The following is a 121,896-nucleotide window of genomic DNA, read 5'->3' as shown; positions in this document are numbered from 1 at the left end:
TGCTCTCCATTAAGTCCAGAGAACCAAGAGAAAAAAGTGTCAAAGTTATGGTGGCAGGACAGCATCTGTCTACTGAAGTATTTTTGATTATATATATTTATTTTGGACTATTCTACATGACATGACACCTTTTATATTCGTGGTGTTTCACTACTGTTACTGACAAACCAAATTAAATTTTCTCTGTGTTTAGATCCAAATCCTGACGTGAAATGAGTACAGACTTCCGCAAACTTCTTTTTGACATTTCTGAGGCTTTGGCCACAGATGAACTGGGGGCTCTGAAGTTTCTCAGCTTGGAGCATGTCCCTGTGAGGAAACAAGAAGCTATTAAGGAGCCCAAGGCTTTCTTTGAAGTTCTTCAGGAGAAAGACATGATCAAAGTAGGGGACCTGTCCTTCTTGAAGGAGCTGCTCTACCGGATCAATCGGATAGACCTCTTGACTGGCCAGCTGGGCTCCAGCCGAGAGGAGATGGAGAGGGAGCTTCAGATCCCAGGCAGGGCAAAGGTGTCAACGTACAGGTATGCACAGTATTAGTAAACCTTTGCATGCAAAATGTACGACAGTTCTGTTGTGTGCTGTCTTGTTCTCTGTAGTGTTATCTTACGAATATCCCAGAATAATTGAATTTATTACAGCATGACTTCCTGCCCTTGTGAGTTTTGAGACACATTTCACATTTCTAAGTTCAAATGTGTAGTTGTCATGTTTACTTCTCCTAACTTCCTTAATCAGTCTTTTTCTATCCTTTATTGCCAGACAGCTGCTGTATGGAATTGCAGAGGACTTAACTCCAGAAGATGTCAACAGCGTGAAATTCCTGCTGCAAAAACAGATACCAAAGAACAAGCTCCAGGATAATGCTGTAGGCAAAGTGACCTCGATAAGTTTCTTGCAAGGCTAGCTCAGAGTCTGCCACTTGTAAGACGGGAGGAAGGAGAGAGCAGTGTGCTGTCACTAAAATTCTGTTGTTTAAAGATTTCTGATATTAGCTGACAGGTGCTCTGTGACAGAAAGGACCCTTTTTTCTTAGTTTATCTTTTCGCTGACCTTTTTGCTCTCTTCTTCTCATTTAGCCTCCACCACCTGTCTCCCTATCTTTTCTTCATGCAAAATTCATCATGCTCTTACTTTCTTCTTTGCTTGGCATTTATAAGACATTTGTGCACACGCTGTATCTAATAAAAGTAATGTTTGCTGGAAGAAAAACAATGTTTTGGAGATTGAAAATTGAGTTCTAACATGAGTTCCAGCACTAATTTTTGTGTGTCACTGGGTACATTTTTTTTCTTCATTGTAATTTGATGTAGTAGTATTTTGTTAACTTCCCCACAGAAGGATTAGGAGGTTTGGTGAGCTAGTTTAATATCCGTTTTGTAAACAACAAACAGTGCTATGAAGGCACTTGGTATTACCAAGAAGCTTCCTTAAAAGTTCTATTTGTGTTGTGGCACCTACTGCAGAATTAGCGGATTTACCTGCAACTTGGTGAACTAAACAGCTTTAAAAAACAAAGTCATCCCTGAAGACATTTCCTGCATTAGAACATGCAGCTAAGTGGCTTACAGCAATTCATCTGAATGCAGAGGCACAACAAGATGTCATATAATTAACTGCATAAGTGCTTTGCACTTTGAAACACAGCAGAATAACTTAGCCGTAGGCAATTTCTACCAATCCAGTCTTTACTCTAGTGATGTGTTTCTCCAGTTAATGAAGTTTGGAGCAAAAATAAATTGGTCTTTAGCTTAGGTCTTTAGGTCTCTGGGAATGAAGATGTCGTCTTCTGTTCTTTGCAGAAGTGCCAGGTACTGCAGTTATTGAAGGTCACTGTATGAGTGGATTCTGTGTTTTTGTTTTACCAGTCAATGTTGAATGTCTTAGTGGAAATGGAAAGAAATGGAATAATTAAAGAAGATGACTTGAGAATTCTGAAGGATATATTAAAGGGATTTAGAGCTGACCTAAAAAAAAGAATTGATATCTATGAAGAAAAAACAAAAGGTAAACTATTTAATCAGCTGTTTAAGAGTAGAACTGTTTTGTGATTTTTTTGTGGCTCGATCCTTGGGATCTTAGGAGTCCAGAGATAAGAGACATCTTACAATATCTTGGGATAGGCAGAACAGGTCTTGGTACCTGTGGTTTCCAATATTCTCTGCCTCTTCACTATCACATCATATCTTCTTGTACTTCTCTGTGAAATACATCCTGCCCTTTGTAAGTGGTCTGCCTCTCCTTTATCTTTGCTTTAAGTGCAAAGGAAGCAGTGCAGTGCTGGTTTTGGACTATAGCTTTTCAGCTGCTGAAAAAGAAAGACAATGGGCTTGAGGAAACTTGTTTTGGGAGGTTCTGAGCATTGTTTTCTGTTAGCACGCTCTTTTTTCTTATTTGAAGGAGAAGTCACTGGAGACCAGGTACTTGGCTAAAATTTAACTATTAGCATTCTATATCAGATGTGAAATGTCAAGAACTTTCATATCTGGGCTGTTGCAGCTGAGGTGGTGGCTTGTGACACCATATACAGGCCTTACTCTTTGGGACACAAGGTGTGTCAACCATCAAAACGGGAATCTACTAAATGTTTCCCCAGAACCTCTTTTCAGTTGACTCAGGATGTGTGTTTCCTTAGACATGTCTATATAACCATGGAGTTACCGACTATTTTCCCTGTGGCGTATCTTTTTGCTGCTGGCTTATGCTTGTGTTGCTACAAAAGCAAAAGAAAATTGTCAAGGAAGGCTAGCATAAACAAGCCCTGTGTCAGGGGAGTGGCTTTTTAGTAGTATTGGTATGTTTTGTCCCCCTTGATAAGCAGAAAAAGAGCACATCTATGTAACTTGTAAAAGGGGTATTGTGATTTTATTTCCCTGTGCAGACTTATGGGTTTGATTTCTTCTCTTATTTCTGGCAGTTGTATTCAAAGCAGTGTTTTAGTGTTTTGAGGAGATCTTCGTTATGCTGGTGTTCTGTCTCTTTGCTGTGTCCACCCAAACAAAGTCCTCTGGAGAAGGGGCCTCAGAAGTAAATGAGCTGGCTGTACTACAAAAATGGGTCTCCTCTTTGACTTATATATCCCATAGTAGAGATGCTAAGGGATAGCTTGCTTGGGGTGATCATCACATTCAGACTTCTGTTATGTGGCTCTTGCTACCACTAAAAGAACAGAGAAGAAATGGAACAAGGTACAGTCACTGTGAGAATGCAGCATATGCCATCTCCAGTCTCAAGTTTCTGTGTGTGCTCAAGCGCAGAGGTCCGCTTTTACTTAATAACTGTAATTTTGGGAATGTCTGGTTAGGGCTGCGCAGTCTTAACACAAATGTATCATTTGTTCCAAGGGACACTCTGCACGGCTTCACTGTCGGGCAGTTTGCAATACTGGAACCCATTCATGGCCCAGCCTCACCAGTGATAGTGAAAAAAACCTTCCACCTCACTCCTTGAGCTTTTCTTTTTTTGGTTTTGAAATATGCAAAGTGGAAGATTTATCCTTTTACTCCTAAAATGTTCTTTTTATTTTCCTCTTAGAAAATGGTTCTAAGGAAAAACTCAGCTATCCAATCTGTGTGTCTCTGCATCCAGCAGGACAAGGAGCAGAGGGTGGGACACCACACCTGGTGAGGAATACTTCAAGATTGCCTTTAAAGTATTTGCCCAACAGGTGGGAGCAGGGAGCATAATTTTTTAAGACTAAGCAGGTGGAAGAGCTAAAAGGGAGGGATTCTGGCTTTATATGTTGGCCTGGAAAGAATTCCTGTTTTCAAAACAAGATCAAGCCTTGTCCTTTGGTGAGGACCTGGCTGTCAGCAACCTTTTAGACAAGAAAGGAAAGAGTAGCTGTCATGGGAAGAAAAACAGTTTTAAAAATAATGAAAACCAGGACAGTCCGGGAGTATCCTGGATAGATGGGAAGGGTCCTGCAGCATCTGCTACCTCACTAGAAAGTCAGGACTCTGAGTGAATGGTACAGTTCAGGAACTTATCCTCCACATGTGCAAATTTGTGTTTCTGGACACTCACTTTCTCCTATTCTAAAATCATATCCTAACCACAAAGAGAGAGGAGGGTTTCAGGAAGAGCCAGCAACTTCCTTCCCTCTGGGCTGACTTGTACTTTTGAGCTTTTTTATTTTCTTGTACCTTTGCCCTCATGATTTAGGGTGTTTGGCACTGCTTTTTTTAATCTGGTTTCTTTGTTTCTACAGCTTGTGGAATCATATAAGATGGAAAATAACCCCCATGGCTACTGTGTGATTCTTAATAACCACAATTTTAAAAATCCATGTGAAAGCAGAGAAGGAACAATAGAAGATGGAAGTAAGTATTTTTTTAAATCCAATTCCTAGTGTGTTCTTTTTTATTACCTTCTGAAAGAATTATCTAATCTTTCCTATAGAATGATCACTTTCACTTTCCTTTGCTTCCAGAGTAACTGGAGTGACAACTACCGTAGAACTGTAGAAATTCAAAATAAACCACTTCCAACAATTTAGCTGATGGCTTTAAGAAGGAAGATCTTGCTGTTGTAGGTGAAAAAGCATCATCTTAATTGGTCAGATTTACTGAAAAGTGAAGGAGGGATTGATGATCTACCTTTTCACTTCTTGGTTGCTTTTAATTTTTACCTATCATAGAGTAACACTTTTAAGTCCTTAAATTCTTGTAATGTTTTGTTTGCATAACTTACTGATTGGAGGGTATAGCTTGGACATGTTGCCAGCTGAGAAAGCATTCCAGTTTAGTCAGTATGGGCATTTGTTTGCAACAATGCTCAAATAAATGCAGTTATTTTACTGCTTTATAAATTTCCTTCAAGCCTGTCTTCCTGCAAGTGTCATTTGTTTATCTTAATAAACTAAAAATCTGCTTCATGAAAGCACACATCACTGTTTTTAACTCCATCCAGCCTGTCTACATGTTTCTTGCTTCCCAGATACTTTCCACCTACATAACACTTAAATCAATATTTGCTGGGAAGTCTGTGTAGTACTCTGTCCTTGCTAGCATGTTAGCAGGTTACCCTGCCTTCATTCTTGCTGCGTCAATCAGTCTCACAGAGTGAGGCATCTACTTCATTTAAGAATGGCAGAAATCATCATTCTGAAGAGTTATGTCTTCCTTAACTTTCTAAGGGTTGTTCTTATCCATCTGAGATCTCTATGCAATGTTCAGTTAAAGACTACTTAAATAAAAGTAAGCTTCACTAAACTGTACTGATTAATTGGATAATCTGAAACCTGCGTTTGTTTTAGATAGCGTGTTGTTGAACCCAGTTGTATTTAAAAGATAAATAAATAAGTTAGGCATTTGTGATTTTCTAATTAGACTTGGCAGGCTAAGAGGCAGTCAAGTGAATTTATTGGTGGGATCTGAACACTTTTGGTGATACCTGTTCTACCACACAGAGCCTGATGTTTCAGCATCTTCCTTTTCACTGTTTATGTTTACCAAGTGCCTTCTGACTTTCTTTCCCAGAGGCTCTGAAGAGGGTCTTCAAGTGGCTTCAGTTTGAGACAGTTGAGCACATGGATCTAAAAGCAAAAGAAATATATGAGACAGTTAAAGAGTACAGCAAAAAAGACCATAGCAACATGGACTGTTTTGTTTGCTTCATTCTTTCACATGGTGAAAAAGACAAAATAAAAGGCACTGATCATGAGTTCGTAAATATTAAAGATTTACTCACCTGCTTCAGTGGATCTAATTGTCCTTCACTTGCTGGCAAACCCAAGCTGTTTTTCATCCAGGCTTGCCAAGGCTCTGTAGGTCATCCAGCTGTCACAGTAAAAGAAGACTGTTCTGGCCATCTCGAGATGGATGCTATCCCTCTGCCTTCCATTCCTGACCAGGCTGATGTTCTGGTTGGCATGGCTACTGTGGAAGACTTTGAGTGCTACCGCTGTATAAAGACTGGCAGTGTTTACATTCAATGCCTCTGTGACAAGATGAAGTTACTTTGCCCACTGTAAGTACTATTTGTAATCCAGGTGTAGATTCAGCTGTAAGTACTATTCTTAATCCAGGTGTAGATTCAGGAGTGCGATGCTGGAACATTACAAATAAATAAATGTGTTCATGTATGTGCATGTTTTTTAACATTTTTTGAGTAATAAGGGATTTTTCTTCTAGTGACACCTGATAAGAGGCCAGTTTGTTGGTTGAATACACAGGCAGAAGATCAGTATTCTTTAATCATAATTTTCATTGTTGCCTCTCTCATAAAGTTGATTTAGAAGATAGATTTTTTTTTTCTCCAGATATCACTTTCTCATTATGTTCAAAGGGCTTGGGGAATGCATAAATCAGGTTCTGTTTCATTTCAGTGTGCTATTCTGACTGCAGCCAAAGTAGAGGACTGTGTGTTTGTTTGTATAGTGATCCTACATGGAGGTTGCTTTTATTCTCCCAGATGTACTGAATTCTGTGGTTTCACAGTGGCATGTGCAATTTCAGTGACAGGCAAGGTGAAGGGAAGATACTAGTCTTCCCTGAGATCTCACTTCACTGAAGCAAACATAGATCAACTCCTTGGCCTAGCAGCAAGTACTGTGTATTTTAATGTAACTTTTCTTTGTTTTTGTTCAAGCCGCAAGGATATTGTAACCATCCTGACAGAAGTGAACAAGGAAGTGGGAAGAAAAGTATTAAATGGATGGAAGCAGATGCCAAAGATAACATCAACCCTGCGGAAGCAGTTTATCTTCCAGATTCCACAGTGCCAGTCAACAGAAAAATAAGAATATACTTGATTAAGAATAACTTCTGGAATGGGCTTCCACAGGGAATTCAAGAGAAGTTGCAACTGAAATTGTCTAGATCTGTGTAGTTAGTCCCAGTCCTGCAAGGGGCCGTGTGACCCAAATTTTTCAGATCCCATGTTTAATGAATCTTCTGGAACTTGGATCACTAGCAGTCTGCTCAGGCAGTGGAGTTGGGATCACTTCAGCCCTGCTTTCAAGTGAGAAGGCATTTCCAAGCAGTATGATTTTTAAGTATTAGGGGAATTGCCAATAGAACTACCATAAAATCATAGGTTCATAGAATCATTAAGGTTGGAAAAGACCTTCAAGATCATCTGGTCCAACCATCACCCTACTACCAATGTCACCCACTAAACCATGTCCCTAAGCACCAGGTCCAACCCTTTCCTTGAACACCCCCAGGGATGGTGATGCCACCACTTCCTGGGGCAACATGTTCCAATGCCTGACTACCCTTTCTGAGAAGAAATGTCTCCTAATTTCTAACCTAAATTTCTAACCTATTGTTTCTGTATCTGTTGTTAAAAGAGAATAAGACCTTGAAATCCAGGTATATTCAGAGCACCAGATCCCTTCTCAGAGACCTTGTGTGAAGTTGTAACTGTATCATGTAAGGAAGTACCCAGAAGTGAGTAATTGCCTAATTCTGGAAACTGTATAGTTCTTCTGGAAACTGTATAGTTATTCACAGAAAATAATGTCCCTGTCCAGAAGGACCAAAAAAAAACGATGATGATACAAGTCTGATTGTTTTCCTCCAAGTATTTTGTTTTGCTTTACGTTACTAATTTACTTGACTTACTTACGTTACTAATTTACTTGGCTGAACAGCACTGCTGGTTAGGATTTTTAATAGTAAGGATTCTAATTGTTTTACTTCACAGAGCACTTAGGGAGCAGTCTGTTTTGGAGGGCTGATGACCACTGGAAGGAAGGTGCCACTCCATTAGATGCACAGTTCTGAGATGCTGTCCCCTCCTGGCAACTGTCTGTACTTCCTGTGGGCTCTTAATCTCTGTTGGAATAAATACTGATGGTTGTCACATCACCCTTGGTTGTGGTGTGTTTCTCTCTTAGAGGAGCTGACTGAGGGACAGTCAGTGCAACAAACACAACAAACTTCTTCAGCTGAAGAAGTTACTTTTGCTCTCATGCAATGGCAGCCACCCTGAGAGTGTGGCATATTGATATCCTTTCATTATCCTTTCATTAAAGATGGTAGAAAAGAGTAAATTAAATTCAGGACATTCATGATAATGGCAGCTGATGCCATGTGCTTACCTTGCATCTTCAGCAATGTGTACATGGTGTGTGGGAGCTGCCCAGGAGTCTAACAGCCACATCCCTTCTAAGCTTTGTAACAAGGTAAAGGATGGATATGAGGCAATATGTAACTTCTGCTTTTTTTTAGTTTGTGTTTTTTGGAGATCTGTGTTTAAACGTAATGCAATGGTTCTTTATTCGTTACTGCTTGTCTTCCAGAAGTGAGAATTTTATTTATTTCTAATTCCACAGAATATGTGGAGCATTTTGCTTCAGTTACCGGTTTTCACCTTCCAAGTAAAAGGGAGAATGTCAGTTCTTCGAGTCAAAGCTCTGTTCATACAGGCTTCATAAATAGGCGTTACTAGCACAACGTAAATGAGAGTGCTGTTTGTGGCAAATGCTAATAGAAGATGTTATGATACAGCTCTACGGATGACATTTGGTTAACCATCTAGGAAAAATGCAGCAACAATTTAATTACATTTTTATAGCATTTTCATAAATGAGACCTTAATATGAAGTTAGTTTGTAAATGCTGTTTTATGACATGGAAATGTTGTTTAAATAAAATCACTGCTTCCTCTGGGAGAAACTTGCTGGAAGGTGGCAGCTGTTCCAGTACAATTGAGAGAAAATATCACTGGTGTTAGTTAAGTTGTGAATCCATGGTATTTCCATTTCTTCATATTTTTCTGTGAAAAAATAACCCTCTCCACATGAGGAGGGTTTAATGTCTAATATCAAATTTACCTATTTGTTATATTTGGTGTTACATGGGTTTTTTGAATGATACAACAATATACTGAAATCACAACATGAAAATAACACAGCAGTTGCACTATACAGTTGAAGTTGAATACAATACAAATGTGAGATTCTCATCACCAGTCTCCACATGCTCACTGCTATGACACTGGCTGTCTCTAGTTGATAGGAAGGAATATGTGGCTTGAACCAACTCAATCCCATTGTTCTCTTCAGTTTGTTTAATCACTTGTGCAGTTTTTATACTTTGTGTTGGGCTTAGCCGCATACAATCCCCTCTCTATGCTAGTCTGGCTAGCTCAGGAAGACATTGTTCTTTGTCTCAGGCAACCTGATGACTCACTGGTGCAGCTGTCTCCTCTAAAACTGAGGATACCCTTCAGTCTCCGCAGTGTTGAGGTAAGTTCAGCTTTCTTTACGATATAAATACTAGCTTGTACAAAAAACATAATTGCAATGAAGACTTAAGTGTAACTATGTTTTTTTAACATTGGCTTGTGCTACAGACTGTTGCAATGTTTTTTCTAAACAGGGAAGGGGCAAGGGCAGTGAGGTCGGGATGAAGGGGGGGGGGAAATGTGTTGGAAACTAATGTATTGATAGTGGGAAAAGAAGTGACCGTGGACAAACAGATGAGGAGTAGTGGCAGAGAATAATGGTCGTTGTCTGTTCTTGGACACACTATCCAGGCCCAGCAAGAAGAATTAGGAGCCTTGATTCATACCATCCTTGGATTGTGGCTCAGATATAATCTAGTTAATTCCTTTGCCATGTTTGTGGTGAGGCTGTCTGTCAATTATTGTTACAAGTAATTTCAGGAAGCAGCTATGCTGTGAATTTTTATGTGACTCATGCACTGATCAACAAAACTACTTTCCTTCTTGGGTTGAGCAAAATATGCTCATACAGGCCTGCAGCCGGGTGGATGATATGTTCTTCTATGTATTTGTTGTCCCCCCCCCCCGAACTGAAAGGTAAGAAGGAAATTTGAAGGCTCTGCAGCTTTCTGACTGTTTTTCCTCTGTAGCACAACTTGGAGAATGGTGAGGGGCAATTACGTCTCCTTTCTGAAGGCACTCAGCTATAATTATTCAGTCTGTCCTCCCTTTTCTTCACCTCCTGTCTGGGAGGCAGACTTTTGTGCTGAAACAATACTGGCACACAACTCTGTATTTTGCTTTCAGCCAGTAGAAGCGTTAACACCAGGAAGTGGGCTCAGAAGGTTGGCAGGAAAGCAAGGCTGATGAGTTAAAACCCTGTAGGCTTAAGTTGCAAGCAGGCAAGATCAGAGTGACGTTGTTTGAAAGGGGAAATGCTTAGAAGAGTAGGAGACGACAGAATGCGGAAACTATGTTATTCGGAGGCATGAATCTCTGCCCTCTTAATTTGCATCTCCTTACCTATTTGTTCAGTTTAACATCAGTTTCCCAGAGAGCTGTGTACACCCCCCTTCCATGGGAAGTTTATCATTGTCTCTGCTGTAAAGATTTTAGGGTCACCTGGTAATCTGCCACTATTGGGATGGGTTAGTGGTACGTGTGCGGAGCCTGCCTGTGTTCAGATCATGGCCTGCTTTCTACCACTGCATGGGCTTCTGTAAGTATGTGTTTTCCCACTACCTCTATAAAGGTTTGCTCTTAAGTTTTCAAAGTGGTGTAAAGTTAGTTAATCTACTGGGGAGTTTTGATTGTTTTGTTTTAGATTTAACTGCTGTCTGTGTCTGTTGTCCGTAAGATCAGGGACTTGAAGTCTAAGGAGAAGTGGAAATAAAATCCACAACATTTAGGAGATCCAGCTGTGCAGCTGAGAGTTCAGAGCTAGATTTTTCTCAGGAAATGTTCAGTGTTCAGCCTGTGCTTGCTGCCTTTTTTAATTCTGACCTACTAACTAATTTGGGAACACGTTCTCTGGAATTACTCAGATCTGCCTTTTTTTTTCAGCTCGAGATGTGTCAAATTATGAACAGATAACAGCATGTTTAGTTTGAAGTGGCTTTTGTGCAGTGTGCTAAAAAATATAGTTAAGATCTTTGGGAATTCCCAGATACTCATTTCTGTATTTCCTTTCTGTAGTCGTGCCTTTACTTATTGCTCTGTCTGTTCTATTATTGACAGCTACAGGAATTCCCCAGCCCCCTGATGTGACTGGGCTTTGTGGTTCCAAACTGTCATACGTTTCTAGCTAGATGGAAAGTTATTCTGGACATTGCTTCTGAGCTTGGCTTAGGTCTTTTACATTAGTTTTATATTCCTCTAGCCACTTTGTGTTTAGGCCTGCTTTGTTCTGGCATATCAGTGCAAAGAGAAGGATCCATACCTCCTGTAGTCTATTTACTAGAAAGAGCTTGTTTTAACATGACTTGAGGGCATGTTAGCTCATAGGCTGTTATAAAAATATCTTGCTGCATTCAGGTTACTTCCACCTGTGACCCAACTTGTACACATATTGTAATCAAGTATCTTGCGTAGTGCTTTGTACATTGATAAATGACTTCTACGATAATAATGTAAATATTTCTGCTTAATATATTGCCAAACATGTTTTTCCTTTTTTTAGGGGGAGTGGGGTGGTGTGGTGTCTGTCTGTTTTTAAATCAGTGCATATCTTGTTTGACACCTTGTTTATTTCTTTGGGGACTGTGGATGCTTGAGGGTGGCTCTCCTGATAAGGTGTTAATGTTCAATTTCAGAAGGATGAAAATCCATCTAATAAAATCTCCTCCCTTCCGTTGCTGCGAAATACCCTCTACGCTACAGAAGATGTAACAGAGGTTATGTAGCATTTTAAGGTCTCACCCCATCGTGCTGTGCTCCTATAAGTGTGTTGCTAAAAGTCCTCAGGGCTCGGAGGGAAGCTGGTTCAACAGCCAGTGCCTGTTAGGGTATAGAGTTGACCACCTGAACTGTGTGTGTGTATTTCCTGTCAGTGTCCTAGGAACAGCTCGTGAAGAGAAAGTTCATTTGTGGCATTCTGAGCTTCTTTCTGTTCATGTTAAAATGGCGATGAATTGTTAGTGCCCTTAAATTAGAGAGGTATGATTGCAGCAAATGCCCAGGCAGAGGGAGCTTCTGACCTGCACAAGTTCATTTTTTTTTTTTCAAGAATGTACTCTTTCATCTCAGAAATATCTTCAGACATGTGAAGATAATGGCATGGCTTGGGAAAATATTTTATTGGCAAACTCATCTTTGTATTTTTAACCACTGAAGTGTCACTCCTGCAATTAGTTTTCAAGTGGGCTCAACATGTATTTTTTTATGAAGTACTTGAAAATGCAGGTAGAGCTCTCATTTGCTTCCCCCACCAATTTCCACTTACTGATTTCACTGAGAGGATGTATGAATTCTATGAAGCAAAAAGAGAAGAATTCAAACAAGCAGGGGGCAGCTTTAATATGAAACAGTGTGCAGCATGTTGTGTTATGCATGTAGTATGAAATCAGTCATGCTATGTAAAAGTCACTTTTCCTGTCAGTAGTACACGTTTGAAGTTGTATGAAAACATCCTTTTTCTGCTGGAAAAAGAAGACCTATTTGGTATTGGTTTTTTGTTTTTGTTTGTTTTCTAACAGTAAAGAGGGATGTATTAGTATTTCGTGACAACGGAAGAAAAAGAAATCTGAGGTATGGTGGCTCCCAGGCTGAAGGGAAGAGCTTGCCCAGCAGTGACACCCAAGGAGATGAGCTCATGGGAGGTCAGTTCTGGTGGATGGTAACCAGACCCTGCGCTCTCCACCTAGTTGTGCCAAGTGTATGGTAGGGATTTTCTGCTTCCTCAGAATGTTTCTATCTTTTTAAATAGTGCTCCATAACTGCAAACAGAGTGGGCCTCAGGTGTGTCTGAGAGAGCTCCTCTCTGGCAGGCACACAGCTTTTAAGTTAAACTGGGGAGTTTCTAGTTAGGAATCCAGAAAGAACTACAGCTCCCAGTGGCCCACGTGCCACCTCCCTCCCATGCCCGGTGGCAGACGGAAGCACAGCAGCAGTGGTGAGAAGGCCGGTGGTGAGGAAGTGGTTGTGGCCTGGGCCTGACTGGGCCATGGAGTTCTCCAGACAGCTCTATGCTATCAGCGAGGCGCTGGACAGGGCTGAGCTGGCGGCTATGAAGTTTCTCAGCTTGGAGCACGTCCCTGTGAGGAAGCAGGAAGCCATTGAGGAGCCCAAGGCCTTCTTCCAGGCGCTGCTGGAGAAAGGCATGATCGAGGCAGGGGACCTGGCCTTCCTGCGGGAGCTGCTCTACCGGATCAATCGGATGGACCTCTTGGCTGCCCAGCTGGGCTCCAGCCGAGAGGTGATGGAGAGGGAGCTTCAGATCCCAGGCAGGGCACGGGTGTCACCGTTCAGGTGAGTGGCTAGTGGCATGGGTTCACCGGGTGGCCTGGGGTGGTGGTGGGCTGAGCCTGGCCCTGGAGCTTGCTCTCTGGGATCCACTGACCTCAGGTGGGTCAGTGTAAGTTTTTTACAGATGAGTTGAACACCAGGCTAAGGTTTGGAAATACACAAGCTCCTGCGTCTTTCCAGGGGAAAGCAGGTATAAGCAGTAGAGAAAATAGAAATTTCTATCCCCTAGAAGGGAGAAAACGAAGCTGCACCTTTCTGAAATAGTTCACAGCTTATCACGGTCTTTCCCCCCCCTACCCCCCCAAGGGCTGTGGGCTGTAGTAAGTGACTGGCTGTGACTGTCTCTGTACTCAGTACTAGAAAGTCTCAGTGCAGTTTTGATTTTAGGAAAACACAGATCTTTTTAATTACAGCTGGAAATGGTTTGATTTTTGGCTGTTCTGTTACTGAGATCCCCTCACGCTAAAAAGGAAGAAAGGGGCCCATGTGCTTGAGAAGGCAGCACAGAGGAGACTAAGGGGACAGTTGAACAGTACCGTGCCAAATTGCGCTAAGGAGCGTGCTAGGGAACATGGTGAAACAATGTCCTCCACTGCTCTTTCTAGGTACCTGCTCTATCAGCTGTCAGAAAACATCACAAAAGAGGAGATGAAGTGTTTCAAATTTCTTTTGGGGAAAGAATTACCAAAATGCAAGCTAAGCCCTGAAACTGTAAGAATTGCTTTAATCCTTTTCTTTTTTTTTTTTTTTAAATTATTACTATAATGCATTGTAGCATTTGGGTTGCTCTGTGGGGAATGAGTGTCACTAAAACTGAAAAGACCATAAGGAAAAGGGTGACCCTTTTTGTTCTGTGCTAGTATTAACGTGTAGCTCTAGCAGTAGTCCTACAGCCCAGAGGACATGGGCCAGCCCTGGGACAGGCTTGACACCTTCATGCCCAGGCTCCACGTGGGACTGGGAGACTCAGTGGCTTTGATCCGTAGAAGGCTGCTGAGCTCATTCACTAATCTTTTCCGACTGATTTTGTTTTGGCTGCTTTCTAAGCCAGTATCAAACATAGAGAATCACCCACTGTGGCTATTACTTCATGTTTTGGTTCTGTTTATTTCCAAACTCAAAATACAGATCTAGGCAGCAGATCCTTGTCTGAGCTAAGACCCAAGAGCTTGGAGTTAACTTACAGAGATCCAGCTGCTGTTACACTATATCAGCCTGCAATTCTGACTGCCTAATGACAACTCTTTTAAAATCTTACCTCTTTCTTAGAGTAAAAACTGTGACCAATGAGTGGTTAGCTGTTATAGTAAATCCATGGGGTGACCACTGTGCTCTGCCACTCACTGTTAGGCAAGAGCTCCTGTCCCTTAGGTTCCCTCTTGCTTCAGAGAACTCTTTATACCGTACTTGCATGGTTATACCCATTGTTGCCACTGCCTGAAGTTGGTCACTAGCGTGATGCTTGTGTTTCAGCTGAGTGCAAAAAATTGCCACTGTAAGTCAGCTGAATGAAAGGTGTCATAAAGTGATACTTTTTTTTCCTCCTGTGTGATCACCATTAGCTCTCCTGGATTAGATCTCAGCATTTCTGAGCAGTGTGAGGGAAATACGCATGTTGAAAAGATGCTTTTATTCAGGCTGGCTTGGGTGCACATGCACATGCTGCAGCTTCCTTCCCAGTAGCAGCATGGATGTGCCCTAAGAGCAAACTACCTTTCTGATTGCCCAGACAATGCTCGACGTTTTCACTGAGATGGAGAAGAAGGGGATTTTGGGAGAAGACAACCTTACTGTCCTGAAGACTCTTTGTGAAAAAATTGACAAGAGCCTGTTGAAGAAAATCGAAGAATATGAATTAAACCAATTTGGTAAACTAAATCAAAACAAAACAAGGCCTCTTTCCCACAAGTTTTATTCTTGAAGTGACACGTAGGTATCTTACAGGACTAATAATGAATGCTTTTCAGGTGAAGAAGAGATGCTTGTAACAGAAGGACAGAGGAGCAGCCCAGGAGTCCCTGAAGGTAAGTGAAACTCCTTCCAAAACGAATCTTCTGCTTTTCTCTAGCTTTTGGACCCTCTACATCACTTGCATCTCACTTCTTTACACATGTGCCTCTCGGAAAAGTGATCAGATATGCAACTGTTTACTAACTCATCACAGTACTTTTAACTCCCTTTTAGGTGATTTTTCTTGGTGTGGTTTATAGCTAACAAGAACAGTCATTCAACCACAGTTCAGTATTTTCAGAGAACAGTTTAACTCTTGGAAGTACTTGTGAATAGAGAATAGGAACAGAGATTCAATTATTTCTCTAATGTTATGTTCTCTACTTACGCATACTTTCTTTATGTGTATTCAGCCTGTCCCAGATTGCGGGCGTCATGTGTGGCACACGATTCTCCTGGCAGTTGTGATCAGTTTTCCCAGGTAAGTCAGTACGTGTCTTAAAAATGTCATAATTTTGTCTCAGAAGAGATCATTCCTTTGGGAGGCAAACAGTTCTTATATGCACAGCCTGTTAAAGGCGCAGTCTAGAAAAATAAAAATGCACTCTGTAGTGTCCCTTATTTTGATACTAAGTCATGGGCAGAACCTGCTGCAGTGTTAAAACAACAACAAAAAAAACATTTGTAAAGTAGCAAGGGAAGCCAAGTTTGTTATACCAGGAAGTATGCAGTAGGTGGATGACTGGGCCTGGAAAAGTGGGTGAATGCAGCACCCTTTGTGGGCCGAGCATGATGATGAAGGCTTGGAGGGACAGGGTGCTGTTGTGCAGCACCAAAGACTCCCAGAGGCGGTGGAGCAGCAAATTGCCACATCCTGGGAGCAAAGCTGTGCAGGGAGAGCTGCCCAGTGAGGCCAGTTGCCTCCTTACCCCTCTGTGCCACAAGCAAGGGCTGAGAAGCAGTCATAAGCAGTCTCTTTCCAACAGCTTGAAGCTTACAAAATGACCAGCCGACCCCGTGGAGTATGCCTGATCCTGAATAATCACAATTTTGCAAAAGCCAGGAAAGAAGTCCCAGAACTCAAAAAGATGAATGATCGGAATGGGACAGATGTGGATGCAGGTACAGTGAACATTAAAAGATGACTTTGCATATCTTCACTTCAGGGAGAGTAGACTGACTTAAAAATAGGAAATACTTCGTATTCTGCACTAGGTGTTTGAAGTTCAAGCTTCCATTTCTAGTCTACTTTTCTTGTAGTGACTGAGTTGCATACTACTTCTAAAATCTGCAGAACCAGAATTTGGATTTCAGTTAACATCCAGCTTAAAGGGAAACAAAAAAGTTTTGTGGGTGGCATGGAGTTTAGGGACTCTTTTATGTCACTATTCAGTGGCCCTGATTTTAGCAGGCTGTCCTGCAAGAGTAGCGTAGCTCATTGCAGGTCCTAGGATCCTCGAAATGGGCATATTTGCGCTATCTAGACCAAGAGATAAAATCCATCAGCAGGACTTCGCTGATAGAATTGAACTCTTAACTTAATTCAAGAGTCAGAGTGCAAGTAATCTTCTGTGACACAGGTATTACCCAAAAATGTAATGCCTCCACTCTCGGGGAAAGCAATAGCAATGTTTGACACCTGTTGTGAGAGGAAAAAACTAGCTTTGAAAGTTGGCTGGGGAGATAACAGCTAGTTCTGCACTTTTCCATACAAAGACAATACTAAACAGCAAAATCACAAGGAAGGCTTGTAATGAGGGCTAAGGGAATTTGATACAAATATGATTAGTGATTAGACTTCTAGATTATTTTCAGAGCAGGAGTATAACTACCTGGATAGTAGTATAGCAGGATTTAAAATAAATGGCTTCCTCTAGAAACATAATTTGCAAAAAGAGTCCAGTTTTTATAAGACTGCTTTAATCACCCTTCTGTTTACTTTCTAGCTGCTCTGAGCAAAGTCTTCAGCACCCTTCATTTTAAGATAGAAGAATATAAAGACCTCACTGCAGAAGAAATCCGTAAGATTGTGAACATCTACCGGTGCAAAGATCACAATGACAAAGACTGTTTTGTTTGCTGTGTTCTCTCTCATGGAAAAAAAGGCATTATATATGGTGTTGATGGACAGGAAGTACCTATCCAGGAACTGACCACTTCTTTCACTGGGCAGAATTGCCACTCACTTGCTGGAAAACCAAAAGTCTTCTTTGTTCAGGCATGCCAAGGTGATGCTCGCCAGAAAGGTGTAACCATTGAAACAGATTCTGGAGAGCAAGATTCTTCTCTAGAAACAGATGCAAGATTTCAGCTCGAGTGCATCCCCTCGGAGGCAGACTTCCTCTTGGGCATGGCTACCTTGCAAGACTATGTTTCCTACAGAAGCTCAAGCCAGGGGAGCTGGTACATACAGTCACTATGCCAGCACTTGGAGAACAGCTGTCCTCGGTAACTGTATTTCCATAAACTACTTTGTGGCAACACTGTATTTTTTTAAATTCTGAATTACAAGAGTTTGATTTGAGTGCAGTGGTAGATGATATGCAGTGGCAGTGCTTGCTCAGAGTGACAACAGCAATTTAGAACAGAGTAACACCATTTATATTGTTTGAAGCGGCTTACCTAACTGCTTTGAAGCCTCTTTAAAACTGAAGCTGTTAGCACTCGCATAGGTTATGATATATGAGAATGCAGTATGTTTTCTGATGTTAAATGCTGCTATAATACAATATGTATTTTTGCAGAGGAGAAGATATTCTCACCATCCTGACAGCCGTGAATCAAGAGGTGAGCAGAAAGATTGACAAACAGAATGCAGCGAAGCAGATGCCACAGCCCAGTTTCACTCTGAGGAAAAAGCTCATCTTTCCTGTCAACTAAATTGAGAAAGAACAGCAGAGCAAGAGGAGCTGCAGCAGCCTTAAACAGGTGGTATCAGCTAAGAATTTGGTTAAATATAACAGACTTTCAGTGTCTACTGGTAGCACAAATGCAAATGTTTTTATTGATAATAGACAAGGAGCAAAAGTCTTAAGAACTTAGTATTAATTTGTATGACACTTTATACCTGAGAGCATCTCACCTGGTCTTGAATTTGTAGTTAGCTAGCATAAAATACACTCAGGGTCCTTTCAGCTGTACCACAATTGCTGTTTCTTTATTAAGATATATTGCAAATGCAAGTTTAAGAAGACAACAGTTATAAAGCCTTGTGTATTTTATACTGACTTTCCTAAAATAAAAGGGGGGGCTGCTGATTCTACAGGATACACACATCAGTGTGTTTTGTTACTTTCTTCCCCCCCCTTTAAATCGTTTAGAGTCTTGGTATTCCTTAAGAAAAAGTCAAGAACTTGTCCTCCAGCATACTTAGCAGTTCATAGTTGTGACCTGCATTTCAGAGTATTCTCTACCCCTAACATCTTTACATTCAAATCAATTACACAGGTGCAGCTTTATGCTTGAAGATGTTCACTTACCTTGCTGACCTTTGAGTCACAGTTGTAGGCGTAGAAAAAGAAGAATTTACTAGATAAGTGAACAGCTCTTTAGAAACATTATATTGCCTATATTACCTCTGTGATTAGTATGTGCACAGAACAGGGATTTTTCACAAGCTTTGAGTAAAAGCTAAAGCTTTTTTACTCCTTTTATTTTGTCGGATTTTGACTTTTTTTTCACATGAGATGTTCATTCAGTTACATCCTTGTTACAGATTTCAGTGTTAGTAATTGTATCAACGTAGGTGATGATTTAGCTGAACAGATAACTCTTCAGTGGGACTATTTTAGGAGCCTAAGTCCTTCCCTGGTCTCCTGTACTGAATATTTCTTCGTTCTTTGCTAACAGTTTGTGTCTGTAAGGATAAGGGTAGAGTGATACTTGACTGATAAAAATGAGAACCTTAAATGGCAAATGCAGCAAGCAGTTACAGAAGCAGGAAAATTTGGGAGTAACTTCCAAATTCTGGGAGTAATTTTCCCAGATACTTGTTAATACTTGTTTAGGGAGTCATCATGAAACCCTTGAAAGTTGTGCTGAAGCAAGGACTAATAGACGAGCTTCTACATACAAGCTATTTGGAAATGTCTAAAAAGATGTAATCCAAGAGAAGCCAACAAATTATTTTTCTTGAATAGAAACTATAAGCAAACAAGCATATTATTCTGTTAGCAAAATAATTAATGTGACCTGGTTAATGTGGATTTTCATCCACATGTACTTTTCAGCACTTTACCTGTGCTCTTCATCATGCCTGTGTTCTTCAGCAACTTCCAGTTCTGTGCTGGAACCCTGGACTCCCTACCTCCCCTGCTACTCTAACTACCCTGCTTGTCACACTGTAGATCAGCCCAGTGGGGATCAGGTACAGTCAAATTACTGAACTCACACTGTTCCCTTTCCCTTAGAGGTGAAGCTGGATCTTCTTTAGTCCTATGGATTATACATATGGACAAAATTTAAGTGAGCCAAGAGATTCTGAATTCAGGAGTCTGACTGACAGCATGCTCACAAAGGAAACTTTTTCCTTGGGAATCAAAAGGAAAAGATACAGCAAATGCAAACAGTTGGCTATGCTGAGGGAGATAGTTACTCAGGATTTCATGGTGTAAAAATAGGGGTGAAATTTCCAGCAAGATTAATGCGTGCCATAACCAAGGTCTTACTATGAATCTCCTCATGTAACGAGTAATGAATCCAGTTAGCAATTCTTCACTTAGAAGTCAAGTCTGTAAGTTTTCAATCTTTTCCACAATTAGTCTCCTGCTATAAAGCAACTGCCATCTAGCTAATTCACGACGAATCCTTGCAGCTCCACAGACTAATTATTCACTACACTTACTCACGTGAAGGAAAAAGGAAATCACCTCTACTTCTAATGCTTCTGGTATGGTAGTAAATACGTAAAGCTACATGACAACCACTGGACAGGCTTCAAAGGGCCTGTGCATGTTGCTGAGGCACACACATTGTGTGGTCTTAGAGGCACTCCTGCCACTGTGATGGCACACCAGGCAGTGACAAGTGTACAGCCATTGATAGGCCAGAGCACGCACAGCAAAATAAACATTTACAGATTTTAGAGTATTTTAACTTCATGCTAACTATCGTAGGTCTCTGCTCACTAATTCTGTACTTGCCTCAGGATAACATTTTCATCAAGGAGCAGTTATCTGGTGTTTTTCTTCAACTGATGTAATGTTCTGCTTGATGCTTCTCTTCTGCAGTAGATATTTTGCTTTCTTTGTGGAAAAGGAAGGGAAAAAAGCAGGTTTTTTTCTTTATAAATTTGAGCAACATCACAATTGGTAAATACAAACAGCAGCAAATGGTTAACTTGACTTGTGACAAACACGTATTAACAAATAACAAACAGTTACTTTGACTCCCTCCTTGCTTCCCTAGTCACTTTTTTTTTTAATTACTATTATTTATTTATTTTATTTTAAAGGAGCAGATTGTTAGAACTGTCACCCAGAAATAGTCTAAAATAGCCTAAATCTCAGAGAGTGAGGACTTCCCTTTATTCCCCCTTGTATGCATTTGCAGGTAACACTCTGGCAGTACAGCCCTAAGTAGACCACCATGATCTTTTACACCAACATACAGCTTCCTAACAGCTAATGGACAGGGCACTATTGCAGGCTGCCAGCATATCCTCTCTTAAGCAGGATTTCCTCAGGGAAGTGAGTTGATTAGCAATAAGCTAAATTTGCTGTAAATTGAAAGAGAAAAAGAGTGGGACAGTGAAATGCAGAGCCTTTCTTGCACATACAGAATAAGCAAACATCCACACTGCAACAGCTCCCAGGATTTTTAGGCTGTCCTTACGCTGAATGCTGTAGTATCTGCAGCCTCCACAGCAGGGGAGTGCCCAGATTATCATTCTTAAAGAGTAGTAACTTAGAGGTGAAAGAGTAGGGCGCCTTAAAATACACAGCAGACATGTACCAGACATCAATCAACACAATCACCCTTTCCCTTAAAAGATGTGACTCCACCCCTTCAGGTATGTTTCCTAGCTCCATGGATTCCTGCTTAGGACATTTGAGACCCATTCCCCAGTACATCCTAGAAGTGTTGATGCTAGTGAAAGAGAAACAAGTATTGCAGCTTAGGTGCTTCAGTTTAAAGGGAATTCCTGGAGGGAGCGAGCTGAAAAAATAAAACAAAGCCTACCATAGCAATGCTAGTATTTTCCAAGTGTATTCGTTTGAAGAATCCCTGTTACTGCCTTCTCCCACCCCCCTCCTCAGCTCTGCAGCATTCCCTTCTTCTATTTTTTCAGTTTTAGGGGCTAACATCTTCCTTGGACTATGGGCCATGCTGTATCACGTGCCAAGACAGCGTGCAACAGACCAAGACTATGACCTGCCTTGACTCTTTGCTAACCTTACCAGTACTAGCCAATTCCTGTTTTAGCCTGGTCTTACCAGAGTGGTCATGAACCTAGGCACTGGCTTAGTCAAAAAGCATCAAAACTGATATATGCTATAAATGGAACTATGATTTACAGGTGTCAGTTGCCGGCATTCGTCTTGCTACTGAGAGGAAAAATATTTTATGAAATTTGAAAGTATGACAAGGGCTGCATTGCATTAACTTCCCTCACAGGCCAGACAAGGGAGTAGAACCTCTGCAGATGTCTTATTTGCACCTTTGGTGAGTGCTACAGTGTTATCTCACATGCTTCTCCTACCTTTCTTTGAAGCTCATTCTGGCCATCCTGCAGCATGGTCCCACAGCTTCAAGTTCCTCTTCTTTTTCCTTGAGATCTGTCTCCAGCAAATCACACAGTGTCATAGGATGAAAGCACATACCTCACCACTCTGTCTTATAGCCCTACCCACTCTTCTTCTGCTCTCCCCAATGAACCCTTGGGGCCCATGGAGTTACACTGCAGGTACCAGAGCCTTGTGCCCAAGCCCCTTACAGTATGGATTAACTCCCATTCCTAACAGCACACGTCTCCTTGGCTAACTCAGCAATGCAGAAATAATACATAGCTTCCAGCATGATTACCTTCTCACTCAGCACAGCAAAGGCTAATGTCTTGGATCGCAGTGGCTGACTCGCGGAGACTGACTTGCGGAGACAGCCCTTCCTGGAGGCTGTGCCATGAGACTGCTCTCCCTTTTACTAACTGACTAGACAAGTCCAGCTTCAAGTTACAGGAATGGATCCTGCCTGCTGAAGAGTTCCACTAAACTACTGTATCCTTCAGAAGACCTAAGTATGTTGTATGTTCCTCAGGCTGGCCAGCTGGTGTCAGCCTTTATGCAGCCAAAATAATGCAGCTGAAGATTATAATTACAGGTGCTCTAATGTTTTAGGGGAAAATGTTTGTTTTTATTTTTTTTCTGTTATGAAGAGATGTTTTAAACCAAGTAACACCAAATTACTTAATTACAGCAGCACGTGGTGAGGGACCTGACCAAGCTGCAACATGAAGTGTTTGAAGATGACTCATACTTAAGGTAGACACAAAGAAATCCATTTAAGCAAAAAATCATTTTTGGCCTATGGTTGCTTTCTAAGGTGTGTGTGTGCCAAAAGCTCTGGGACACCTTGCCCAGCCTCCCTGCCCTTCAGGCTGGAAGGCACGCTCCCTACAAGCTTTATGTCAAATACCCCCCCTAGCCAATTAGTAAAGGTGTGCCACTCACACATCCAGACCACACAGGTTTTCTTACTGCTTCTAGAGCCAAAGTTGCCTTCTGGACTTCTGCAGCTCTTCTGTTTTCTCCAAGTGTCTTGCTCATGGTGTTTCAGAAATACCTGGAGAAAAAGAAAAAAAAATGCGTGTAAAGCTTGTGCTCATTATTCCTGCCTGAAGTGTGCTATGAGATGCAAGAAAAACCACCACACGCACACACACACACACATATATATATAGTAAAAAACAAGTTATTTAAGGTATTCTAGCTGTGTATAACAGCAAATACAGATGGTATTTGACACTTTCTGCACTCCCTAGGACTGTAAGGCAAAACATCAGAGTCTGAGTCATTGAGACACTGGCATAATGAAAAGGGAGAGAAAATACTCTTGCCAGAAATAAATAAGAGAACCAGTTGTGAAGGCAACAGAGGACTAATTTGTAGTGCCTTGGCAGTGTCCTTAGAATAGCATTTGTGAGTGGGAGGAAAAAAGATGAATCAATACTGCTCCATTTGTCATCCTTGCAGTGTCTCTAGTGAGAGAACACAGCTTTAATACCTCTCTTGAACAGTGGGGAAGGAAACAATTGCTGAGTGTGCACAACCCCCTCCCTCCTGGAGCACCAGCTAGGGGGAAGCACTAGCAAGTCATGCCCCACAACAGTCAGACTAGGGCAGGATGTACAGATCAGTCGCTCTTCCAGCACCAACCTTTCAAACCTTGGAGGAAACCTCTGAATGAAATGCAGGTATGAAATATGATTTCATCCCCAAATTTCAGTGAATTTGTGTCGAAGAGCAGCCAGCAGTACAGAGCTACCACAGAACAATGAGACACCCTTCAGGAAGATTACAGAGAGATGCTTTTTATCCTATAGGAGCTGGTAGCCAGATGCAATTTCCAAAGCCTTTACAGCAGCCTGGGGAACCCAGAGAGGAAATACTCATAATTCATCATTTTTGTTCCTGATTCTGGATAATAATATTTACTCTAACAATGGGGATGTGGATATGGAAACATAACATTTAGCCCTTAAGGTGAATTTAAACCTTTAATCACATCTAAGCCCTCAAAACCAACCAAATAAACCAACATAAACCAACCTACGATCCTTCTCAGGAATTGCACCCATGTGACGTTAAAAAGATTTCTATGCCATAATAGCAGGCCCCAAGACAAGACCAGCATGTATCTCAGCAAAATGAAGTATTTTGTACAAGATTCAGCCTATTACATGCTGAATTCCTAAGCCATGGAAATAGTTGCTTGGTAGATTTGCCTGCTTCTCCTTCACATTTTCTACGGAAGGATGTGAGATGGGATATATTGATTATATGGTGGCATGTCAGTTTGGGGCGATGAATCAGAAACACTTCTCCCTCAAACACCAATTAAACTGTATTCTTCTACTATATCAATACATAGAACAATTGTGAAGCATGAGAGAAGTAAAATTGACAAAAGTTGTCAATCACAAAGCAAAAAGCAAAAGCAGGTGTCAAATTGCTGACTGACTGACTAGGTGTCCAAATATCAGCCCTTACTGACAGCCAAGAGACGAATTTTGAGAGTGGCAGTTCTTGAACAAAAACAATTTGTCACTGACCCAAGTGATAAATAAGCCACAAGTCCAACAGCACAAGTCGGCTAGCAATCATCTTCCATGATCCAGCTAAGACTATGGCACACTCCTAAATAATGCAGAACAGATCAAGAGCTTAGAGTTACCACAAGATGTCACTCAACTGAGAAACAAAATAGGGTACTGATGCAATCTATATGTATATCAATCTATATATTGCCAATTGGAGCTGCAGCTGGAGCCATAACCCACATGTGCAGACTTTCATACATACATCCTCCAGGCAGAGAGTTCATTACTGCAAGTGAGCCTTGATGATAGCCAATCAATGAGAACTGACGGATCTTTCAGCCTGCGTTACTAAAGCAAATTGTAACACTGTTAGCACCAGGAGACAGAGAGCAACAGTCCTGCCTGTGGGGCCGATGCTAAGCACCTCATTTTCTTTAAATGAGAAAATTCCCTAAAACAGCATGACCCTTATCAACAACCACTCTAACATTAACATAACTTACACCCTGCTTGATAAGCCAGAAGGAAATCAACATTATTAATTTAATGACTCAATCTGGAACTGCAGAGGATTTTTCATAATAATACTGAATTCTGTGAACTTAGCAGCCAGGATGCAAAGATGTTGACTGTTTTCCACCCCTGGTATGGATTCCTGACACACTATGCACAACTCACACAAGCACAAAAAGGAAAGTGAGCATTCAGGACATTAAAACTTAAGGCAGGTGGCTCTAAAGTAAAAGAAACAAACAAACAAAAATCACAAAAGAGCCTACTTCCAGAGAAATAAGGCACATTTGAACAAAGACTGATTTTGTCTGGGACAGGACTTTGGGAGCTCAGAAAGTAATAGAAGAGACACAGGGATGCCTGTGTCCTGTAATGCTCTATAAAGCCAATCATCAAATCTCAATAGGTCCTGGAGGGGTAACACTTGAATTTTTTTAAAGTGCAAGCTTGAAACAGGTTAACAGTTTGCATCAAGAGGACACTATCCATTTTAACTAGGCAGTAAGAGCATATCCTGTTCACAAGAGAAGAAAGTAAAATCAAAGGCTGCAATTCAATTATTTAATGTAGGTCCCACCTCCTGTATGACTGCCTGATTAAAAACAGCTTTCAGTTTTAGGTCCACATCAGGCCTCAGAAAAAAACCACAGGCTTTAGTTCCAGAAATAACCCGTTCAGTACATTATACAAAGAACAGGAAGTTGGGACCCTCAAAACTGCAGTAAGTTTGGATAGTGATCAGAAGCAGGAAATCTGACTTACATCTTCAGGTAAGAGTATTTTTTCCTTCTGGAGCAGACTACTTCGTGCCCTTGTACTCACATGAGGGTGCTTCCTGCTTTGCTTCCAACAGTCTCCTGGATGGGAGCATACCTCTGCAAATGAAAAGGGTTCAGAGCTGCAGTCAAAAGTTACTTAGCATCCTTACATGTTTCAGTCATCAGAAGCACAACTGTATTGCTAAAACAAAACCCTCCTGTGCTGCAGGGTTGGTGTGACCAGCTATAACGGAGGAGCTTTGCAAGGTACTAGGGGCATACTTTCTGTTATTTTAGTAATTAAATGTGGAGTTTTGGGCCAGCAGTGAGCAAGAACTAAGCAAAGATCATTTAACACCTTACAGCTTCAAAAGACTGTCAACATTAAGATAAGGTAAAAAGGCAAAACTCCAAAATAACTAGAACGTCAAGAAATTTGAGTGTCTGGAATGAGGAAATCATTTCATTTTGCTGATCAGACCAGCTCTAGTACAACATCAGTAGTGTCAGCACTGTTTCTCTGGTCACTGGCTGAATGATCATTAGGAAACAAGGACAAACTTTTGAGGTTAGGAGGGGAGGGGGCTGATCGTTCAGCCATAGAATGGCATGCAAATCTTCAGTGCCACAGTGTGCCTAGCACACTATTGTGGTCATTTAGGAGACTCATGGTTGGCTGCTTACGTTTCAGAGTCTATAACAGAAACCTGTATTTTGCTTTCTTTTTCTCTTTACATATTTGTTTATTACATACAAATGCCAGAACTAGTTCTTTCAGATATAATTCTGAATGAGTAAAAAGAAAGACAATACGCTAATATCTCGGGGAGGAGGAGGGGGGGGAAGGATCTTGTCAGAAGAATTTGGATTCCTTTTCAGAATCCTTCCCTATAATATGGATACCCAACAATATGGACAGAAGCAAGTGACAGAGTTAACTCTTGCTGGCTGTCTAAAACTCGGATAAACATTGAAGGCTGAAATGTTAGTACAAGGAAGTCATAAATATCATACGGAAAAAACCACAACAACGTAACAGTAATTTTCTAAGTCAGATATAAGACCAATACTAAAATAATACAGTTCAAGAAGGGCTGTATGAATTTGTTATATTTGTTATATTAAACTATAGTGTAAAGAAAGTTTGACAAAGGCATATTTTTGTTTGGTATTTTCTAAGACATCAATATGAAAGAAAGGGCTTTAAGAGGGGTCTTAACCAGTTAGCGGGAGCCACCTAGGAGGCTGGAGCTGGCCAGCCTTGTGCTGCCCTTACTGCACATTACTGAGACACACCTAAGCTTTCTGTTTAGTTCTAGCTCTTTTTCTGCAGCTTCAAAGGGGTTACAACTCTTACTGGGTATTGAGGCAAGAGCCCTAGGTTGAAGAGCTGCGGCACTTCCACAAGGCACCTCTAGTTAAAGCAAGGTTCCAGTTACTATGGGCAGCCAAAGCTTTTAGGGAATTATATTTTTAGGGGTTGAGGGCAGGGTATAAACTTCACCTTTTTCCATGTGGGAAAGCATTTAATCTTTTATATTGAGATCTCTCCTCTTTTAAGCAGATACTAACTTGGACATCCTGGAAGGTTCTGCATAAAGCAGGAAGTTATTTTGGCTTTCTAAGGTCCTTAGTAAAAGGGACCTGACTTTAAAATAAGAAATAGTTAGAATTATTTATGCTATAGATAAGCCACAATTCACAGGAAAAACAACAACAACAAAAATACCATGTACTGTTTCCCAGCTTTACACTGACAAATCTTTTAATTGTTTTTGTTTAAAATTATGTAGGTTCTTTCATCTATTATAACCTGTACACATTAATATGGACTCAGATAGTTGATCCTATGCAATGATGTTAAAAAGGCATAAATTGCTGTCCATCATGGAGCTGCTAAGATAATCTGTTAGTGCTCTCTTAGCATGCCCCAATCGTGAGGTAAAAGGTATTAGCCTAACTTTTTTACATTTTTTATATACAATACTTCACATCAGCATGTATGCTCTATGATATGCAACTATTTAGAATGTCTACAAGAATCTTAACACGTAGGCATATCATTATTTGTTGAATTATAATGCTACCATATAGAAAAAAAAACTCAAATCCCAAACTGAACAGAGCTGAGAGAGAGAGAGCATTCTGAGAACAGCAGATGTTAAGAACTTAAAGTCATCTTTACTCCTACTCACATTTCTTGCTTACCTTGCCCAAGTCTAGCAGAGACTTACTAAATCTCTTACCACTTTTGTTGCAAGGATTCTGGTAAACACTGTACGCAGACGGAGTCTGAGTCATGACTACCTACTAGGAATGCTGTTAAAAATACTGAAAGAGAAGCGAGGAGGATTCAGTATTAGATCTGTTGTTATTCATTTAGTGCACCTTCCTCCATTTTCTTAGAAAGCCTCATGTTGCCACAGCAGGTATGTTACTGAAGGTCAAAAGTCAGTTATTGCATACACATCTGTAAATCTTGTTTGAGCAGCAACTGCTGTGTGTCCAGTAATATTTCTTCAAAATTTGTTCATAGAGGAATGGATCTAATACCATGTTTTGGGCTTGTGCACAAGTACTAGAGACTAGTCTTTTCTGTAAACAACTTGCAATATACCCAGTTTGGTCACATAGGTAATGGTAGGCATGAATGTATCGAGTGTTTTACAGGCTCTGCAGGCAGATGCCTACTTTCAGCAGAATTAGCTACTTATATCAATACAGATAACGGATTGAGAGTACAGATCGACTTTATATATACACCAAATAAAAGTGAAAATGATCACACATATTTTAATACCCTTCTTTGAACATGAGCTTCAACTGATTTAAAAAAAAAAACACACTAAAATGGCAATTCAACTTAATAAAAGCAGTAAAGCCTACTCAATTCCCCCCAGCTGTCACCTGACAAGAGCTACTAAACATGCATTAAGAGATTAGCAAGATCTACAGGTGCTGAGCAAGCAGAAGAAAAGTCTGTCCTTCCAACTATTAATATAATACCAGAAAGAGTGAGGGTAACTCCCAGCAAGAGTCCCACAGGGTCCTCACTAAATCCTGCCCTGCTGAATCAAAGAACTTTTGTAACTGAACTCTAATGGCTTCAATTTAACTCACTCCCCAGAAGCCCAACAGCATCAGACCTTTCCCCTTATTACATCTGAAGTGCTAGAGAATAAGAAAAAAAAAAAAAAGTCCACAGACTCTTAAACCTGAGAGTGTACCGGCTTAGAACAAAGCTGGCTGGGCTCGGCTGGCTGAGCCGTTGGGCTCAGGTGTTTCAGGACAGATGAAATCAACAGAAAAGAGTGGCTGCTTTTCAGGGCCTTCTTCCCCCAAACTCACCTTTCTCTCCAGTGGCAGCGGAATCCCTCATCCCCCTGGAAACTGGAGAAGAACTTTAAAGAGTACATGCAATGTTTTACTGGGCTTTCTGAAGGATACACAGACACGTTATGTCAGCAGCTGAGAAGCTAGGAAGCCCAAACCTTAAGGAGAGAATGACTAAAATACATAAACATCATCAAATCAGTATTTATATATGTATGCTTTTTTAACATCACCATGTTATGTATGTATGACATGTATGGCAATAATAGGAACTTTTATCTGTCTAGCAAATGGTGTAACACAGCACAGCACAGAAAGTGTCCCAAGTTTGTTGTGGTGGCCTATTATAAGGATGTGCAGCTATCAGAGACTGCGTCATGACCAGTTCAACCCTCAAGACATCCAACTCAGGCTTCAGCATATGAAATGTTGAGCTGAAAAGTCAGCTTCAGTTTGACAAGGGTGCAAGTCTCATGTTAGAAAAGAAAGAAAGCTAAATAAATACAGGATATATACTGTAGGATAGTGGTGGTTCCCAGTTCCTTGAAATGTTCGACACACAGACTACTAGAGGAACCACTGCCAGTAATTAAGTTCGGTGAACCAGAGTAAGAACCCGTTAGTTGCAAATCAATGCTGCTTCCATTCTGTACCATGGAAGGAACCAAGTGTTTTGGGGAAAATGATAAGAGCCTTTCAGCCAGAAAAGCACCTGCAGAAGTGTGCACTGGAAGTATGCACAACTGGAGGCTGACATAACAGACAAAAATTTGGCACCAATGTGCAAAGGGAACTTCAGTGATACCTGCACAAAGGCAGTACTCCTCAAGGGTAAGTAGCTTGGTTTCAATCTCTTCTCCCATTTTATGACAAATATAGAGGAGGGCTGACATAACATCAGCTACTAAGACAGAAAAACAACAGCATTGATCACACACTTCTGTGTAAAAAGACTCAATCCTCCCTTGAAGGCCTGAAGAAAACGAGGGAAGAATATATACTTCCAAACAGGAGACCATAAATGCAGAACCCCTCCCCAGCCTAATGGATACTTAAGTCTAGCAAAGAAGTCCAATCTCTTTTCTATTTTTTGCTAGTTGACACCATAATGCTAGAACACATTATGTGCTGTAAAATGATAGGAGAGAAAAACAACTACAAGAGTAACAGAAAACACGAGGACATTCATTTAAATTGAGGCTCACATTCTGTCTAGAAATTGATGAGCTATTCGTGAATTTCTGTGAAGTTTTTCATTACGTAAAATGCTTTTCAAAATGCAGCAGAAGGTACTCTTTAAGTGTGTTTTTTCTTTTTTTTTCTAGATTTAACTATCACACTTTTACATTGCAATCAAAGTCTAACTGCAGCTTGTATTGCACATCTATACTACCTTTAATTGCTTAGGTATAAACACAACAGCAAACAGCCTAGCACAGCCTGATAAAATTTTTGAATCCATTTGTCAGATAGCTTTTACAGACAGTGCTTGTGCAGATATCAGCTCACCAAGCTTGTGCACCACTCACTAAATTCCAGCCGATTTTTAAAAAGGTCTAATTTTAGTTTTATTAAAGAACGTTGCAGTATAGGAGACGATACCTGGACTAAACCACACAAGATGACCAATATATTGAAAAATGACATGTTATACATGTTTATTATGAAATTTACATTCCACTGTAAAACAACAGTAAGTGCAATAAGCTGATGAAAATAAAAACAAAACAACAACAACAAAAGTTCCTAGACCATTCAAAAACATTGTGTGTAATCCTCTTGTGTAACAGTCAAAGAAGGCCCAAACCTAACATTCTCCTTCCCTCTCTGCTGCTCTTTAACTTAAAGTAGACTTTTGGCTTCATCAACCACAGGTATTTGAAGTGTGCAGTTATCTCCAAGTTTATCAAACACACTGAAACTTGAGCTGTATGTCTATAAAACTAGAAAGCTATATATTTGTACTTGGTTTAAGCCAATCTGAGTAAAGGTAAAAACTACAAGAATTTCTCTCCCAGTGTCTTGAAACTTTCACAAACATGGGTAATTTCTTTCTTTGTAACACCTATTTTTGTCTCAAACCTGCAAGGTAACAGAACCTTTGCCAAGTGCATTTCTCCATCAATTCTCCATTAATTCACTCAACCAAATCACATTTGCACAGGACAAAATGATCTTATGCAGGAGCTCAGTCATCTTAGTCACGCGAGTTCATTTCATCTCTTGTAAGAGGCAACAAGCCAAATCAGTTCCTAGAACAATGGCAACTTTAATATATTGTCAGAAACATGTATGTTATTCAAAAAAAGTTTGTCTTCTAGGTTTTGGCACAAAGCAGTAAACTTGGAAGAAGTGGTAAATCTTTCCCTGTTGCTGCAAGCCAGACACATGCATACAAAAAGCACAACAGAATTTCAATAGCACTGTGCCACAGCATCAAAAACTGGATAAATGCAACAGTATACAAATTCTTTCATCATCTTCCTGCCTTGTGTAAAGTATCTGAGAATACATTATCCTACAGAAAACAGACAAACAAACAACCTTGCAACATATCCATAACACAGTTTGAACTGAACCAGTTTATATTGCTAGGCTATGGAATATGGAAGTGTCCCAAAGAGAAACATGCATTTAATTAATGTGCTGTTATATAAATTTTAATGGAAACCTGGTCTGCCAAAGGAATTCTGATTTAATTGATTTGCTGTTTATGTTGATAACTCCAGCCATTCGATCAGTGTGTTAACTAATGAAGCTAGTTAGAAACACAGCGATATACCTTTAGAAATTGTCTGTCACTTACTTACATGTATTCCTATAATAAATGTACATAAAATGGACATACTTTTGACACATTATATACTTCTCTGTTTATACCAAAACTGTCTAACCTTTTGTCAACTCATTCCTTAGTTCACTGGAGAGCAACATTACCTCCTCCCAGCCCTTTCATTCTTACCTTATTTAGCTAGGTAAGACCCTGTGCACAGTTAAGGAAGTACAAACAAATACTTACACAAAAGAAGTAAATATTTTTCATTAAAAAAATATTAACCCATATATAGTATTTTAAATAAAATTCACCTTTTATAAGTTTAAGTTTTTGCTTAGATATCAAAAGGCAACTCCAGGAATTCCTGAATATTTCTGTGCGCTGCTGACAGACAAGTTTCTGTTGAGAATCCCTGTGCAAGTTTGAGGTGGTTACTCGTTTTAATTTTACAAAAAAAAAAAAAAAAAAAAAAAAAGACTGCTATATCAAAGAGTCATCATAAGATCTATAGGGATGTACAAGCAGAAGGGCCACATATAAATCAGTTGAAGAAGCTTTGTTTTCCTACCCTATTCCACTCAACCCTGAAGCAAAAATGGTGCTGATTATTTTGTTGTGCCATATGCCAAATGCAAATCAGTGTAATTATACCAATGCTTCACACCACGCACCCAAAAAGATACCAGCCATTATGTTCCACATACACTACAACAGCCAAGGTAAATGTTGACTGTTTTATCTAATTGTATGGAAACAAACTTTAAAATAATTTAAATATGTTGATAAGTACAGTGAAAAATCACATACAGATTAAGAATCCCTTTCCACTCTGGTCACTAGCCTATTCCTCCAAAGAACTTGGGGCAAAAACTTCTTCTTCTTTAAGTTACCTTACAAATCTATTGTAGATTATTCAGTTATAACTAAAAGCTTGAACAGAAAGGAAACCAAAAAGCAGCATGGACAATAACACTTCGCTGAATACCACTCAGAAATCAGATTTCTCCAAATGATTTTTCTTTTGGGACAGAAAGCCTGCCTTAGTTCTGTTCAAAAGCAGATTCGGAACCATTCTCCATCATTGGAACACCGGATTCCAACAGATAAAATGTTCATAATATGTATCATAAAATACGTGTTCAAAATACGTGTACAAATAAAATATGTGTTCATAAAATGCTACAAAGAATACTAGCTTTCACCTCGTTTCTGAATATAGAATGGTAAATTTTGCTCTGAAGGAAATCTTTTAAACAAAATCCTGCCTAAAATCAGAAATACCTGACTGAAAGGCATGATGTTTACTGCAAAACTCTAAAATGTATAGAATGTCTACCTGTCAAGAGAAGAGTCAGATTACGGAATTTTCAAGCACTTAAGTAAATGCTCTCTGTGTATTTCAAATAGAATTGAAATAATTGAATTGAGAACCTAGTTTCAGTGTTGCAAAAGGAAATAAGAATGTGCCTGAGATTTTATTGCATGTGCAAAAATACCCTCATTTAAAAAGATGCATGGGACACTTTGGAAAGATTTCTTAGCTTGAAATTTTCACCTAATATATACTTTTCTGCTTCGTAATTCTTATTCTTTGCACCTTCCACTGTATGCTTCAGAAGCTCTGGAAAGAAATTAACTTCTGTTAATACCTCAGTAGCACAATTGCACTCTTAAAAAACAAATGCTGACCACATATTTTGGTGTTCATAAGTATAAGTACTGTTTTCTTACATAGAATTAAAGGTTCTCTCACCTGATTCTCAATGTGGGGAGTTCAAAAGAGTATGGTTTCTGAACTAGAAAATACAAGAATCAAAAATGTCCCAAGTTTTTGCATTTGTTTGTTACAGAAAACTTGGACCAATGATGCTCGTCAGAATGATCATTATTTTAATATTGTATTTAAATGATATGGTCTGACTGCTAACAAATAGTAAAATCCTATGGTCATATGACAGAAAAAATAGAACAGCACCTGCAAGATGGTTTTACAAATACAGTTTAAAAGGTTAAAATACTGAGAATGTCTACAATGGTCTTTTATTTAAGCTAAGACAGATGCTGAAGGGATCACAAAACTAAGCTTTGGCTTCTTTCTTTTCTTATCTTCCACCAAAGCCTTCTTCCTCAAACCTAAGCATTGTTCTTTTCTCCTTGATCCCAACACTTCTCTCCCCCCCATCTTTTAACATGCACATGCCTTCTTCAACTCTTCTGTAACACACCTAACCATGCCCATACTGGATGTTTATCCCTCAAATATTATTTACTATGCTAGAAGTCCATACCAGTCAATCCTCCTTTAGGATATCCATTTTTGACGACTGTGTGCAGATTGGAGCTCCCAGTGCTCCAATCATGGCTGGAAGACTCTGGTTTCTTCTCAGTCCTGCCATTAAGTTGCTACCAGCATTTAAAAACACAGCTGAGTCCTGCCTCCGCAAGCTAACCTCTGGCCCCTGATTCTTCCTGTGGTCCTCTGTCTCAGGGGGCTTAACCACCCTGGCAATACCCAGCCTCTTCAGCCTGTCCACTAGGTTCATCTTCAGCTGGCCTATGTCTGGAGCGTTGCGGGAGGGCTTTAGGCCATACATTTCCTGCAAGAATGTTTCTGCTGGTCGGGAAGCCAGGAAATTTTCTGAGTGATGCACTCGAGGCTCAAATGGTGAAAGGGAAGGACAAGGTGAATGTGAGGGAGAATTGGGTGGAGTAGAAGGAAAAGGGACTGTTTGAGGGGGCTGTAGCAAAGGCAGTTTTTCTAATAGGGGGCTATCATAAACCTTGGCAGAGATGCCTCGTTCTTGCAAAAGCTGTGCCAGACTGCTGGTGCTGCTGAGGGTAGTAGTTGAATCTCCTCTGTTGGTGAGAAATTCTCCAATATTAAGCCTGTAAGACATGGCTGGAGTGCTCACTACTGGATTTCCAGTGCTGCTGCCACTATTTCCAAGTGAAAATGGGGCACACGTGGAGCTGAAATAAAATAAAAATGAAACAGAGAAAATACACACATTAGACATCTTCATACCTGCTTGACTCTGTATGTGCCTTTTAGTGTATGAAAGAAACAAGAAAAAGAAAACTCTTGTTACTTATTCTGGTAACTTCAGCTTTAGTAGTTTCACTATTTGTGTTCTGCAAAATATCTAGACGAAATTGGTTGACAGAGAGGTTTTGGTGTAAGTACCAAAGAATTTATTTTTCATACATAATTTTTAATGTCTGGCCATGGAGAGGAAAAACTTCTGATAGGACAGGGAGTAATGTTTTTAAACTAAAAAAGGGTAGATTTAGATTAGGTATTAGGAAGAAATTCTCTACTATGAGGGTGGTGAGGCACTGGCACAGGTTGCCCAGAGAAGCTGTGGATGCCCCATCCCTGGAGGTGCTCAAGGCCAGGTTGGATAGGGCTTTGGGCAGCCTGGTCTGGTGGAAGGTGTCCCTTCCCATGGCAGGGATTGGAACTACGTGACCTTTAAGGTCCCTTCCAACCATAGCCATTCTACGGTTCTATGAAAGAAAAATAAATTGTTATGACAAGATTACGCCAAGTGTTCTATAATCAAGTTCATTGTTGTGTTTTACCTTCTGTTTAGAACAAAACTTAATTTTTGAAGTTAAGGTTAGATATGATAGCATAAAACTTTTCAAGACCAGCTGTCAGTTCAGAGCTTTTAGGTGAACGTTTCATAAAACAATTACAAAGGCATTTAAGATGACAAAACATCGAGAAACTTCGCTGAAGAACACATTAGTTGAATTGCTAAATTTCCAGACAATGAAACCTGAATACCCAAAGCTACCTATGATAAAACTCTAACAAGTGGCACATTTGGATGAAAGACCCTGTTGAATGATACTAGCTGTAGTGTATCACACAAATACTAATCTTTATTTCCCATGTACAAACGCTGCAATCTCTTCTGCTCTATATTAATTCAAGATGATGCTTCCTGAAACACTGAGTATAATTATGTTTTCTGAAAGGACATTTCTTGATGGATACTGGACGTTGGACATACTTAGGGGACTCTTAATAGAGGAGATTAATAACTTAAAAAATGCAAACAAGTTAAATCAGGATTTGCAATTTGAATTGGACACTTGACCCACTTAAACTGGTATTCTGCTTTAAAGAGCACAACCAGCCAAGCCACAATGTATTCAGCCAATTGTCATGAAAACCTTAATACTATAGTCACTTTTTTTTAATTTTACACAACCAGAAATATAAACTGTGCTCAACTACAGTGTATTAGATAGAACATCGACATCCAGCAATAACTTAGTTTTTAAAAAGGACAGAATAAAACATATTATGTCAGGGTTTTGTTGTTGTTATTTTTGTTTTAATACAACAGGTATATGATACAAGGAATTTGCTATTTTAAGAGTATAAATTTGCTTCCTTTAAGTTACCTTAACCTATTCTAACTCTCACTGTGGAGAATTTCTAGTTTCCCCTTTGTAAATACAACCATTTTTATGTGTAACTTTTTATGTGCTGCCTAACTGTCTTGGTATTTTTTAAAACTTGTTCATATATCAGAAGACAGAACACAATTGTTCAATCCCACGCAGCAATTCTTAGGATGTTATCATACCTGGGAGTAACTTGGGTGATATCAGATGGGTGAAGGATTCTACATGTAGTAAAGGTAAATGTGGAATTTGTTGAAGATAGACATTTTCCAGGATTTGAGGCTGCAATGTAGAGAATTTACATCCCGTAAGACTGATTAGTACTAATGAAAGCAAAGTTTAAGATGATGCTATTAGCATTGCTAATCTTTTTGTTGTTGTTGTTTTTTGTTTTGAAGTAAAGAACAAACACAACAAAGACATCATTACCCCAAGGCCAAATATTTTCCATTGAGAAAAAGATACTACAATCAGTTTATTTTAAAATCCATTTAGTTACTTGCTTTATGCTTTTTTTCCCAATTTAAGATGAGCTGAAACTACACTCTTCAAACGTTAGTAACATTAATAACAACAGAAGCCAACTAGCACTACAAGAACCACTAACATCCAACCTGAACCTAAAAGCAAGGATCATTCTGCACAGACACAGGCTTCTAACCTTGCAAAATGCTCTGAAGATGAAGAGAACTGGAAGCAACTGTACCACCTGTATTAAATTGTATTTGAGCTAGCACTTTGAATTACTGTAGTATGGAACTGCATAAAACTAAGTTCTTGGAGGCAAATTCCTAAACCAAAATAAATGTTAACAACGTCCTGAAAAAAAAAAAGTCCTGAAAAGAAATTCCAGTCTGAAATCCCACACTGTAATCAGACAACTCAGCAAATAAACAGTGATGAAGTCCTTGCAAAAAAAACAAGCAGAAATTGGCATGCAAAAGGAGGAAAAACTACTAACTATGCTTCTTACCAGTGAGTGGTACTGCTACTGAAGTAATAGGTGACAGGAAAATCCCTGACTCTTGCTTTGACACTGCACACTTCTTTTTCTCTGGAAAGGATGGTTGCACTTGAAATGTTATACCTCCTTCACCTTCTTCCTCATCATCCTCCTCCAAGTCAGAGATGTGGTACACACCATCATCAGTCAGAGGGGTAAAACCTTTTGTAACAACACCTGGTCTTGGGTCCAGAATGGTGCCTAGGTTGGGTCGAGCAAGCTGCTGCCAGTGAAACAGGGTCTGAGATCCTGGTGTGTCAAAAGAAGAGTTCCTGAGAGCCATTACTTAAAATTACACTGAGTTACAAGAATGCTTGTTATAAAAATTTCAGCCAACTGGTGCGGACATTGATACACATAGTGCGCTTGGATGGCAATGCCAAGCACAAGAAAAAGCCTAACACTTAGCACCTTTATAAGAAAGCCAAGTACAAAGCAACACTCTGGTGAGCTAGCTGGTACATAGCCAGCAAATGCTACTTCTTCCTCTTATTACATATCACATCTACCTGTACACACACCAACAATAATTTAGTTGGCAAATTAATGTGAAATCTTTTTCTAGGAGAAGGAAGATCATCCTCTTACCTTCGATGGGCTTGACAATTTGCAATTTTTCTGGTAGGAGGACACGGAGGTTACTAGAGCTGGCAGAGAAATCAGTGAATTCTGAGTTTGTACCCAAGGAAAAACAGCTTTCTGTTGGTGTATTACTACCACTTGCCCCTTCTTTCTGCTCAGCCAGCAAATGCATTTTTCGCTCACATTCCTCCTCAAAGAACTGCTTCTCACTCAGGTAGTTCTGATGACGGAGGGAGAGCCTGTGCAGAGCTGTGACTAAGTCATTGTCTCCAGGGGTTCCTGGCTGGCCACACTTATGCGTGCCCCTGTGAGAAACATGAAATAATAATAGATATTAAGACTGCCAAATTAAATATTTCTCTCTTTTGCATGGCAGAGGTCCAGTGTGGATTTAGTTTTAAGTCACTTAGTTTAGAAAGACAACAGACTGTGTTTCCTACTTCAAATTCTTCTCAGAGCTGCTCCTCTGGGTCATCTGTGTTTGGCCCTCCGAATGTAAGCCAGACTGAAAAGGCTTTGCTGTCATAACAACACTTGACCTATTAGAACCAGGAATCGGTAATGGGACAGAAAAGGAAGACGAGCGTCCACGAGTGACATTAGCAACCTTGACAGTGTTGAATACTCGTTTATGTTGACCCCTGCAGGAAAAATCAAGGAAACAAACATGAGTTTCAGAAACACTTTTTAAAGGATAACAAAGTTTTGAGCAACAGATTTGCAAAAGATGGCAGACACTGGACTAAAAAGATTTAAGCCCAGAAGAACAGGATTGCCTAACACACCCATGTTTTAGGGAGTACTGCTCTAATAAGTATCTGAATTACCACTCACTTTGACCTGAAAGAACAAAACAGTCTATTGATAACCACCTGATAAATTTCAGGAGCTTATATTTAACTCTTGCTCAAAAGTAAAGTCTTCAGGAATGTCTTCAGCTTTATAAACTGTTAGCAGTCTTTCAGCTATAATTTCATTTGCCAGAGATTTTTATATAAGCAGTAAAAGCAATAAAACTAGTGCTGCGTACCAGAGCATCTGCATCAAAAATCCCAGAAACTGAAGAATGAATTAACATTTTAGCAAATTCCCAACTTCCTCAATGGAATCAAATAATAGCAGGTTTTGAAGTTGAAAAGTTACAAATACTGCAAAGAAGTTACAAATACTACAAAAAAAAAGTAGAAAATTTATCATAGAGTGAACATTCACATTTATAGATTTCCAGAAATCAGTTTCACCTTACTTAATACAAGCACATGAAAAAGTATTGAAATGACACACAGAGATCTAAAAACATACTTCTGCTTGGATAGAAGAGATTCATCACCCTGACTCAATTCCTTCCGCATTGTCCCTTCAATTTCTGCTGCAAGGGAATCCTAGAGAAAAATGGGAACCAGAAGAGTTGACATGTTAATAGAAATCTTCTTCCTAACAATTTTAGCAGAAAATATCTTTTTAAAATACTCTAAAATTTCTTTTTTTTTTTTCCCTCATTATTATGTTTCACGCTGTGTGTAATACACAAACCTGTAAGTCTTTGAAGGGGGTGGCAAGCAGGAGAATTTTTACACCATAATTACACCTAAATATAACTGGTTTGGGTTCAGTTTTCATTTTAAAAATCTGTTCTTTTTTGGTACTTCTAAAGTTAATTTCTAAAGTTAAGCTACAACTGTAAGAGCACTTCTTACAAGGTCAAAAACATACATGAAGGATTCTGTATATGCAGAATGATCAACGAAAGCCTGACAAAGTCCCAGCACAGCCCAGAAATTTGTGAGTACACTACTCAGAATATACCTGACACTTAGAAGAAGAGGAAAATAAATGCTTTTTTTTCCATTGGTTTAGTTATCTTCAGCAATTAGCCTAAGGTTATATATTTCTGATTATGCTTAAAATTTAATCTCACAAGATAAGGAGCTGAGGAGATAAAATTACATCATAAACTACATAAAGAAAGAAAAATACAGTTTGAACTCTCTCTCAAAAAAAGGTTTGTTTCTTAAAGAAATGCTGTCAAGTTATAAAATTTAATACACATATACTGGCATAATGGAGCACTAGCTATTGATCATACCAATTCCTGTACTTAACAGAAAAGTCATATAAAAAGGAAAAAACATTTTAATATCACAAAATGGTAAATGAATGATTAGTTTACTAAACATTAAATTATCAGAAGCGTACACATTAAAGAAATGAAAAACTGTTAGCTCAGCTCCTTTGCCTATTACAAAATCGCTTCCACTGCAGCTCCTGTAACAGCTGTTTTACTCTTACAGTTCTACGCTATTACAGGCCCTATATGTGCCAGTAGGTATACAACATGCTAGCAGTATTTATTACCACAGGAAATGCTCCATGTAACTGGGGATGGCAGAGACAAGCAACAGAGCGGGCTCTGCTGCGCAGCAACTTCACTTCTTCTTGTGATTCGTGCAATATCCCTAGACACTCTGCGTTCCGATCTTGCAGCTCATGTAGCTGAAAGAAAAAAAGTATATGTGATACCATTAAACTTCAACAGAAGCAAATAAAATACACAGTAAAGCTGAGTAACTCCTACAGAAACCAATATAGATGGGACTATAATATTTCTCCCATTGCACAGCACACACCAACATCTGGAATTGGAAGCAGTAATAGACAATGCTCAGCATATCACCCATACCAATTTTAGTTGTGACACATATATACTCAAGAGTATACAATTCAAAGTAAAATACCTTGAAAAACTCCGCAAATATTGATGCAAAAGAAGCAAAAGAGAATTTCCTTAAGATCTAGTGAGCTACAGTATTGATATAAGCAGCAATATTCACATGAAAGCACTCCGTTTCTCATAACTACTAATAACAACAAAATTTACCTAGTCTGAACACCTTGTATGCCTTTCAGACTCCTGTGAACTACAAAAATATTTGTGTAGACTTAACTAAACATAGTTATTCTTTTCCCCCATCATTTGACTCCAACCACAATGAAAAAACATAAGTTTTAAATAATTAAAAGTTCTTGCTGCTTTTATGCTGGTTTCAGCTGGGATAAAGTTAATTTTCTTCCTAGTAGCTCGCATGGTGCTGTGTTTTCTATTTAGGATGAGAATAACACTGATAACACCCTGATGTTACAGTTGTTGCAGAGCAGTGCTTACACTAAGTCAAAGACTTTTCAGCTTGTTGTGCTGCCCAGCCAGCAAGGAGGCTGGCTGTGCTTGAGGAGCTGGGAGGGGACAGAACAAAGACAGTTGACCCAGACTATCAATGGGGTATTCCGTAACATATGGCATCGTGATGAACAATAAATATGGTGGGGTGTTGGCTGGCGGAGGGGTGTGCTGCTGCTTGCGGTCTGGCTGGACATTGGTCAACTGGTGGTGAGCAATTGCACTGTCCGTCACTTGCCTTGTATGTTCTTTTATCATTATTATTATTTTTCCTTCCTTTTCTATCTTACTCAAGTTTTATCTCAATCTACAAGGTTTTTCTAACCCCTTTTTTTTTTTTTTTCTCCAATTCTCTTCCCTATCCCACTGGGGGAGTGTGGTGATGGGAGTGATTGAACAAAATGCAGTGCTTAGCTGCCTGACAAGTTAAACCACAATAGTCATTTAGTTTTTTTTCCTCTTGTATTCTCTTTACTCGCCCAACCATCCATCCATCCATCTACCCATCCACCCACAAAAGCCTTAAGTACCTCTGCTGTCAGTTGTCTCTGAGCATCTTTGGAAGCTTGTAAGTGAAGTTTCAGCTCTTCCTTTTCAATCACATGCTGAAAGCACAAAAAAGCGCTAATTATTTTCTTAGCCAATTCCCCTAAGGAAGTCGATCCTCTGCCATACTTTCCTGAAACAGCCACTTTCTTGTGATATAACCCCTGGTCTGCAAGTAAATTTTTATCCACTATAAGCATGCACATATGTACGTGAAAGGTACGCACATACACACACACCCTCCATCAGCACTCCCTTACTTCTTTGAGTTTATGCTGAAGATCAACAATCTGAGACAGAAGGGATGAGATCTCTTCCTGGTAGCGAACCAGCTCCTCACTCTTCTCTGACAACTCCTCTGTTATTCTGGAAATTTGAGCATTTGTTTGCCCTACAAAATTAAAAGCAACTTAGAAGAAAGGAAAAGGAAACAGAAAGGGAAACAACTCGCTCCCCCCAACTAACTGAAACAAAAAATATCCTCCCCAAAACAAACAAAGGCTCACCCCCCCCCCCCCCAAAAAAAACAAACAAAAGAAACCACACACACCAGAAAAGATCAACCAGAAAGTCAACAACAATCTGCAAAATAGCTGATATTCTTAGGAAGTTAATTCAGAGTACATATGAGTAGGAGCCTTAGAATATGCACAAGGAAATCAAAAAGAGAAGGGATAGGTAGGAAGAGAAAGAGAGTTAACTTCAAATGCAGGTGTAATATATTAAGAGTTGAGTATGCAGAACCTGACATACATAGCACAGATACGTGTAATGACCATAACATAATCCAAAGCAAGCTGCTATAAATTATTTTAAATGACATAGGGCCTCATGAGCAGGGCCAGACTTATTGGAATATGATGAAGTCAGGTTCTGAGTTGATCTTGTTATTAACTACCATTCTCTGTAACCAAAGAGATTTTGTCATACCTTCTCAACATAACATACACCTACTTAGCTTTTGATTTTGGTGACTATCTATTCCCCAAAGTCCCACTGCATAGAGTTTTCAGTTTTTTTTTTTTTTTTCCTTTGAACATCTCATGAACTAAGGTGACAAAGCACCTCAGAAAGCTGAAATATTTTTATACAGTTGGAGTTTCTTGTGCACTTGACCTGAAAGGATAGCAAAGTCATAGTAAAGTCTGATCGATTTTGCATAAAGATGGGACTACATATTTAGAAGCATAACCTTTAAGCAACAAAGTATCTATCTTATTTATTTCTAAACAAGAAAAAATCTTCCATCAGTGCTAACCAACTGAGTTAGAAAAATGATTCTCTAACAGTGCTAAATATTTATTTTTTAAAATACTGTAAATTAGCTAAATATACCCTTTCATTGATAGCGGTTTTTGTACCTCATAGATTTACTATAAGACTGAAATTACTGAAGCTCATTTTTCAGGGATAACTAAGAGAAGGTTTAGGCACTAGATGTTCAAATACTATTTTGCTTTTGTGAGAAACAGCTTGGATACTCACGGAGCTCTTTGACACAGTCACTGACTAGCTGCTGTTCCTTCTCTTCATACGTAATGGTTTCTGTCTTCAGATGGCAAGCCTTCAAAAAAAATTATTGGTTTTCCAATTTCAGTTTATCCATACATATATTAATGTTACATGTTTTTATTTTGGATATTGTTACAACGGAAGAATTTCTCCTCTCTCTCTGATTTCTATGCATCTCTCTGTCCTTACTAACCATTTTTTTCCACCATAGTCTGTTTCCCTGAATTGTATGACTTTTGAATAACAGACATCCACCCACAGACACATGAGCAAAACCTGATCTCTCTCATGCCTCTACTAAAATAAAAAATATTGCAGAAATATGTAATTTGGTATGGAAATGTAAACCAACACAGTAATCAGAAGTAAACAACTGAATTTGCTTTTGAGCTTCTTAAGGCAATGAAACTTTGAAAACTAAATTTTTAGCCAACTCCATGACAGTGCTGAAAAGCTCTCAATAGAACAGCTTTTCCCCTTATTCCTCAACTGTTTTACTTAGACCGGAAATTTTCTGGGCCAGAGACTGCATCACAACAGGTCTAAACAACATCGATCATAGTAAATTCCCATCTCCATTTGGACTGTCAGGATGATTCCTGATATTAAACTTTGCACACATAAGCATGCAAGTTCACAGGACTGCATTTGACTCACCCTAGTACTTAGTAATGGTGTTTAAAGATTGTCCAAACAAGCAGAAGTACAGCTACACAAGTGCAGATAAACACACTTCTTTATATAAAGCTGTTACACAAAAATAAAAACGTGCAAATACAGGCTCAATATGATTGAGGCTACTTCAAGTCAGTGAAGGTTATGTTATATCACAGAATGATAGCAGTCTCTTTTTAATTCCATTCTTTCCCCCACTAAGATAGATTGAATTCACCCCTGGTCCATAAAGTTCTGTAATCATATATGGGGTTAGGAGCATAATAAAATAAATCTGACCTTTCCCTCTTTCTTTTCTATTCAGCACTACTGAACTATCCATTTGCTCCTAAGAGTTTTAGGGAATATGTGCATCTCATTCTGAATATTTTGGAGACAAATCAAGGAGAAGAGTGTATCTTTTCACATTAAAGAATTCTAGTTCTCACTGTATTGTTGTAACAAGCTCAAAAAACAACAAACAAACAAATCACCCAGCTTTCTTACAAAGGACACCCAAACTTTCTTAAAAGGAGAAAACAAACAAACACACACTTGACCGATTTCCTGTTTTACAAATTTTCCACTTTCCACCTCCAAACAAGAGACATTGTGCATCTGCAGATTTCAAATCTTGTGACCATTGGTTTCATGAGTTCTATAGCCATTTGTTTTGTCTAGCCATTTAGTCCCTATGCTTGTAAAGGAACACTTACCTATATTAATGTTTTATACATGAAAGAGACCAATTAAAATATGGAAACTAATAACATAGTCAGAACTTACTGAGTCTCTAAGAGGATTTGAATGAAAGCTTATTAATCCTTAAGACTGAATATACATTGACAAAGATGTACTGTCAACTCAAAGTTTGAATTCACAAAAGACTGCTACTAATTGCAGTCAGGTTTACACCAGAACTGGTCGCACAAACTTGAGGACCTGATGGGTCCAACTACTTTTGCTGGGTGCTCACATAGGTTCCCCTATTTCATCATATACCACAAAGGTATTGAGAAAGGAGTACCAGAGGACTCAGAAAATAATGAATAGTAGTAAAGGAAACGGAAGGACGTGGAGGAAAAGTGTTTGGATATGATTTGCATACAGTGAAACAAAATAGTTATATATTCTGAGAGAAGCCTAGATGCTGCATTTTTTTTAACAATCCCAATTTATCTCATATCCAGTAGATAAGGTACACACTGTAAGTCAGCTATACCTTCGATCGGAGAGCAAGGTTCTCCTCTTCCAGCTCCCTGAGTTTATCTTGCAAGATATCCAGCTGCAAAAGACCTTGTGATACACTGAAAGACTCATTGAAACGAAGTGGTGTAGAACAGCTGGAATCTGTTTCACTTTCCTCAGAAGCAATTGAAACAATACGAAGTAGGTCATCCTTCTTTGATAGTTCATGCTGCAGCTGGTTAACCTAGCACAAAAGAAGATCACCAGCTTGTCAGTTCTTGGACCATGAAAGCTGACTGAACTATGGTAATTAGGAGAATGTTTTCTAAGTATACTTACGTAGTTTGAAAGCAGAAATCAACTGTTTTCACAATGAAATAATATGTTTTTATTAATTCTCTTCTCATCATCATAAAGAGATGGAAAAAAAATGAAAAAAATATTCACTCACTTGATCTAGAGTTTGTCCTAACTGTTCTTCTAGTGCTTCATTCTGTTCTGTCAACAGCTGGTTTCGCTTAAGCAGGGCTTGTCCAATTCGAGCTGCCAGTTCCAGGTCCCGGTCCTTCTGCTCATAAAAAGTGTACAAGTGTCTACTTTTAATCAGATAAAGTTTAAATACAGAGTAATTTTAGATTTTCATAGCTACTGTTTAACACAGCACTCTGAGATCCCTACTCACTCTCAAATGGATTGCTTCTGCAACATTGATAAAACAATAATTAATGTTTCATCCTTTGGATCCAAAACACATCCATCACTATGCTTCTCTTCCACAGTCATTGTCAGTAACAGGGGGAGGGCACCTAACCTGGGTACAGCACTGGTGAAGTTATATGGGCTCTATTGTGTCATTCCAAGAAGTCGTGTACACTTAGGCCTGTTGTCTTTCAAGTGACAGATTCTCCAGAAACAGACTGCTTAATTGGAATAGTGATGAGAAGGTAAAAGCCAAGTGGCACTGGGAAAGCAGAAGAAATCTCTTTCTTTCTCATTACATGCTAGCTCCTATGAGGTATCCATAGTATTGCTAAATTTTGTTTCTGAGGTGGTGCAAATGACTGGACAGCTTCTTGTGAAGCCATATGTTTGATAAGCAGCTCCTGAAGATAACTGAAGCAAAAATTCCAGGAGCTGAATAATTTCCTCAAATACATGTCCTCATATGTATTAACACAATTATATTACAGAGATGAGCATACCTCAGCTAGCAGATGTTTGACCACGTCAGTGTCACTGTAGGTTTTCTGCTCCACATTATCTGTGCCTAAAACTGAGAAGAAAAAAGCATACTTACTGAAGTTGCTTAAGTACAAGAAGACTGCTTGGAAGGGAGAGAACTAAAACACAGAGGACATTGTTTATACATGCTCAAATACAGCAACTAGTTGTGGAAACTAGCAGAGGTTATCAAAATGCATCTTAACTTCAGAAGTATGAAACGATGTTCATTTAAGAGATTGATCCAAACTATTGAGCATTTACAGCTTTTAGCAGAAAGAAGTTGAGGTGCTTGCACATCCTTCAAATTTAGAAAAAGGAGAAGAATCTCTTTAGATCAACTTTTTGAATACAGATAAGCTATTAAATCATCCAGCCTGCTGGGGAGAGAGAGAAGTAATGTATATCCATATATAGCTGAAAACACCTGCAGACTTTATTGAGAACAAGTAGTATTTCAAAAACAGGACTAAGTCAAGAAGAAATGAAGAGCAAAAAGAATTTGTCACAACTCTGAACAAAACTTGGAGCTACAATATAAAAACACTGTCCTGAGAAACAGAATATGCTAGTAAAGAAGAAATCTGAATTACCTTGTCCAAATTTGTGAGATCCAGCAAAGGAGGAGGGAGGAAGTTCAATAAGAGCTACAGTACCAGAAAAGGAAAGACGGGGAAGAAAGAATAAAAAGGAGAAAAAATTAAAATTCAAGGAAATAGTCAACTGGGTCTGGCTGGGATGGAGTTAACTTTCCCCATAGCAGCCCATATAGTGTGGTGCTCTGCACTTGTAGCTAGAACAGCACTGACAGCAAGACTGTCTTAACACACACCCCCCCCCAGTGACCTAAACAAACTAAAGGGATTTTCCATACCATATGACAGCATGCTCAGCAATAAAAGCTGAGCAGAGGAAAGAGAAGGGGGGGGACTCTTGTTATGACTCTTGTCATCTGTCTTCCTGAGCAACCACTATGTGTATTGAGGCCTTGCTTCCCAAGACATGGCAAAACATTGCTTGCTGACAGCAAGTAGAAAATAATTGTTTTCTCCCTTTATTTCTGTGTGGCCTTAAATTTGCTATTTTTGCTTTAGGGACTCAGGACCATGAAAGCAAAGAAGGCAGCAAGATAAGTTGAATAAATATGAAAGTATCTACTTCAATTGAAGACATAAGTTAACCTGTTTTGAAACTAATTCTATCATCTCTGCATTGTAAAATTATTATGAGATTATAATGGGATTTGGTCTAAATCTATTTCTGAGATTTTTCTGCCTTGTTGAGACTTGATTCATGCTCTGAGTACATAGTAGTATTGGTTCTGTTTGTTGTTGTTTTTTTGTCTTTGTTCTTATTGAGGGCTGCTGATGTGGTTATGAGATAGAGAAGTGCTAAGCTGAAGTGCACACTAACTTTATATACGCGTGTTATGTAAGCTATGTATATCCTTTATGTAGGTAATGCCCACAGATAACCTTGCATAACATAACACTGAGGCTATACGTTAGGAACAAAAATAAGTTGCATTTTAGTATAGAAGAAAACTTATATAGTCTTGAAAGACAGGAGAAAAGAAAGAACAATACAGAAGAAAGAGAAACAGTTCAGTAAACCTCAAGCAGTTTAACAGGGAAGAAAAATGAAACTAACAAATCAAATACTTTTTACCAAGTAGATTAGTAGGCATAAAAATCAAACACATGCTATTAAGGAGTGTTGAATTTAAAGCACTGCCATTTGCTAACTCTATTTCCAAGTGGTACAAAAATAGAAAACCATCCTTACAAAATTTAAAGTACTTGTATTTGCATTTTGGAGGTCAGTTATACTGTGCCACTTTGACATCGTTTGCCGAGAGGGCACTCATCTTACTAATATTTTGAAAATTCACTGCCCAATAACCTCCAGCCCTTAGCAGGCAGAATATTATAGCCAGCTCTCCTGTGGTAAGTATTCCCACCAGATGATTTCAAGTAGAAGTTTCTATCCAGTGCTAAGTCAGTTTAATAAAGATCTATGTTAGTTACATACATGGTTACTCTGATAGGTAGGTTCCTAAAAACACAAACAAGTATATCTGCTCTGGTAAATGAAATCTCAGAACAGCTTTGAAACTTAGCTCCATACAACTTTTGTTACTTTCTTACACTACAGAAAAAAATTATACATAGTTGTTATAACTCTCTACTGTGAACACGTGCAATTTCTGCTTACTCACCTCGCCATGGGAAGGCTGCAAGCAACTCTTCATTTTGGTTAATATTCTTGTTATGTTGTGCCATGTTCCTTTATTCACATATACAAAGTAGTTCTAAAGACAGATGTTTTGTAATTTGAGGTTTCTTATTCTACCAAAGTTGAAGGAGAAAATATTTTTCCACCTCACAGAAGACTAGGTGAGTACCAGTAGGAACTCACACTAAGTGGATCGCTAATTAGATCCACCTTCTAATAGGCAGCAGCAGCTATAAAAAGAGGAGGAGCAAGTGCAGCAAGTATTGCATTGCTATTTTCCCCCTAGATGTCAAATACAAATTGAGTCAAATGATAAGTTCACCATTCTTTTCAGCAAAAGTTGCAAAAAATTTCCATTTGTATATAGAGGGAGAGAGAGATGCATAAAACTCCCAAGTTATGCTTCACAACTATGATTGTCACATTTATTCCCAATTCCAGTCAATACTAAGAAAGATATAAACTTCAGCTAACAAGCTATTTAGCAGTGACTATAACTAAATACCGATTTTTATTTCTATCTGTCCGGGACCTTCCCAGTATTCTCCTGTAAGTTACTAGGCTCAGATGATAACAGTTACATTCCTTCTCTTTGTCTAGCCAATTTCTAGGGGAAACAAAAAAGCATATTTCTCTTGAATTTATATGACTCAACAGTTACAACAGTGTTGACAGAGTTAGTTATACCTAACAGTGATCTTTTAAATTAACGTGATGTATTTCACATCCAAGTTGGGCAGCCAAATTTTAATCTCACATATAGAAGCATCTATGTTATCCTAAAATTCTAAGACAGACTCATTCTAAAGATTCACTTCTGGACAGACATTTACAATGATAGTTACAGTGCATTTTTAAGAATATCAAGAAAACTAAGAAAACTGTTTAAAAAAAAAAACAACACCTCTCACAAGCAGTTCACTATTTTCACAGGAGAAATTCCTGTAGTTGCAAAGAACTTCTTGCTGGGTGAAAGAGGAAGACACCAGTTTCTGTAGTATTTTGACAGCCAAATAATCATGACTTAAAACCCCTGCCACCTCTCACTGCTTGAAAATGCAAGCTCACGCTGACTGAAGTGTCTTCTCTTGGAGCAATGTGCTTCATTACACTGGAAATGCAGGCACTGACCAGAGACACATTTGATGTAAAGTTGCTATCAGCACTGACAGACTTTGAACCCAATTCTTTCTAATTAAAGCTTAGAGATAAGTACACACCCCACTGACTACACATAATCACTTCAATTGAACTATAAAAGTGGTCACTCAATATAAAATTATTTGTTTACAGTATTATTATCAGAAACAGACCAAGCAATAATCATTAAGTGGCTTTCAAAATGCTTTCCACAGTTAAAAAAAAAAATTCAGGCATGAAAGTTCAATCAAAAACAAGCTTGCTTTAAATCAGGGATTGCTGCATGTGTAAAAGGTAATATGTTACTTTTACTTAATCATTTGCTATACGCCCTGGGTGGAGGCTGAAAATACAAACAACAAAAAATCCCTGTGCAGAGGTGACACATACGTCAGAGAGGCATTGATTACAGAGAAATAGTAAGTTGAACCTAAATACCAAGTTAATTCTCCCAAGTGGTTCCTTCCAATAGAGGGAGGAAACAGGACGTAGCCATTTCTCTAAACTGTTTACAACGTTCCCCTCTTTTCACATGAAAACACTTGAAATTTCAGGCAAATTACTGTTTAGTTCTTCTGGCAACCTTTATATATGTTTAAAATCGAACGGTATAGAAGGTTTCTTCACATGATACGATGCCGTTCATTTTCTTCTTAATGATCTGCTAGCTTTAAGGACTGCTGTAATCACAACTGACTGGTAGCAAAAAGTTACTTAGTATTTTCAGAACCTGAAGACAGTGATCAACATCCACATAGTACCCACCTACAGGACATTCACACAATTTGTATCTCCAGAAGAAACCATTAATAGCATTTCAAAAGCAACATTGACACACAACATCAGAACAAATACCATCAAAAGAACCATAGCATTGTTAATGTTCATAAAAACAGAACTGCTGTATACTCCATACCTCTCGTATCACAACTAATCTAGCACAATTCTAGGTTCCTTCCTCTTTTTCACTATCAGATGTTTCCACTCTTATTTCTAAGTGAAATCTAATGATTAGGCAGCCATGGGACATGCTAGCTCAGCTCTTAGAATGGCAGAGCTGAACTACAAGCACTTCCTCTGTACTCAGCTTTTCATTCCACCTCTGCAAAAATGTCCAGATTTGAACACTACACTTAAACATTAACCAGTTTATATTTACATTTTGCTCTTCAATAAATGTCAATGCCAAAAAAAAAATAATTCTTAGGCCCAGGTATACTCACTCATGTAATGGAAAGTCTCCTCGTTGTGAACTGGAGAAGAGATTTTGGGAAGATGACCATGGCAGTTCGACTGAATCCAGTCTTGATTTTCATACAGATACAGAGAGTCCACTCGTAACTTGTAATCTGGCAACTGTTCTTCTAGCATGCTCACCAATTCTACCTCAGGGAGGTCCTCAGTGGAGCAGACATCTAAAAGTGAGTAAATGCCACTAACAGTACATTACTATTGAATATGCCATATATTTATTATATGCTACAGCAGTATAGATTCTACATACTATAAAATACTTTTATAAACTTTCAGTAGGTTTGAAAAAATTCTTCTGTACTGGACAAATTACCAGAAAACTGATTGATATTGTAGTATTTGCAAATTCCTCATCCCCAAGTGATTCCGTAACTTCCTGCAAAGCTGTTCTAGCCATGGCTCCATCTGACTTCTTAAATACAGTGCATTTAATGAGCTTCAATTTGTATCTTTCCCTGCTTATTGAACTAAAACACAGACCTACATTTTAGCAGCAGTTGATTTCCTGAAGGAAATTCAGTTGATTTCCTGAATGAAATTCACATACTTCTTTGTCTTCTGTTTATTGTTTTGTTTGGTAATTAACATAGGCTTGAATAAAGTAAATAAAAATATCAACGGAATACTACCTTAAAATCAGGCAACTTAAATACTAAATTCTATTATCATCCATATGGAATCATCCTTTATGTGAACATGGTACCCAAACTTCTAAACAGTAAAATTTAGCTCTTCCTGTTTTTCCCCCTTAGTCTCTTTGAGATTATTGCAAAAAAGGAACATTAAGTTGCTAAAGTACTGCACATCAAGGGTATACAATGATTATCTTTTGAACATTTCCACCAAAGATGAAGACTGTCTTCAGTATCTTTCAATGGAAGAAATGCCAATATTGACAATTAACACTGAATCAAAAACATCTTACAATGGAAACTGATTTTACAAGCTAATTAAAGGACTCACCATTTTTGTTGATTTGCAATATCAGGTAAGCAATACAAAGAATATCAAATTCAAGGCAGTTTTCAGGTTGGTATTATTTAAAATATTAGATACATTCAGGACTTGTAACAGAATCATTTCTCCAACTTACCAGAGATGCTCTCCAAGACCTTATGATCAAAATTCATGAGTCTTTTCTTCACAGTTCACTTCTTTAGAAGTAACATTCTGTAGTCAGATTGTGCACTGTCCCCTTATTGCTTTGGCAGAAAGATGGGTTTGATTTACAGAATAAGGGACAGCCATCAAGCTACTGAGATGTTAACAAATCTGGCATCAACTCACTTCTGTACACGGATTCATACTCCATATCTATTGCTGTCTTAGGACATGCTCATTTCTTTCATCTGACTTACTACTCATCAGCAGAAATATCTATAGGATATTTCATATAAGCTTCACAAGCTTCTCAGCTCAGCCATCACCTAGAAATAAAACAAGAACACCAGAGCTTAACAGATTTCACGCTTTCAAATGAGACCAGTCGATTAACATGACCTCATTTCTTTCAGACTGAGTTTCCACCCTGTACTACTGTTTAACCCCCAAAATAAAAATAAATTAAAAGATTAAAAAAAAATAATCCTTAGTTTAAACATTACATTATATATTAAATGTGTCATTAAAAATACGCCTTTTCCCTGCAAACATGACATCTCACCTTCACCACTGACTTCGTCAATTACTGTTTGTTTATACTATTCCTCCTCTTCCATATAATATTTAGTATACTACAGGCTCATTTACTGTAGTGAGGCACTTTCCTTCAACACTGAAGGACAGCAGCTCCAACTAAAGATAAATTTTCTTCAGGCTACTAAGTGCATTTAAAGCAACGGGTTTTAAAGGCAGGATTTCAAAATCATCATTCTGAACATTAGATTGGCATAAAGAAATTTTACTGGACTGTTGTCTTCAATCTCTTCCACTTTAGAAGTCCACTGATTAAGATTTGGATCTATCAGAAATTTACGATCTTATTACAGACTGATGATCTTCCATGTAAAATGTAAGAGTAATCCTACACAGAAAAACAAAAAATGCAAGAGAACAAGGTCTCATTTTCCCTCCTTCTACATTCAGTAAACACATGATTCTCTTTAAAGCTTACATTAATTTCAAATTTGCTCTTAAGAGTTTCCCCAAGCACAAACACAAATTTGTCTTGTCATCTGTAGTAATCTTTCATTTGACAAGCTCAAAATGGACAGTGCAGGAGCTTTTTAAAGAAAGCCAAGAGCCTGCCTGTTCATCTGCTTGTACAGTTTAGCAGGAGATCAAGAAAGAATTTTCTTCCATTAAAGTCAGCTTATACTTATGAACAATACCTTCTTCCTTTGTATTTTATTTACCTGTTTTAATTATTATCTATATTAGACACTTACTAAGAACTGTAGGACTGAGATTTCAGATACATTTGTTATTTGAAAGTTAATTTGTTATGGGACTTTGATTCTTAGTGATGTAAGACCATTTATTCAATTTTTATATTGACATTCCTCTTGCATTATATTATGTATTTCTGTCAATGATCCCCAGGTCCTTTTCTGCAAAGCTGCTATCCAGACTGTTAGCCCCCAGCATGTACTGGTACACAAGTTTATTCATCCCCAGGTGCAGGACTTTGCATTTATCTTTGTTGAACAAGAGGAAATGCCAAAATCTGAAATGCAGGACATCCTGACTGAACTGAAGAAGCACTTTAAAAAAAAAAAAAATAATAAAAAAAAATGAGGGTGACTGAGCACTGGAAAAGGTTGCCCAGATAGGTTGTGGAGTCACCACCTTTGGAGATATTCAAAAGCCATCTGGAGATGGTCCTGGGCAAGCAGCTCTGTGTGGCTCCGCTTAAACAAGATTTATTTCTCAGTTAAACAAGTACTTAAAAGTACTCACAGCAGTTCTTACTGTGTTTGTGATGTAAACCACATTTGACATAAGGAAAAACCACCTCACAAGGCAAGGTGGTTTGGGTCTCTTTTTTTTTTCTCCATCAGACATGCCAAGATTACATTCCTTACTTTGCAAGTATGGTATTGAGGGACTTCAATACAGTATCAAATGTTGATCAGAAGGAAGAACAAAAATTTAAGAGACAACTGTTTAACAAGCAGTTAGATAGGTAACATAATATTAACAGGGAGAAGCTTGCAAGTGGCCTTACTAAATAAACTGAATAAAAATGCAAAATTACTGTTTCTTTTGGTTATTCAAGCTTTAATCTCAAGACTGTTATGCTGTTGTATGAACTATGGTTATGACCTCTACCCTAAACCATATTCAAAAGCTGCCAATTAAACAAATCCAAATCACATTAAAGGAAGAAAGACAGCATACAGTTACAAGACAATGCAGCATTATAGCAGTTGTGACTAGTCAGAGCCTGAGGCCGGTAATAAACGTTTGCAATGGCAATCCTGCCCCACAGATGAGATATGTCAGCATCCATATGTATGGTTTCCACCTACATTACCTTTGTAGTGTTATTAATGTATAAAGTGCAATTACAAAAGGTATTAATTAAAAGCAGTACAAAGAGATGGAAGACATCCCAGAAAATCACCACAGGACACACAAAATCAGTTCTATTTCTAAGCAGAACTCTTCATGCAGCACAGAAGCTACAATTCTACAATAAATACCTTAATCCTATACTCGTTTTGCACAGAAATCTCATGGAAGCATTGTAACACCAGAGTTGTCTGTGTCTGATAAGGTAGATGCATTGGGCTGTGCCACCTACCAGTAGTAACTATGCCACTTAAGCATCAAAGCAGCACACTTTTGATAAAAATTATTAGAGTCCAGAGCTTACTTTATTGTTCATTATTAGTGACTGTAATCTCCAAACTTAAGAAAGTCCTGTCTGGACTAAAAGATCAAATTACTTATTTAATAAATAACTGTAAATATTCTATACAAGTCAACCCTGATTAATATTCCAGACACATGAAAGTGAGGAAATTTGTAACTAATACCTGATTTTTCTTGCTTTTTTCTCCCTCACAAAATTTATACTCTTGTCCAATTTTAAAAACAATTATCCAATGCAAGGCAGAATCCTTCTTTAATCTGTCACTTCTGCAGCTTTCTAGGAAGGCAAGGGAAAATCAGAGGAATGGTCAACATGAGCACAATATTTCTAGGAAGGCAAGGGAAAATCAGAGGAATGGTCAACATGAGCACAATATTTCTTATCAATTGACACTCAAGCTTTTATTGATTTTGTCTACCTTAAATAGTCATATGACTTGAAACAGATTTACCTGAGAATTTAAAGACTGTCATTAGCAAAGACATTATCTCTGCATTTAAGTGACATCAGAAATGATGGAGACTACTGAGACACAAGTGGCTGAAATACTTGGAAGTTTCCAAGTGCACGTATATAAGGCCAAAATTCTGAACAGCAAAAAAAATCACTTATCTACTGTCTGTGCTTAGACTGACTTTCCAAAATGATGAATCAATAGCAAAATTTATAAAGCTGAAAATTCCTGTTCTACTTGATGAAAGTTACTATTCTTGCATACTTATAATAAATGCAAGTATTTCTCTAAAACAATATAAAAATATTATTTTCAGTAATAGCAAGAACATAAGGAATGACTGCTTTTGCATGAAGATTTCATTAATTTTTTTTTGATCTATGCAAGTAATGTAAACTCAAAACAAAAAACAATTGAGTCATATCCAATTTGCGCTATATATAGTTAAGTTACTATCTATATGTGTAAGACACAGTCCAAATACCGGTGCAAGTGTTTTTGTAAAATAAAACAGAATTAGTCATCCATATTCTACAGGTATAGTCATAGGTACAAGCTGATGAAAATTTTCACATGCGGACTTACAACTTCTTCTAAATAAGCAAACTGGAAATAATATGAAAGTATGCAGTCTTACTCTGACATTTTATCAGCTACTATTTTCAACATTTCCTATAGTCTTACTGTCATATTTACTTATATGTGTATTTATAACTAGTCTGCCTCGAGTTTCAAAGATTTCTTAAGTGTCACAGAAGAAATTTGATCTAGTACAGCAATACATTTCACAAACTGTATTCTAAAAATTATTTCCATTTTATAACCACGTGACAGTGGATGATATTAATCCAAGTCAATGTTTTATTTATATTTGGTTAATCACATTACAAAATATTTCCTCTGTATTTTTTTAAACCAAAACCTTGACAGTCTATAAAGAAAACAAACAAAAAAATGCTATACCATGTGTACTATGGTTGTTTTTTCATAACTGTTTAAGTTTGTTATTATGCAACATAACTCAGAAGACTTTCTATCAACAGAGAGCTCAAATTTGAATTAACTGAAAGCTGAGATGAGTTGCTTTTACAATTGGAAATACTAGACAAACAAATGTATGTGTACATTTCTTCATGCATAAAAACTTCAAAACATATTCAAAATATGTCATCTTTTTTGACATCATCCAAACTGAAATATAAATATACTCTTATTTCCTCTGTTTTCCATTTGAGAGCAATTGAATACTCACCATCACTTGGAAAGACTAAACTAGATTTGTTCCTCTGTGCAATTATAGGATACGAGACAACAGGCCACAACTAACACAAATAAAATTTCAACAATGAAGAAGATTCTAAATTAATTTTCCAAAAGGATGCCAAATGAATGAGTCAATTACTCTAGAATTCTGAATTTTACTGTTAGGTTAATATATAATATAAAAACAATTTTATCGAGTCATTAAACACACTACTTTTTATTACTACAATTGAAATGTTGTCAAGTCAGCTAGTAACAAGAAAAATATTTTGCATTTCAAGGTTAATGAAACAGTTCTATTCTTACAGCAAACATGACCACACTGAATTGCTGCCAAAAACATTCCTGGGACTGCTGCTCAGAGGCAGAGACCAAATCCTCCAACAGTACATAGCAAGAGATGGAAGACAAAGTAATGTATACTGAAAAACAAGTCTGTGTGAACTTTTTCTATCACAACTAACACTTGCTGCATTCCTAACACCAATGTTGCTTTCAGCCATTACTGTCCCTATAGAAACCTAAATGTTTGTTTTTCTCTCATGTAAGGAAAAAAAAAAAAATCCTTTTAAAGAGTAAGCAAACACAGTCCTAATAACATACTACTAAATAATCACAAGCAAACCTCAACTATACACAGTAATAACCTCAAGAAACTGATATATGAAAAGAACTCTAAGAAAACAGAATAAAAATAGAACCCTGTGCATGTCCTGGATTTTTTTGAATTTGGGGTGGGATAAGGGTTCAGAGTGAAAGCTGGAGAACACATCTTGGAAAATGACGAATATCAAGAGGGTCACGAAGCTGGCCACAACAGTTCTCTCAGGCTTTTCATCCAGACTTCAGCCAAGACAGACTCACTTTAACTGTATGAAGTTCAACAAGGCCAAGTGCCGGGTCCTGCACCTAGGGCACAACAACCCTAAGCAGCACTACAGGCTGGGAGGTCAGTGGTTGGAAAGAAGCCTGGCCGAGAAGGACCTGGGAGTATTGGTTGATAGTCGGCTGAATATGAGCCAGCAGTGTGCTCACGTGGCCAAGAAGGCCAACAGCATCCTGGCTTGCATAAGAAGCAGCGTGGCCAGCAGGTCTAAGGAGGTGATTGTCCCCCTGTACTCGGCTCTGGTGAGGCCGCACCTCGAGTACTGTGTTCAGTTTTGGGCCCCTCGCTACAAGGACATCAAGGTGCTCGAGCGAGCCCACAGAAGGGCAACGAAGCTGGTGAGGGTTCTGGAGAACCTTATGAGGAGCGGCTGAGGGAGCTGGGATTGTTCAGTCTGGAGGAGGCTCAGGGGTGCCCTTATTGCACTCTACAGGTACCTGAAAGGAAGCTGTAGCGAGGTGGGGGTTGGTCTATTTTCCCACGTGCCTGGTGACAGGATGTACCTGGTGACAGGACGAGGGGAACAGCCTAAAGTTGTGCCAGGGGAGGTTTAGGTTGGATATTAGGAAGTACTTCTTTACTGAAGGGGTTGTTAGGCATTGGAATGGGCTGCCCAGGGAAGTGGTTGAGTCGCCATCCCTGGAGGTCTTTAAAAGACATTTAGATTTAGAGCTTAATGATATGGTTTAGTGGATCACTTGTTAGTGTTAGGTCAGAGGTTGGACTAGGTGATCTTGGAGGTCTCTTCCAACCTAGATGATTCTGTGATTCTGTGACTTTTTCTCCTTGTCAGCCATTTGCAATAATATGCAATTTCCATTGGGGGGGGGGGGAACAAAAACAAACAAACAAACAACTTAAGTACAGGTATATAAGCTTTATGCATATGTGTACATGTATGCTGCTGCATATCACAGTTTGATAGCAAGGTTTTTGGCAAGTCCTCCATGCTTGGAGGTTGTCTATACCACCGTTACCACACAATGTAAAAATAACATATCCTTAATAGAATTCTATCTTCAGCTGAACCGATGAATGCTACCTACAGGAAATACCCATATCAAGTTTTATTAATTACTACTTCTTTTCCATAAATGCACAATCAAAACATTACTACGCATATACATTTATTTCTTGCAGGTAGACTTTATTTCTTCTTTTAGTTATTTTGTTTTTTTTTTTAAGAAAAAAAGAACTGTCATGAATCCAGTATTTGTTGATTAGGGAGTATAAAAATGTGATATACACTCACGAGGCAAGTGCTGTGCTAGTATTTCATTAAAAGTTTGTTAGAGGGTTCTTTAAAAATTGAATCTTGTTGTCTATAAAGTATACAAGTATACTTCAAATGAACGTAACATTTTCCACTAAAATCACTAATGTTTTCAGGTTGATGCACAGCTGAATTCAGTCAAGCAAGTGATTTAAAGTTCTTAATATATACCCCAGCTAGTGCTCAGCATTTTAACAGTTATAATTCTGTATTTATTAAAATAAACCAGACTGATCTGTAAGACCCAGTCACCAGAGTACTGCTAGCAATCCAACTAGATAAAAGGATTTGTCATCTCTTTTGTAAACATCTCTATGAAAATGTTATTTTTGTATCTTCTGGGAAAACTATCAACAAATCACGTTTATCCCTCCTAAAATATTGCCTTTCAACTGCATGATATTCACCACAGCAAGGCCTCTATTAGATGTAAACTATCAGCAGAAAAGCCTGTGATTTTCCAGCACTCTACTCCTTAAGTTATATTTTCAAATACTCATCATAGAAATTTGATAAACTGATACAGTTCTAACAGAGGACACCATCACTAAAGAGCTGTCAAATTTCAGCTATTAGTAATTCACTGTTTTCATATTACCTTCTATATTAAAAGCACAATTAAAAGCAAGCAAGCAAACAAAAAAGTATGCACACTTTCAGTACAAGAATGAGGTAAACAACCTACTTAACTTTCCTGAAATGTATATATACCAAAAGCAAGAAAATAGAGATTCAAAGCAAAGGCAATGTAGTCAAGAAACACAGTAGTAGAAGTGAATATTGAGCACACTTATCTGGTTGAAAAGCATTATTTACTAGTCGTCTACAGTGCATTTCCTTTATGTTTCCTCAAGTCCTTCAAACCAGTGTACCTCCAAACAGACAAGATGATGTCTGGCTGTACCAATACGAACAGAGTGCCAAATACCTTCACATCTAAGGTATCACATCACCCCCAGTCTGCGCATCCAGTCATGTAGTCTTAGCTGTGGACGAGAACTGGAAAGATGGAAAAAAGACTAACAGGTTCTCCTTTAGACAACAGAATTAATGAGATCCAGCTTTCCATATATCTGTCCTACTTTTTTCCTTCCTCCTTCTGACAAAATAAATTAAATTCTAGTTATACTATGACTAGTGGTGAAAATATATGAAAAGAAGAAGATAACAGATGAACTTCAGTATATCCTACATAATATTCTTAGCAGCCAAGCATCAGTAATTAAATAAAATCAGATAGTTGCAGGCTTTAGTGAGTGGTTATCATTGCACGAAAGACCAAAATCCTAAGAAGTCAACAAATTTTTACTTGGAAATACACCTTTATACAAAAATAACAAGTATATGAAAGCTAACCTGCTATGCTACCTTGTAACACATTGTGTCAAAAGTTATTTCCTAGTAGAGTAGGTATTTGCATTGCATTCTCACAATCAGTCAACAGTATCTCTGAAAAAACAAAAAAGTATGTTTTCAACAGCCTATAGATTGATTCTTTTAATAAATAAATAAATAAAGGTTGCAACTCCATATAGCACTTTTTCACTAGGGTGGCTGACAGGAAAAAAGCTATTATTACAGTTTACTCAGAAGATCAGAATGCAACACTATAATTAAAAAATTTATGGAAGCCAAAATCTCCTTGCCCTCAAAACCATATGTATGATGGACCACAATTAAAATTTCATCAAGCTTTGTCTTCTAAGAGCAGAAACATGAACTTCCAAGCAGAGCCCACATGATTTAAAATCCGTATTTTCATAACACAGGAAACTAGAGAGCATGTTGAAGGTCACACCGTCTGCCGTGCCTGCAGTCACAGCCATCACTAGCAAGGGTCTAACACCTGACTGCAGTCTAAGCATATATATATTGAACGGATAAAGCCTTAACATAATGCGTATCTACATTACCACCCGAAAACAAACAAACAAACAAACAAACCATTTCTGTCAATTGCAACACAGGAAAGGATGAGGAATTCTTTGTTTGCCTTCCCTCCCCGGGAGCGTACGCCATACGTGACGGTACGGCTCGCCCGGAGCCACAAGGCCAGACGAGTGGGGGACCAGCCCCGTGCTCTCACGGCACGCCAAGCCGCGGCGCGCCCCCCGCAGCGCCCCATGCCCAGCATGTCGGCTGCTGCGGGAGAACCCAGAGAGCGCGGCGGTACCACAGCTCAGCGGGGGACGGCCCCAAGAGACAAGGGAGAGAATGCAGCTCTGAAGAGGTTAACACGCGAGACAGAGAGAAGAGACCAGGGCGACTGTGCCACCCTAGCTCAGCGCCGAACACCTCTTACCCGCCCCGAGCCTGCTCCGGCGCTCCACCCCCCCGCCCTCGGCACCCGAGGTCGACGGGGACGCCAGGCGGCAGCCCCAACGTAATCAGCCGGCGGCTGAGGCAGGGCGGCGCTGGCTTCCGCCCGCCTGCGGCCGCAGAACTACAAATCCCAGCAAGCTGCGCGGCAGGGCCGAGTCACCCACCGGCGCAAACCGTCAGCCCCACAGTACGCCGTGCCGCCTCCACCGCCCCCTGCGGCTCCGCTTGGGCTAAGAGTGAGGCGGGGCCTCGGGCTGGCGGCGGGTAGGAACGGGCGCTTCCTTCCCGCAGGGCTTCACGGCCGTGCTGGGGGTGAGGGGGCCCCGGGCCGGTAGCGCCGCACTCCCAGGCCCACTGCGGAGGAAGCCGGGCGGGCCGGGGAAGTGGGAGCGGGGGCCGCTGCTGCCGCGCTGGCAGGGGCATAGGCAGGGGCAGCCCGATCCTGGCCGCCGCGGGGGGCCGGAGGGAGGTGGGGGCGCCGCGGGGAAGGCGCGGTGCACGATGAACAGAGCAAGTGGGGAGCGGCGCTGCGGGAGGCTCCCGGGGTCACCCTGCCTCAGGGTATGTAACAAGGAGCTGCTGCGGCCGCTCCCGCATTCGAGTGCTAGCTGCGGCCCCGCGGGAACAGAACCGCGACCTGCGGTTGAGGTACTTGGGCTTTGGGCTGCAGAGTCTTCGCAGTTTGCAGTTTGTGTTTTCCTGTGAATAGATCAAACTGCTTTCTCCCGGCACTGTTCACCGCATCTGAAGCTTTGGCCAAGCTAGGATGAATGTGTCAGTTCAGCTGTGGGCTGCTGCTCTCACGATCTACAGTACAAAGAAAGACTGTGTTGTAGAAAGAAAAATGTAGAAAAGGTTTAGGTAGGGACGTGACCCAAAGTCATAATGAAAATGGAAGCAATATTAAACTACAGAAGGAAAAAAAAGAAAAAACACCTTATTGATGTTATTTGAAAAATGTGAATCACAGACACATCTGATGGTTGGTCATACCCTTTCATACCTTTGAACAAATTCTTCAATTTCACTTTAGTATGTTCTAGTTATCAAGACTTTATTCTTCAGCCTAACTTTTGCAGATTCATGTTCCAAGCAACAGAGTAACTTATTTTGTATGATGGCATGAGATTTCTTTCTTCCAATAGGAGAAGGATACCATAGCTGTTACAGTACTGGCCAATGTCTCGGGGCATTTGCATTTTTTTCCTACCCTGCCACAGACTTTCTCAGTGAAGCTGGGTAAGTCAAGTCCTGATCCTTGGAAGAAGCCAAATACCTATTAAGGATCTCTTTTTGTCTCCATTTTTCATCTTTAAAAAGGAATTACTTCAAGCAATTTTTTTAGGATAAAGATATTAAGGATTAGATATTTGGCAGTGGATGGGTGGTCAGTGCTTGTTACCTTTTCAGACTGTTGCCTTGATTAAACAGCATACATAATTTAAATGATGGATATAATCAAGCCTATCTCCTTGATAAACAGAATGATCAGTCTCTGATGTAGTAGTTCACCATTTTAAAGTTAACTTTCAAGCAATAATCACGTGTTAAAATGGAATTACCTCCCTTGGTGGATTTTATGTCATCTGCCAAGTAGGATTCTTCATGGTAGAAGACTCACCTGTAGATCATCAGGTAGCTAAAGTAAATTAGTTAGTCTCACTTTACACTTCAGAAACCTCATATACTTATTAGACAGTCATCTCTCTCTCCTCCCCACGTAAGCTTTCAAAACATTAGGCAGAAAGCAAGTCTGCTAGGGGACTTGCAAAGTGGCTACTCTGATCTGTGATGTTTGAACGCTGATTCTGTAACCTAAGTAATGTGAAAAAATTAGTTGTTTTTCCTCCTTTTCTTACTCAAGTTCCCTACAGTAGTATTTGCACTCTACGTTTCACAACTGAGAGTAATAGCTTTTGGCTTGCTTTTTGTGAGCTAGTTCATCTGCACGCAGCTGAGCTGAAATATGACTAGTACAGCTGTGCTCCTTTAAAACATACATTTTTTTTTCTTTCTTATGAACTGCTAGTGATTCATGAATCTATTTCTTCTTTATTCTCTGCACTTATGCAGTTAACTTGTAATTACATTGCTCGTTCAGAAATGGTAATAGGATTTCTTAACCCATGAATTAAAAAGGAAAACTTTAGTTGAAACGTACGTTGCACGCTGCTTAAAGGTTTGATACAAGCAGGCCTTCCCAAACCTGCAGAAGTTTGTGTGTGTGAGATAACAGGAATGCCTCACAGCTCTGATTTAAAGAGAGACTGATGTTCGTCACATGTTCATGGACAATCTTATGTTGTTGCTACTTTAATTTTTCTAGGATAAATGGGTGTATATGACTTTTCCCCTCATCTAAAGCAGTTCCATGTCTTGTTTGGTAAGTTTGTATTTAAGAATCTTTGACTGTTGTACCTAGTTACCCAGTCATACCTGAAAGTGAGAAAGTTCTGGTGAAATGTCATACGTGAGGAGATTTCCACAGTGCTGTTGTATCAACTTTCGGGAAAGGAGACTGTTTAGTTCTGGGTCTGCCATATGCTCTGTGTTGTTTCTTAACTGCTTGTAGTGGAAAACTTTCTGAACTTATAGGGATTACTTCCGATGTTTTCCCCTTGCCATGTTTAATAAATTGCAGCAAGTCCACTAACACTCGCTTGTTTCTGTTCTCAAGGACTGTTCCTGTATTCTACGTACACCAGTTGAGTCACTCAGACCAGAAAAGCAATCTCAGAGCAGCATCCATGAATGCCTGGTAAGAAGAAAGAAAAAAAATTAACTGGCAAAGTTAAATATGAAGCTGTACATGTGAAAAATTATCTCATTAGGGGGCACATCTTAAAAAAAATAACCACAGTACTTCGGGTCTCCCACTTCAGAAGAGAACTATAGGTGACTAAGTATTACTCTTAATCTTGTAGTAGTTTAAAAAAAAACACAAAAAAACGCAGCAGCTTATTTATCTAAGTCTCAGCATAGTGGTAAAAGCACTGTCCTGAATATTCTGACTTGAGTATTTGATCTTAACATTCTGATTAATGGTATTTCTGCATTTACTTTAAACAAATAAATGTACACAGTAATTCTGAAAACTGTGTTTTTCCCCACTGTTAGGCTGATTCTGAACTAGCCTGGATTCCCCCATCTACAGGAGGGAATGAAATGATATTTTGTTCTTCCAATGTCTCTCACTATGAACTCCAGGTGGAAATAGGTAATATAACCATACCTTAAAATATTTCTTGTTCTTGCAGATGCATTCTCTCGCTAGGTTATTGCTAACTGCAATAAATATTTATTAAGTTTGGAAAATGTATTATCAGCTTACTAGAACTAATCTTGTATCTACTTAGTTGAGAGAAGTACAGAACAGCTCTCATGTTTCAGTTATCACTTGTTTTAAAATATAAGAAATCAACAGTTATCTGAAATTTTCTTTTGAAGTTTGTGCATTTGGACATCAGTGTCTCTTTTAATATAAGGTATGTGAACAATAAATACAGCATTAACTTCATCTCTTACCATTTGGCTACTTGAGTTGATTGTCCTAAGGATGTCTGCACTGAATCCCACTGTGCATGTGTGTTTATTCTAATGTGGATACTAAAAGTGATGTAAAGTGTAACTGCAAAGTGATCTCTAAATATGAAGAAAATTATGTGGTAGATTATTACATTTTCCATTGTTAAGGTATCCACTTCTGGTTTCAGGAAGGAGATTCAACAACTTAACTTCAGTCTACCTTGCACGGCATACACCTACAGGCATGCAAGTTGCTGTAAGGATCACAGACCTAGAAAGTTGCTCTGAAGAGCATTTGAAAACCTTACAGGTAAAGCAACAGCAATTCAGTGCCAGTTTGGTGAAGATACTGATGAACACACAGGAGTTTACTAAACAGAGGTAGCCTTCGTGTTTTTACTGGGTCATTTAGGTCACGTTTTCACTTCAAAGGCACAACGCGAGGCATGTATAAATTTGAGAGTTGCTTTCTGAAGAAACCATTGGCAAATGTTTTAGAAATCCTCATAATTGTACAACTTTTCTTTTGAAAGGCATTTTGTACTCTGCATTTAACAGCAAAACTTCAGACCATGAATAAACTAGACTTGACTTCAGACAAACGCAGTCAAACACAAACTATTTGGATTTCTATTGCAGGCTACGCACATCACCTGCAACTCAGTATAAATGCCCCCAGGGAACAGTTCTTTCTACTGCTTACTGACATAATTAATGCTCTTAGTAAGACAGATGTCTTGTGGTTAACATATCCATTTTCATTTAATTCCATAGAATGAGGTGGTTCTATCCCACTTTTTCCAGCATCCCAACATAATGACGTTTTGGACTGTGTTTACAGCTGGTAGTTGGCTTTGGGTCATTTCTCCATTCATGGCCTATGGTAAGGACTGTTAACTGCAGTTTAGGAATAGTAACAAAAAAAGGACTGATACAGTTTATGCCACACAGTTCATGAGTGTTTTTTAAGCATCTCCTGTCTTGTACAGAAGAAGGGAGTGGAGCACACCTTCCTAAACCAATTGTTTATAGAAGCCTTCTGTATATCATCTTCCTCCCCAGCAAAGATTGGCATTTGAACTTAAATTGCAGTTAATCCTAACAGCCACAATGTGTGGAATGATAACTGAGAGATGCATTTGACTTTACAGAATTTTTAATTTTGCCAACAGAAAACTTGTTTGGTTTCAGTGCAGGTTTGGCATAGACTTTCAGTTACCCAGCATGACTTGACTGTGATCTTTGATGGATGCATCAGCTGCATCCATGTAAGTTTTCTTGATGTACCATAGGCAGTATAAAAACAAGAATACCACTCTTGTGAATGCATGCAAGGAAGCAAGCATAGACAAATAGTTTAACAAGGCTTGTTAGACTTAGATAGTTGTTAGTGATTTTTCCCCCTCTTCTAGGTTCTGCTAGACACCTGCTGAAGACTTACTTTCCTGAAGGAATGAGTGAAGCTTTGATAGGGAACATTCTGTTTGGTGCAATCAGAGGATTAAATTACATGCACCAGAATGGCTACATTCACAGGTAGGAGAATGTCAGTGCCATAGGTAAGAATCACATTACAGCATCTAGTTTATTAAGAATTTAGTTTCATTTCAAAACCCATTTTCATCTCACGTGTTGTCTCCTTTCCTTTTTCTGTATTCCTTCTTATGTCAAACATAGTGCAGGAGCATTTTTTTTAATAATATAGCAGAACCAAGTTTGCAGAAGCTTAACAAGAACAGATATCCACAAATTGTTTAAAGACAGCTGGTACAGGAATTGTATTTCTGTAACATCAGTCCTCTTATTTAAATCATTGTATACATTTGTCTGGGTTTATGTTTTTGAAGCTGAAGAGAATGAGAGTTGTAGAAGTAACTTCCTTACTTTACATCCTTTGCCAGAAAGGAAGGTCCTTCTCCAATTTCTGGCAATCAGTTTTTCTTGCCAGCCTCTTCTCCTCTCTTTTGGGGTGTATTAAAAAAGACATACTGAGTGAAGACCTTTCATGAAATTAATCTGATAAATAGAACTGAATGTAAACATCTCAATGTAAGTTAATGAAATAGGAAAGCCTTTCTACTTTAGTGGTGCTTTGACTAATGTGTAACTAAAATTTACAACTTTGTATTACAGGAATATTAAAGCTAGCCACATTCTGATTTCAGGGGATGGACTGGTTTCTCTCTCTGGTTTAAACAATCTTTACAGTTTAGTTAACAATGGACAAAAGTCAAAGGTGGTATATGATTTCCCCCAGTTTAGTACATCTGTACTTCCTTGGCTGAGTCCTGAACTACTGAGACAGGTCAGTATAAATTACACTTCATTCTTCCTATTTCAAAGTTACTGGAAGTACTCAACTTCTAGCTTAAGTCTGCTTGTGGAAGTGCAATAGAAGCTGTTGAACTGCAGCTTCAAAACAGAACAAAACAGATATGCTGAATTTGTAGTTTTCCTAAAGAGAACAGGTTTTAAAGCCATTAGTAAGGTGGTGCTGTACAACTGAATCTCTTCACCTGACTTTCTTCCTGAAAACTAGTGCAGAGCCTAAAAATTCTCTTCAGATTTTTGAAAAAAGCCGCAGGTTTCACAATTTGTTGATTGCCTCAATCCTATGTAGACTACAGGATATTAAAATCTTGTAATATGTAGATGTATTTTTGTCTGTACTGATCAATAGCTTTAGTGATGCAGTAGTTTTATTCGTCTTACAGGATTTGTCTGGGTATAACATGAAGTCTGATATTTACAGTGTGGGAATCACAGCATGTGAATTAGCCAATGGACGTGTTCCATTTCAAGAGATGCCTTGCACTCAGGTATGATGCTGAACTAATCTCTACTTCAGAAAACTCTGATTATTTTGTTTTATTGAGAGAAATCAGTACTATTACTGATGAAATGATGTCTGCTTTTAGTTATTTCGAACATGCATGCTTCTTGCTAGATCAAATAATCCTTCAATTTATGAAGTTTCATAGTATAGCCTGTGTAGGTCTAGATAGGTGCTGGAATCTTCTAAATGATGTTCCTTTCTACTAGATGCTGCTGCAAAAACTGAAAGGTCCTGCATATTGTCCTTGGGATATAAATACATTCCCCCATGGGGAATCCAGGATGAAGAATTCCCGATCAGGTGTTGATTCTGGAATTGGTGAGAGTATGACACGCACAATGACCAGTGAAAGACTAAAAATTCCCTTTTCCAAAACGTTTTCCCCTGCCTTCCACAACTTGGTAGAACTTTGTTTGCAACAGGATCCCGAGAAAAGGTAATATTCTCATAAAAATTAATTTTCTGTCACTTCAGTCTTAGACTAAGTATAGCTCACAGTTTAGGATACAATAATTAGTTGAATGCTGTTAAAATCGGAATTTCAGACCAGAATTACTCTACAAAACACTACACTTAACATTGGTCTTGTACTTTAAGAACTATTATGCCTGGTAACGGAACTGTGCTTTTACAGGCTTGTTTGACATCCCCCAGGCCTGAATCTCTTACAATGACTGTACTTCGTATGGTGGTTCAACAAGTTTAATTTTTAAACCTGCACTCTGTCCAAGAAAAAACAACAAACTGAAGTATGTTTTCAGTACGATGTCTTTTCTGAATGAGACATTAAATTCTTTGTTAAGCAGAAAAATGAAAAGAAAACTAAAAGTAAACTGATCTGTTTAGTAGTGTCCTTGCTATAAACTGAGGCACAGAGTTTGAGTTCTGTGCTGCCTTCCTCATGCTTCACATTTGTTCTATGGACAAATAACCACACAGCTGAAACTGATTTGTCAACCTAGCCCCTTTTCCAAAAGCAGTATTTAACTTTTCAAAATGTAATTTTATCATTCATTTTGTGTTCCAGGCCATCAGCAAGCAGTTTGCTTTCGCATATGTTCTTCAAGCAGGTGAGTTTACTAATTTTTATTAAATGACACAGCTATAATCTAAATAAGTCACAAAATTTTAGAGTTGGATTATGGAATAATTAGATCAGCTGAAAGCAAAAAGCAGCAGGTAACAGCCTATTTGCTTCAAACAGTTTTTATTTTATTATAAGTTGGCCTAACTAATAAGAAAATTGGTTAATATTCTTGATTAAAAGCAGAAGAACTGCATAGCTAATGTGATCAGTTGTGGAAGACTAATTCAACTTTCTCTAGAGTAAGGAAAGGTAAACCTCTTTTCCTGTTGCTTTCAGTATTGTAACATGAAAGAACATGGCTCTATGATTTCATGTGTTTTTAATGGTCAGATACAAGGTTATGCAGATTTATGGGCAGTCCTTTTTTGTTTCTTTTCTTCTTTCTAGATAAAAAAACAAACACAGAGCTCACTACTGTCCCTGTTACCGCCTCCTGTTCAAAATAGTAGATCAGAGCTCTTGGCACTGCCCTCAGCAGCAGCTGGGACTGAACTTGGATGCATTACTACAAATCAACATGAAACAGACTGGGAATTCTAAGTAGACACCAAACAATCATACCTCTCCTGTGCTTCAAAGAAGGAAAATGTGATTTCTACTTGCTGCTTTACTTTGTATGGTTAAAATACAATTAGACAAGGTATACTTGAAAATGCAGTTGAAGTGGCCATATTTCATTAACTTAATCCCATCTGGGCATCACGAAGTGCAGTACACCTCACTTTCTCTGACCACAAGGAAAACTGTATATAGAGAATGACTGACCTCTTATCTCCCTCTTTCCAAATATTTCTTTAAAAATACAACAGGAGCCCTCTTATTTGTTGTCTATAATGCATTTTTTTTAGCTCACATTACTGCAGATCAATTGCCTTTCTGAATGCAAGGCTTCGTTTTTTTGTCTTTTCATTATCACCCAAATGATATGATAGTAAGGAGGAATCCTCTACTGCAGAAATTAGCTGATGATACGAAAAAAAAAAAAAATCTCTCACACCTCCCAGAAGACATTTTTCTCACTTGACATGCTGTCAATACTTGCCCGTTTAGCAGTCCATCAAGTCTTTCCTGCAATTTTAATATTGCATGTTGTCCAAAGAAACTACTTGAAAATGACTCATACTCTTGCATTTGTCTACAGTTTTAGTACAAATTTGTGCTTTTGCATCTGCATTTATTGATGTCTTGAAAAAAAAAAAAGATATATCCTCACTACATTTTAGGAAAAAGTTCTGTCCCAAAGTACCTATTACTGACTAGTTCTGACAGAAGTGAAAGTGTATAGATACAGAATGGACACATTTTGAGTTTTTAACTTATACAACATTCCACTGTTAAGTACTTGAATCTTACACAGCTGGGCTTACCTGCAACCAGTCTTGAGAATACTTCTGCTTTGCCAGCAGCTTCCGTGAAAAGCCTTGAAGGCAAAATGACCAGAATTCAAGCCTGAGATGCATGAATTTCTAAATGACCACACTGAAGTATTAATAAAAAAAATCAATTCTACTCATTATGTTGTGAAGAGAGCTCTTATAATTCAAAACATAATAGGTAAAACTAAAATTAAGAACCTTTCAATCAACTTACCCTATCTGCCTCCATTTGTTTCTGTAATTCTAGTACTTCTATTTTCACCACAGTTCAATTATACTAACAGCTTATTGTTACTGCAAGAAATAAATTTCATATTTATGTCAGCTACTAGTTAAGAAAATAGTTATTTAAATGGGTAAGTTATTCTAGTTAGTCATAAAAATATTAATAACTTGTGCACTCTTTAGAGAAGACGTTAGTCTTACATGAACCCCCTAAGGTTCTTAATTCCTAACCACTAAGAATTTTAACTTTTAAAATAAAATACAGAATCTACAAGTAATTTTTAAGTAACAGTATACATAAACCCCAAGTCAAACAAGTGAAAATATGCATGAAGTTGTACATATTTCAATTACAGACATCTGAATATTATTACACTTTCAAAAAAAAAATGCAGAAAATATCATACAGCTGAAGTGCTACTGTTTGCAAGCTTCATTTGAAAGAATGGTACCCTGCAATCCCTCTATAAAAATAAACTTGAATACTAATAATGAACTTAAGACTGATTTAAACAACCAACTATTCCAATTGAGTTACTGTGCTGCTATCTTTCTTTCTGTGGAAAAACTAGAATTACTTTTTTCTAAATACTGTTCCAGTTCATGTACTAATGTAACTTTTAAGAAGAAAGTGAGATGCAGTATTATAAGTTAAAAAGCTCAAAATTCTTACTGTTAGAACTGCTGCATTAAAAAAAAAATCAAACAAAAGCAATTAAGAGGCACTGTGACTTATATTAATTTTTAAAATAACCATAAATACTTGAAACTAGTCCCTGAATAAGTTTACTGAAAGGTTTGTTGTAGTTTTGCTCATAAACTGTGATACTTTCCTCTAAAGAATAATGCAAAATACATCAGTTAACATCAAAAAAAGTGTAAACATCATATTGTTGAGGAGGTTTCAACTACCTGGCACCTGAAAGCAAATTCTTGGAAACAAAACTGTGTTCGACTGGAAATCTGAAATATGGTGCTATGAAAAAGTTTTTGCATACAATTAGTGTTTTCAAAATCTGACATACATGATCTGTATCGTTAAGATGCAAGTTGTTGGGACTTTCCATTCCAAACTGACACACTTCTCAGCAGAATAAACCTGTTATTTCTCAGAGCACCTGTTTATTTACTTTTACTCATACCAAATGTGTTACTAGCATATGAACTAGAGCTGAAATTAGACTTGAAATTTTCAAGGAATATTGTATTTAAGCTCCATGAGATTTTTTTTTCTTATACATTTACAAAATGTTTTCATGATCAGTGAAACAAATTGATAGCTTGGTTACTTTTGGAGTTTTGATACTCATAGAAATGGAACACAAGGTTTTTTGCTGCCACCTTTCTTTTTGCTAGTATTTAACACTACATGAAATAATGAAATACCTGTCACAACAGAAAATTTACATTAAGTAATATTATCCTGAATATGTGCTTAATGCTTCAGTGCTCTTGAGTTTTTTACTGTCTTGGTCCAATACCATAGGAGTTTGTGAATGCCTGAATGGATGAGCATAGGGAGAAGTGTGATTTACTCAGAATAAACTTGATGTACTACATAAAGGTCTTAAAAAATTCTCAGTGCAATAAATATCCGTTGAAGAGATGATAATTTATTCCAATTGATACTACTAAGGAACAAAAGATTACAAAAATTATTACCTAGTTTTACCTTACCTCTCTCTTTTCCCTATCCCCTCCTCCTCAAGCATGGTGTAAGCAGAGTAAGCCTAGAAGACAGGATGAAATCACAGAAAATCGTTTGAAAACCATTGTTCTGAATGTCTCCAACAAGAGGGAGGAACTAAATGTAGGTGATTTACATGCCCTATTTTTCATGCTAGTAAGTAGCTTTGCTAAAGTATATTAGGTTGTCTAATAAAGCTCTAAAACAACTAAGCTAGCTGCAATGACCTGTCCTGATGATGGTCTTCCCTATCCTGTGTGACTGAGGAAAAAATACTAGAATTCAGTGATACGGAGACATGGGGTTAGAAATTAGAGGGTGATTGATTAAGAATGAATATGTAGGCAACACTCATTGCATAATATGTGCTATGTTTGCGATGTACTGTGGTTGTGCTGCGCTTAGGCCTCGAGATAACAGGAGACCCTGGGACCCCAAGAACCACATCAAACCAAACTTATGGTTTGGACTGTGACCAAGAGCTCAGAGATAAAGAGGACTGTTTGTAAAAGGACAAGATAAAGAATGCCAAACTTGCAAGGCCTCGAGATAACAGGAGCCCCTCGGACCCCGAGAACCGGATCAAACCAACATTATGGTTCGGACTGTGACCAAGGGCTCAGAGAGCATGCACAAGGAAACGACGTGAAAAGTTCAACTCCGATTAAGACATCTTACTTCATCCCGACGACCACCAGAGAGCACTACGCAACCGCAGAAGGACTGATAAGATAATTAGCATACGAAGCGGGGCTAGGCGGAGCTAGGAAATGAATATGCATAGATGTGTTGCAAAACCTAATGCATATGTAATATTTTAGGGGATAAAAGAGAACGCGAGTGAGCAAATTGTAGCGTATGCATTTGGGAGCTATCCCGCATGCGCCCGGCGCCGAAATAAACTACATACCGACTTTATAACTCATTTGCTTTTGAGTTGTAGAGTTCTTCCGCGAATCAGGGGCGCCGCGCGGTAGGCGGTTCCTGGGGAAATGGCCCTTGTGCGGCGGGGGGGCTGCGCCGCGCCGTGCCGGACCCGTGCTCCGCGGGGCCGTGGGGTCTGGCAGTGGCAAGCCCGGGCGAAAAGGGACGGACAAGGGAGAGACAGCACGGAGAGGAAAGGCGGGGACCGGGACGGTGGGTGGGCGTTCCGGAGTCCCCGCGGGGTCAGGTGGGCTGCTCCGTCCCGAGGCATGCTGGGAGCTGTAGTCCTGCGCTGCAGGGCGGCCGCCTCGGTCGCTGCACAGCCACCCCGTTGTCGCTGTCGCTTTGGCCCGCGTAAGACGTGTCACACCCCTGTGTGTTCTCCTGGGGGGGGTGACAGCTCAGCCTCCGGATCCTTACTGAGGAGGAAGCCGGCGGAGAGAGCGAGCGAGAAGCGCCTGAACCGCGAAATCGTCCCAGCGGCACCCAGAGTGGGAGCTGCGGTGAGTGTTCTGCTGCCCGGCCCCTTTCTTAACCTGTCCCCTGTCCCGTGGAACGGTGGGGAATGGGATGGCGCGAGGCGGAGGGGGGACCGCTGCTCGGGGAGGGCTGGGCGTCAGTCAGCAGGTGGTGAGCAATAGCATCACGCATTGCTTGCTTTGCAACCTTCCCTCATCATTGTTACGATTTCCCTGCCGTCTTTGTCCTATTAAACTGTCTTTATCCGAACCCACGAGCTTTGACTTTTTTTTCTTCCCGAGTCTCCCATGGTGGGGAGAAAAGCACCACTCAGCCATTCGCTCTGGCCACCTGCCGGGTTAAGCTGGAACGAGAACACAGATGGGAAAGAGTAGAACGCATGTCTCCTTGTTTGGCTTTCAAAAGGAAATGGACTAACAAGTTACTCTAGTGAACGGTTTGGGGTTGATTGGGCAAGTTCTCCTGACTTCAGGAACTTTTTAGGACTACCGGTCTTCTCTTTCTAATGTTATTTTTCATAATACTCACCGCAAACTGTTGCCGAATTTGAAACAGTTACAGGGAGGTTGCCTGTGACATCTTTGCATCTCTCTGGAAAGGGGGATGTGTTACGCAGAGGTGTGACTCTTTTTCTGTAATCTCCCATCAAAACTTTCTGGGTAAATGGATCCTTCAGCCCGTTGGATACAGACGACCTGCAGGGTTGTCTGCCATTCCCACGATAGGGATAGCTGAAAAGTGGGTACCGAGCGGGAAGGAGATCTGAGCGACAGCTAATGTTGCCGTCGAGAGCACCGTGGGATGGGAGCAGCCAGGGACAGGATGTGGAAGGAGAACTCGATGAGAAGGAGCTGCTCTGGAAGGTGGAGGCAGGCAGCGACCCAAGAGGACCAAAATCAGCAGGGGAAGGTGGGATCGGGGAGGAGGGGGGATGTTAGGAATGTTAAGAGAGGGGGAGCAGCTGACAAGAGCAACTTTTCCCTTTCCTACAGAGGGAGATGATGATGGAAAGCCTGCCCTGAGGAAATGCTTGCCATTTGCCATTCAGTCTGTAAAGCCACGCATGCATCTTCCTGAGAATGGTTGCACGTGTGTGGCGTTGCAGGCTGTTAGCTGCTTGGGCAGGGATCTCTCCATGCGGGGTGGCAAGTCCCCAGGAAAGCCATTTTCTGGTGGAAGAAAGGCCGGGGGGACTTCTCAGAGGTAAGGAGCCTTCAAATGTACGGGGACCCCTAACTCATGCGCCAAGCATGCGAGACAAATGTCCGTGGCACGAAGATCGAGGACGACTTCTCAGAGGTAAGCAGCTTTCCCTTTGTTTCCCCGTCCTCTCAGGAGCCCTCCTTACGTTCTTTGTGTACTCTTGAGGCCCACAACAATTATTTTCTCCTCTACTTAGCATTCCTAGTCCCCACCGTGGGGAATAATTGCCTCAGGTGACCTGAAAATTAAACTGATATTCACATTTTAAAGAAAAGGTACAGCGCTGAAGAAGCTTCCAGGGTGGAGCGTAGCTGTGCTACATAAAAGATCCCAAGGCCTCCAGCCTTAGATGTTGATCACACTGGGGGAACCTGGCGTGCTGACTCTAAGAGGAACAGCAGTACGGAGTGTAGAGTGGAGCAGAGGTGCCATGGCTAAGCTCTGTGATGAGACGGGAACTTGGTTGTTCTTGTGCATAACTGAGACTGACTTCCAGCAGAATAAGAGTGTTATTAATGGGGTGCTCTCAGACCCTGAGAGCAAAAATACACTCGCCTTGGAAAGATCCTGACATGGGGCAGAAGCAACGATAGAGATGGACAGTTTTACCTCAGGGCCACCGAATTTATTTGGGCAAGTTCCAGAACAAATTTTTGAGCAATTCCAGCCTCTGGAGGAGGTGTTCGTGTTCCTCTTGCAATATGCAATGAGAGAGGACCAAGCATACCTGGACCTTCTTAATAACAATAATAATAAAAAAAGTTAAAAAAAAAAAAAAAAAGGCAACACAGGGGCAACCTCTGCCCTAGGTTGTGTAAACGCATAAAGCTGTGAGTGGCGGCTTGTTTTTGTTTTTTGTTTTAGCTCGCACATCAGCGCTGCTCCGCGAAGCCCTGACTGCCGCTCTGCTTCCGCGCATGCGCGGAGCCGGCCGGCTCGTCTAAGGAGGGGGAGCCGGGCGGCACCGCAGGACCCCTGCCCGCGGCAAAATGGCGGCGCCCTTCTCCGGAACGGGAGCCGCGCCGCGCCGCGCCCGGCACGGCACGGGACGCCGAGGCGCGGTACCTCTCCGGGAAGGGACTGGACGGGACGGGACGACGCGGCGACGGGCAGGCGGTTGGGGCGCCACGCGGTGGGCGGGTTCTGCGGAAAAGGCCCTTCTGCGGGGCGGGGGCGGCGCCGGAGCGGACCAGAGCGGACCGAGCGTGCTGCGAGGTCTGCACTGTGCGGGGCTTCGGGGGGCTGGGGGAGAGGGCGGCGGAGCGGCGGGAGGCGGCGGGGGGGGGGTTGTGTGTTCCTGGCCGACTCCGCTCTGGGTTGGATGGACTGCTCTGTCCCCAGGCATGCTGGGAGCTGTAGTTCTGTGGTGCCGGGCGGCCACGTGGGCTCCGGGGCGCGCGGCCGGTCTTTCCCCGAGCCGGGGCCGGGCCGTGCGCGCCGGGAGGCGCAGGTTGCCGCTGGCTGCGAGCGCGGCTGCCGGCGGTGAGGCGAGCGAGAGCCTTCGGGGGCGCTTCCCCGGAGCGTCGGGCCGGCAGGGGTGGGGGCTGCGGCGGCCAGGCGCGGGTCCTCGCTGCGCTTGATCGTTGGACTGTGCCTCGGAGGTTTTCCTCTCCCTGTGTTCTGACAGCCGGTTCTTTCCTTTTTCTGCGGTTCACCAGGGCAGAAGCAGCTCCCCACCGCTAGGACCCCTGTGGGTTTTGTTGCCGAGCAAAGGTGGCACACCGGGTAAACCGAGAAAAGCTGCAGCTGGTGTGCTGCAGTTGCAGGTTTCCCAGGAGAAAGAGCAGCTCGTCTGTCCCGACTGTTCAGGTATGTCGTAGCGATCTTCGGGTGAAATCGAGGCGTGAAGGGGATTTTGTTGGCTCTTTCAGATAGCTGTTCTTACCGAAGATCCCATTGGTTGCAAAAGGTAGTAGTAACCTTGCAGTATCTACGTTCTGTAGTGTCTGTAGCAAAATATACTGGCGGATAAACAAATGAGCAGGTACACATACACATGACTCTACAGCTGAGATTAAATAACGTGTAGTTTTTTCTGTGTTTTATCTTTCAAAGCACGTTGTTGCTAAGCGCCGGAGCTTTTTGCTCATGTTACCGAGGAAAGGAATGGCTGCGCTTCTCCCCCCCTCTTTTTTTTTTCCCTCTCCTCTTCTCCCTCAGTGACAGGGACTTGAAATGTTTTTCTTGCATGTCCACGTGAAAATTAAAAAAAAAAAAAAGTAGATGGTGAACACTGACAGAATTGGGTGACTTTTTCAAGCTAGAGAGCAAATAACGTGGAAATTTCTAGTACGTTAGTGTTACTCTGTTAACAAAACCGACGTACTAGCCGCTTGCTGTTCCTAGTTTTTTGGTTTGGCTTGGTTTTCCTTTCAGTAGTCTCCCCAAAGGCCTTTGTAGACAAAACTTTGTCCTGCTTCAGCTTTAAGAATTATCCTAGAAATAATGAACAAGTGCTTGCAGGGCTTTCCAGAATGCTAGTTGTGGTTGGTCAAGAAAGACTTGGGAGGCAATTCCTTTCACAGAATCGTAGAGTGGTTTGGGTTGGAAGGGACACTTAAAGATCACCTAGTCCATCCCCCTTGCCTCCATCAGTGGCATCTTTCACTAGGTCAGGTTGCTCAAAGCCCCATCCAGCCCAGCTTTGAGCACCTCCAGTAATGGGGCCTCCACAACTTCTCTGGGCAGCCTGTTCCAGTGTCTTACTACCCTCACTGTGAAGAATTTCTTCCTTTTGTTCGATCTAGATCTGTCCTCTTTCAGTTTATAGCTGTTGCCTTGCCCTGTCACTACAGGCCCTGGTAAAAAGTCCTTGCCTGTCTTTTTTGTGAGTCCATTATACATGTTTAAAGGTAGTAATGAGGTCTCCCCAGAGCCTTCTTTTCTCCAGGCTGAAGCGTGACAGAGCCCTGCTGCTGGCTTGCAGATCAGTGCCGAGCTACCGGAAGGAGGTTTTTATGTACTTTTCCACTTCCTTCAAAGGGAAGTTGAAGCACAAACAAGCTGACTGAGAACACTCCAAAGTGGTAGACGTGAGACTTTTTGTAGGACGCCAGGTCTTTTCCCCTGTGAGCGGAAGGAAAGCTTGTTCGGGCACAGGTATCTATCACAGAGGGATGCAGCTCTCTCGTTACCACTTCTGCTGACTCCTGAAGCGATCCTCTGCGCTGGTCTGATATCCCTGCCTGTCTGTGGCAAAAGAGTTTGTCCCTCAGATTGCAGAAGCAGCATTGTGGAATTTAGGTTGTGGTAGGTATCGAGGCTGTATTCATGAAATCTCATCCATCTCAAGTGTAGTGGTTTAACCTGGCCAGCAGCCAAACACCACACAGCTGTTCGCTCACCCTCCCCTCTCCCTCTCTGGGATGGGGGAGAGAAACAGGAAAGTGAAGCCTGTGGGTTGAGATAAGGACAGTTTATTAAGACGGGAAAATAATAACAATAATAATGATGATGATGATAGTATTACTAATAATAATGTGTACGAAACAAGTGATGCACAATGCAATTGCTCACCACCCGCTGACCGATGCCCAGCCTATTCCCGAGCAGCCAGCCCCCCCACCCCGGCCAGCCACCCCTATATATTGTTTAGCATGACGTCAGATGGTATGGAATACCCCTTTGGCCAGTTTGGGTCAGCTGTCCTGGGTCTGTCCCCTTCCATCTCCTGCTGCACCCCTAGCCTGCTCGCTGGCAGGACAGAGCGAGAAGCCGAAAAGTCCTTGGCCTGGTGTAAGCACTGCTCTGCAACAATTAAAACATCAGCATGTTATCAGCGCTCTTCTCATCCTAATCCAAAACATAGCACCCTACCAGCTACTAGGAGGAAAATTAACTCTGTCCTAACTGAAACCAGGACATCAAGATACTACCTATCCTTGCAAACCTTGCTTCTGTGAAATCCAAGTCATTGTCCTTACCCCAGTAATACCGAAGGGAGAAATGCTCTATTGAGAAATTATCAGAAAGACAGAATCTGTTTTGGCAAGCCTCCCTTCCTTGGAATCCGTGGATTCCTTAAACTGGCCCTGGCATGAGTATTTGAAGCAAACGCTATCCAAGAAAGAAAAATTATTTTATCTCTCATTTATCATTCTGTAATAGTTCCAGCTGACTTCAGTGACAGCATAATAGCGAAAGTGATTTCACTCTCTACCAAATAAAAACATAAATTACTTCTTTTGACTGTCTTGAAAGAATGGTACTAATAATAAGTAGGTGAGAAAACCAGAACTGTTGCATTTCAGGAATTTTAGGTGGCCTGAGAAACACACAGAGTGCACTAGGGTAGCAGCACAAAAGTATCTCAAAAACGGGCTCCTGCAAACAGAAGGACCTTTGGGGGGTCACTGACATTTACAGATTCACAGATTTCTCTAGGTTGGAAGAGACCTCAAGATCATCGAGTCCAACCTCCGACCTAACACTAAGTACTCCACTAAACCATATCCCTAAGCTCTACATCTAAACGTCTTTTAAAGACCTCCAGGGATGGTGACTCCACCACCTCCCTGGGCAGCCCGTTCCAATGCTTAATAACCCTTTCGGTAAAGAAGTACTTCCTAACATCCAACCTAAAACTCCCCTGTCGCAACTTTAGCCCATTCCCCCTCGTCCTGTCACTAGGCACGTGGGAGAATAGACCAACCCCCACCTCTCTACAGCCTCCTTTCAGGTAACTGTAGAGAGCGATGAGGTCGCCCCTGAGCCTCCTCTTCTCCAGGCTGAACAAGCCCAGCTCCCTCAGCCGCTCCTCGTAAGACTTGTTCTCCAGACCCCTCACCAGCTTGGTCGCCCTTCTCTGGACTCGCTCGAGCACGTCCATGTCCTTTCTGTAGCGAGGGGCCCAAAACTGAACACAGTACTCGAGGTGCGGCCTCACCAGAGCCGAGTACAGGGGGACAATCACTTCCCTCGACCTGCTGGCCACACTGCTTCTTATACAGGCCAGGATGCCGTTGGCCTTCTTGGCCACCTGAGCACACTGCTGGCTCATATTCAGCCGACTATCCACCAATACTCCCAGGTCCTTCTCGGCCAGGCAGCTTTCCAGCCACTCATCTCCCAGCCTGTAGCTCTGCTTGGGGTTGTTGCAGCCCAGGTGCAGGACCCGGCACTTGGCCTTGTTGAACTTCATGCAGTTGACCTCAGCCCATCGCTCCAGCCTATCCAGATCCTCCTGCAGAGCCTTCCTGCCCTCGAGCAGATCGACACACGCACTTAGCTTGGTGTCATCTGCAAACTTACTGAGGGTGCACTGGACGCCCTCATCCAGATCATCGATAAAGATATTAAAGAGGACCGGCCCCAGTACCGAGCCCCGGGGGACTCCACTAGTGACCGGCCTCCAACCAGATTTGACTCCATTCACCACAACTCTCTGGGCCCGGCCATCCAGCCAGTTTCTAACCCAGCGAAGCGTACGCCAGTCCAAGCCCCGAGCAGCCAGTTTCTTGAGGAGAATGTTGTGGGGAACGGTGTCAAAAGCCTTACTGAGGTCAAGGTAGACCACGTCCACAGCCTTTCCCTCATCCACCAAGCGCGTCACTTGGTCATAGAAGGAGATCAGGTTCGTCAAGCAGGACCTGCCTTTCATAAACCCATGCTGACTGGGCCTGATCGCCTGCTTGCCCTGCAAGTGCCGCGTGATGACCCTCAAGATAATCTGCTCCATGAGCTTCCCCGGCACTGAGGTCAAACTGACAGGCCTATAGTTCCCCGGGTCTGCCCTCCGGCCCTTCTTGTAGATGGGCGTCACATTGGCTAGCCGCCAGTCAACCGGGACCTCCCCCGATAGCCAGGACTGCCGATAAATGATGGAAAGCGGCTCGGCCAGCTCCTCCGCCAGTTCTCGCAGTACCCTCGGGTGGATCCCATCCAGCCCCATCGACTTGCGCACATCCAAGCTCCGTAGCAGGTCGCCAACCATTTCCTCATGGATAGCGAAGGCCACATCCTGCTCCCCATCCCCTTCCACCAGCTCAGGGCACTGGGTGTCCGGAGAACAACCGGTATTGCCGCTAAAGACTGAGGCAAAGGCGGCATTAAGCACCTCAGCCTTTTCCTCATCCTTAGTAACTAGGTTTCCCCTCGCATCCAGTAAAGGATGGAGATTCTCCCTAGTCCTCCGTTTCGCGTTGATGTATTTGTAAAAGGATTTTTTGTTGTCTTTAACGGCAGTAGCCAGATTGAGCTCCAGATGAGCTTTGGCCTTTCTAATTTTCTCCCTGCACAGCCTCGCTACATCCTTGTAGTCCTCCTCAGTGGCCCGCCCTTTTTTCCAAAGATTATAAACCCTCTTTTTTCTGCTAAGCTCCAGCCGCAACTCTCTGTTGAGCCAGGCCGGTCTTCTTCCACGCCGGCTCATCTTTGGGCACGTGGGGACGGACCGCTCCTGTGCCATCACGATTTCCTTCTTGAGGAGCGCCCAGCCTTCCTGGACTCCTCTGCCCTTCAGAACCGCCTCCCAAGGGACTCGGCCAACCAGCGTCCTGAGCAGCTCAAAGTCAGCCCTCCGGAAGTCCAAGACAGCAGTTTTACTGGTCCCCTTCCTGGCCTCGCCAAGAATAGAGAACTCTACCATTTCGTGGTCACTCTGCCCCAGACAGCTTCCGACCACCACATCTCCCACCAGTCCTTCTCTGTTTGTGAAGAGAAGGTCTAGCGGGGCACCACCCCTGGTAGGTTCACTGACCAGCTGCGTCAGGAAGCTATCTCCCACGCTCTCCAGAAACCTCCTAGACTGCTTTCTCTGTGCCGTGTTGTGTTTCCAGGATATGTCCGGGAAGTTGAAGTCCCCCACGAGGACAAGCGCCGACGATTTTGCAACTTCTGTCAGTTGCCTATAAAACTCCTCATCCGTCTCCGCATCCTGGTTCGGCGGTCTATAGCAGACCCCCACCAGGATGCTAGCCTTGCCGGCCTTCCCACGGATCCTAACCCACAGGGATTCAACCTTATCATTCCCAGCCTGGAGTTCCACAACATCAAAAGATTCTCTAATGTAGAGAGCCACGCCACCACCCCTTTTGTGCTGCCTGTCCCTCCTGAAGAGCCGATAGCCAGGCATTGCAGCACTCCAGTCGTGGGAGCGGTCCCACCACGTCTCCGTGATGGCAACCAAGTCGTAGCCTGCCTGCTGCACAGTGGCTTCCAGCTCCTCCTGTTTGTTACCCATGCTGCGTGCATTAGTGTAGATGCACTTCAGCTGGGCCATCGCCTTCTTCCCCGGCCTAGCCATTGTTTCCCCCGGCACAGCTCCAACAGGCCTTGTTTGAGCCCCGTCCCCCTTCTTACCTAGTTTAAAGCTCTCTCTATGAGCCCCGCCAGCTCCTGGCCTAGGATCCGTTTTCCCCTTGGAGATAGAGACCCGTCTGGGGCCATCAGGCCGGGTGCCGAGTAAAGCTCCCCATTGGTCAGAGTGGGCTGACTCAGCCATCATTCTGCCTTCATAATATTTCATAGCAGTTTTGCGATATTGCAGGTCTTCAGCTTAAGGAAGACTTTTTCTTCCAGGGATTTTCCCTACTGCTTTTACTTCAAACATTACCAGGAAACAAAGTTGGAAGTTCTCACGTGTCCATTCAAGGCTAGGAGCTGGTTACCCAGCAAGATGCTTGCTCGAGGCACGGGCTCACCAGCTGATTAAATAACTGTCCTGGGCAGGAGCGTGTGGGACAAAATACTGCAGACAGCACAATCCACGTGTTTGGTTGCTTAATGCCACTGAGCTATGCTTTCATAGCAGGAATGTGTCAGAAGTAGCAGTAATCCAGGGAAATGACACAAACCTGGAGGTAGGCAGTCAGCTTTGTGAGCAGGGAGTGCTGGCGTGGCCCTGCTCCCCTGACTACACCTGTGTGAATCAAGTAGGGGAAGTGAGTATGGGCGTGGTATTTCAGCCCTTTCAGGGAGCTGAACATCACCTGAAAAGATGATGACATCCCTGCCCTGAAGGACCTGCCCACTGCAGTCTGTAGCATTGTGTGCATTTGTAGCTTGATGGGCCTTAGAGTAGGAGACTGTGGGATGCTGGGGCTAGGATTTGATTTGGGGGTTCCCGCCGCAGCCCCACGAGCTTATGTGTTAAGTTTAAGCTTGGAAATAGAGGGGGAGTGAGGGAAGGAAAAAACAAAGCCTTGCAGAGCCTCAGCTCCACCGAGGAACGAATAACAGTCTGTTTGCTTCTGGAAGAACTTCCCACTGCTGAGGATGGATGGGGCGGACCCCAAAAGCTAGATGGGATTGTGTGAGAGCTGGTGATAACTGCCAGCAGGACTCCACAGCTGACGATAGACATCGCTGATTTTGATGTCCATCACAACGGAAAATGCTCGTTTCATTCAATTTGGGGAAGTCATGTGAAACTCGCAGACAGAAACAATATCAGTGAGACTCTGCTATGCAGTCATGTGAAAGCTTAGCATAGCGAAGAAACAGTGTGTACTAGGTAAGGTGAAAAATGGAGTCACACCTCCAAGAAGTCCCAGTTTGTGGCCTTTAAGCTCTTTTTTTGGTGGTGGTGGGGGGGAAGGGGGAGAGAGAGATGAATATTACCCACCAGAAAGGTGACCAAATCCATGCCTAAAAAGGTCAGCTGCTAAAAGCTTTTATAAATGATCTTTGTACTGCAAGTTTCAGTTTTCATGAAGCCAAGTTGAGATAAATCCGAAAATTTCTACGGGTTTAAAAGAACGCTTACTAAAATATTCTTGCCATTCACAATAATAATGGAGTGAGTGAACTTGTTCCACACAGTGACCTTACTTTTTTTTTTTGTATTCCAGCAAATTGTGTACAATCCTAGGAGCGTAGGTACAGTCTTGTGTAGTGTTGTCATTCTGCCCCACCACTCTGATATCTAACAAAGTAATACTTTCTGGATGTTGTCTACGAATTCTTTCCTTCCTTATGTAAGAGGTCGATACACATATCGCCTAGTTTGTCATAGAGCATCGCTGAAGTACTGTTTTATTTGTATTTGTGAAGACAGCAGAATGAAAGATAGCAGCTGGGTGACTCCCACCGAGATGGTTATTAGGATAAAACAGTGAAGTTTCTAGCATATATTAAAAAGCCTGGAGGAATTAGCATAGCTTGCAGGAAAGTGTGCTGGAAAGAGATGGTATTTGACAGCAAGCGTGAAAACGTTGTCTTTTTACCAAGAATGATGAGAACTGATGTATCTGCCCTGTGTTTGAGTGAGTGAGTGAAGAGGAGCTGAGCATGGAGTTTGCAGGGGAATTGGGAAATGAATGAGAAATGGAATGAATGAGATAATTTAACCTCCTTTCCATGCAAACCTGTGTTTGTTTTTTTTTTTAATCCCATACTTTTGTTATTATCCAGAATTTTTAATATAACTCTATTTTAACTGGTTCGGTTTTACGGGTAGCAGCTAACTATAAAAAGAATTAAGAACCTGAAGTGTCCTTGGAGCTGCTAACTCTACCTCTGTATCTGTTCCCTAAGAAGATGCCCTGGATTTAAAGATGTGTATTAAATGAAGTATGAGAAGAAACAGCTTCTTCTGACACTTGCGCTCCTTTTCTTCAGCTCGTGCAGAAGGCTGACAGCCTGTCTCACTCTCATCAGTGCTATCCCACCAGCTCCTTTAGGAGCTCAGCACCATGTTTGGCCTGTTGTGATCTTCCCAATCTCCTCATTTCTGTGCTGCAACACCACCATCCGCGAGAAGTCAGGTAGGATCTGAAGACCTTTGACATTGCTAAAGAATCAAACCTCAGCTGTCATTTTTAGCCCTTTGTATTCCAGATGTTTGTTTTGCTGGACGATAGTTTCATTTTTGATTTTGTAATATGTTCTTTGTAGAGGTTATTTTAAGCAGACAAGTAGGTAGCCTCCTTCCTTCAGTGGAATCGTGCGGGTTTTAGCAGAGCTCTGCACATCTGAGCAGTTGCCCAGTGGTTCTGGTCTTGACACGTCTCTAAAACCTTTGTCTGCCTCGCCCCTCCTCTTTGTGTATTAAGATGCATGTCTCTGCAAAAATTATGTACGCTGTGCATAAGATGCCCAGTGGTTATGGGGCATTTTCAGCGTTTCACAGATAAGACTCCATGTTTACTTAATCACTTAAGTGTAGTCCTGGCTTTAAGCGTAGGTGTAGCTAATGATGATTACTGAAGTGGTTATAAAGTTCAAAATGTTTGTGTATATCTGTATAAATATATATATATATACATACATATGTATATGTATGTGTGTGTGTATATATATATATAATGAAACTGAGTCTGTGGAGTAAAAGACTTCTCTGATTGTTGCATATATTCATCTATCAGCAGACTCGTGCAGGCTGATCCAAACTGAGTGCTGTGACTTTTTTGTTGCCTGGAATATGCAATCTGTGCACCCCAGGTGTACCTGGTCTATTAACTATCTCTTATATTGTGCCACCCCGTTAATATCAGTGGATGTACCCAGCACCACCTTGGGGCTACACATAATGTGGAAATTCCTAGTATGTTAATGTTACTCTGTTTACAAAGCTGACATACTAGCCGCTTGCTGTTTCTATTTTTTTTTGTTTTTCTTTTCAGTAGTCTCCCCAAAAGTTTTTGTGGACACGTTGTGTATCTTTTCTGTTCTTCCAGGATTTGTTTGTCAGGAAAGACGACCATGAAATCCGAGGGCTGTGGACAACCATCTACCAAATGGTTGTTGCAGATGCCTTCGGTCACGTCATTTGTCCTTTTAGCTCACCCTTTCCTTTATCTTGAGTTGAATATTTTTTGCAGCGCTATGTTTGCAGTGGTAACATTGCTGCCGAGGTGTTTTTGATTAAAAACGATCTTAACTGTAATAGTGAATTCACTGAGTGTGGCTTTGTATAATGACTCCCATGATCATAACATTTTTTTCCTTTGTCACAGAGAGGAAAAAAGCTCTTTCCAGTGAGTTGGAGAAGGAATTAATTATACCTCTGCCTCATCCTGTGAGACCAGAAGACATGGAGTAACTGTAAGCTGTGATTGTCAGGAGACACTAAAAGTATCGGGTTCCTTCTCTGCCTGCCTCCCAAGGCCTCAGGGATGAGAAATCTTAGGCTTTATGTTTTTCCCTATGAAATACCGTCGTGTTAAGGGGCGTAGCTGGCTAACTGTTACAGGTCTGGTTGGATTCAGGTTACTGAACTATCACGGTCACGGATTCACCAATAACGTAGCACATCCTTGATCTAGTCGCATTCAATGAGAACTATCACGGCTAGGAACAATGCAATGAAGGGCAATTTATTACAGCAACAGGGACATAGGTTCTTTGGATTGCTGGAGATAAATTCACTGTCCGCAAAAGCAAGTGAGCATGCATGAGATACACAGGTACTCATACTGGCTATTAATGTGTTAAAAGGCACAAAGGCTCTAGAGATTTCTAAGTTTCCATGGAGACACCTGGTACAACCAAGTGTTCAAATCTTACCCCACGACAGCAAGGGGAAGAGAGGCTCAGCCCATCGACTGATCCCGGAAGTCAGAAAGGTATCCTTCGTGATGTTATCTTCCCTAACATCCCCTTTCACTTAAGCCAATTTACATTGTCCGCTGATTTATTCTCTTTAGTGACCAGTGATAGGACCCGCAGGAATGGTGTCAAGCTGCGGCAGGAGAGATTCAGGGTAGACATCAGGAAGAGGTTTTTCACTGAGAGGGTTGTCGCGCACTGGAACAGTCTCCCCAGGGAAGCAGTCACTGCACCAAGCCTGTCAGAGTTTGAGAAGCGTTTGGACTGTGCACTTAGTCACATGGTCTGAATTTTTGGGTTGACCTGTGTGGTGCCAGGAGTTGGACTCGGTGATCCATGTGGGTCCCTTCCAACTTGGGATATTCTATGATTCTATGATTATTTTCTGTCCTTGAGTGACTCTAGTCAGGCATATCTTGGTTATGATTGGCAAAAAGTTATCTCACTTTTGTTTAAAGGAGAAATTCAGAGTGCATGCTCAGTGAGGGGTGGTCGCACCTTGGAGGCACGGAGCTTTTGGGATGGAGGTGTGTTTTGATATTATAATGATGATATAATGAGCAAAAGTTCACTAGAGTACAGCGTTTTTTCAAAAACATGACAGGTCGTTGGCTCAGGGTAGCAAATGTGCAGCGTATCGGTCTCGGTGTGCACAAGAGCATCGGCTCCCCATCTCATCACAGAGCCTATCTGTGGTGTCTCCACTCCACTCTACGCTCTGTACTGTTCCTTAGAGTCAGCACACCAAGTTCACCTAGTGCAATAGCATGTAAAGTTGGAGGCCTAGGGAACGCTTAGGTAGCACAGGTACCCTCCACCCTGAAAGCTTCTTCAATGCTGTACATTTTCTTTAAAATGTGAATATTAGTTTAATTTGCCTAGTTACTTCAGGCAATTATTCCACAAGTACCAAAAGTGATATTGAGAAGCATAATTCCAGCATCTCTGTTGGTAATAGCTTCATACTTCTGTGCTTATCCTTGTGGCTTTTCCCTTTCGCATACTGGAAAGGCAGAGACTGTTCAACAGAGTCATCTCTGATCCAAAAACCAAAACTCTGATTTCATCCCAAACCAACACTCTCTGATGTCAGTAGGAGTAAAATTGCTATTACTCTTGGTCATCCTGGCCGTCGCAGTTGTGCCTCTGTTGGGCTCTCTGTCCAACCCTGTTGATCACCCCTGTCCTGCTCCTTGCCCCCTGGGTGGTTTTTCTGGCCCTCTGCCCCGCTGGCTGTCCGTCCACCCAGTTCTTCTCTTGCTGCTTGTGTCCCACTTGTGCTGTTTTCCTTTGTTTTTTTTTCCTCCTTCTGTGCATCACAGCCCATTTCCGCAGGAGGCAACCGTTCCCCATAGGATGGACGCTGAGACGGATGGACAGACCTGCTCGATGCCTGAGCCTCGCAGCCCCCCAGAGGAAGGGGAGAACGTCTGGGCAGGGAGTTCCACTGCAGTCTCCCTGCCAGGAGTCCTGCGCAAGAGTTTAATAAAGTTCGCTTTCTGGCTTGTGCTGCCCTCTGTGTTTGTGGCCTCTGTAAGTGGCCGTGTTGCTGGTTGCAGGTTCCTGGGTGTGGAGGGGGCAGGGGCTGGGGGGTTGGCCCTGTGTTCATTGTCCATGGGGGAGCTGATGGATACAGACAAGCGATCTGGGTGTGGGGGCCACCCTGCTGGAGAGGCTGCAGGCTGGGGGGTGGGGGGGAAGTAAGGACAGCAATGGTGGGGGTAGGCCTGTGCTGTCTTTGCTCCCTGGGCCAGGTGTGGTGGGGCTGGTGTGCTCGGAGGGAGTGATTGGCAAGCGTGACCTGGGTTGGGGCTGCTGCGGAGGAGCAGGTGAGAGAGGGACTGGGGTCCCTGGTGAGGGGGAGGGAAGGGTGTTGGGGAGGCTGGGTCCTGCGCGATCGGCGGCTGGGGTAGGGAAAGCTGCGGGGGGTAGGCGGCAGGTCAGAAAGTACAGATTTTGCTCTGGGGCGGTGGCTGGGAGCATCTTGCCCCAGAGCATGCCGGGAGTTGTGGTCTTTGGGCTATGGGCTTCCGGTCGGCCATGTTGGTTTCCAGAGCACGCCGGGAACTGTAGTTTCATGTTGCCGCTCGGCACAGTGCCATTTAGGATGGGCAGTTACTTCCTCCGCGCCAGTGGAGAGGGGTGCCTTTTCTTGCCGTTTCCTTGTGGTGTTCCACGCGGCTCCCGCCGCTTCCCTTAACGAGCAGATGGCCTGGGAACCTGTGCCTGCCGTTCTGCTTCTGCCCATGCATGGAGCAGGCTGGCGTGGCGGCGCCTGGTGTCACCTGGTGGCCGAACAGCGAGCGGTGCTGCAGGCGAAGAGGCGCTGCAGTGACGCGTTGCTCTCTGCTCCCACCTGCTGGCAAAAGGGGGGTACTGCAGGCGGAGGAGACGCGCATGCGCTTTAGCAATTGCCAAACTTTGTGCCCCGCAGCATGCCGGGAGTTGTGGTCTTTGGGCTCCGAGCTTCCTGTCGGCCACTTTGGCTTCTGCGGTATGCTGGGAAATGTCGTTCCACGTTGCTGCTCGGCTTCCATGCCGGAAGCAACACGGAGACAGGTAGGAAGGGCAGTTGTTTCCTCCGCACCAGTGGACCGGGGTGCCTCTTTTTGCCGCTTCCGTGTGGTTTTCTGTGCGGATCCCACTGCTTCTGTTAACGAGAAAACGTTTTGAGAAGCCGTGCCTGGTTCCACGCATGCGCAGAGTCAGCTGGTGAAAAAGCAGTACCTCTGGCAGGGGCCGGTGTGCATGTGCAGTAGTGGTGCGTCGCCCTATGCCGCCGCCTGCTGCTGGAAACGTAATACTGCAGGCGGAGCGGCTGGGGCAGGGAAAGCCCCGGGCGGGGGGTGGGGAGGGGCGTCGGGCTGCAGGTCAGGAAGCCGGGGGCTGGCTGCGGGGCATCCGCAGCGTCAGGTGATCTGAGGGTCTTGCCCCACAGCGTGCTGGGAGTCGTGGTCTTTGGGTTTCGAGCTTCCTGTCGGCCATGTTGGTTTCCGTGGCATGCTGGGAAACGTAGTTTTTCACGTTGCTGTTCAGCTTCCTAGCTGGGAAGGGCACATTGCTCAGGGCAGTTATTTCCTCCCCGAGACGACGTGGGGTGCGTTTTTCTGCCGTTTTCATTTGTGGTTTTCCACGTGGTTCGCACTGCTTACGTTATTGAGAAAACGGTTTGGGAAGCTGTGTCTGCCGTTCTCAGGATGAGGGCGGTAGCGCCCTCTGCCACCACCTGCTGGCGGAAAAAATCAGTAACGCAGGTGGAGCCATGTAGGACTTCTCAGAGGTAAGAAGCCTTCAATGTATGGGGACCCCTAAACTTGTGCGCCAAGCCCGCAAGACAAATGTCCGTAGCACGGAGCTCAAGGACGACTTCTCAGAGGTAAGCAGCTTTCCCTTTGTTTCCCCATCCTCTCAGGTGCCCTCTTTACGATGCTTGTACACACTTCAGGCTCACAACACTCATTTTCTCCTCTACTTAGTATTCCTAGTCCCCGCCTAACCCCCACCCCCCACTTTCCAAGGACCTATGTGCTCTTCTCAGGTCCCTCCTGAGGTCCTACAGGTCTTTTAAATCTGCTTAGTGTCTTTTCCAGGTTGTACTGTGCCACTATTTTTTCCCCTGCTCCTTTTGAGAATGTCTGTACCCTTCTCAGATCTTGATTGGGTTGGCTTTTTTGGACCCATCTGCATAGCCTTTTGTTTTTTAGATAGTCTACTAAGGTATGTTACTTTGCTTGTGAGTTATTTTACTACATTGAATTGCTTTTTTGTGGTTTGTAATCTGTTACACTCCTAGATTATTTCTACCTATGTAAAGAAAGGTTTCAGCTAATTACAGTCAAAAAAAGTTTTAGTTACCTACTTGCTCATATTGTCATTTCAATAATCAGAACTGAAGCAAAAGCACAGGAATTGTTACTTCTAGTAACACTCCACACATCATTGAGCTAAGCCAAATAAAAAATGCAGCTACTGGTCCTCCTGCTCTCTTTATCCCTTCCTGTGCTTTGCCCCTCCTCCTTCCCAGGTGATTGGGACAGGGTGCCGGGTGGGGCCTAATGGTATATGAGCAGCAGGTGTCCTATATGAGAGCTCATATGAGAGCTCCACCTGAGCAGCTCTTTGGGGGAGGGGAGGGGAGGGGAGGGGAGGGGAGGGGAGGGGAGGGGAGGGGAGGGGAGGGGAGGGGAGGGGAGGGGAGGGGAGGGGAGGGGAGGGGAGGGGAGGGGAGGGGAGGGGAGGGGAGGGGAGGGGAGGGGAGGGGAGGCTCTGTTGTGGTGGAGCTCGGTCGCCCACCCCAGTAAAACCACCACAAGGGAAGATGTTCAGGTGTTTCCCTCTGAGGGTCTGAGGTGAGGCTGTTTGGGCCAGAGGAGCGGTGTGGCAGGTGGTTGCTTGCAAGCACAGTGGTCATTTTGTCCTTTTGTGTTGCCAGGTGGCATGGGTGATGCTGTCTACTCCTTTTGAGCTTGGATCTAATTTCCAGGTACAGAGGCAAGTGGACTGCGGTTTTGAAATGATAAAATGAACTATGGCGTCACTTCTGTTGTTGAGGGATGGGTGCTAATGGTGGCAGCTGAATGTTTATCTTCTGTGTTTTTCTTTGTTCAGGTGGAAACGCAGTGTGCGATACAGGATGTCATGACCCGAGCTGCCTCTGGAGTGACTCTGGTGGGCGATGAAGAGATGTAGCAGTTGCTTTTGGGGTGCGGTTGTCACTGCAGTTATTTTACGACATCAAATAGAGTAAAATTCCAGTTTGCCTTTTCGAGGTGCTGTAAGTGGCTAAAGAGAACAGATGGAAGCATCTGCTCTGTGGGGTAGGTAAGCTGCTGAGGTAAAGGAGGGGATGAGAGTAACTGACCTAAGGGTGCTGTGGCTTTTGCTGCTGTGGTTGCTTTCTCTTCTGTTTCTCAGGTGCCACAGGCAAGGTGGACTGTGATAGTCTTCAGAATAGGAGCAAAGCAGGTCACTTGAATGCTGCCTGGTTCCCGAGAAAGGGGTTGTAGAGGAGAGAAGCTTTCAATATTCAAAGCTGAAGCAAAAGCATGGGCATTGCTGCTTCTAGAGACACCCCAGTTCTCTTGTCTGCACTCTGCATGGTGTTGAGCTAAAATCCAAATGAAAGAAAAAAAAAAAACACAGCTGCTGCTTGTCCTGCTCTGTCTACTTTGTTGTTTCTTGCCCCTCCCCTTTCCCAGGTGCTTGGGTTTGGGTGCTGGGTGGGGCCAAATGGTATATGGGCCCCAGGCAAGGCATGAGGGAGCTCCTTCTGCCTGGGCTGCTCTTAGGGGTAAGTGCTTTGTTTTTCCTTCTGTCAGTTGCAGGGTTCTTTAGGTGGGTCAGAGTCTCTGGATTTCTAGATTGCAAGTGCTTGGAATTCACTTGTTAGAGGGCTATTTAGCAGAGGTTGCCAGCTCGCTCGTTTTTGGGACGGTGGTCTACGCTTCTGTTTTGGGGTTATTTTAATCTCGAGATGTATCAAACCTCTTGTGTAACTCTCCAGAGGACTAAAAAGAGCTTGTTTACACACTGCAAGAGGCTTGACCACAGGCGCAGTATTACCAAGAGACTGAGCAGGGTCATACCAGAGTTACCTTTTTCATCTGTAAAGGGTAAGTCTGTGATTACCCCTGCTGGGGCTGTTGTGTGTGCATGGCTTTTTGGCATTTGTGGAGCTCAGTTGTTTTTGTGTGTATGTTCTTACTTTTTTTTTGAAGGGCAAATTGTGTGCTGAGTGTGGTTGGCAAGAGGAGGTGGGGAGTTGTCTGGCAGGGGAGCTGTTCAGGACTGGTAGGTTTGGTTTCTAGGAGCGTGCGGCATCCTTCCTGACGTGGGATGCGACTGATTGTTGGGCAGGAATGTTCCAGCTGTGGTGTGTCTTAAACAATGTAGCTTGTGTAGTGTGTGTTGTGCGGCCCAGGCAGAGTTTGCTGTGGCGCCGTGAGTGAAGAATCTCAGTTAGAGCTGGTGAGCAGCTGAAGTAAAGGAGCTGGGAAGAGAGAGGTATTGCCGCAGGTACGCTGTGGCTGTGAGGTGCCTCAGTATGGGTGACGCGTTCGGTGACAAACTGGAGCTGATTGATATGGTGATGCACGAAGGGTTAAGAATAAGGTTACTCAGGGGCATAGAGTGGTAACCAGGCTAGAATAAGAGACAGTGGGAACCAGTAAGAAGGAGTTGTTAGGCTCGGATGGGCCTATAGCGGGCTATGCGTGATCAAAAGGAATGCACCAATCAGAAGCCTGTAACTATGTTTGCCAGCCATGTGCAGCGCGTGTAGGGGCCCAGAAAAACTATGTAAGATCTGGCATCGGGGCAATTAAAGGTCTCCATTTCTCGACTATCTTGGAGTCCGTGTCGTCATTCCCTTCAAATGGTAACCCCGTCGTGATAAGGGGTAGAGAGATGCTGTATGGGCATCCGGAGGGAACCCAGCCGAATGAATCAAGCTTGCAGCTGGACTGCAGCTTCAACCCTGGGACATGGCCTGAAGGACAGGTGAGCGGCTGGGCATTCACGATGGGAGCCAATATCTCAGCAGAAGAGGCAATAGTAAAATTATTAACGCAATTATTAATAAAAAGGGGTGTAAAATATGACCCGTTTAAGATAAAGCTACTATCGAAGTTTTTGCAAAAGCAAGGGGTCCCCTCGATGGTCTCAGCTGTGTTTCTTGTAAAGACTTGGGAACAAGGGGGGAGAAAGTGTGGGAGGCAGCATCAAGTGGGGGATACAAACGCTGCTGGGCTGTGGGCCCTCACCTTGCTCCTCCCTGCTGCCAGAGGGCAGCACCACGGCGGCGGGCAGGGTCCAGCACCAGTGGCAGTCCCCGGAGCAAGGCAGGAGCTCACCGGAGAGGAAGAGCCATGGCTCGCCGGGCTGCAGAGCTGACAAGTTAAGACCACCTTCATCAAGCCCTTCCAGTATTATTCGCCGGACTTCCTCGTTGGACACACTTGCTGCTCCCTATCTTGCTGGACAGTGGCCTCGTGATAATCGTGGCCAAGCTGTTCCATGTATGTGAGACAAAGCCACTCAGGCTGAAAGTGCCTGGGCTGAATAATATTTAGAAAAGAAGAGAAGCTCACACAAACGTTCAGCATCGTGGGGCAATCAAATGGTTTTGCAAGATGTCTTTTGTATGAAAAGGTGTATTTTATAACAAAGACTTTTGTGGTGTGTAGCAGATAGTGTTTAAAAGACACTTTTCTGGTGACAATTCTCTCCCCCCTTTCCCCACACACACTTTTTTTAGTAGGGAAATTTCTTTTTACTTGGCTGTTTTACAGCTACTGGGACCAAAGGATTGCTGAAGTATTTCAGCAGTCTCAAATTATGTGACCTTGCTGAACAGCCTCAGCCCTAAACAAAATAAGACAAGTTAACGTGTTTGAAAATTTTAAAATTGAAGAGTATCTAAAAAGCAGTGTTAGTCTGTGGTGTACTTTTTTTGTTGATATCATAAATTTGTGTTTCAGGTAAGTCCCACGTAAATAACTGTCTTATAGCAATAAACTTTACTGAGCAAGTAAGCGTAAATCACAGTGGCCTCTACAAGTCCTGCATTCAGGGTGCATTGAGCCCCTCTTTAAAACATTATGCAAAAGTTCAGCAAATGAAAAATGTACCAGGAGGTATTAAAATATTAGGTCTGTTAAACTAGTAAATGAGCAGAATTTGATTTGCTATCTTTCTTCCCATTAAAATAGAGAGATGTGTGCAGATGGGACTAGAGAGCTCTGTTTTCAAGTAACAGCTCTGATTTACACTGAAGAAATTGTTGAGGGGGAGAAGGTTTTAAAGGTAGTGGGTTTGTGCATCAGATTTGCGTGATATGACCAGTTGATGGTTCTTCTCCAGTTTTTGCGGATATTAATTTGTTCTGAAACAGTTGCAGAGAAAGTCAAAGTCTAAGATATACTGCTTTAGATAGGTTGTTTAAAACTGGTATGACTGGATTCACAGAAGATGGGCTCATTCAGGTGAAGGAAGTCTGTGATTCTGTTGATTGCTGTGGCAGCTCTACTTTAATGTGAATTCACACTACAGACTCAGAATTAAGTAAATACAACAGCTCTTGTTTTAAGGCCAGCTTTTACATGTATGCACCCAAAAATTAGCCTTAAATTTCACATGTGCTGTCTTGTGCCATAGCAGAGCTGCAAGGTAAAGTATTTAAATCAATTTCAAAATCTCTTTGAGAGTGTGTAGAACTTTTATTAAAAAAAAACCTCTTATGTATAGAGTTGGAATATTTGGCTTTCTGGGGGGTTAATCTGTGCGTTGTTCAAGCACAGTCTTAATGAAAGAGTTCAAGTTCTTTTAGCACACTTTAAAACCTAACTATGCATAGGCCTAGTCAGTTCCTTGATTAACTGCTTTGGAGCTTAAAAAAGAAACCCTTAATGTGGTTCAGCTGTCCTTTCCTTGCTTGATGCTGTAGTCCTGTAGCAACAAATTTAAGTACTTGAGAAAGGAAAAGATAATGATTATTTTGTTTATCGCGTTTGTTGCAATTATAATAGTTACACCATGCCTGCTGCAACGATTGCAAAAAATGATTAATTGTTCGTGGCACACAATTTGGCTTGTAGAAACAAAGAAAGGGGGAATTATGGGTGACGTGTTCGGTGACAAACTGGAGCTGATTGATATGGTGATGCACTAAGGGTTAAGAAGAAGGTTACTCAGGGGCATAGAGTGGTAACCAGGCTAGAATAAGAGACAGTGGGAACCAGTAAGAAGGAGTTGTTAGGCTCGGATGGGCCTATAGCGGGCTATGCGTGATCAAAAGGAATGCACCAATCAGAAGCCTGTAACTATGTTTGCCAGCCATGTGCAGCGCGTGTAGGGGCCCAGAAGAACTATGTAAGATCTGGCATCGGGGCAATTAAAGGTCTCCATTTCTCGACTATCTTGGAGTCCGTGTCGTCATTCCCTTCACCTCAGGGTGTGATTTTCTCTTGTATCTGCAGGTGCCTAGTGCAGTCTTGGACAGGGAAATCCCCATGTCATGGAGCAGTGAGGGAAGGTGAGAATGTTGTGAGCGAGGTCATCCCTTATCGGAAGCGAAGGGAAAGACGTTCAGGTGTTTCCCTCTGAGGGTCTGAGGTGAGGCTGTTTGGGCCAGAGGAGCGGTGTGGCAGGTGGTTGCTTGCAAGCACAGTGGTCATTTTGTCCTTTTGTGTTGCCAGGTGGCATGGGTGATGCTGTCTACTCCTTTTGAGCTTGGATCTGATTTCCAGGTACAGAGGCAAGTGGACTGCTGTTTTAAAATGATAAAATGAACTATGGAGTCACTTCTGTTCTTCTGTTGTTTTCAGATAGCCTAGTCAAGTGTGTGATTTTTCCTGTGAGTGATGTTATTTCATGGAATTGGTTTTTCTTTTTTGGCGTGTCATCTGTGGTGCTCCTAGATTTTTCTTCCTATGCAAAAAGAAAGGTTTAAGCCAATGCCAGCTGAAGATGATCAGTTACTTGCTTGGTCATATTGTCCTCTCAATATTCAAAGCTGAAGCAAAAGCCTGGGGATTGTTGCTTCTAGAAACACCCCACTTCTCTTGTCTGCACTCTGCATGGTGTTGAGCTGAAAACCAGATGGAAAAATAAAAAAGGAAACCACAGCTGCTGCTTGTCCTGCTCTGTCTACTTTGTAGTTTCTTGCCCCTCCCCTTTCCCAGGTGCTTGGGTTTGGGTGCTGGGCGGGGCCAAATGGTATATGAGCCCCAGGCAAGGCATGAGGGAGCTCATTCTGCCTGGGCTGCTCTTAGGGGTAAGTGCTTTGTTTTTCCTTCTGTCAGTTGCAGGGTTCTTTGGGTGGGTTGGAGTCTATGGACTGATGCGTACCGGTTTCTACTTGGAAATGCACATCTCTTTGAGGTAAGGGTTCGAAGGATCTGTTAGAGGAAAGCAATCTATATAGTAGGAGCAGGTGCCTTTATTGCATGCAGCTCTTCTTCAGGTGAGTAATTGTTAGAGCGTGTTTACGGATAGGGTGGTAATGTTAGCTTGTGTGTTCTAGGTCCCTTAAAATTTTACAGCTTGATTGGGGCTTCCTGTGAGTCTTGGCCTGTATGTCAAATATTATGCAAGTTCCAGCTGTGGTGGTAAAGTGATGGAGCAGGGTTTAGGAGAACTGGCTCATGGAAGCTCCCTGTGCAAGCATGTATCTGAAAAGAGCAGAAGGAGGCAGGTAAGGTGTAGTCTTTTCCAGGGTTAGGGGCAGTTTGTTATATTTCTGGAGCTTTTGCCTGTGGTTTGGCTGGCTGTGGAGTCTTTAGACCTTGCAGCCTTCTAGATGTTAAGTGCTTGGAATTGACGTACTAGAGGTATGTTTGGGAGGGGTTGCTGGCTAACTTGTGTTTGGGAAATGGTGGTGGTACGGTTCCTTGACTGCATAAGCGCAGTATTACCTAGAGAGTGAGCAGGCTCACCTTTTCCATTCGTGAAAGATAAGTCTGTGATCGTGGCGCCGCCTGGGGAACATTTGTCTCAGATCGAGCTAACCTGCAGCTGAGGTAAAGGAGCTGGTGCGAGGGAGGTATTGCAGCAGGTACGCTGTGGCTGTGAGGTGCCTCAGGGTGTGCTTTTTGTGTTGTCTCTGCAGGTGCCTAGTGCGGTCATATTTGCCTCATTGGTGCTTTATTCAGCATTTCTCTCCCATCAGGGAGTATCCATTTTCCCTCAGACTTCGTGGCTCCTGATTCCTTAAAGAAATCTCTCTTAAAACTTTTTAGTTCTTTCTTAGTTTTCAACAATTCCCTGAATCCTCTCTCGATTTATTCTCCGTTTTCCCTCAGACATTAGGTGCCTTAAATACCTGACTTCTCTTTCTACATATTGTAATTTATTTTTCAATACTCCCAAGCCCTGCTTTCCCAGAAAGTTGAATAGCTTGTTAGTAGCTTCCTTCACAACTGTTTTCTCGTGTTCTGACAATAAACGATCATCCACATTTTGTAACAGAAATTCCTCCTTGGGAGGTTGGAATTGCTCCAAAATCTGTTCTAGAACTTTGCCCAAATTAATCGGTGGCCCTGTAAACCCCTGAGGTAAAACTGTCCATATGTATTGTTGCTTCCGCCCCCACTTCAGAGTCTTTCCAGTCAGAGGTGAATATATCTTTGCTCTCAGGGCCCGAGAGCACTCCATTAATACCACTGTTATTCCAGTCTAACAATTTACTATTTGAATGCCCAATTTCATCATCAAATCCCTTCCCAACAAGTTAGTCCCTGCCTTGGGTACATACAATAATTGCCTAGAGATCATTTTATCCCCTAGTCTCAGCTTGGTATCCCCCAAAGGTGGCACTGTTATCCCAGCCCCCATCTACCCCCATCACTTTTTAGGGTTTCATTAGTTAATTTAATCCCTGATACTTTACAGGCCGGTAATGACCTAGCTGCCCCAGTGTATTGGGTTTGATGGCAAGGTTTGGGGGGGGGCTGCAGTGGCAGCCCCCCACGAGGAGAATCCAGAAACCTCCCCGTAGCAGATAAGGGACAATTTCATCCGGCCCCAGAGGGGCTCACCGCTGCCCAGAGCCAAGCCATGAGCAACACAGTCCGTGCCTCTGTGAGAGCACATCCATGAAAACAAACGAACAAACAAAAACCTGCTGCTCAACAGCAGCTGGGAGAGTGAGGAGTGAGAAACCTCCCCGCAGACACCAAAGTCAGCACAGAAGGAGGGGGTGGAGGCGCTCCAGGTGCTGGAGCCGAAGCCCCCTGTGGCCTGTGGAGACGCCCCTGGTGGAGCAGGCTGCCCCCCCCCCATCCCCCCCCCTTGTCGATACTTGGGAACCTGACCAAACACCACAGCAAATATACCAAAACTTCTAGACTGTTACTTAGATAATGCCTACATCCTCTTTCCCTGCTCATTCAACTTTCCCAACTCATTCAAAAAAACAGCTCTGTCAAACATTACATACCCCACCTTTAACACCTTCAATAACCCTTTTTAACACTTCTTCTTATCTTTCTCCAGCCTGTACTTTCACCAAAGTCTCAGTCATTAGCCAACTTAATTCCATACCTTTCTCCCTCATCCCATTTTCCTTCTCTCCTCCTTCTTCCACTCCGGATATTCCTACCTGAAGTGGCCAGCCTGCCCACACTTAAAACATCCCATCAAAGCCTGTCTCTGCTAAGATTCAGGCCGCAACACGGGTAGCTTTCCTTGCCTGCCATTCCTTCATCTCTCTTCCTCTCTTTTCCATCCTGGCCCTGACTCCCCCTGAAGATTTTCTTCCTCTTTCTCCAGCCCTCTGCCTGACTACTTGCTACACTGTCAATACCATTAGTTTCACTCTGTGCTTTTCCTTCTCATCTCCCCTCTTGACACACACGTTCAGGGCCTCCCACAGGAGGGCCCCCCAGTGACTGTTCACTACATCCCCCCCCACCTTCTGGAGCATTTTCTGTGTATCTTGCCAGGCTTCAATCACAAAATGAACTTTCAAGAGCCCTTGGGATACCGGGTCCTCAGCATTCATCCCCAAGTACTTTCTCATTCTGACCCCAAGTCTCTCATGATTTCTGTGTTGCACACTATTATTCTTCCAGCCAGGATCAGCAAGTGGTTATTTCTGCCTTGCCGGTATTACCCCTGGTCCTGGAGGATGAGTTCTTTCCCATTTTTGTATAGCAGCTCTCCTCCTGATCATTCCCATTTCTTTCCCTGTAAACAACATATTTATATACATAATTTCCACCCCCCCGAGTATAAGTTAGGTCCTAGGAAACTCCTAATCTCTCTGCTGGTAAGGAGGGGGGGAAGTTCACTTAAGGGGATACACAGTTAGTGTTAGTACTGTTAGTATCCGGAAGGCAAAATTCTCAGTACCTCTTCTACCTTGTTTTAATTCTTGCCAGAGCCTAGAGTACGCTCTTCTCTAGGGACAGTGTTAATTGCAGTCCCTGTCTCCTTTCCTGGAGCGGCTGCTGCTGCCACCGGTGCAATATTAGGATTATAGGGAGCATAACTTGGCTCCTCCTCCAAAAAAAAGGAATCTTATCGTTTACACATAAATTTCAAGCCTGAATTTTTATCAGGCCTGTATTTTGGCCAAAATACTGCTGTTTCCTTAATTGGTTCTTTTTGTCTTAGTAATTTATTCTCGATTGCAATGGCGGGCGCCCCACAAGCAGGAGAGCGCACCTACTACTAGTTCCAAAACACAGTTTATATACTTTTTGATGACAGGACCCTCCCCTGTTTCCCCACTGGAGTGGGTAATCCAGGTTCACAATCTATCTGATGCTTCACAGGCAATGCCTGGCCTTCAGTTTCTGGCCTGTTTTTGAGATGGTAATGTTTCCTCCCCTTATCTGGCTTGACTTAACATAGTGATTTTTACCTGATTGCTCTAAGGAGTCTGGTTGTCTGCATTTTAGGAGGTCACCTGCTGAGCTTTCTTATCACTGTAAGCATATCTCAATACCACATTCCTTCCTTCTAAACTATGTAACACTGCAAAAACATTTCTATTCCCACAAGAGTGAGCAGGCTCACCTTTTCCATTCGTGAAAGATAAGTCTGTGATCGCGGCGCTGCCCGGGCGCATTTTCGCGCAGCGCCGCTTGGACACATTTGTCTCAGATGGAGCTAACGAGCAGCTGAGGTAAAGGAGCTGGTGCGAGGGAGGTATTGCAGCAGGTACGCTGTGGCTGTGGGGTGCCTCAGGGTGTGCTTTTTCTGTTGTCTCTGCAGGTGCCTAGTGCGGTCTTGGACAGGGAAATCCCCGTGTCACGGAGCAGTGAGGGAAGGTGAGCGTGTTGTCAGCCTGGTCGTCCCTTAACCGAAGTGAAGGGATGTAGTGGGTTTATGTGGCAAGGTTTTGGTAGCAGTGGGCTCTAGGGGTGCCTTCTGTGGGAAGAGTCTAGAAGCTGCCCCACGTTAGGTAAGGGCCCCAGTGCCGAGCGGAGCCAATAAGTGGTGATGTTTGCGTGTCTGTGAGAGCATATTTAAGAAAGGAAAAAAAACAAACCACACGCTGTGCCACACAGCAGCTGGGAGAGCAAGAGGAGTGAGGAACAGCCTTGCAGGCGCCAAGGTCAGTGAATAAGGAGGGGGAGAGGTACTGCAGGCGCCGGAGCAGAAGTCCCCAGCGGCCTGTGGCGAGGGCCATGGTGAAGCAGGCTGTCCCCCTGCAGCCTATGGAGTACCACGGTGGAGCAGGGTTCCACGCTGCAGCCGGTGGAGGAGACCATGGTGGAGCAGGTGGACCTGCACTGATGGAGGCTGTGGCCTGTGGAAGACCCCTGCCGGAGCAGATTCCGGGCCGGACCTGTAGACCGTGGAGAGGAGACCACGCAGGAGCAGGTGAGCTGGCAGGAGCTGCTGCCTGTGGGGGATCCAGGTTGGAGCAGTTTGCTCCTGAGGGATGGACCCCGTGGTATGGACCTACATCTGGAGCAGTTCTTGAAAAGCTGCTGCCTGTGGGCAGCCCACACCAGATCAGTTCACCAAGGACTGTATCCTGTGGGAGGAACCCCACAGCACAGGGGATGAAGGCGTCCGAGAAGGAGTGGCGGCGAAGAAGTGCTATAGGCTGACCATAAACACTGGTCACCTGCACCGCTGGGGGGGAGAAGGTGGAAGAGGGTGGTTGTGGGGGGAAGGTGCTTTTGGTTGCTTTCCTTCGTTTCTCGCTTCTGTAGGTTGTGTAGTAATAAGCAATAAATCTTACTATCTTCCTATGCTGAGCGTGTTTTGCCCGTCACGATATTTACTGTGTGACCTCCTCTCCTCGTCCTTATCTTAACCCTTGAGCCCTTTTCATCATATTTTTTCCCTGTTATTCTTTGAGGATGGGGAGTGAGAGAGTGATTGTGGTGGAGCTCGGTTGCCAACCCCAGTAAAACTACCCCAGGGGAAGACGTTCAAGTGTTTCCCTCTGAGGGTCTGAGGTGAGGCTGTTTGGGCCAGAGGAGCGGTGTGGCAGGTGGTTGCTTGCGAATACAGTGGTCATTTTGTCCTTTAGTATTCCCAGGTGGCATGGGTGATGGTGGCTGGTCCTTTCGAGCTGTGCGTTGTTCAAGCACAGTCTTAATGAAAGAGTTCAAGTTCTTTTAGCACACTTTAAAACCTAACTATGCATAGAGCTAGTCAGTTCCTTGATTAACTGCTTTGGAGCTTAAAAAAGAAACCCTTAATGTGGTTCAGCTGTCCTTTCCTTGCATGATGCTGTAGTTCTGTAGCAACAAATTTAAGTACTTGAGAAAGGAAAAGATAATGATCTTGTTTATCGCGTTTGTTGCAATTATAATAGTTACACCATGCCTGCTGCAACGATTGCAAAAAATGATTAATTGTTCGTGGCACACAATTTGGCTTGTAGAAACAAAGAAAGGGGGAATTATGGGTGACGTGTTCGGTGACAAACTGGAGCTGATTGATATGGTGATGCACTAAGGGTTAAGAAGAAGGTTACTCAGGGGCATAGAGTGGTAACCAGGCTAGAATAAGAGACAGTGGGAACCAGTAAGAAGGAGTTGTTAGGCTCGGATGGGCCTATAGCGGGCTATGCGTGATCAAAAGGAATGCACCAATCAGAAGCCTGTAACTATGTTTGCCAGCCATGTGCAGCGCGTGTAGGGGCCCAGAAGAGCTATGTAAGATCTGGCATCGGGGCAATTAAAGGTCTCCATTTCTCGACTATCTTGGAGTCCGTGTCGTCATTCCCTTCACCTCAGGGTGTGCTTTTCTCTTGTCTTTGCAGGTGCCTAGTGCAGTCCTGGACAGGGAAATCCCCATGTCATGGAGCAGTGAGGGAAGGCGAGAATGTTGTGAGCGAGGTCATCCCTTATCGGAAGCGAAGGGAAAGACGTTCAGGTCTTTCCCTCTGAGGGTCTGAGGTGAGGCTGTTTGGGCCAGAGGAGCGGTGTGGCAGGTGGTTGCTTGCAAGCACAGTGGTCATTTTGTCCTTTTGTGTTGCCAGGTGGCATGGGTGATGCTGTCTACTCCTTTTGAGCTTGGATCTAATTTCCAGGTACAGAGGCAAGTGAACTGCTGTTTTAAAATGATAAAATGAACTATGGAGTCACTTCTGTTGTTGAGGGATGGGTGCTAATGGTGGCAGCTGAATGTTTATCTTCTGTGTTTTTCTTTGTTCAGGCGGAAACGCAGTGTGCGATACAGGATGTCATGACCCGAGCTGCCTCTGGAGTGACTCTGGTGGGCGATGAAGAGATGTAGCAGTTGCTTTTGGGGTGCGGTTGTCACTGCAGTTATTTTACGACATCAAATAGAGTAAAATTCCAGTTTGCCTTTTCGAGGTGCTGTAAGTGGCTAAAGAGAACAGATGGAAGCATCTGCTCTGTGGGGTAGGTAAGCTGCTGAGGTAAAGGAGGGGATGAGAGTAACTGACCTAAGGGTGCTGTGGCTTTTGCTGCTGTGGTCGCTTTCTCTTCTGTTTCTCAGGTGCCACAGGCAAGGTGGACTGTGATAGTCTTCAGAATAGGAGCAAAGCAGGTCACTTGAATGCTGCCTGGTTCCCGAGAAAGGGGTTGTAGAGGAGAGAAGCTTTCAACATGCAAAGCTGAAGCAAAAGCATGGGCATTGCTGCTTCTAGAGACACCCCAGTTCTCTTGTCTGCACTGTGTATGGTGTTTAGCTGAAAATGATATTAAAAACAACCACAGCTGCTGCTTGTCCTGCTCTGTGTACTTTGTTGTTTTTTGCCCCTCCCCTTTCCCAGGTGCTTGGGTTTGGGTGGTGGGCGGGGCCAAATGGTATATGAGCCCCAGGCAAGGCATGAGGGAGCTCCTTCTGCCTGGGCTGCTCTTAGGGGTAAGTGCTTTGTTTTTCCTTCTGTCAGTTGCAGGGTTCTTTGGGTGGGTTGGAGTCTATGGACTGATGCGTACCGGTCTCTACTTGGAAATGCACATCTCTTTGAGGTAAGGCCTTGAAGGATCTGTTAGAGGAAAGCAATCTATCTATATAGTAGGAGCAGGTGCCTTTATTGCATGCAGCTCTTCTTCAGGTGAGTAATTGTTAGAGCGTGTTTACGGATAGGGTGGTAATGTTAGCTTGTGTGTTCTGGGTCCCTTAGGATTTTGACAGCTTGATTGGGGCTTCCTGTGAGTCTTGGCCTGTATGTCAAATATTATGCAAGTTCCAGCTGTGGTGGTAAAGTGATGGAGCAGGGTTTAGGAGAACTGGATCGTGGAAGCTCCCTGAGCAGCAGGAGGCAGGTGAGGTGTAGTCTTTTCCAGGGTTGGGGGCAGTTTGTTATATTTCTGGAGCTTTTGCCTGTGGTTTGGCTGGCTGTGGAGTCTTTAGACCTTGCAGCCTTCTAGATGTTAAGTGCTTGGAATTGACGTACTAGAGGTATGTTTAGGAGGGGTTGCTAGCTAACTTGTGTTTGGGAAATGGTGGGGTACGGTTCCTTATTTGGGGGTTCTATTTTAGTCTCTGGGTATATCAAGGCATTTGCGTAACTGTGCAGAGGATTCACAAAGAGCCTCAGTATGCATGGCAAGGGCCTTGACTGCATAAGGGCAGTATGAGGAAGAGGCTGAGCAGGGTCACCGTTTTCATCTGTGAAGGGTAACTCTGTGATTGTGGCACTGCCCGGGGCTTGTTTTCGTGCGGCGCTGCCTGGACACATTTTGGCACAGTGCTGCCTGGTCATGAATCTCAGAGCTAACGAGCAGCTGAAGTAAAGGAGCTGGGAAGAGAGGTATTGCAGCAAGTATGCTGTGGCTGTGAGGTGCCTCAGGGTGTGGTTTTCTCTTGTCTCTGCAGGTGCCTAGTGCAGTCTTGGACAGGTAAACCCCCATGTCATGGAGCAGTGGGGGAAGGTGAGAGTGGTGTCAGCGAGGTCATCCCTTATCGGAAGCGAAGGGAAAGACGTTCAGGTCTTTCCCTCTGAGGGTCTGAGGTGAGGCTGTTTGGGCCAGAGGAGCGGTGTGGCAGGTGGTTGCTTGCAAGCACAGTGGTCATTTTGTCCTTTTGTGTTGCCAGGTGGCATGGGTGATGCTGTCTACTCCTTTTGAGCTTGGATCTGATTTCCAGGTACAGAGGCAAGTGGACTGTTGTTTTAAAATGATAAAATGAACTATGGAGTCACTTCTGTTGTTGAGGGATGGGTGCTAATGGTGGCAGCTGAATGTTTATCTTCTGTGTTTTTCTTTGTTCAGGTGGAAACGCAGTGTGCGATACAGGATGTCATGACCCGAGCTGCCTCTGGAGTGACTCTGGTGGGCGATGAAGAGATGTAGCAGTTGCTTTTGGGGTGCGGTTGTCACTGCAGTTATTTTACGACATCAAATAGAGTAAAATTCCAGTTTGCCTTTTCGAGGTGCTGTAAGTGGCTAAAGAGAACAGATGGAAGCATCTGCTCTGTGGGGTAGGTAAGCTGCTGAGGTAAAGGAGGGGATGAGAGTAACTGACCTAAGGGTGCTGTGGCTTTTGCTGCTGTGGTTGCTTTCTCTTCTGTTTCTCAGGTGCCACAGGCAAGGTGGACTGTGATAGTCTTCAGAATAGGAGCAAAGCAGGTCACTTGAATGCTGCCTGGTTCCCGAGAAAGGGGTTGTAGAGGAGAGAAGCTTTCAACATGCAAAGCTGAAGCAAAAGCATGGGCATTGCTGCTTCTAGAGACACCCCAGTTCTCTTGTCTGCACTGTGTATGGTGTTTAGCTGAAAATGATATTAAAAACAAACAAAAAAACCAACCACAGCTGCTGCTTGTCCTGCTCTGTGTACTTTGTTTTTTTTGCCCCTCCTCTTTCCCAGGTGCTTGGGTTTGGGTGCTGGGCGGGGCCAAATGGTATATGAGCCCCAGGCAAGGCATGAGGGAGCTCCTTCTGCCTGGGCTGCTCTTAGGGGTAAGTGCTTTGTTTTTCCTTCTGTCAGTTGCAGGGTTCTTTGGGTGGGTTGGAGTCTATGGACTGATGCGCACCGGTCTCTACTTGGACATGCACATCTCTTTGAATCACAGAATCGTCTAGGTTGGAAGAGACCTCCAAGATCATCTAGTCCAACCTCTGTCCTAACACTAACAAGACCTCCACTAAACCATATCACTAAGGGCTACATCTAAATGTCTTTTAAAGATCTCCAGGGATGGCGACTCAACCACTTCCCTGGGCAGCCCATTCCAATGCCTAACAACCCTTTCAGTAAAGAAGTTCTTCATAACATCCAACCTAAACCTCCCCTGGCACAACTTTAGCCCATTCCCCCTTGTCCTGTCACCAGGCATGTGGGAGAATAGACCAACCCCCACCTCTCTACAGCCTCCTTTAAGGTACCTATAGAGAACAATGAGGTCACCCCTGTGCCTCCTCTTCTCCAGGCTAAACAACCCCAGCTCCCTCAGCTGCTCCTCGTAAGACTTGTTCTCCAGACCCCTCACCAGCTTCGTTGCCCTTCTCTGGACACTCTCGAGCATCTCCATGTCCTTCTTGTGGCGAGGGGCCCAAAACTGAACACAGTACTTGAGGTGCGGCCTCACCAGAGCCGAGTACAGGGGGACAATCACCTCCCTAGACCTGCTGGCCGCACTGCTTCTTATACAGGCCAGGATGCTGTTGGCCTTCTTGGCCACCTGAGCACACTGCTGGCTCATATTCAGCTGCCTATCAACCAGTACTCCCAGGTCCTTCTCTGCCAGGCAGCTTTCCAACCACTCATCTCCCAGCCTGTAGCGCTGCTTGGGGTTGTTGTGCCCCAGATGCAGGACCCGGCACTTGGCCTTGTTGAACTTCATACAGTTGACCTCAGCCCATTGGTCCAGCCTATCCAGATCCTCCTGCAGAGCCTTCCTTCCCTCGAGCAGATCAACACATGCACCTAACTTGGTGTCATCTACAAACTTACTGAGGGTGCACTCGATCCCCTCATCCAGGTCGTCGATGAAGACATTAAAGAGGACTGGCCCCAGCACTGAGCCCTGGGGGACTCCACTAGTAACCGGCCTCCAACTGGATTTGGCTCCGTTCACCACTACTCTTTGGGCCCGGCCATCCAGCCACTTTTTAACCCAACAAAGCGTACGCCAGTCCAAGCCACGAGCAGCCAGTTTCTTGAGGAGGATGCTGTGGGAAACGGTGTCAAAAGCCTTACTGAAGTCAAGGTAGATCACATCCACAGCCTTCCCCTCATCCACCAAGCGCGTCACTTGGTCACAGAAGGAGATCAGGTTCAGATTTTTCTTCCTATGCCAAAAGAAAGGTTTAAGCCAATGCCAGCTGAAAAAGATCAGTTGTTTGCTTGGTCATATTGTCCTCTAAATATTCAAAGCTGAAGCAAAAGCCTGGGGATTGTTGCTTCTAGAAACACCCCACTTCTCTTGTCTGCACTCTGCATGGTGTTGAGCTAAAATGCAGATGAAAAAAAAAACCACAGCTGCTGCTTTGTCCTGCTCTGTCTACTTTGTTGTTTCTTGCCCCTCCCCTTTCCCAGGTGATTGGGTTTGGGTGCTGGGCGGGGCCAAATGGTATATGAGCCCCAGGCAAGGCATGAGGGAGCTCCTTCTGCCTGGGCTGCTCTTAGGGGTAAGTGCTTTGTTTTTCCTTCTGTCAGTTGCAGGGTTCTTTGGGTGGGTTGGAGGCTATGGACTGATGCGTACCGGTCTCTACTTGGAAATGCACATCTCTTTGAGATAAGGGCTAGAAGGATCTGTCAGAGGAAAGCAATCTATCTATATAGTAGGAGCAGGTGCCTTTATTGCATGCAGCTCTTCTTCAGGTGAGTAATTGTTAGAGCGTGTTTACAGATAGGGTGGTAATGTTAGCTTGTGTGTTCTAGGTCCCTTAGGATTTTGACAGCTTGATTGGGGCTTCCTGTGAGTCTTGGCCTGTATGTCAAATATTATGCAAGTTCCAGCTGTGGTGGTAAAGTGATGGAGCAGGGTTTAGGAGAACTGGCTCATGGAAGCTCCCTGTGCAAGCATGTATCTGAAAAGAGCAGCAGGAGGCAGGTAAGGTGTAGTCTTTTCCAGGGTTGGGGGCAGTTTGTTATATTTCTGGAGCTTTTGCCTGTGGTTTGGCTGGCTGTGGAGTCTTTAGACCTTGCAGCCTTCTAGATGTTAAGTGCTTGGAATTGACGTACTAGAGGTATGTTTGGGAGGGGTTGCTGGCTAACTTGTGTTTGGGAAATGGTGGGGTACGGTTCCTTATTTGGGGGTTCTATTTTAATCTCTAGATATATCAAGGCATTTGCGTAGCTGTCCAGAGGATTCCCAAAGAGCCTCAGTATGCATGGCAAGGGCCTTGACTGCATAAGGGCAGTATGAGGAAGAGGCTGAGCAGGGTCACCTTTTTCATCTGTAGAGGATAAGTCTGTGATTGCCCCTGCTGGGGCTGCTGTGCATTCATGGCCTTTTGGCCTTTGTGGACCTGAGGGTGTTTCTTTTCTGGCTCTAGTCTCTGTGCTTGAGACCTCTGCAAGGAGCTATACTGTTTGCGTGTCCATCACGGGCCTGCCCTTCTTTCTCTTTCTTGTAGGCCTTGTCATGGGCATGGACTAAGCTGGAAACTTGAAAGAGGCACGAGGGTGAGTGGATGGCAGTGTGGGCCCTGAGTTGGTGGGTGGATTGTTAGTCTGTTTGGCCTGTCCGGCAGGCTTTGCAAGCACTTGTGACAGCATTGTGCATCTCCTGCCATGTTCCTGAGGGGCGTCAGTGGGTCCAGTTCCTGAAATGCTGACCCATCAGCATAGCCTTTTGGTTTTCAGATAGCCTGCTCAAGTGTGTGATTTTTCCTGTGAGTGATGTTATTTCATGGAATTGGTTTTTCTTTTTTGGCGTGTCATCTGTGGTGCTCCTAGATTTTCCTTCCTATGTAAAGGAAAGGTTTAATGCCAGCTGAAGATGATCAGTTACTTGCTTGGTCATATTGTCCTCTCAATATTCAAAGCTGAAGCAGAAGCCTGGGGATTGTTGCTTCTAGAAACACCCCAGTTCTCTTGTCTGCACTCTGCATGGTGTTGAGGTGAAAACGAGATAAAAGAACCACAGCTGCTGCTTGTCCTGCTCTCTACTTTGTTGTTTCTTGCCCCTCCCCTTCCCCAGTGTCCTGGTTCCAGTTAGGACAGAGTTAATTTTCCCTCATAGTAGCTGGTAGGGTGCTATGTTTTGGATTAGGATGAGAAGAGCGCTGATAACATGCTGATGTTTTAATTGTTGCAGAGCAGTGTAGACACCAGGCCAAGGACTTTTCGGCTTCTCGCTCTGTCCTGCCAGCGAGCAGGCTAGGGGTGCAGCAGGAGCTGGGAGGGGACAGACCCAGGACAGCTGACCCAAACTGGCCAAAGGGGTATTCCATACCATCTGACGTCATGCTAAACAATATATAGGGGTGGCTGGCCGGGGTGGGGGGCCGGCTGCTCGGGGATAGGCTGGGCATCGGTCAGCGGGTGGTGAGCAATTGCATTGTGCATCACTTGTTTTCTTACACATTATTATTATTAATACTATTATCATTATCACTATTATTATTGTTATTATTATATTCCTGTCTTAATAAACTGTCTTTATCTCAACTCACCGGCTTCACTTTCCCGTTTCTCTCCCCCATCCCAGAGAGGGAGGGGGGAGGGTGAGCGAACGGCTGTGTGGTGTTTAGCTGCCAGCCGGGTTAAACCACAACAGCCCTTTTGGCGCCCAACGTGGGGCACGAAGGGTTGAGATATCGACAAATCTGACCAGAGTGTGTTAAACTAAAATTGGTATAAGTATTGGACCTGCTTAATAGTTGCTAGTCACGATGTTGATTGCCTTAATCTCCAGTCTGCTGTACCTGTATTCCAAATTGAGTTTTATGGTGCGTTACTTTCTGTATGTGCTCCCTGTTGCACTGTTTATCCTTTCCAGGCCCTGGTTTAAGATTGTTATGGTACTGTGCGGTGTAACAATGGCTTATGAAATGATGAAATATCTGGTCATGACTTTAACCTGGTATTTGTACTCAGCACTGACGTCAACTCTATACTTTGGAACCCATATCTCGGAAACTATTAGCAATTACACCTATTGCCTGTTTTCGTTAGGGAGCCAATCTGTGAAGGGGACAGGGGAAGACATGTTTCCCTACCTGTTCACTCTCCCTTTCTCCTTCACCACCACCCTCTTATCCCCCGAGCTAGTTACGGTGGTTCTCCGAGATGTTGAATATCCTTGGGATACTCAGACCAGCCTGCTCTTGTTGTTATGTCTCCTGAATGCGCTTCAGGTTTTGTTGAGGGTTAAACAACTACTTAGGAATCTCATCCGGAGATCTGTCTTGAGGCGGGATAGTTGCGAGTGGCAGGGAGTGTGGGAGGATATGGGCAGGTTTCTAGAGCAGTGGTCACCTCCAGTGTTTTGGACATTCACCCCTGAACAACTGCAAAATCCTAAAAAGCTGGCAGAATGCTTGAAAAAAAGGTGTCATGACTCTGGCAGTTCCAAAGTGACACAAATCACTGTAGCGTGCTGGGGTCTGGCTTGTGCCTATCGAGCTGCAATTGATGCTACTAGCAACCTAGCTGCAGCTCCTGCAGCCGCTCCTGCTCCGGCAGCCATTCCAGTTCCCGCTCCAGCAGCCGCTCCCGCTCCGGCAGCCGCTCCCGCTCCAGCTCCGGCAGCCGCTCCAGCTCCTGTGTCTGGGTCAGAGAAACGAGCTGTAGCAGTGCACGTTGACCCCGCAGAGGGCATTCCAACCCCTGTGGCAGACCCTGCGTCTGGGTCAGAGAAACGAGCTGTAGCAGTGCACGTTGACCCCGCAGAGGGCATTCCAACCCCTGTGGCAGACCCTGCGTCTGGGTCAGAGAAACGAGCTGTAGCAGTGCAAGTTGACCCCGCAGAGGGCATTCCAACCCCTGTGGCAGACCCTGCGTCTGGGTCAGAGAAATGAGCTGTAGCAGTGCAAGTTGACCCTGTAGACAAGGTGAAGAAATGGTATAGAGGCTCAGGTCGTTTAGAACGCAAACAGTCTTCTGCTAAGTCTGGGCATAGTGAAGATGAGGCTGGGCCATCAAAGGTGCAGGAGACTGAAGATGAGGATGGGGATATCAAAAAATCAACAGTAACTACCCGGACTCTATACCAGCGTGAGCTACGAGATGTGCAAAAAGATTTTGGTTGCTGTATAGGTGAGCAGCTTGTCACCTGGCTGCTCCGGTGCTGGGACACTGGAGCCGATTATGTGGAATTAGAGGGCAAGGAAGCCAGGCGGCTGGGATCCCTTGCTAGGAACGCATGCATTGACAAAGCAATTGGAGATGGAGCACGATCTCGCAGTCTCTGGAGGCGTCTCCTGTCAGCTGTGCAGGAAAGGTATCCCTTCAAGGAAGAACTTGTATGTCTACCAGGCAAATGGACCACCATGGAGAAGGGAATTCAGTACCTGAGGGAATTGGCCGTACGGGAAGTAATTTATAAGGCCCTAGACGACGCACAAACAGCCGCAGATCCAGATGCAGTCCAGTGTACACCACCTATGTGGCGGAAGTTTGTACGGAGTGCACCATCATCATATGCCAGCTCATTGGCAATAATAGCCTGGAAAGCGGAGGAGAATCCCCCAGTGAATGAAGTGGCTAAATTACTCCGGCAGTACGAAGGAAATCTCTCCTCTTCCCTACAGGCCTGTGTCTCGGCTGTGGAGAAACTCTCTGAAGAGGTCCACCAACTTAAAGAGAATTTATCTTCCCTTCCACCTGAACGAACCAGTGTCCACCAGCTAAAAGAGAATGCTTTGGAGAAACTTTCTGAAAAGATCCACCAACTTGAAGAAAGATTATCTTCCCCTCCACCTGAACGAACCAGTGTCCACCAGCTAAAAGAGAATACTTTGGAGAAACTTTCTGAAAAGATCCACCAACTTGAAGAGAGATTATTTTCCTCCCCACCTGTACAAACCAGTGTCTCAGCTATTAGGGGTAAACGTTCATCTATGCAAGGAAGACAATATGGTGGGCACACACACCGCGCCACCCTGTGGTTTTACCTACGTGACCATGGAGAGGACATGAGAAAATGGGATGGAAAATCTACTGCGACCCTAGAGGCACGGGTACGTGAATTGCAAAGGAAAACAATTGGGAAAAAGGAATTCTCTGAAAAGTTTGCTGCTCCAACTTCCAGCAGGCAGTCCTTTAGACACAGAAACGAAGATTCTGACCAGGACTAGAGGGGCCCTGCCTCCAGCCAGGGGGAGGAAAGGGACAATCGAGTTTATTGGACTGTGTGGATTCGATGGCCTGGCACGTCAGACGCACAGAAGTATAAGGCTTTGGTAGACACCGGTGCACAATGTACTCTAATGCCATCAAGCTATACAGGGCCAGAGCCCATCTGTATTTATGGTGTGACGGGGGGATCCCAGCAGTTAACTGTATTGGAGGCTGAAGTGAGTCTAACCGGCAATGAGTGGCAAAAGCACCGTATTGTGACTGGCCCGGATGCTCCGTGCATCCTTGGCATAGACTATCTTAGAAGAGGATATTTCAAGGACCCAAAAGGGTTCCGCTGGGCTTTTGGCATAGCTGCCTTGGAGACAGAGGACATTAAACAGTTGTCTACCTTGCCTGGTCTCTCAGAGGACCCTTCTGTTGTGGGGTTGCTGAGGGTTGAAGAACAGCAAGTGCCGATCGCTACCACAACTGTGCACCGGCGGCAATATCGCACCAACCGAGACTCCCTGCGTCCCATCCATAAGCTAATTCGTCAACTGGAGAGCCAAGGAGTGATCAGCAAGACTCATTCACCTTTTAATAGTCCCATATGGCCAGTGCGAAAGTCTAATGGTGAGTGGAGACTAACAGTAGACTATCGTGGCCTGAACGAAGTCACGCCACCACTGAGTGCTGCAGTGCCGGACATGCTAGAACTCCAGTATGAACTGGAATCAAAGGCAGCCAAGTGGTATGCCACAATTGATATCGCTAATGCATTTTTCTCCATCCCTCTAGCAGCACAGTGCAGGCCACAGTTTGCTTTCACTTGGAGGGGAGTCCAATATACTTGGAATCGGCTGCCCCAGGGGTGGAAACACAGCCCTACCATTTGCCATGGACTGATCCAGTCTGCGCTGGAGCAGGGGGAAGCTCCTGAACACCTGCAGTACATCGATGACATCATTGTGTGGGGTGACACTGCAGAAGAAGTTTTCGAGAAAGGGAAGAAAATAGTCCAAATCCTTCTGAAGGCCGGTTTTGCCATAAAACAGAATAAAGTTAAAGGACCTGCACGAGAGATCCAGTTTTTAGGAATAAAATGGCAAGATGGACGTCGTCAAATCCCAATGGATGTGATCAACAAGATAACAGCTATGTCTCCACCAACTAGCAAAAAAGAAACACAAACTTTCCTAGGTGTCGTGGGGTTTTGGAGAATGCATATTCCAAATTACAGTCTGATTGTAAACCCGCTCTACCAAGTAACCCGTAAGAAGAATGCTTTTGAATGGGGCCCTGAGCAACGACAAGCCTTTGAACAAATTAAGCAGGAAATAGTTCATGCAGTAGCCCTCGGGCCAGTCCGAACAGGACCAGATGTAAAGAATGTGCTCTACACCGCAGCCGGGGAGAATGGTCCTACCTGGAGCCTCTGGCAGAAAGAACCTGGGAAAACTCGAGGTCGACCCCTGGGGTTTTGGAGTCGGGGATACAGAGGATCTGAAGCCCGCTATACTCCAACTGAAAAGGAGATATTGGCAGCATATGAAGGAGAGTTCGATCTGCTTCGGAAGTGGTCGGTACTGAAGCGCAGCTCCTCCTGGCACCCCGACTGCCGGTACTAGGCTGGATGTTCAAAGGAAGGGTCCCCTCTACACATCATGCAACTGATGCTACAGGGAGCAAGTGGGTTGCACTGATTACTCAGCGGGCTCGAATAGGAAACCCCAGTCGCCCAGGAATCTTGGAGGTGATTATGGACTGGCCAGAAGGCAAATACTTTGGGATATCATCAGAGGAGGAGGTGGTTCGTGCTGAAGAAGCCCCACTGTACAACAAGCTACCGGAAAATGAGAAGAAATATGCCTTGTTCACCGACGGGTCCTGTCGTATTGTGGGAAAGCATCGGAGATGGAAAGCTGCTGTATGGAGTCCTACACGACGAGTTGCAGAAGCTGCTGAGGGAGAAGGTGAATCGAGTCAGTTTGCAGAAGTGAAAGCCATTCAGCTGGCTTTAGATATTGCTGAACGAGAAAAGTGGCCAGTTCTCTATCTCTATACTGATTCATGGATGGTAGCAAATGCCCTGTGGGGGTGGTTACAGCAATGGAAGCAGAACAACTGGCAGCGCAGGGGCAAGCCCATCTGGGCTGCGGCATTGTGGCAAGATATTGCTGCCCGGGTAGAGAACCTGGTTGTAAAGGTACGCCATGTAGATGCTCATGTGCCCAAGAATCAGGCTACTGAAGAACATCAAAACAACCAGCAGGTGGATCAGGCTGCTAAGACTGAAGTGGCTCAGGTGGACCTGGACTGGCAACATAAAGGTGAATTATTTATAGCCCGATGGGCCCATGACACCTCAGGCCATCAAGGTAGAGATGCAACCTACAGATGGGCTCGTGATCGAGGGGTGGACCTGACCATGGACACTATAGCACAGGTTATTCATGACTGTGAAACATGTGCTGCAATCAAGCAAGCCAAACGGTCAAAACCTCTTTGGTATGGAGGACGATGGCTGAAATATAAATATGGAGAGGCCTGGCAGATTGATTACATCACACTCCCTCAAACCCGCAACGGCAAGCGCCACGTACTTACACTGGTGGAAGCAACCACCGGATGGCTGGAAACATATCCGGTGCCCCATGCCACCGCCCGGAACACTATCCTGGGCCTTGAAAAGCAAGTCCTATGGCGACATGGCACCCCAGAGAGAATTGAGTCAGACAACGGGACTCATTTCCGAAATAACCTTATAGACACTTGGGCCAAAGAACATGGTATTGAGTGGGTGTATCACATCCCCTATCATGCACCAGCCTCTGGAAAAGTTGAACGATACAATGGACTGTTGAAGACTACACTGAAAGCAATGGGTGCTGGGACATTCAAAAACTGGGATACACATTTGGCAAAGGCCACCTGGTTAGTCAATACCAGGGGATCTGCCAACCGAGCTGGACCTGCCCAATCAAACCTGTTACGCACTGTAGAAGGGGATAAAGTTCCTGTAGTGCACGTAAGAAACATGCTGGGTAAAACAGTCTGGGCTACTCCTGCCTCAGGAAAAGGCAAACCCATTCGTGGAATTGCTTTTGCTCAGGGACCTGGATGCACTTGGTGGGTAATGCAAAAGAATGGGGAGGTCCGGTGTGTACCTCAAGGGGATTTGATACTGGGTGAGAATAGCCTATGAGTTGAATTGTAGTATGTTAATTATTATATAATACTGTATGTCATCACTACCATGATTGCTATATATCATAGATGAAAATGGTGATTAATCAGAATGTATTGGAAAGAGTGTAACCTGAGCATGACATAAATGGTATGGAATAAGGGGTGGATATCTGTCCTGGTTCCAGTTAGGACAGAGTTAATTTTCCCTCATAGTAGCTGATAGGGTGCTATGTTTTGGATTAGGGTGAGAAGAGCGCTGATAACATGCTGATGTTTTAATTGTTGCAGAGCAGTGTAGACACCAGGCCAAGGACTTTTCGGCTTCTCGCTCTGTCCTGCCAGCGAGCAGGCTGAGGGTGCAGCAGGAGCTGGGAGGGGACAGACCCAGGACAGCTGACCCAAATTGGCCAAAGGGGTATTCCATACCATCTGACGTCATGCTAAACAATATATAGGGGTGGCTGGCCGGGGTGGGGGGCCGGCTGCTCGGGGATAGGCTGGGCATCGGTCAGCGGGTGGTGAGCAATTGCATTGTGCATCACTTGTTTTCTTACACATTATTATTATTAATACTATTATCATTATCACTATTATTATTATTGTTATTATTATATTCCTGTCTTAATAAACTGTCTTTATCTCAACTCACCGGCTTCACTTTCCCGTTTCTCTCCCCCATCCCAGAGAGGAAGGGGGGAGGGTGAGCGAACGGCTGTGTGGTGTTTAGCTGCCAGCCGGGTTAAACCACAACAGGACTCACTGCAGTGCATCCCCAGCGGTGCCAGTGCACTCTGTGGACTCACTGCAGTGCATCCCCAGTGGTGCCAGTGCACTCTGTGGACTCACTGCACTGCATCCCCAGTGGTGCCAGTGCACTCTCTGGACTCACTGCACTGCATCCCCAGTGGTGCCAGTGCACTCTCTGGACTCACTGCACTGCATCCCCAGTGGTGCCAGTGCACTATCTGGACTCACTGCAGTGCATCCCCAGTGGTGCCAGTGCACTCTCTGGACTCACTGCACTGCATCCCAAGTGGTGCCAGTGCACTCTCTGGAGCCACTGCAGTGCATCCCCAGTGGTGCCAGTGCACTCTCTGGACTCACTGCAGTGCATCCCCAGTGGTGCCAGTGCACTCTCTGGACTCACTGCACTGCATCCCCAGTGGTGCCAGTGCACTCTCTGGACTCACTGCAGTGCATCCCCAGTGGTGCCAGTGCACTCTCTGGACTCACGGCACTGCATCCCCAGTGGTGCCAGTGCACTCTCTGGTCTCACTGCACTGCATCCCCAGTGGTGCCAGTGCACTCTCTGGACTCACCGGGGTGCATCCCCAGTGGTGCCAGTGCACTCTCTGGACTCACTGCACTGCATCCCCAGTGGTGCCAGTGCACTCTCTGGACTCACTGCACTGCATCCCCAGTGGTGCCAGTGCACTCTCTGGAGTCACTGCACTGCATCCCGAGTGGTGCCAGTGCACTCTCTGGACTCACTGCACTGCATCCCCAGTGGTGCCAGTGCACTCTCTGGACTCACTGCACTGCATCCCCAGTGGTACAAGTGCACTCTCTGGACTCACTATACTGCATTCCCAATGGTGCCAGTGCACTCTCTGGACTCACTGCACTGCATCCCCAGTGGTGCCAGTGCACTCTCTGGACTCACTGCAGTGCACCCCTGTGGTGCCAGTGCACTCTCTGGAGTCACTGCACTGCATCCCCAGTAGTGCCAGTGCACTCTCTGGGCTCACTGCAGTGCATCCCCAGTGATGACAGTGCACTCTCTGGACTCACTGCAGTGCATCCCCAGTGGAGCCAGTGAAGTCTCTGGAAACAATGCAGTGCATCCCCAGTGGTGCCAGTGCACTCTCTGGACTCACTGCACTGCATTCCCAGTGGTGCCAGTGCACTCTCTGGACTCACTGCACTGCATCCCCAGTGGTGCCACTACACTCTCTGGACTCACTGCATTGCATCCCCAGTGGTGCCAGTGCACTCTCTGGGCTCACTGCAGTGCATCCCCAGTGGTGCCAGTGCACTCTATGGACTACCCGGGGTGCATCCCAAGTGGTGCCAGTGCACTCTCTGGAATCACTGCACTGCATCATCAGTGGTGCCAGTGCACTCTCTGGAGTCACTGCATTGCATCCCCAGTGGTGCCAGTGCACTCTCTGGACTCACTGCAGTGCATCCCCAGTGGTGCCAGTGCACTGTCTGGACTCACTGCACTGCATCCCCAGTGGTGCCAGTGCACTCTCTGGAGTCACAGGGGTGCACCCCCAGTGGTGCCAGTGCACTCTCTGGACTCACTGCAGTGCATCCCCATTGGTGCCACTGCACCCTCTGGACTCACTGCACTGCATCCCCAGTGGTGCCAGTGCACTCTCTGGACTCACTGCAGTGCATCCCCAGTGGTGCCAGTGAACTCTCTGGACTCACTGCACTGCATCCCCAGTGGTGCCAGTGCACTCTCTAGATTCACGGCACTGCATCCCCAGTGGTGCCAGTGCACTCTCTGGAGTCACTGCACTGCATCCCCAGTGGTGCCAGGGCACTCTCTGGACTCACTGCACTGCATCCCCAGTCGTGCCAGTGCACTCTCTGGACTACCCGTGGTGCATCCCCAGTGGTGCCAGTGCACTCTCTGGAGTCACTGCACTGCATCCCCAGTGGTGCCAGTGCACTCTCTGGACTCACTGCACTGCATCCCCAGTGGTGCCACTGCACTCTGTGGACTCACTGCACTGCATCCCCAGTGGTGCCAGTGCACTCTCAGGACTCACTGCAGTGCATCCCCAGTGGTGCCAGTGCACTCTCTGGACTCACTGCACTGCATCCCCATTGGTGCCAGTGCACTCTCTGGACTCACTGCACTGCATCCCCAGTGGTGCCAGTGCACCCTCTGGACTCACTGCACTGCATCCTCAGTGGTGCCAGTGCACTCTCTGGACTCACTGCACTGCATCCCCAGTGGTGCCAGTGCACTCTCAGGACTCACTGCACTGCATCCCCAGTGGTGCTAGTGCACCCTCTGGACTCACTGCACTGCATCCTCAGTGGTGCCAGTGCACTCTCTGGACTCACTGCACTGCATCCCCAGTGGTGCCAGTGCACTCTCAGGACTCACTGCACTGCATCCCCAGTGGTGCTAGTGCACTCTGTGGACTCACTGCACTGCATCCCCAGTGGTGCCAGTGCACTATCTGGACTCACTGCACTGCATCCCCAGTCGTGCCAGTGCACTCTCTGGACTACGCGGGGTGCATCCCAAGTGGTGCCAGTGAACTCTCTGGAGTCACTGCACTGCATCCCCAGTGGTGCCACTGCACTCTCTGGACTCACTGCACTGCATCCCCAGTGGTGCCAGTGCACTCTGTGGACTCACTGCACTGCATCCCCAGTGGTGCCAGTGCACTCTCAGGACTCACTGCACTGCATCCCCAGTGGTGCCAGTGCACTCTCTGGACTCACTGCAGTGCATCCCCAGTGGTGCCAGTGAACTCTCTGGACTCACTGCACTGCATCCCCAGTGGTGCCAGTGCACTCTCTAGATTCACGGCACTGCATCCCCAGTGGTGCCAGTGCACTCTCTGGAGTCACTGCACTGCATCCCCAATGGTGCCAGGGCACTCTCTGGACTCACTGCACTGCATCCCCAGTGGTGCCAGTGCACTCTCTGGACTCACTGCACTGCATCCCCAGTCGTGCCAGTGCACTCTCTGGACTACCCGTGGTGCATCCCCAGTGGTGCCAGTGCACTCTCTGGACTCACTGCACTGCATCCCCAGTGGTGCCAGTGCACTCTCTGGACTCACTGCACTGCATACCCAGTGGTGCCACTGCACTCTGTGGACTCACTGCAGTGCATCCCCAGTGGTCCCAGTGCACTCTCAGGACTCACTGCACTGCATCCCCAGTGGTGCCAGTGCACTCTCTGGAGTCACTGCACTGCATCCCCAGTGGTGCCAGTGCACTCTCTGGACTTACTGTTCTGCATCCCCAGTGGTTCTAGTGCACTCTCTGGACTCACTGCACTGCATCCCCAGTGGTGCCAGTGCACTCACTAGACTCACTGCACTGCATCCCCAGTGGTGCCAGTGCACTATCTGGAGTGACTGCACTGCATCCCCAGTGGTGCCAGTGCACTCTCTGGACTCACCGGGGTGCATCCCCAGTGGTGCCAGTGCACTCTCTGGAGCCACTGCAGTGCATCCCCAGTGGTGCCAGTACACTCTCTGGACTCATGCACTGCATCCCCAGTGGTGCCAGTGCACTCTCTGGACTACCCGGGGTGCATCAATAGTGGTGCCAGTGCACTCTCTGGACTCACTGCAGTGCATCCCCAGTGGTGCCAGTGCAGTCTCTGGACTCACTGCGCTGCATCCCCAGTGGTGCCAGTGCACTCTCTGGACTCACTGCACTGCATCCCCAGTGGTGTCAGTGTACTCTCTCAACTCACTGCAGTGCATCCCCAGTGGTGCCTGTGCACTCTCTGGACTCACTGCACTGCATCACCAGTGGTGCCAGTGCACTCTCTGGACTCACTGCACTGCATCCCCAGTGGTGCCAGTGCACTTTCTGGACTCACTGTAGTGCATCACCAGTGGTGCCAGTGCACTCTCTGGACTCACTGCAGTGCATCCCCAGTGGTGCCAGTGCACTCTCTGGACTCACTGCACTGCATCCCCAGTGGTGCCAGTGCACTCTCTGGACTCACTGCACTGCATCCCCAGTGGTGCCAGTGCACTCTCTGGACTCACTGCACTGCATCCCCAGTGGTGCCAGTACACTCTCTGGACTCACTGCGCTGCATCCCCAGTGGTGCCAGTGCACTCTCTGGACTCACCGGGGTGCATCCCCAGTTGTGCCAGTGCACTCCCTGGACTCACTATACTGCATTCCCAATGGTGCCAGTGCACTCTCTGGACTCACTGCACTGCATCCCCAGTGGTGCCAGTGCACTCTCTGGACTCACTGCAGTGCACCCCTGTGGTGCCAGTGCACTCTCTGGAGTCACTGCACTGCATCCCCAGTAGTGCCAGTGCACTCTCTGGGCTCACTGCAGTGCATCCCCAGTGATGACAGTGCACTCTCTGGACTCACTGCAGTGCATCCCCAGTGGAGCCAGTGAAGTCTCTGGAAACAATGCAGTGCATCCCCAGTGGTGCCAGTGCACTCTCTGGAGCCACTGCAGTGCATTCCCAGTGGTGCCAGTGCACTCTCTGGACTCACTGTACTGCATTCCCAGTGGTGCCAGTGCACTCTCTGGACTCACTGCACTGCATCCCCAGTGGTGCCACTGCACTCTCTGGACTCACTGCATTGCATCCCCATTGGTGCCAGTGCACTCTCTGGGCTCACTGCAGTGCATCCCCAGTGATGACAGTGCACTCTCTGGACTTACTGCAGTGCATCCCCAGTGGTGCCAGTGAACTCTCTGGAAACACTGCAGTGCATCCCCACTGGTGCCAGTGCACTCACTGGACTCACTGCAATGCATCACAAGCGGTGCCAGTGCACTCTCTGGACTCACTGCACTGCATCACCAATGGTGCCAGTGCACTCTCTGGACTCACTGCACTGCATCCCCAGTGGTGCCAGTGCACTCTCTGGACTCACCGGGGTGCATCCCCAGTGGTGCCAGTGCACTCTCTGGAGCCACTGCAGTGCATCCCCAGTGGTGCCAGTACACTCTCTGGACTACCCGGGGTGCATTCCCAGTGGTGCCAGTGCACTCTCTGGACTCACTGCACTGCATCCCCAGTGGTGCCAGTGCACTCTCTGGACTCACTGCAGTGCATCCCCAGTGGTGCCAGTGCACTCTCTGGACTCACTGCACTGCATCCCAAGTGGTGCCAGTGCACTCTCTGGACTCACTGCACTGCATCCCCAGTGGTGCCACTGCACTCTCTGGACTCACTGCACTGCATCCCCAGCGGTGCCAGTGCACTCTCTGGACTCACTGTTCTGCATCCCCAGTGGTTCCAGTGCACTCTCTGTACTCACTGCACTGCATCCCAAGTGGTACCAGTGCACTCTCTGGAGTCACTGCACTGCATCCCCAGTGGTGCAAGTGCACTCTCTGGACTCACTGCACTGCATCCTCAGTGGTGCCAGTGTACTCTCTGGACTCACTGCACTGCATCCCCAGTGGTGCCAGTGTACTCTCTGGACTCACTGCACTGCATCCCCAGTGGTGCCAGTGCACTCTCTGGACTCACTGCAGTGCATCCCCAGTGGTGCCAGTGCACTCTCTGGGCTCACTGCAGTGCATCCCCAGTGATGACAGTGCACTCTCTGGACTCACTGCAGTGCATCCCCAGTGGTGCCAGTGAACTCTCTGAAAACACAGGAGTGCATCCTCAGTGGTGCTAGTGCACTCTCTGGACTCACTGCACTGCATTCCCAGTGGTGCCAGTGCACTCTCTGGAGTCAGTGCACTGCATCTCCAGTAGCGCCAGTGCACTCTCTAAAACCACTGCACTGCATCCCCAGTGGTGCCAGTGCACTCTCTGGACTCACTGCAGAGCATCCCAAGTGGTGCCAGTGCACTCTCTGGGCTCACTGCAGTGCATCCCCAGTGATGACAGTGCACTCTCTGGACTCACTGCAGAACATCCCAAGTGGTGCCAGTGAACTCTCTGGAAACACTGCAGTGCATCCCCAGTGGTGCCAGTGCACTCACTGGACTCACTGCACTGCATCACAAGTGGTGCCAGTGCACTCTCTGGACTCACTGCAGTGCATCCCCAGTGGTGCCAGTGCACTCTCTGGACTCACTGCACTGCATCCCCAGTGGTGCCAGTGCACTCTCTGGGCTCACCGGGGTGCATCCCCAGTAGTGCCAGTGCACTTTCTGGAGCCACTGCAGTGCATCCCCAGTGGTGCCAGTACACTCTCTGGACTCACTGCACTGCGTCCCCAGTGGTGCCAGTGCTCTCTCTGGACTCACTGCAGTGCATCCCCAGTGGTGCCCGTGCACTGTCTGGACTCACTGCAGTGCATCCCCAGTGGTGCCAGTGCACTCTCTGGACTCACTGCACTGCATCCCCAGTGGTGCCAGTGCACTCTCTGGACTCACTGCAGTGCATCCCCAGTGGTGCCAGTGCACTCTCTGGAGTCACTGCACTGCATCCCCAGTGGTGCCAGTGCACTCTCTGGACTCACTGCACTGCATCCCCAGTGGTGCCAGTGAACTCTCTGGAGTCACTGCACTGCATCCGCAGTGGTGCCAGTGCACTCTCTGGACTCACTGCACTGCATCCCCAGTGGTGCCAGTGCACTCTCAGGACTCACTGCACTGCATCCCCAGTGGTGCCAGTGCACTCTCTGGACTCACTGCAGTGCATCCCCAGTGGTGCCAGTGCACTCTCTGGACTTACTGTTCTGCATCCCCAGTGGTGCCAGTGCACTCTCTGGACTCACTGCACTGCATCACAAGTGGTACCAGTGCACTCTCTGGACTCACTGCACTGCATCCCCAGTGGTGCCAGTGCACTCTCTGGACTCACTGCACTGCATCCCCAGTCGTGCCAGTGCACTCTCTGGACTACCCGGGGTGCATCCCAAGTGGTGCCAGTGAACTCTCTGGAGTCACTGCACTTCATCCCCAGTGGTGCCACTGCACTCTCTGGAGTCACTGCACTGCATCCCCAGTGGTGCCAGTGCACTCTGTGGACTCACTGCACTGCATCCCCAGTGGTGCCAGTGCACTCTCAGGACTCACTGCACTGCATCCCCAGTGGTGCCAGTGCACTCTCTGGACTCACTGCAGTGCATCCCCAGTGGTGCCAGTGCACTCTCTGGAGTCACTGCAGTGCATCCCCAGTGGTGCCAGTGCACTCTCTGGACTCACTGCAGTGCATCCCCAGTGGTGCCAGTGCACTCTCTGAGCTCACTGCACTGCATCCCCAGTGGTGCCAGTGCACTCTCTGGACTCACTGCACTGCATCCCCAGTGGTGCCAGTGCACTCTCTGGACTCACTGTTCTGCATCCCCAGTGGTGCCAGTGCACTCTCTGGACTCACCGGGGTGCATCCCCAGTGGTGCCAGTGCACTCTCTGGAGCCACTGCAGTGCATCCCCAGTGGTGCCAGTACACTCTCTGG

At 43.8% G+C, this 121,896-nt stretch overlaps 4 protein-coding genes and 1 long non-coding RNA gene across 33 annotated transcripts; 4 read left to right on the top strand and 1 right to left on the bottom strand.

Annotated features, from left to right (window-relative positions):
* Positions 1 to 212: 212 nt before the first annotated feature.
* Positions 213 to 7,813, top strand: LOC106040002 (caspase-8-like). Its single transcript, XM_013187585.2, has 7 exons — positions 213 to 523; positions 762 to 867; positions 1,868 to 2,006; positions 3,534 to 3,622; positions 4,210 to 4,321; positions 5,480 to 5,969; positions 6,591 to 7,813. Exons 1-7 carry the CDS (start codon positions 213 to 215, stop codon positions 6,739 to 6,741), a joined length of 1,398 nt encoding a protein of 465 aa, XP_013043039.2. The 3' UTR covers positions 6,742 to 7,813.
* Positions 7,814 to 9,837: 2,024 nt separating this feature from the next.
* Positions 9,838 to 57,902, top strand: LOC106040004 (caspase-8). Of its 4 annotated transcripts, none has more exons than XR_010832635.1 (10): positions 9,838 to 10,392; positions 11,486 to 13,139; positions 13,742 to 13,847; positions 14,866 to 15,004; positions 15,104 to 15,160; positions 15,500 to 15,567; positions 16,073 to 16,208; positions 17,033 to 17,534; positions 17,831 to 22,564; positions 56,494 to 57,902. XR_010832635.1 is itself a non-coding variant. In XM_067000098.1 (10 exons), the coding sequence occupies exons 3-10, from the start codon at positions 12,835 to 12,837 to the stop codon at positions 17,964 to 17,966; spliced, it is 1,449 nt and encodes a 482-aa protein (XP_066856199.1). In that variant the 5' UTR covers positions 9,838 to 10,392; positions 11,486 to 11,566; positions 12,368 to 12,834; the 3' UTR covers positions 17,967 to 28,827. The 4 variants fall into 4 exon arrangements, 3 of the variants coding, with proteins under 3 accessions (XP_066856199.1, XP_013043041.2, XP_047914496.1); XM_067000098.1 differs by lacking the exon at positions 56,494 to 57,902 and having other exon boundaries at positions 11,486 to 11,566; positions 12,368 to 13,139; positions 17,831 to 28,827; XM_013187587.3 differs by lacking the exon at positions 56,494 to 57,902 and having other exon boundaries at positions 12,368 to 13,139; positions 17,831 to 28,827.
* Positions 32,161 to 63,349, bottom strand: TRAK2 (trafficking kinesin protein 2). Of its 10 annotated transcripts, none has more exons than XM_067000087.1 (19): positions 63,103 to 63,349; positions 62,229 to 62,287; positions 54,632 to 54,744; positions 51,745 to 52,078; positions 50,621 to 50,812; positions 46,616 to 46,669; positions 46,004 to 46,074; positions 45,253 to 45,369; positions 44,836 to 45,045; positions 42,933 to 43,011; positions 41,708 to 41,838; positions 41,432 to 41,506; positions 40,082 to 40,219; positions 39,029 to 39,108; positions 38,167 to 38,367; positions 37,733 to 38,031; positions 37,115 to 37,393; positions 36,324 to 36,423; positions 32,161 to 34,692 (listed from the first exon to the last, which is right to left on the bottom strand). In XM_067000087.1, the coding sequence occupies exons 4-19, from the start codon at positions 51,779 to 51,781 to the stop codon at positions 34,014 to 34,016; spliced, it is 2,742 nt and encodes a 913-aa protein (XP_066856188.1). In that variant the 5' UTR covers positions 51,782 to 52,078; positions 54,632 to 54,744; positions 62,229 to 62,287; positions 63,103 to 63,349; the 3' UTR covers positions 32,161 to 34,013. The 10 variants fall into 10 exon arrangements, with proteins under 10 accessions (XP_066856188.1, XP_066856185.1, XP_013043043.3 ...); XM_067000084.1 differs by lacking the exons at positions 62,229 to 62,287; positions 63,103 to 63,349 and adding exons at positions 52,315 to 52,674; positions 60,647 to 60,775; XM_013187589.3 differs by lacking the exons at positions 62,229 to 62,287; positions 63,103 to 63,349 and adding exons at positions 59,273 to 59,343; positions 60,647 to 60,768.
* Positions 60,798 to 87,010, top strand: STRADB (STE20 related adaptor beta). 16 transcript variants are annotated; one of them, XM_067000109.1, is made up of 19 exons: positions 60,798 to 60,902; positions 61,812 to 61,905; positions 62,993 to 63,049; positions 63,344 to 63,424; positions 63,784 to 63,883; positions 64,380 to 64,501; positions 64,966 to 65,074; positions 65,604 to 65,727; positions 66,325 to 66,496; positions 66,906 to 67,010; positions 67,234 to 67,463; positions 68,055 to 68,097; positions 68,502 to 72,829; positions 73,799 to 74,105; positions 74,874 to 75,070; positions 75,668 to 75,818; positions 83,568 to 83,713; positions 84,905 to 84,992; positions 86,819 to 87,010. In XM_067000109.1, the coding sequence occupies exons 3-13, from the start codon at positions 63,038 to 63,040 to the stop codon at positions 68,652 to 68,654; spliced, it is 1,251 nt and encodes a 416-aa protein (XP_066856210.1). In that variant the 5' UTR covers positions 60,798 to 60,902; positions 61,812 to 61,905; positions 62,993 to 63,037; the 3' UTR covers positions 68,655 to 72,829; positions 73,799 to 74,105; positions 74,874 to 75,070; positions 75,668 to 75,818; positions 83,568 to 83,713; positions 84,905 to 84,992; positions 86,819 to 87,010. The 16 variants fall into 16 exon arrangements, with proteins under 16 accessions (XP_066856210.1, XP_066856209.1, XP_066856214.1 ...); XM_067000108.1 differs by having other exon boundaries at positions 60,809 to 60,930; XM_067000110.1 differs by lacking the exon at positions 60,798 to 60,902 and adding an exon at positions 60,961 to 60,978.
* A 2,727-nt stretch (positions 87,011 to 89,737) lies between these two features.
* On the top strand, positions 89,738 to 104,527 carry LOC136791166 (uncharacterized). Of its 2 annotated transcripts, none has more exons than XR_010832637.1 (13): positions 89,738 to 89,987; positions 90,105 to 90,786; positions 94,472 to 94,607; positions 94,691 to 94,741; positions 99,213 to 99,555; positions 99,656 to 99,824; positions 101,224 to 101,359; positions 101,443 to 101,501; positions 101,619 to 101,827; positions 101,925 to 102,697; positions 103,251 to 103,386; positions 103,470 to 103,528; positions 103,646 to 104,527. It is a non-coding gene; the product is annotated as an uncharacterized lncRNA (long non-coding RNA). The 2 variants fall into 2 exon arrangements; XR_010832636.1 differs by having other exon boundaries at positions 89,738 to 89,979; positions 103,646 to 104,526.
* The last annotated feature ends 17,369 nt before the right edge of the window (positions 104,528 to 121,896 follow it).

Source organism: Anser cygnoides, chromosome 6 (genome assembly GCF_040182565.1).
Source record: "Anser cygnoides isolate HZ-2024a breed goose chromosome 6, Taihu_goose_T2T_genome, whole genome shotgun sequence".
Lineage (NCBI taxonomy): Eukaryota > Metazoa > Chordata > Aves > Anseriformes > Anatidae > Anser > Anser cygnoides.
This window is presented reverse-complemented; position numbering and strand designations above follow the sequence as displayed.

Excerpts from the sequence above, each read along its gene's own strand:
- LOC106040002 (XM_013187585.2), top strand. The coding sequence starts at position 213 with ATGAGTACAGACTTCCGCAAACTTCTTTTTGACATTTCTGAGGCTTTG. Across the intron at positions 524-761 it reads GCAAAGGTGTCAACGTACAG|ACAGCTGCTGTATGGAATTG; the intron begins GTATGCACAGTA and ends CTTTATTGCCAG. Across the intron at positions 5,970-6,590 it reads ATGAAGTTACTTTGCCCACT|CCGCAAGGATATTGTAACCA; the intron begins GTAAGTACTATT and ends TTTTTGTTCAAG.
- LOC106040004 (XM_013187587.3), top strand. The coding sequence starts at position 12,835 with ATGGAGTTCTCCAGACAGCTCTATGCTATCAGCGAGGCGCTGGACAGG. Across the intron at positions 13,848-14,865 it reads GCAAGCTAAGCCCTGAAACT|ACAATGCTCGACGTTTTCAC; the intron begins GTAAGAATTGCT and ends CTGATTGCCCAG. Across the intron at positions 16,209-17,032 it reads TGGGACAGATGTGGATGCAG|CTGCTCTGAGCAAAGTCTTC; the intron begins GTACAGTGAACA and ends TTTACTTTCTAG.
- TRAK2 (XM_067000087.1), bottom strand. The coding sequence starts at position 51,781 with ATGAATTTTGATCATAAGGTCTTGGAGAGCATCTCTG. Across the intron at positions 40,220-41,431 it reads AGAGACAACTGACAGCAGAG|CTACATGAGCTGCAAGATCG; the intron begins GTACTTAAGGCT and ends TTTTTCTTTCAG. Across the intron at positions 34,693-36,323 it reads ATCACCCAAGTTACTCCCAG|CTCCACGTGTGCCCCATTTT; the intron begins GTATGATAACAT and ends ATTTTATTTCAG.
- STRADB (XM_067000105.1), top strand. The coding sequence starts at position 61,168 with ATGAACAGAGCAAGTGGGGAGCGGCGCTGCGGGAGGCTCCCGGGGTCA. Across the intron at positions 66,497-66,905 it reads GTCCTGAACTACTGAGACAG|GATTTGTCTGGGTATAACAT; the intron begins GTCAGTATAAAT and ends TTCGTCTTACAG. Across the intron at positions 68,098-68,501 it reads CGCATATGTTCTTCAAGCAG|ATAAAAAAACAAACACAGAG; the intron begins GTGAGTTTACTA and ends TCTTCTTTCTAG.